The following is a 144,179-nucleotide window of genomic DNA, read 5'->3' as shown; positions in this document are numbered from 1 at the left end:
TTTTGTCATAAAAAAAGAAAAATAAATTCTGTATACTTCGTCAGGATGAACTTGCAACGTCTACTTAATAGCTATATGCATGAGTCGTTTCTAGGCCTGCCATTGTACTGTTTTATCAGTTATTACTGTATCAAAAAGTCATATTGTTCCTTACTTTGTCTTCTGTATCTATACGAATGTGATCGTTATCCACAAAGTCCAGAGTATTGGCTTGTATGAAGTTTTGGCTTTTACACTGACAAGCTTATAATTGTCAGCAATCCACAGGTACTCTGTGCCTCTGTCCTTCGGTGAATTCTACCCTTACCTTTTATCTTTTTTAGGCAAATATTCAAACCTGTGATGAATTTGTGACAATAAATACAGAAAATAAGAAATAGCAAGAATGTAAATCATATGTTCATATAAAAAATGTGGCAGACATATTTTCCCTAAAGCTATTATGACCTTTCAATATTTAAGTCTTAAGATCATTATGTTTGAAACCAGTAGAATATTTAGGAATGTTCCGAAATTCTTACTGACACATCGACAATCGGATTCCTCTGCAACTATTATAACATTTTGATTACTGAATCCCATAAAATGCTTTATTTTAAAATAGCTTTGCATTCACTTAGTACAGTATCGCTGCGTGTGTAGCGTCTAAATGACGGTACATTTTGTTCAATTACACTTTTGTGTAGCACTTTTCTTTCCAGTTATACTTTTGTTTATGCTACACATTCTAATGGTAATTAAAATGCATTTAATATACTCAAATTTCAACCACTTTCGATGTTCGATTATAACAGCGCGTGTGAAAACGTTTCAATAATGCATACTAATGATATATGTCTAGGTATGTAAAAAATGTAGACTGAATATTTTCCAGTCAATGAACAGTTGTAACATGAACTCTTAATTTTGGGAGGGTCATAGTTTTCTGTTTCCGCTCTTTTGATTACTAATTAATTCGAAATACAACTGAATGTAACGAACTGATTCTTATGTTCTGATGTGGCTGATTTGCATTTTGGTTTGAACGTTATTCTTAGTAATAACATAGAACACATTGTGTCTAAAATCATTCTACCCCCATTTTTGATTCATGTGTGGGAGTTGAAAGTTATTTGTGGAGAACAGGTTAGTACTTATACAGAATCCAGGAACACTGCTTAGGTTAACTGAACGCTCCCGGAGCAAAAAAATATCCAAACTGGCGAAATTTACATATTCTTATCAGTTTAGAACGCTAAATTGACAAATGCACACACGGTACCGAATACAATCATTTCGAAGATTTTCTATAAGCATCATCAATGTATGAACTTATTTTATGGAGAATATACAAGGACGATGTTTGTAGCTCACTGCCTTGCTTGATATCCTTGATCATTTACATTAGCTGTATATTTCTATATAATACCACGCCAGATTCATTCATAAAAAACCTCGTTTTGATATTTTGAATTTATCCGTTTTCATACCTTTTAAACCTGTAAAATTTTATCCTTAAAAATTACAACATTATTGACCTTGCCTTCCATTAAGATGTATGAAAAATGTGTAAAAGCTTTTCTTTAGATCTTTCATAGATCAGGCATTTGTAGATCAAAATAATAGTCGTGTAGTTTTTAATGTTTTACATTCATTAGTTCATTTTTACCCTTTTTTTTTACTCATTTGCGATCGTGTCGTGGTAAGAAAATATATAAGATGAATAACGAGAAAAGATGAATGTGACATTGACACAGACTCAGGAAGGACAAAATTAATGTGATAATTGGGGTGAAGGCGAAAAGGTTAGGCTCGTTTTTCGATGTTACTTCCCTAAGCATTAAATTGTTAAGACATTGACATAATAAGTGCCATGGTTTTAAATGCATGCACGGAATACGTAACAAGGATAGAAATATTCACCCTGCCCCGCAATTGTTAAGCCAAACTAGGAATTTAAGAAAGCTATACAAGAAGTTATAAGGCCAAAAACGCTGAAAATTTAATTTCTACTACCTACGTGTGTTTTCGTAAATACTAACTTGTTGCACTCTCCAAAAGCCATTTGCAAACAAACTAATGCTAAAATATTTAATTCATACATCTCGTGTGAACAATTTTATGACTGTTCCGAAATAAAAGATTTTGTTGATATCATGATTGTAATGACATAGCTATCAAATCAGTCATCAAAAATCAAGATTTATGGTGGAATTCAAACTACATGGCAAATAAATTGCAATATATCTTAATTTAAATCTATTAACATCGATAATATGCTAAAAGCCTGATTGGGTTCAACATTTGCTGATGTCAAATTGTGAAGTACGTTACATTTTGAAAACATAGTTTCTTCGTTGAGGTCATAGTTTCTTCGTTGAGGTCTATCACCAGCGGAGATACCCCTACTGTCTTAATGACAATACTAGAGATTCCATCACGGCTACGCTTTACGTGCTACGTCCTATGTACCGAGCCATAAAACTGAATCTCAGTGGAATTTAATAATGACAAAATATATGGTTATAATTTACATGATATTTTATTTACAAACACATGAAGGGGTATTAAACTTGCACGTGTTTTTAAATATTTGTTTTATCATTTTTTTTTCAAGAATCAAATTATTTGAGTGAGTAGGACCCAAATATCGCTTCTGATTAGTATAATGTGGAAAGGGGCCTCCGTGACAAAGTGGTTAAGATCGGTGATTTCAAATCCCATACCCTTCACCGACGTGGGTTCGAGTCTCGGTCGGGGTGTTGAATTCTTCACGTGAGAAAGCCATCTAGCTAGCTTACGAACGGTCGGTTGTAGGACACAGCCTAAGACACACAAGCACACAAAAGCACAACATATAAGCAGGAATAACAATCGTGTACCGCCTTAGGATTCCGGCAGCCAAAATAAAGTGGGGTACGGAAACGTACTCATAGTAAAGGGGGAGGGGATGCCAAACCAAGGGAGCGCAATTGCAAGGAGAAAGGATGGGGGCCATAGGGGGAGTGAGGAGAAGGAGGGAAAAAAACGCTAACAACAAACAGGACAACATACGTAACACAAAATACAAGACAGACAGAAAACCAGTTGAAAATAGGGGCATCGCCTTTGAACGGTCAGTAACTTATATAAAGGAAACTGGGGGTTTAAACGCGTTTAGGGCATGCCGACCTCGCACTTACCCTATTTTCAACAAGTTAGACAACACAATGTAAATAAAATCCCCGCTGAGAAAGGCTCTAACATTAGCGAAAAAATACCAGATCATATTAAGTAAAACATAAAATTAAGGTAAATCTAAGGTATAATTACACCAATGTACTCAACAACTTGTCTGAAGTCAGAGCACCAAGAACCTAACTTTTAAGGGCACGACTAAGAAAGCTGCAAGACAAAATTCAACTCCCTCCGTCCGTCTTATGTAGGATTTAGGAAAATAACTTCATGGAGTCTTACACTTTATTAGTCATCGCACCATCAAATAGGAAAGCGTAGCGATTAACTGTAAAGGGGTCTACCACTAAACATGCACTGTGTTTCACGATTTTCGCATCGTATCCTCTTTTGATAAACTTTTTCAACACATTTTACAAATATCTGATTAAAATAAGGACTATGTTTAATTTTCCGAATTTTATAAACTACATCTCCATAGTATTCCGGGTGTGTAAGTCCAAGTTTTAAAAGTGTTTTTAGGTTAGTATTATATTTTTCTAACAGTTCGGACGATCTGTAGTAAAATTTACTGAAAGCTTTCCGTAGCTTATGATAACAGTCACCCTGTTGTAATAATGTTTTGGTGATATGAAGATTTCTATCATTAAAATCCTTTATCTTTGAGCAAGCTCTTGCAAAACGAATAAATTGTGAAATATAGACACCGTATGATGTCGAGGGACATCTCGAGGGACATCTCCATCAAGGCGGGGGAAGTTGACAATTACAAAATCAAAATCGTCTCTTTTATCATATATTTTCGTTTCTACATTATTATTCACAAATTGTTAAATTTAAACCCAAAAATGATGCTTCTAAATCTGAAGTATTAGTAATAGCCTTGTTAAGCTGTAACATACGGGTAAATGTGTTTCACCATTTCTGCAAAATATAGGTTGTCCATATTTAAGATATCATCAAGATACCTTGAGGTTCCATTAAAAGCTTCAATAATTTCAAATTGTGTCTCAGTGGATCAACTAAACATGAAATCTCGTTCATAACAGTATAAGAATAATAGAATAAGTGTAATAACGGCTTACGCGGAACTTTATTATACATGAAAATCGAAAGGGCTTTATGTTCTTACAAGAACAGACGCTTTAAGCTCACAGAGTCAAAGAACGGGGATACACCTTATAGCCAGCCGGCATTTAAATGCTGCTGATGTAATGGTAAGATATAAGAAGGTGTTCGCAACCCAGCAAAATGATATCAGCAGGGTTTGTTGCAGCAGAAAACAGGAATGGTGTACACAATTGTACCACCCTGTATATCATAATTGTTACCTATTCAACATTATGATGATTAAAATTACCTAACACAAGTTACAGATGCAAAATGCACAAAAAAAACTCATTCTCTACTGAAAAATCATGGAACAACATTTTATTTGGAATACTGCAATGTGGTATAATTAAAACTGATAATGCGATACTCATATAATGCGATACTCACACTAATAGTAATACTGCAATACTAGGTAAAAACCCAAAATTAAGTCGTTAATGACTTCAAAAGCCACAACTATTACTTTATGAAAACAGATCAACCTGTAATGCTACATTTGGGTTCGTAACAAAAGTCAGACGCTCAAAAACACTACCATAGAGAGCCGACACGTTACAATCACGTTTTAATACTATGAGTATAATTACAGTTGGGACGACATGCAGATTGTTGATAAATATGTATGATTAGTTAGCTCTATAATATCTAAACCACATAAAAATGTGAGCAATTAACTTATTAGTTACTATAGTGATTGACATATTATTACATTACAATACCTTTTCAATTGTCACACACTGAACCTTGAAAACGGATTTTTATTCTTTGCAGTTATGATTTTTTTTTCATTTCATAACTAGACGCCACAAGTTTTAACAAAAGAAGATTTTGCTGTTAATGACTCCGGACAGTAAGTATCTGCCAGTTTATAGTGATTTGTGAATTGACCAATTTTTTTAAAGTCAACACTTCTTAAAGTTACATGATCATTATCTTTTCTATAATAGCAGTGTGAAGGTTTACCTTAATCAATATTATCTGACGCACATAGTTTAACTTTTACAGATATAGTGCTTGCAAATTTAATTTGCATTCCATCAGCATCCATGACCATGTTTGAAAAGTAATATACTTAGTCTCATATATATAAACGCTTTTACTAAGAAGAGCTTTTTTTTAAAAGAGTAGTTTTTTTTTGTTGTTGTTGCTTTACATTAGCATTCTAAACAGGGAAACTAGTATTTTGAACAATATAATAAACGTTCGACTTCACAGCTGTTGGATGATTAGCCCGTAACATTGCGTCAAATGTACTTTTTTGTTGCCTAAACCCATTACGTTGATTAATATTCTCCTTTCGTGTTTTACGATATAAACAAACGGACCAGTTTCAATAACAGTTCTTTTGTATAATTATTCACTCAAAGTAAGTATATAAAGTCTCCACGGTGGGTAACATTTCGCTCACTGATGATACAATTGAAAATATGGTAAGTGCTAGGTTGGCATGCTCAAAATGCATTTAACCTTTAGTTTCGTTTGTATGTTCACTGACCGATCAAAGGCAATATCCTTGTTTAAACATGGTTTTGTCTATTAGTTCCTTGCTTTTGAACCGACTACTAGCATTTATTAACAAATTTATAAGAAACAAAAGTAAAACAGCTGTTAAAGAAAGACATGATTACAAGAACTACAAGCATTAAGAAATCTAGTTAGTAAGACAAACCTAAAAACATTTCTGGCACATAAACAGAACACAAGATGACATGACAACAACAATTTTAAATGTAATACTGATAAATTAAAAACCATGTGGTAGCTGCTATTCTAGGTCAAGACCTAAAAACTGCCATAAAAGAGAACTATAAAAAACTGAACCAGCAAAAAAGCACACGAAATGCATAATAACTGGTGGTATTATTCCCTTAAACCCTCCCCACCACAACTTTTACGCCCTATTTCCTTTACCTATGAGTGGGGTTAGGTGCCCACCATATATCGCTTTGAGCTCTAGCTGTTCCTTGGCGATGCCCCACTGCGTTTTACTCTGTGTGCTTGCGCGCTTGCGTGCGCATGTTTCTTTTGTGTACTCGTACTTGTACTGCTGTGATTTGGGGAGATTTCGTGTTTTTTTAAAGTTGGACCTCTCTATTGAGTGTTCATCCTCGTCACATCTCCATTTTTACATATTTCATTATTAAAATGTACTTGCTGATTCATATTTTAAGCAACTCGTCCACTACAGTTTCTGTTTGTGGCAGGCCTATTTTGCGTTATTGGGTTTTGCCGAGTTGGTTGTGATGTATGCTTCCAGGAAATCTACCCTTACATTTCAAGCTTTTATTGCCTGTGACGCAAGAAGAAAATAAAGTCATCTTCAGCAGTCACCGTAACTTGGAGAAACGAATTAAATCAGCTATAAAACTGTGAAAGCAGACAGTATTTAAGATGTTACTATAATATAGGAGAATATATTTTTGAACGGAATATAAACAAATGAAATAATAATGCCAGGGCTTTTTTCTAAACTGTTTTCTGTGCCTAAATTTGTATGGATTTTCTTTTTCCTTGTGTTTCAGTGATGTAAGGATACAGCACTGGAGGCGTGGGTTCGCTCCATGGATGCGATATACAAAAGACGTGAAAAATGGTGGTACTAGTAGCTTCCTTGCTTGCCGCTAAGTATTAAGAGGTTCTAGGACTGGCCAGCCTGGTGTTAGTATAATGTGACAGTGTGATATGATGTTCCAGTGAGGTAGCCTTATAAAATTGGTCCTTGATGTCACTGCTACAAGCAGACATTGTCGATTATCTGACTAAACATTGTTGAAAAAGACGCTAAACCCGAACACACACGCACAATGTATACGCCTCTAACAGATATTGAAACAGCCGAGCATCAACACGCTTATACCAAACAGTTAGGTCTACAGCTGCCTGAAGTTCCTTTAAATAGCTGAGCCTATAACAGCCACAAGGCAAATTCTCTTTTGGTTGTCTTTATTCGCTTCCTCAAAATGGTTTATGCAGTATTTAAACGTGTTCAAGCCTCACATCTTTGACACTCAACTGTTTTGTTACAGTTATAAATCAGAATTCCATTTTAACTCCCAAACATGTCCGATGATTCAAACTGTAGTTAGAACCCTCAAGCAGTGTATATTTTATGTTGCAGAGTCATGTGGAAATGCAATCTTGTAATGTTTTCTTGAAACGTCTATCAGTAATTTGGGTATGAACCTCTTAAAATGAAGACTTTAAGTAGGAAAACACACCATTGAATATCTGACACACTATCTTTTAGCACTTTTAGAACGTATAAATATTATTCGAAGATATGCAGATACTTAAACAAAGGCAATATCAAATGTTCAGATGTATACTTTGCAACAGTTTCATTGCAATTTAACTATGTTAGTGACCACATTGATGCTATAGAGTCTGATTCAGATGAAATATGTTTATTTCAGTTTAAGATCAGTGTATAATTCCTGTTAACAGTATATTCATCGGCAATTTTTCTGGCTAAAGATTTTTTTAAATAGATTACAGATTGCTACATCGTTTGTTTTTTTTTTATTAGTTTTGGATAATATTTAAATACATGCTTGTATATTTACTGTACAGGCCATAAACATGTAAACATATATATATGTTTGGCGGTTACTGTGTGTCCGTGAGTAAGTTTTTCTGCTTCTGGATGACTGTATACCCTTGTGACTGTATACACAAGCTTACCTTGCTGAATTAATTAATATCAATGTTCTTCAGTATTTATCAAGTAAATAGTCAAGAATTGCAACAACAAACATGTAATTATTAGAAATGTTATGCGAACATAAATTACCAAGTTCACAATATAGGGTATGTTAGATTTAAATGCAATCCATCTTCAATCACATGAGCACAAATGCAACCTTCTAAGATTACTGTAAAAGTTCTACAGCAGCTGTTGATTGAGATAACATATAAAACATGTGTCAATGACGTAATCTTGCAAAATTATTTGCTAACGTAATATATTGTGTTCTGGTATAATTATTAAAGAGAATAGGTCATGAAAATCGACGATGGTATGTTAAGAGTTTACAGATTTTTGAGCCTGTTTACGTGTTTTGAGGAGCTATTTTGATAAAAGCATTTAATTTTTGAATAGCAATATATTACATGATAAGGTTTCATTGGCAGGTTTTTTAACCTTTAGCCTGCTGGCGGCAAGTGATTCTGCCTTTGCGATCTGTGCATGTCATGGTCTGCACTGTTCGCTATTCAGACAGTAAATTTTCAGTGAACACTCCTTCGAAAAATAATGGTGTTGCCCAAATTGAATGATGGACCAGTCCATTTTAAAAATTTAGCAGGGTAAGGGTTAATATTACTGCAGTTATATCATAAAATGTATTTTGTTTCAAATTTCAGGCTCTTTCATTTCATTAATGATCTGCACTCTTACAAAAATGAAATCCTTTCCCGCTCTTTTGATAACATATTAGAAATAAGTATGTATATTTTGATTTCCTTCTGCAATTAGTTGATATTATCAGTTTTTTCCAAAATTGTCTAATTTTAAATCATAATATTATTTTACAAACGGTACCATTACGATCATATTTTAAGTTGACCGGATTGTTTTAAAATGTCATGTCATTTCCATTTAAGTTATTTTCACATCAGTAAAATAGTATTTGTAGATATTACTAGATTTGTAGCCCGCTGTAATACATCATTATGAAGCTGTGACCATTCATTTTAAACTAAGAGGAAGACGTACATTCCGAAAACAGGAAGACAAAAAATATTTCTAACACTGCTTGACAATCATATAAAATTCCCATGATATGTAGGTCGTAAAGACCAAAGGGACTGGGAGCGCTGATATTGTAAAAGCCTTTTTTGATGCGCTCTGTCTTCTAGTCTTCTCCGTCGGGTCCGTAACAGTGTTTCTGTTTATGCCTTTTTCTTAACATACAATGCCATTTGTTACCATAACATATGTAAGAGAATCACATGACGGAGAAAACTTTTATATGCACTGTCCTATAACTTTAGAAATATTTTGGATTCAGACTGAGGCAAAGCTCTCTAGTGGTGATTTTTGTCACAGACCTTTCTAAGGCTGTATTCCACCGTGTTCATTTATCCGCCGGCTCGTTTCGTCCTCATTGTTTATGAATTTGTGTTTACACATCAATGCAAACATATTTTTATGCGGCCGACTTTTGAGGAGGCTGCGTTCTTTGAATGTGGCTTTTCCTGTTGGATATTATCATTGTTTGTTTCAATGAGGACCAGTTATTTCATCAAAGATTTGCTTTCAAGATAAGTTGTAACTATTTCCAAACAAAAGAATAAAACAGGTTTAGTGAAACTCTGAAACACAATTCTAAATATACTTGCGAGGTAGCATTTGATATACTTACTTCTATCACAGTATATGCATGCTTCAACATGCTTCGAGTTTAGGCATACAGACACTAAATAGAAAAATGGCACGAAAAGAAATGGTAGTCGCATAATGGCGAATTCAAATAGTCCTAAATTTATTTTGCTCTATAGAGCTGTTTTCCTTATTTTCTTTGCAACTTTTTTGCTTAAATCACATAACAGATCTATGCTTGGTAGCATGCAGTTAGCATTTCCATAATGAAATAATAACATATACGTATATAACATACATATACCACCATTACAATTTGGGGTCTAATTTTTAGCTGATTTTGCAGTTTGTGTGTTTGACTGAAAATATTTTTCTTGCATCAAATAGATTCTATGGCTCCCATTTTTCGTTTGATTTTTATTCAGCACTGACAATATTCTTCAAGAAAATGTAAGTCACAGACATTTAAAATGGGTCTTGATATATGCTGCGGCCATTGGAAACATGTCAATTTTATACAGAATAAAGAAGAACAGCTATTTAGTGTGATGTAACTTTTAAGCAAATTGTTAAGGAATTATAACGTCAACTAGAAGGAAAACCATAGCTATGAATCTCACATATTATTTCTTACATCTTTGGGTGTTCTGAAGGACGAGGATGCATTCAGTTATGACGAACATGTTGTTACTTTAGTCAGACAGCAATATACATACTATCTAATAACAGAAATGATGTGAGCAACTGACCACATAGATACTTTAATGAAAGTCACAGCACTTTATACTGCATGACCTTTCCATCGTTAGTCATACACCGAACGTTTACTTACCCTTGTGTGTAAACCTATCTCTGTTGTTTGCACCCGTTGAATTATTTTTACTTCATTATCTGGACATCACAATAGAGGATTGTGCGGATGTTGACCCCCAGACCTGTAGCAAGTGCCAAGTTATTATGATGTGTGAAATGACCGATTATTTGTATGTCAGCACTCCTTTAAGTGACACACTAATTTGTTTTCTATAACATAAGAATACTTTGAACTAGTGCGTCAGAAAATAATCACGTAAATGTGTTTTCCTAACAATACTGATATCACCAGACACACATGTCTCTGGAAAGAGTGTTAAACTAATACAGATATAAAACATGGATTTACTTTGGTATTGCGTTATCATATTTTTTTAAGATACATACAAATGTATGATGTGTCTTCAACGTTTTATCAAGAATATTGTTTAAAGAGCGTTTCTTAACTATTGACCATTTACCTTTGTCAATATAACCTCCTACTTTCGCAAGCTAACCATAAAACAAGAAAAGTATCGCCCAAGTACCCAGTCCAAACACAAATGCATAGACAAAGCAAAATGTAAAGACAACGAGGACAAAACGCGCAGATAAAGGAACACAGTGAGCACAGTGATTCATCTCAATCAGGCCACAAAGAAGAAAATATGCTTCCCTCTGTTGCCTTAACTTTGGCTGATATTCCTTATAATACTTGTAATTTTAACAGACTGATCAGTTTAGCTCAAAAATGTTGTTCACACGGTCTTGAATTTAGTTTTAGTACTTTGCCTTCTTTTGACAACATTAATTCAAATTAATTACATTATAATGATGAAATTATATTCACATACATTACATCTGGGAGGAAGAATGGTATTATATTTTTCACATGTATTGGACAAAGGACAAAGATAAAGAAGGGGCATTCAATATACGTGATGAGGGAATAATCATATATTTTATCTAAAACAGGGACATTTGGAGAACTGTGCAGGTAGATACTTACACTGGTGCATAAAAACTCAGATTGTATATTAAGAAAATTTGTAAATTCAATACGTGATGAGGGAATAATCATATTTTATCTAAAACAGGGACATTTGGAGAACTGTGCAGGTAGATACTTACACTGGTGCATAAAAACTCAGATTGTATATTAAGAAAATTTGTAAATTATACTGACCTCTTAGCTATTTCAAAACTGGTTTTCATACTAAGCACACTAGCAGAACGGTTTTATTTTTATTAGGCACTAATTGGCTATAATTGGTATTTGACATTCAAACCCCATCAAAATTTAATCTAGTTTGCATCCACACTAGGCAAAGAAATGTGGTTTAAATATATACATGCAATGTTGGATGTTAACAAATATCTTGCAATAAGCAAAAAAGGTTACAAAGAATTGTGGCTAACAGAAACAAGAAGGGGTCATCAATATTTAAACTTCTGTGTTCATCTAAGAATTTCTGTTCATTCCATCTATTGTCCATTTTGAGCGTCAGCATGACTCCATATCGCAATTTAATGATTTTGTTTCAACCACAGTTCAATTACTTTTGCCAGCCACAGCATCATTTGTTTGATACAAAAGAGAAACACATGGTATTCTTCCTCCAAAAGGTAAGATCTGTGGATTTGGGATTGTAAAACCAGTTATAACCCACATTTGCGTTCACATTTGTAAAATAATGTAGCATTACTTTTTAATGTAGTATTAAAACCACCTCCCGAGGTAGTTTTAATGCTACATTACAGAAACCACTTGACCTTTACAAAATTCACGTTTTACACCACATATAGTGTGGACGCAATCGAGTTTAAAAAATAAACCCAAGTTAATGTAGGATTAAAAACGTAGTCTGAACACGGTATAAATATCATAAGAGTATAAAACTAGCTGCATGATATAAGGTACCAATATATAAGCTGAGGTTTCGCTGTACAAATAGGCTATTTGTTGATGTTACTTTTCTTCAGTAAGTACCAATAACAACTGTCAAGCATTTCCACCTCAAGTAGTATTTTCTGTGAAAACGGTTTAGAATGTATTTTCATTGAATAACCATATGAAACATTTAACATTTATTTGCAGGTCTCTTTTTGACTTTATGTAACCTTACAAAAGGTCCATATTTATTTGTAGGTGTCTTTTTGATTGCATAACCACAAAAAGTCCAAATGGCAATTATGTGGCTTAGGATAAATTTACATGGTTTTAAAGTATTTCCATAGCATTTTGGCAAACAATACAGAATCTATAATCATATTATATACTCATAACCATATCAAATCTATAATGAAAGACTTTACTTAACAAGAGTTTAATTGATAATCTAACAAGATAAAGTTGGCAAAAGTTCATTACACCAACTGTTAAATCATAATTATTTGTAGGGAATAATTTTCGTGGATTTCGTAGTTAGGTCAATTCAATATATTTACGATCCCAAAGAAAAAGTAAACTTCCTATTCATATACCCACGAAGAGCTGTTTTGGTCAAAACCACGAAATTTCATGCGAACGAAATAAATGATTCAACAGATTTCTAAAGCAACAATAGCAGTGCAGCTTCAAACTATGAAGAAAGTGAATATTTACAAGATTACATTTAGACATTTAGTTAAAAGCATCTATATGTTTATTTTTGTTTCTTTGTTCTTGGGTTTAACACCGTTTTTTCAACAATTTTCAATGTTCAACAATTTTCAATTATATAAGGGCGGGCAATTAAGATAACCAGTACTCCTGGATTCGATTCGGTACTAGTGCAAACCGTTTCTTCTCAAGTAACTGCTAACTTCCCCATTTGAATCAGTGGTGGAGGACGAATGATTTCAAACAAAATGTCTTTCATTAAACCGTCACGAAGAACATACGTGGCCAAAGGATCGAGCTCACGATATGTATGGGCTATTGAAAAATCACTTAAATGAAAAAAAAACTTTTAATGAATGGTGCTCAGTTGCTTTAAAATATTTATCAGGGTGTCATCTGCTTAATTTCTATGCCAGCCCACCTGCTTAGCTCTAAAGGGAGAGCGTAGATCTATGGATCGCGAAGTCGTGAGTTCGATCCCCGGGCGGGGCGTATGTTGTTCGTGACGATTTGATAAAAGACATTGAGTTTGAAACTATTCGTCCTTCACGGGGAAGTTGGCAGTTACTTGCGGAGAACAGGTTTGTACTGGTACATAATCCAGGAAGACTGGGAAGATTAACTGTCTGTCGTTACTTAACTGAACTATTGTTAAAACGGCGTTAACCCCAAAGCAAGCAAACAAACTAATAATTATATATGTCTTACTTTTTCTTTTCATCACGAAAATGAACACCTAATGGGCGTTTTACATATGCTTTGTGTATCGATTTGCAAATTTGCAAAAAATTGTTCAAAGGCAGTATATACAGTTTGCTGATACAAAACAAAAACTTGAAAATTACATATAGATATTTAAAAAAATATGTCTGTCACCTTTTTGTCAAAAAATCAAACTGGCAGACTGTAGCACAAGTGGTATGTATTGCAATAGATGTTTTAACATAAAAAGTAAATAAACAGCCATACAATCAAAATACAATGAATTTGTCAATATGTAAAAAGGAAAATATAACGGTATATACTTTATATCTTGATGGAAAGATGTAAGTAAACCAGTTTTCTCTCTGAAAATGACTGTAACACTACTTTATATAAAAAACTTCATAGAAAATTAAATGACAACTTGAGAATATCTTTAAAGGTCCATTACTAAGGGGAATTGAGTTGGCAATTCTTTTCATAGCCAGTGCATAGACTTCTGCAAGACAATAAATAATGAAGATTGGCAGGTCAAAATTTACAGAAGGTCTTTGGAACTCAAAGAAATGTATGTGTATTATATTGAAATTTCAATGAATCGACAGAATGACCCCCCAGGTCTTTTAAACTTTCTTCATACTTCATAGAAAAATAATTGTACATATACTGCGATTTATTTCGAATTTCTACATACCAACTTTCATTTTCCAATAAAATAAAATAGTTTCTGTGCTTTTTAAAAGAAATTAAAATGTTCACTTTCCTTAGTATTGGACCTTTAAGCACTAATATCTAAAGCACTAACATAAAAACATAGAACAGCATCAGTTGTTATCAATAATAACAATTTTATTGCAACTGTATCACAAATAACTATTTTTTCCTACCTCAGACACAAAATGTAAAACGGATGAAAAACATAAACATCTGGCAGAAGTTTCTTTATAAGCTCGTGAATATAGAACAGTTTACATTTAAAGAAAACAATACTTGCTAAGAGAATTTGGCATCTAAGTTGTTCCTGCAGAACACTGTGTTTTGCTAAAGAGTCTTACAAAGTAAACATAAGAGTTTGGAGCCATTGGATGAGAAAACAAAACACAGTTTTATTAAGTCTCCATCCAACAAATCTATTTTTGTGTCTATAATTATGCAGGTAAGAATGACATTAGCATGAAAACAGACTTCCCTGCTCAGATCATTGCTGCGTAATCAAACAAACTTCACGTAATTTGCTGACTTCGAACATTTTCCACATTTAAATCTTCAAACAAATCAATCAGTCTGGCAGGTCATTCAGTGAAGTCTCATTTACAAAATTCTTCGAAACTCTGAGGCTGTAAGCAGCTTTCCTTAAAGTTTAAGTTCATTGATACTGGTGTCCATGATTTTACTATATACAATACCATTATCTCCTTTTTAAAGACATGGTTGGTTTTCGTCCTCCATTTTCCATAACAGTTTCGTATAGCAATACCTTTCCATGTGGTCTCCTTGTGGAACACACCTTGCCCTGTGCAGCGTTAGAGCCTCTTGTTCATGGAAGTAGGCTAACATTCTAAGCAAACATCAGCTTCCATCTTCAAAAATATAGCCTAGGGAGATCTCTGGCATGCTCGACCGTCTCTTTGATAATGTTGAAGGTAGCCGAGGTCTGATAGGAAATGGGTTTCATCATATCTAACAAAAATAGAACAAATTATGCAAATCATGCATGAATTGTTTCAGATTTTATTTCAAAACTTTAATTTGAATGTCCATGCTTTTCATGATAACTTAGTTTTGAACATGAAATTACTCTGTAAGAATAAAAGACAAAGCCCTATTCATGTCTGAATGTCTATTAGTGCCTTCAAGTAACTTCTGCCAAACTGTTTTATAAAATGAATTTCTGATATGCTTATCACATAATTTAAGCTACAACATTATGGATATGATACCGTTATGATACTTTAACAGATGAGCATATAAATAATAAATATAGAATCAAAGCCTTGAAATGTCTGAAGGTTGCGGGTTTTTGGTAGATTTATTTTCTGTTTAAATGCCAGTCTATGAATATACATGAATGAGAAACAAATACAAATTTAATGTGCCTCATATTTAAGATGAACTCTGCTTGACCCAGCTTGCGATGTAACCATGGGCTGGAATACCTTATCATTGATAGATCTTATATAATCTAAATGGTCAGTGTGAGTGGATACAGGTTGAATAAGAACTGCTTGTTCATTGATAATTCATCCACACTGTTCATGAATGGGACTATTTTGTGTAGCACATGAACATCCTTTGGATGTGATTCGGAATAAAATAAAGATGCTATGATTGTCAGAAATACACTTTAACTTTGGTAGCGGGATAAACCCGCAACCAAAAACGGTATAAAAGCATACATTGTCATTTAAACATTTTGATTGCACTTTTGTACATCCTTTTCTTTTTAGGTACCCCTGACTCGTTATAATATCCTATACATTTAATTCAGTACTTTCGACAATGCTGAGCATCAATTATTGATACACTGTACAGATATGTATATATTCGTTTTACATAACAGCTTATATGATAACCAAAGCCAAACTGTCTTGGTCTTTCTTTACAGTTACACCTGACTCGTAACATAACCATACATGTAAGAACTTATGTCACTGCTGAGTACCAGCCATTGATATACTGGACAGTTATGTCAACAGCTGCTCTAAATTCCTTTTACATAGCCGCTCATGTGACAAACAAAATCAATCGCACCTTTGCAGTTTTAGTTTACCAATTAATTTTTGTTCCTGCAGCTCACTTAATCACTTGTACAACTATACAGCCGCCCATTCCTTATAACCTTGCAATATACATATTATCCTTAATCGTTTTCATAACATCCAATTTGAGAAAACTGCTGAAAATGTCATTAAAATTGTAAGATGGTACGTGGCTTTCCTTACATTTTGCCGACATGTTTTCCTTTCAAATTCCGGAGTTTTTGCCAGATAATTGGCTGGTAGCAATCAAATGATAAATTACTACTATCACACATCAATGAAAATCAGATATCAAGCCGAAACAACAAACAGAACAGCAAACTATTTAACAAAACAAGTACGAAAACATCAGTCACACTATAAAGAATCTATTTTGCAGAATCATGAGGTAATGCTATATCTTGTTATGTTGTTATGTCTGTCAGTTTTAAGGTTTTTCATACTAATCTATTTTTGGATGATTGTGAAACCAATTCTTCAAGAGCTACCCGGTGACTAAACACCGTTTACTAGGTGATAGGTGACAGTACACAACAGCTTTCATTTCTTAACTTATCCATCAATTTTGTGTAGTATTTATGAAGTTTATAAAAATGTATTGCAAACATTTGCATGTAATTAGAAATGTTATTGTTAAACTACTCAGATCACAAAGTTGAGTATGTCAGTTTTGAATGGAATTCTCTTTCAATCACATTAGCAAATGCAATATTCGCAAAGTGATTGTAAATGTCGCACAGCTGCTGCTCATTGAGATAACATAACATTATGTAACAGCGACGTCATTTTGTAAAACTTTTGAGTAACGGTTATGTGATTCCATCCTAACTTTTGTATTCTTACTTAAGTATTAAAGGGGATATATGGAAATTCTATGACAGGTCATGAAAATCACTAATCAATTCTAGAGTGTTTACATCTTTTCTGAGCATTTTATGTGTTTTTGAAGTGTTGTCTTGACGGGAAATAATGTAGAAAAGTATTTAAGTCAAATGAGCAAATATATTTTGTTTTATAGCCTGAATTTTCCTTTGGCAGATGTTTCAAACATGTCTGCAGGTACTGTAGGTATTTTGTGCAATATACTGGCAATATTTGTTCTGACTTACACAAATGAGCCGTGCCATGAGAAAACCAACATAGTGGGTTTGCGACCAGCATGGATCCAGACCAGCCTGCGCATCCGCGCAGTCTGGCCAGGATCCATGCTGTTCGCTAACAGTTTCTCCAATTCCAATAGGCTTTAAAAGCGAACAGCATGGATCCTGACCAGACTGCGCGGATGCGCAGGCTGGTCTGGATCCATGCTGGTCGCAAACCCACTATGTTGGTTTTCTCATCATGTCTTCATTGAGGTCTCTGCGGCAATACTCCTTCTGTTTTAAAGACAATACAAGAGGTTTCATCATAACAATGGATAAGATCATTGTCATATCTTTACAAAATTCAGTTATGAAATAAAGATTAAAAGCGTATAAAGTCAGCATGTATATACAAATTAGTATTCTTAATATAATGGTTACGATCAATTACATCCTTTTATCATGTATCCATAGTCAAATGTAGATATCAATGAAAAGGGAAGGAAATGTACTAAAAGCTCAAGCTTAGCAAACAGCCGAAAACCCGTCGAGGCGCAAATCAAGATGAAAAATAGATAATTCTGAGGAATATCATTTTAGGAATTTACCATCTTATTCTAGCACATCTTATTCTAGCACATCAAAACAAATCTCCATGACTGTATTCCCTTTGGTGCTTAACAAAATTTCCAACTGGTCACTTTTGTGTTTCAGATATTTATCTCAGATGATGCATTTTTCCATATATACATGTAAGTTAGTTTTGTGTTTTTATTGAGACTTCATTCGAACAATTTGCTGGTTGAAATCTTTTTACTCAAAAGAGTTACCGGTTTTTACATTAAAACTACAAATAGTGCATACAATAGTCCGTAAAATCGCAAAACTGATAGATAATGTTGTAACACACATGAATAAGATAGTTATTCATTTGGAAGAAAATAACATTTTACTATTAAATTACTTGGATATTTTACTGGAGCATTTTGAAACGCTCAATTTCGAGATGACCTCTCTTTCATATAAAATAAGATTAAATTTCAGCTGACCTACCAAAATATAATTAACCCTAATATCTTAAAGGTTAAACTTGGGATAGTTTTACTGGGGAGTACCAAGTTAATCCCTCTTGTTCTGTAACAACCACTGTATGCACACGATGCACACGAATGCCAAAAATGTAATATTTAAGTACATTGAAATTTCTTTGATATCTGAAAAAATTGACAACAATATATGCAAATATGTAAAGTGACCATAAGAGTATGTAACAAGCGGGCAGTACAATATATAATACTATAATCAGTTTATAGATAATTTAACCTTGGTAATATACCGGTATTCGTAAAAACGTAGCATAGTAAAAATATTATCTGTAATATAATTTCGTTATAATGAAGGACGCTGCAACAAATTTCAAAATAATAATATCTGTAATATCTTGGAGATAACCAATCTTTAACTCTGGCTCATTAAACTTGTGCTTTTGTTCAATTCTTTCTTAATACCACACTACATGTCAAATGTCACATGAAACAACGGCCATTAATGATATTTAGCTATATAAAGATTATAATCATGTATGTAATTAATAGCGACTTATGACACGAGCCAACTTTTGCCGACCTCATCAGTCTCATCTGTTCTTAATGTATCCTGTTACTATTAACCCCACACTTGTTTTGTTTTCTTACACTGCTCCTGCTCTTCTGAGACTTTTTTTATTACAAGTATGACTTAAGCACTTTGTTCTTAGACATAACGATGAAATTTCTGAATTACAATTGTAACTCGATATCTCGAACTCACAAAGGATCACAAAGGACTAGAAAATAGAACAACACTAATTCCAAGTCTAATTTAGTGTTTAGCTCTTATACTGGTGTTGGTCAAACAGAGCTCTTTTTGACAAAGTCTGTCAATAAAGAGTGGACTTTTGAACGATGTGTATTCTTTGAGTAATCCTCAAAACCCTACTTCAAATATGTGAAGCATTGAAAGCAATGTAATCGTGTAACTCTTGCGAAGATAGCATGAAAGTTATTAATAAAAATGCTGAATAGCAAACATGCGGTGTGTCATGTTACATATCTGTTTGAACAAAATATTTTACCATATCAAAATTATTATTTCTACTTTCCTTTTAAATATTATAAATTTTAAACACTAATAGTCAACAATATATTTTTTTTTATATTCTTTACTATACATTACCGCTTATTTTTTCGTAATAATAAGATATATTTTACAACTGATGTATGTCAAGCTCTTATCTGTTACAACGACAACTTCTTTTTATAACACTTTTGACATAGACACTATAAATGAAATATATAAAAAAAAACATAGTTACAATTTTTATTTCAGTTACAATTTTGGTAACGTATTTTAGCACATACATATAAGTGGAACTTTTACCTACAAAATATAAATCTGTATATTCTTTCTTTTTATATTGACATATTGGGTAGCTAGTAAAGCATTTATGGCTAACTGTAGTGCCAGTCAGTATTTAAAAAAAATATTAATGGTAACGTATAAAGTAGGCTGTAACGTAAAAAGAACCCGACTGCCAGATGGCAGAATTTCTGGAATGATAGCTCTTATTATATGCTTTAAGAAATCATAGCGTAGAAATATCCCTAGAGGGGGGAGGGGTTCTATTTGCACCTCAAGGTCTATCATGGAGTCCATGCAATATCTTTGTAATGGAATCCTCTCAAGCCGGTGCTAGGGGTGTTGCACTTTCCATTACCTCTCATGAACAGACACAATCAAGCCGAGTCTGCTGTTATTTTGCGGGCATTCTATGCTGCCAAAGGATCTTCATATAGATTTTATTAATATCGTATAATAAAAGTTCATCCGCTCGATGTAAAAAGTATATGTCATCAGAGATTAGCGTCAGTTGGTCAAGTCTTATTGTACTCAACATTGTGGTGATAAAATATATGGGATGATCCTTCGAAAACATGTAACGGAACCAAGCAATTCACACTCTTTAGCACCGGCTTCGGCGGAATCCACAGAACTAAACAATTTAACTTCACTGAGTTCCAAGTATGGATAGACTATGGATAGACTTTTTATGGCCACCACCCTGCATTCAATGGCTGCTGTATGAAATAACATTTTTTCACCATTTTGATTAGTTAAAATATAGATCATACTTTCTGAAACACTACCATTGGCAGAAGTTCATTGAATTTACGTTAAATTACTATGACGGACATTAAAGATGAATCAGTAAGGAGGTTGTTACCCTGTGACTTATATTATCTAATCATAGAAATGATGTGAGCAACTGACCAAATAGTCTGAAATAGATACTATAATGATAGACAGACAACAATACATTATGTTTCAATCGTTAGCAATCAACTGAAAGTTTATTTACCCTCGAGTGTAAACCGATCTCTATTGTTTGCACTCCTGAAATTATTTTTCATAAACTAGAATAGAGAAGAATTTGCGGTTGTTGACTCCGGACCTGTACTAAATGCCAGCTCATAGGTATTAAGAGCTGAAAGGGGCCAAGTCCCCGGTCTATTAACAGTAAGAATTGCTTTGTAAGAATGTAATTTTGCATGTGGCGAAATTTGAAAAATATGAAATGTTATTAGGGATCAAAAAACAAGGTGAAAACAAGGTGAAAATACGGGGAAGATAGGAGGTAGTAAATGTGAAAGGGGGTGAGTCCCCGGCCTTTTGACAGTCAGAACTATTTGTGTAAGAATGTAATTTTGTAAGTAGAGAAGTTTAAGAAATATGAAATTTTATCATGGGTCATAAAACAAGAGGAATCTACGGGGAAGATGTGATGTAGTAACAGCTGAAAAAGGATGAGTCCCTGGCCTTTTGACAATAAGATTGTAATTTTGTAATTGGCGAAATATGAAAAATATGAAGACTTAATCTCAATAATAAGACATGGGGAAGATATAAGGTTGTAATACCTGCAAAAAAGTTAGTCCTCGCCGTTTTAGCAGTCAGTCTCTTGTCTTTACATAGTTACAATATATTGTAAGAATGTAATTTTGTAAGTGGAAAAATTTGTAAAAAATGAAATTTAATCTTGATAATAGAATGACGGGAAAATAGGAAGGACGGGTGCATAAAGGGGCTAGTCCAGGGTATGACTGATGAAATTTGGAAAGTAAGGAGTTCGATCAATACTCACAACATGGGAAGATCATAGCAGGGAGAGTTCATGTGGCTAGTGTATCTATTGTTTGCATAGAGAGGCGCCAAGTGCTAAGACTTTAATGTGATACAGCTTCAGAATCGTGACTGCTGGTTACAACTCGCCAATAATTTTTAGTTTCAATGTCCATTGTAAGTAATTCTTACAATATGCGGGTCGCCTGGCAAGCTGGACCGAAAATGAGACATATCTAGTTTCATTCCTGATTTTAAACATTCGTAATCCCTTTGATACTATGATTTAAAGAACGCACAGAACTTTAAGAAGCTATTGGATTAATCAACTCATACAGTACAATGCGGCAAATGTACCCTATTACCTTAACTTATTACTTTGATCGATAATCTCTTTACCTGCTTTACTGTATTAACAAATTGATCAGTTTCATATAAAAGTACCTCTGTGGATTTATTCACATACAGTAAGTACATGAAGTCCCCATTGGGGGTAACATTTGGCTCACTGACGATACAGTAGCTGATTGCCCTTGACGCAAGAAAATAAAAGCATCCTCGTCAGCTGTTGTGTTATAGAACTGAACAATTATTTATTTGTATATAAGATTGTATTTTCTTTTGTATTTTTGTATTCATTCTATATTTTTTTTGTATTTCTGATGTTTTGCACCAGTGCTGGAAAACTCCATCTTACATCTTGGGTGTGAGATAACTCATACTGAAACGACGTATAACAATGCAAAAGATTTGTGCAATAAATTTCAATTTTTACGTAAAACCGGATAAAAACCAAATACATTGATAACCTCCTTATGTTAATGGTAGTATATTTTTCGATTAAAAAAAAAGTTATAAAAAAAACCATTACGTCACGCTACAGATGCTAAAACACAGCCGAAACTCTTACGTTGTTGTTTGCCTTTGTAACGTCATAACGTCTTTCCTTTTTACGGACGTAAATTTCATGCGCATTGTTTAAATACGTTACTGGAAGAGAAAAGTGCTACAAAAAAGTCATTTCAGTATGTGACGGTTTCCCTCGACCCGGTTATTCCCATCTACAACAACTAGAAGAATCTTATAGCAATGTGGATAAAGCAATAGTAAAACCTCCACACTTGTCTAGAAATGACGCTAGTAAACATGTACATTGCAAGAACAAGAAGCACGGAGAAACGGCCATCATTTTGTTTCCAAACAACTTCTGAAGTACCGGGGGTTCAGTCAAATGCTTAAATGAATTTGGCTGCGATGTTCTTCTTTAAGTTAAAAGTTTGTCCGAAGTTGTGAGTTTCTGAAACGGTACAAGGATCACTCCTTGCAAGAAGTCAAACGAATGCTCTATTGAACTTATCGATGCACAATTCAATTAAACAATTATTATACACCTAGGTGAGCTTGACAAAACAATCTTTTGTATCCTGCATTTGAATGAAGTCACATCAAAATATGGAAAACAGACATGTAACTATTCACCGTAACAATCCTGTTAATTTCACACCAAAATCGTTTCGTCTTTTAATATTTCTGTATACATGTATTTTGGGACTAAAATGTTACAGAAAAGGATATAGTACTGAAATGAAGGCTGCAATGGGCTTAACGTACACATATTGTACTTGTATTAGTTTGAGGTTCCATCTTTACCTTTAACACCGACATGGATTATTATCATTGTAAATAGGGAGCAGATGAAAGACAAACTAGTCAGATAAAACATCCCTTTATGACAGAAGATAAAAATAAAATGATTGATAAATCCGGTACAAACACATTCAGTTTAATCAGTTGTCGAAAGATAACTATAAAAATATTTGTCCTGCAAGTCAGACCATTAAACAGACTGATAAACGACTGAAAAATATGCGATGCTCTAATGTTTGGTTAGTTTTGTTGGTGGCGGTTTTCAAAATCCATCGCCATTTTGAGTATAGAAGGATGTCATTTGTAAACAAACCACAACCACAAGGCCGACTGCAGGGGACACTGGTCAGTTTCAAAATCCCATTGTAAATTTCTACATATTTTCAAAGCGTTGGCTTCACTGCTACAATTTAGAAAATTGAACAACAAGAGTTATCTTTTTTATTTTTCGAATCGGAATCTCATCTTTTGAAGAGTGACAGCAACATAGACTTCATTATACAAATAAATATTTCAAAATACATGTAGTATAAATAGGTTTATATGACATGCATGATCAATATTCTTTTTTTTCATATCAAAGAGATTTTTTTTTAATTATCAAAACTAATTTTGTCACAAAAATCAAATGACATGGTCTAACGTGCTGAATTAAATGCATTAACCTTTTAAAATTTCAGAGAATATGTTAGAAAATATTTTTCATCAAATGAATATGGTTCTTGTCTTCTTCTTCCTCTTACTGACAAATTAAATTCAGACTTTTATTCATTCAAAACACTCCATTACTTTCTCCAAAAGAAGAATATGCTTTTAAGGAAATATATATGTGTGAAGCACGATGAAACATAAGCTGTGAGACTTAATGTCACGTATACAGGAATTTCAAATAACAAGAATAGGTGAATGAGATGGTAAAAATATTTCTGACCATAATGAGTTTAAAATCAGCCAAATATATTAACAAACGAGTCATAGTTGATTTTGCTACAGGAACTTAAAGGTCCAATACTAAGGAAAGTGAACATTTTAATTTCTTTTAAAAAGCACAGAAACTATTTCATTTTAGTGGAAAATGAAAGTTGGTATGTGGAAATTCAAAATAAATCGTAGTATATGTACAATTATTTTTCTATGAAGTATGAAGAAAGTTAAAAAGACCTGGGGGGGGGGGGGGGGGGGGGGGGGGGGGGGTCATTCTGTCGATTAATTGAAATTTCAACATAATACACATACATTTCTTTGAGTTCCAAAGACCTTCTGTAAATTTTGACCTGCCAATCTTCATTATTTAGTGTCTTGCAGAAGTCTATGCACTGGCTATGAAAAAAATTGCCAACTCACTTTCCCTTAGTAATGGACCTTTAAGTCCCATAAACTTTTTCGATACTTTGACATAAAAGTTACATATAGAATGTTTACATAGCAATGATAACAATGTCATACTGCCTTAAAACAAATTAAATTTGTGCCTGGATATAATTATTGTTCCTTCTATTGAGAAGGAACACTTAGAATTGGTAAGCCACACTTGACTGAGCAACTGACCTCGCAAACTGTTTTTATTACAAGCTTGCCAATCAAACTCCGTGACCTTAGAAATAACCGCTGGCGTTAAAATTATTCTTTCCTAATTGAGGCGACTCTCTGGGGTGATCACGCTCCGCGGATTACAAATTACTAAACCCAAGGGTGGAAAAGTGGCGTTGTTGAAACATGCCAAACATCTTATTTGTCACAAAGGTTAACATACGTCGTTACCTGAACATACGTTGTTACCTTCGAATGCATGGTCAATATGTGAAAAAATTCCCATTGCGACCCTCTCATTGAGCGCAACAAATTCACGCTTCGCCCGGATGTCACATTCACGAGATTTAGGAAAGACACTACTAAATTATAGCTATGTGTTACTTGATCAATGACCACTACGTTTGTTGTGTGCGAAGACGTAGACTGTGATCGCATCAAATCACTACATTAGGATGTTAAACCGAAAAAAACAATAAAGCAAATATATATGTCAATAAGGTAAAATGGTCCAATCCTGGGGTTCCACACACTGATGACCAATATTTAAAACAAACACTGCAGTCAAAATTTTAAAAGATGATCATTATATATTTATACAGATGTGCCCTAGAAGGAACTTTTGCTATGCTTTAGCTTTTGTAAATAATAAAATCTGTAAAAAGATCCTTTGGAAGCATAGAATGCAACCAAGCACAATAATAGCAGACTTAGTTTGATCGAGTCTGTCCACGGTGCAACGCTATCACCGGCTTAAATGGAACTCTATTCCATACTCTTCTACCATGCATTTGCAATTTTGTCATTTAAATGTCTCAAACAATATTACATATTTGTGCTGTGTAAGGTCTTCATATAGTATTACATGGCATTATGAGCTGCATTAAAACATAGTCGATTTTTAATTACAACAAATCTAACAGTGCTTCACTACAAGTGTGACTATTATCAATTTTAGCTTCAGGCAAAGGAAGTGAAATGGATGGAAAATTCTTTAAATAGATATTATGATACTAAGAAAAAAAAAACAATGACAAATGTCCTTCAGAAAAAGTCACATTCGAAGAAAATGCTGCACTTTGCATGGAAATATTGGTATGTGTAAATGTATGCATATATACAACGGCTGAGCTCATGTACACATTAACACAAACAAATGCAACAATAAGAAAAAGTAAATAACTAAGACAAAAACGTGCACGAAGAAGGTGCGAAGCATGTTATCACCTTGCAACGGCCACTGGCAAAAAAAAAACACTGGCAAAAACACTACTAGTTTACTGTAAGTCTACAACAGTTTTTGGTTGCGGGTTTATCCCGCTACCAAAGTTAAAGTGTATTTCTGACAATCATATCATCTTTATTTGATTCCGAATCACATCCAAAGGATGTTCATGTGCTTCACAAAATAGTCCCATTCATGAACAATGCGGATGAATTTTCAACGAACAAGCAGTTCTTATTCAACCTGTATCCACTGGCACTGACCATTTAGATTATATAAGATCCATCAATGATAAGGTATTCCAGGCTGGGTCAGGCAGAGTTCATCTTAGATATGAGGCACATTAAATTTGTATTTGTTTCTCATTCATGTATATTCATAGACTAGCGTTTAAACAGAAATTAAATCTACCAGAAACCCGCAACCATCAGACATTTCAAGGCTTTGATTATAAAAGTATATAAAATACTTACTTAGAGGATTGGCATCAGTGGTGTTCCTGTACATGTACGCTGTCTTTTGCCAACGAGCCTTACAAGAGCTGGAAGCCATTGGAGGAAAAGCAAAGTAAGCTTTTTACAGTCTCCATCTACCACAGCTATGTTTTGCCTATATCTATCCATGCAAGACTGTCACTGTATTATTAAACAAAAAATCGCCTTTTTTCGTTTCCGTTCTTGGCAGTACTTCTAAAATTCTGACTTTGGCTAGTTTTTAATAATGTTGAATCTAGTCAATCTGATATGAAATTGATCTTATCTGATCTAAAGAAAAGTAGAATAAATTATTCAGATTTCTGATAAAATCTTTTGAAGCTTTAAAATGAAGGTCCGTGCATTTGGTTATGATTATACGTATCTATTAATGTCTGAATATCTATTTGTGCCTTCAAGTAACGTTGTCAAACTGCTTAATCCATTAAACGACTGACACGCTTATCAAGTAAATAAAGCTTGAACGTAGTGAATGAAATGTCAATTTTTCGGCGACGCCGTCTAAATTCGTTTTCGTTACCTATGCCACGTGACTTCAGTTTGCAAATCAAATTACTTGATAACGCATTATAGATAATTTATCAAAATGGAAGATTTATGCAACACTCTGCCTGATTGGACGAGAGTGTCAATTTCTTTCACTCTGTTGATTGTGCTACGCTGAGTGAAATGTAGACAAAGCGTTTATCCTAAACGACGCTGTTCACAGTTTTAAAAGCTAACTTTGGCTCAGTATATTTAGCAAGAATATTGATATATCTCAAAATGATAAGTAAGTTTAAAGTAAGTTTAATAAATATGATAAAAACCTGTTCAAATACCAGCATATATCAAATTAAAGAAAGAGCTGAATACGGTCTGCGTATCACATGAATAAGGGTGTGATAAGAGTCTTTTATGTAGAGAAGTGCTTTTTAAAAGATTTTCCTTGTTACAATTGTCGTCTGTATATGAAAAGGTTTCTTGCTTTTGTGACTTATTCAGATTGCATATTAAAATGAGTACTTGTTTGCTTTGATATATTTGTTATAAATTATTTAACTGATTTATTATATATGAATATTTTTCTTTAGTATGGTATGCAAATATTGAACTCAGTTGAAATCTGTTTCATTATATATATGCTATATAATGACTGAATCTCATTACACTGAAATAAAGGTACGCTGCATACAGTTTACCTATGTGATATGACTACGGTCAAACTTTGCTTATGAAACAGAAATATTGAAATAATTACCATTGTATGTTTTGCTTGACCTTCGCTTTTTTATAGGTGTGACATCATTGTCCAAAGATTCATGAATAGCGAATATGCATTTGTCAAAGCGGGATCAGTTGGCCTATTTTAAAAATAAATAAAAATAATAAATAAAAAAATCCTTTAATTGATTTTTTCTCATGTATTCTAATCAAACTTGATTTGTAGCATCTTTATTAGGCCCGCAGCCAACTTTGTTCAGCTGGGACATTTGACCCCTTTTAGGGGCTGCTAGAGCTTAATCTAGAAATGCCTTTATACAGCGTCTCATGAACAGCTTGGTGGATCTTTGTCATACTTGGTCTGGAGCATCATTATAAGGTCCTCTTCCAAATTTATTTATATAGGAACTTGGGCCCTATTAGGGGCCACTATAGCTAAAAGGAGATATGCCTTTCTTCGCATTAACCACTAAAATGTAATGGATTTTTATCAAACTCGACGTGTAACAATATCGTAAGGTCTCCTGCTATTTTGTTACAAATGGGGATAGGGACCAATTAAGCTAAAAATATAAACACGTTTAATGACCTCTTCTCATGAATCGCTTCATGAATCTTCATCAAACTTATGCTGTAATTATTCGTCTAAGGATAAACGAAACAAAATTGCAACCCTACGAAACCTTTGCGAAAAATTAAAAGAGAACCATTTAAATTGTTAAAGTGCGGTGTTTAGTTTTGCAATTTGAAAAATGTTAGATAAAAGATGAATGTTAGATGAAAAAGTCATAAACTTCTTTCCTTATTACAATTCGCCGACCATCATTTTTAAAGATATTTCTTGTTTACTATAATATGTAATAGCCCGACGTATGAAATGATAATAACATGTTTATATTGAATAAAGAAGGAAGTGTATTTAGATAGAAATGTTTTCAAAACTTGAAAATTCATGTCGAGTAATTTTAAACGTTTTAGATATACGTGACTTGCAAAACATTCGTTTCTAAATGACTTATATTGCTATTGCAGTTAGATATACAGCTATCTTGAATTGCTATGAAAACGCACTTCAGTAACAGCTACAATGCACACTTTCCTTTGCAGTGCCATATTCTCCAAACCTTTTGCAACTCTCTTTAACACTCATCCCATAGATGCATCCAGCGCTAGTGTTTATAAATACCATACAAACATTCTTCATCTACCACATAGCCTCAGATTTCAAATTTACAAACATGGTGTTAAAAGCTTTTTAAACAAATACATTTTGCCTTATCCATTATTCTTCATCCAATACCAAGGTCTGAATGCTTTAGAATCAGCAGATTATAATTGAGCCGCGCCATGAGAAAATCAACATATTGGGTTTGCGACCAGCATGAATCCAGACCAGCCTGCGCATCCGCGCAGTCTGGTCAGGATCCATGCTGTTCGCTAACGGTTTCTCTAATTGCAGTAGGCTTTAAAAGCGAACAGCATGGATCCTGACCAGACTGCGGCTGGTCTGGATCCATGCTGGTCGCAAACCCATTATGTTGATTTTCTCATGGCACGGTTCATATACAATCAAACTTAAGCACAGGAATGGAAAGACACAAATGAATTAAAAATTTGTAAACATTTTGGTAAAAATAAACAGGTTGTCAGTTTTCATTCGTGCTTTCATCATTCACTTAAAAATTTTCTTATTCTAGTAAATTTTAGAAAATTCCTGTAAATGTCATTAAAATTATATTCTTACTTTTTGCTATAATGTTGTCATTCTAGTAGATCATTTTCCTGAAAATCACTGTTAGGTATTTCTTCGCCAGATAATTGGGTGATATTAATCAAATTATATTTCTACCGTATTATCAAACATTCAATTAAAACCAGATATTAAAGGTAACTTACGGGCAAAAACAACCACCGATCAGCAGAAATACTTAAAGCAAAAGTAACTAAAAAAAAAACACGCTGAAGTGTCATTTGTTAATGCAATACTGTTATGTTTTCCTGCTACATCTATCAGTTATCAGGGTATGAACCTCTAATTATAAAGACATTTAGTAGGAAAAACAGACAATGGCATATTTCATACAGTCTCTTCTTGAAGATTACTCAAGCCAGCTCTCTGATATATTAGTCTATGTTGTAACCTTTTTTGACAAACCTTTCTTTTTGACAAAAAAAAACAAAACAAAACAACAACAACAACAAAAAACAACAAAAAACAACAACATTACGACTGAGAACTTATACGTTCTTTCAGTCTCAGATTTTTTTCCCTGTAATATCTTTTATCTTTGGCGGAAATTTTTTTGTTTCAAATACATCACAATTTGATAAACACAGTATTTTCGATTACTGTTTAGATGCATCTTGTGTGTGTGTGTGTGTGTTGTGTGTGTTTTGTGTTTTTTTTTTTTTGGCAGTACAGCCTTGTGATTAATGTGAGTAAGATTTTCTGCTAATTGATGACTGTACATGAAAACTTTCCTTGCAGAATTTATTCAGATGGGTTAATTAATATCAGTTTTGCGCAGTGTTTATTATAAAGTAAATGAAAAGAATTACAACACACTTACTAGAAACGTTATATACATTTCGTTACGTACATAAACTACTCAGATCATAGAATAGCTTAGGAAATTGCCTTTTATACACATTTCATGTCGCGGGTAATTTTGCAGCATATAGTAAAAAGTTTTAATGGTATAAAGATGTTATATTATCAAAATGATAATAAATTTTAAAAAATTCGACAAAGAACTCAAGATTGTGTTGCTGTGTAAGTGCTCCTTTTCTAAAAGTCTCTGATTTCTGTATACATTTAGCACTGACCTAGCATACCTTCTATACTTCTAGCAAAAGACATACGTTTTGATCACAGGCAAAATGTATTTTAAGAGTGCATGTAAACACATGTCTAAAAATTTGGTTTGTTTCACTGGGATCCAGCTATTTCAACAGACACTTCTGTTTTCAACACTTCGTGTTTTTGCGAAGGAGGTTAAGAGACGTCGAAAGTAAATTTAAAAAATACAGAATAAATCATCTTGTTTTACTAGTATTTGTTTTATATAGATATAATTTGTTACACTTTTGGGATAGTCCTTAGTCTTTTCTAATACATTGCATCAAAATAGATCTCTTGTTGTCTACGCCAGTAACAAGCAATGGAATTTAGCACATTTCCAAATTATAAAAGCTTTAACACCCACAAAAAAGAGAACTACAATTATGGTATCGTATCTGATTACTTACGTATACATCCCCCGTGTGTTTAACTGATAAGCATTGAAGCCGTTTGACAGATATTAAGATAGTTTGGAGTCCCTGTTCAATATTACCGTGGACAATCGATACGTTGAATTTACGTTCGTTTACAATGAGGAAGATTTACAGATGGAGTACATTCATTTTTACTGTAATAGAATTCCGCTATCATGAACTGACTCAATCAAACGGACCAATCTGCTTAGCTCAATAGGGAGATCTCGTGGTCGTGAGTTCGATCCTCGGGCGGGGTGAATGTTTTCTGTGACTATTTGATAGAAGACATTGCGTCTGAAATCACTCGTCCTCCACCTCTGATTCATATTGGGAAGTTGGCAGTTACTTGCGGAGAACAGGTTTGTACTGGTACAGAATCCAGGAACACTGGTTAGGTTAAATACCCGCCGTTACGTAACTGATATACTGTTGAAAGACGGCGTAAACCCAAAACAAAACAAAATCAATCAAATAGAGTCTGCTATCATGTTGCTTAATTGCGTTCTCTCCCTCCAAGGGATCAGTTTTCACAGATTTTTTTAACTACCACAACAACAGTCTTCAAGTGCCGTGTGGTGTTTGTAAAAGTCCCCCTTATTTTTTGACACAGTGTTGTTACATTTTCTGGTCCTTTGGGATCACGGAGTACATTCATTTCTACTGTAATAGAGTTTCCGTTAAGCCGACGCTAGGGGGTGGGGCGTGAGGGTGTTGTACAATTCAATAGACACAATCAACCGAGAGCTATTATTTTGCTTGGTTGCTTTCTATTCTTCCAATGGATCTTTTCGCATATTTTAATGGTATAGCTTGTTTAACATCTACTACCTGAATGTATAAGATGTGAGCAACTGTCCAAACAGATACTGTAATGATAGATACATTTCACCGCAATACCTTTCAATCGTTAGTCATAAACTAAAAGTTTATTTACCCTTGTGTTTAAACCGATCTCTATTGTTTGCACTCGTAAAATTAGTTTTCAGCTCATTAACTAGACACCTCAAAATTTTAACAATAGAAGATTTCTAGTAGATCATTTGCCTGAAAATCACTGTTGGGTATTTCTTCGCCAGATAATTGGGTGATATTAATCAAATTATATTTCTACCGTATTATCAAACATTCAATTAAAACCAGATATTAAAGGTAACTTACGGGCAAAAACAACCACCGATCAGCAGAAATACTTAAAGCAATAGTAACTAAAAAACCACGCTGAAGTGTCATTTGTTAATGCAATACTGTTATGTTTTCCTGATACATCTATCAGTTATCAGGGTTTGAACCTCTAATTATAAAGACATTTAGTAGGAAAACAGACAATGGCATATTTCATAAGTCTCTTCTTGAAGATTATTCTAGCCAGCTCTCTGATATATTAGTCTACGTTTTAACCTTTTTTGACAAACCTTCCTTTTTGACAAAAAAAAACCAAAAAAAAAAAAAACAACAACAAAAAACAACAACTACAAAAAACAACAACATTACGTCTGAGAACTTATACGTTCTTTCAGTCTCAGATTTTATTCCCTGAAATATCTTTTATCTTTGGCGGAAAAGTTTTTGTTTCAAATACATCACAATTTGATAAATACAGTATTTTCGATACTGTTTAGATGCATTTTGTGTTGGTTTTTTTTTTTTTTGGCAGTAAAGCCTTGTGATTAATGTGAGTAAGATTTTCTGCTAATTGATGACTGTTTATCCCCTTTCCCTGCTGAACTAATTCAGATGGGTTAATTAATATCAGTATTGCGTAGTGTTTATAAAGTAAATGAAAAGAATTGCAACACACTTACTAGAAACGTTAAATACTGTGTACATAAATTACTCTGATCATAGAATTGTGTAGGAATTTCGCCTTCAGTCATATTAACACAAATAATCGTTTCATACAAATTTCATGTCGCGGGTACTTTTGCAGCATATAGTAAAAAGTTTGTATGGTAAAAAGATGCTATATCATCAAATGATTATGAATTACAAAAAAAAAATGTACAAAGAACTCAATATTGTGTTGCAGTGTGAGTATTCCTTTTCTAAAGTCTCTGGTTTCTGTATATATTTAGCACTGACCGAGCAGCATACCTTCTATACTAAGCAAATAATGTACGTTTTGAACAGAGGCAAAATGTATTTTAAGACTGCGTGTAAATATATGTAAAAAAAGCAACAGTCAGCTTGTTTCACTGGGATCCAGCTATTTCAACAAACATTTCTTTTTTCAACAAAAAGTCTGATTAATAATAAAGCGTGTTTTGGCGAAGGAGGTTTAGATACTCTGAAAGTTAGTTTAAATCTTACTTCATATTGTTTTATATAAATATAATTTGTTACACTTTTGGGATAGTGCTTAGTCTTTTCTATTACATTGCATCAAAATAGGATCCCAATAAAAAGCACTTAAATTGTATCGGACTATGCATAAATGCTTCGGAATTTAGCCCATTTCGAAATTATAAAAGCTTTAACACCCACTAAAAAAACTACTGTTATGCTATAATATACATCCCCGTTAACTGATAAGCGTTAAAGCCAATTTGACCGATATTACTGCAGCAGTCTTTAAGTGCCGTTTGGTGTTTGTAAAAAGTATTTTTTGATACAGTGTTGTTACATTTTCTGGTCCTATGGGATCATGGAGTACATTCATTTTTGCTGAAATATAATTCCGCTTAAGCCGATGCTAGTGGGTGGGGCGTGAGGGTGTTGCAAAATTCAATTACGATTCAGATTTAATGGTATAGCTTGTTTAACATCTACTACCTGAATATATATGATGTGAACAACTGTCCAAATAGATACTGTAATGATAGACATACATTTCACCGCAATACCTTTCAATCGTTAGTCATAAACTAACAGTTTATTTACCCTTATGTGTAAACTGATCTCTATTGTTTGCACTCGTAAAATTAGTTTTCAGCTCATTAACACTAGACGCCTCAAATTCTTAACAATAGAAGATTTTGCGGTTATTGACTGTGTACCTGTAGCTGCTAGTTAATCGCGATGTGTAAAATGACCGAATATTTTTACGTCAACACAATTTAAAATTACATAGCAAGTATGTTTTCTATGATGTCAGAATTGTTTTGAACCAGTGCATCAGAAAAGCATACAGTCAAGTGAAGATCTTCCTATCAACATCGACTTCACCAGACACCCAATGTCGCTGAGAAGATTGTAGAACTGTTTAAAACTCTATATGTACTCTATTGGCATCCACAACAGTTTTTTATGATTAATATACCTTATCCTTTTGTGTAAAGCCTAAACTGTTTTATCAATCAGTGTTTAAAAGTGCAATTCTATTACAAAGCAAGAAATTTTCATTTCTTATTCTAAGTATTCTAAACTTCGTTATCTCACAGAGATTTACATAGTACTTATCTCTTACAAAAACCGCTTTTACGAGTATATTGTTCGGCGACGTTCTGTTCTCACGTCAACGCAAAAAAGCGGAAAAGTGCATTTACATAAAGAAACACTTATTAGAACTTTTGCGCAGAGGTGACGATATATTGGAATAACACTCTAGAATCTTCCATTGGAAGAAAAGCTTAAAAATTCATAGATGAATCAACAGTTCATTACATCGCTCATATAGGGGCAAATGTACTTTTCCCCGGTTATCTAAACTTATTACTTTGAGCGATATTCTCTTTACGTGCTTTATGACATTAGCAAACTGATCAGTTTCAATAAAAGTACCTCTGTGTAATTATTCACTCACATTAAGATCATAAAGTTCCCAATAGGGGGAATATTTCTCTCACTAACGACACCATTCTTGATTGACCGTGACGTAAGAAAATAAAATCATCCTCATCAGTAATAATAACTGAGGGGAGATGAATGCGGAACAAAATAAGCTCAGAATACTGAAGCTTTCGAAGGAGAAATTTGGATAAACTTAGATAAAAGCAAATTGTAAAATTCCCACATGTAATCAAATTGAATATTATTCTAAGTGAGGCACAATAATGAAAGTCTAGCAAGCGGTAGTAGTTCCAGGGGCGTGGAAGGGGTGAGGTAGGGGGTCGGGGATTCATTCAAATACATTGTGGAAACGGTTGAAATGATTTTCGAGGTATAAGTTTGTCCAAAGTTGTAAGTTTCTTGAATCAGGACTTCGATTGCTGCTAGCAAAAAGTGAATTTATCTCACCCCGGACAATTCAATTAATCTTGGTAGCATAAAAATTGAAACCAATTAGTTTTGACTAATTACCATCTGATATGTGAAGACGTGCTACACCTGTGAGTAACACTTCCTCACTATCCATTTAATCTATATGAGCCGCGCCATGAGAAAACCATCATAGTGGCTTTGCGACCAGTATGGATCCAGACCAGCCTGCGCATCCGCGCAGTCTGGTCAGGATCCATGCTGTTCGCTAACGGCTTCTTAATTACAATAGGCTTTGAATGCGAACAGCATGGATCCTGACCAGACTGCGTGGATGCTCAGGCTGGTCTGGATCCATGCTGGTCGCAAACCCACTATGTTGGTTTTGTCATGGTGCGGCTCATTATCGTCTATATTTGCGTTTTATTTTTTCTTTCCTGTTCAAAAATTCCAAAATTACAACCAGATGGCTAAAAAGAGTGAGTGACATAAGAGATTACAGGTTTAATGTCTTCATTGCATGTGAAAGGCTATCAAAAGCTGTTTTAAATATTCTTTTGCACCCAGGTGAGCTTGGCAAGACAACACATTGTATTTCTGTATTTGAAAGAAGACACATTAAAGGGAAAATAAAATGTAACAATACACCGTAACAACCCTGTTACTTCAATTTACTTTCATACCGATTTTTTTTTTTCGTTTGCGAAAGATCCTGTATCTTTTGTGGAAAACATGTTTCACTGATTCATTAGAAAATGAAGACTTAGATAGGCCTTCCGTACAACGAGACCTGAAAATATTGTACCAGTATTACTTGGAATGGTTTTTAAAACAAAAAAAAAAAAGTTTAAAGTTTTCTTCTCCATCGTCAACACCAGCAGACGACATTTAGTATTCATAGGAAATAGATGAAAGACAAACTATTTAGATAAAATAACTTTTATGACAGAGGATGAATGTTTGATAGACCGGGTGCAAACCCATTCAGGTCTTATCAAATGTCGTCTGATGACAATATTGTCCTGCAACTGAGACAATGAAATAGACCGATAAACGCTTGAGAAGATAGGCGATGCACCTGTATTTGGTCAGTCTCTACTTTGTTGGCTTTCAATATTCCCGTCAGTTAAACAATTCCCATCAAATCAGCAAAAGTGGTGATAAAAAAATAATTTGTGAGCGACCACAACAACTCTACAGGCTACAGGTGCTTCTGATCAGTTTATAGTTGAATATGTATTTCTACATATTTTCAAAACATTGTTTTAACTGCTAAAATAGACGTACACATATCTAATTTTCTATAGTTTATATTCCTGCTTTAAGGTTTATATTAAGTTTCTTTACAAGTTTGGAAATCTGTTGTAAAGTCAGTAGTGTGTGATATCGGCGAGTCTGTTGTTATAACTTTTCGATAATATGAAGATTTCTATGACTAAAGTATATTGTGCATTCAATACGTGCGTACATCCAATAAGGGCGATTTAATGTTGGTGGAAACGTTGAGGTACCTTGATGATATTTTAAGTATGGAAAACCAGTATTTTTCAGAAATAGAGAAACATAATTATTCAAAGAATTTTAAAAGCTTAACAAAGCTAATACTTCATGTTTGAACTTGATTTAACAATTGTGAATGGTAATTTAGAAACCAAAATATATGATAAAAGAGACTATTTCAATTTTGAAATTGTCAGTTTCCCTCCGCCCGGACGAGATGTCTCCCGATCAACATCATACGGTGTTTATATATCACAGCTTATTCGGTTTTCAAGAGATTGCTTAAATATACTGACAAAGGTTAGGGTTAGGTTTCACATAGGGTTAAAAGTGTACATTGAATGCGTGCGTACACTCAATGCGGGAGAGTTAATGCTGATCGAGGTTTCATTTAAAGCTTCGATATTTTCAAAGTGCGTCTTGGTGGACATCTCATTAATAACAGTATAACAAGAGGACCATGATGGTCCTGAATCGCTCACCTATCCCCACATGACCCAGTGTTGAACTGAGTATGACGTCGTTATTTCTATTATTTGACAAAGTGACCTAGTTTTTCAGCACATGTGACATAGATATCATCAAGATAAAAAATTCTGACCAATTTTCATGAAGATCCATTGAAAAATATGGCCTCTAGAGAGGTCACAAGGTTTTTCTATTATTTGACCTAATGACCTAGTTTTTGAAGGCACGTGACCCACTTTTAAACTTGACCTAGATATCATCAAGGTGAACATTTCACCAATTTTCATGAAGATCTCGTGAAAAATATGGCCTCTAGAGAGGTCACAAGGTTTTTCTATTTTTGACCTACTGACCTAGTTTTTGACGGCACATGACCCAGTTACGAACCTGACCTAGATATCATCAAGCTGAACAGTCTCACCAATTTTCATGAAGATCCATAGAGAAATATGGCCTCTAGAGAGGTCACAAGGTTTTTCTATTTTTAGACCTACTGACCTAGTTTTTGACCCAACGTGAGCCAGTTTCAAATCTGACCTAGATATCATCAAGATGAACCTTCTGACCAATATTCATGAAGATCTCATGAAAAATATGGCCTCTAGAGAGGTCACAAGGTTTTTCTATTTTTAGATCTACTGACCTAGTTTTTAACCCCACGTGACCCAGTTTCGAACTTGATCTAGATATCATCAAGGTTAACATTCTGACCAATTTTCATGAAGATCCATTGAAAAATATGGCCTCTAGAGAGGTCACAAGGTTTTTCTATTTTTAGACCTACTGACCTAGTTTTTGACCGCACGTGACCCAGTTTCGAACTTGACCTAGATATCATCAAGGTGAACATTCTGACCAATTTTCATGAAGATCCATTGAGAAATATGGCCTCTAGAGAGGTCACAAGGTTTTTCTATTTTTAGACCTACTGACCTAGTTTTTGATCCCACATGACCCAGTATCGAACTTGACCTAGATATCATCAAGATGAACATTCTGACCAATATTCATGAAGATCTCATGAAAAAATATGGCCTCTAGAGAAGTCACAAGGTTTTTCTATTTTTAGATCTACTGACCTAGTTTTTACCCCCACGTGACCCAGTTTCAAACTTGACCTAGATATCATCAAGCTGAACATTCTGACCAATTTTCATGAAGATCCATTGAGAAATATGGCCTCTAGAGAGGTCACAAGGTTTTTCTATTTTTAGACCAAATGACCTAGTTTTTGACCCCACGTGACCCAGTTTCGAACTTGACCTAGATATCATCAAGCTGAACATTCTGACCAATATTCATGAAGATCTCATGAAAAATATGGCCTCTAGAGAGGTCACAAGGTTTTTCTATTTTCAGACCTACTGACCTAGTTTTTGACCCCACGTGACCCAGTTTCGAACTTGACCTAGATATCATCAAGCTGAACATTCTGACCAATATTCATGAAGATCTCATGAAAAATATGGCCTCTAGAGAGGTCACAAGGTTTTTCTATTTTTAGACCTACTGACCTAGTTTTTGACCCCACGTGACCCAGTTTCGAACTTGACCTAGATATCATCAAGCTAAACATTCTGACCAATTTTCATGAAGATCTTGTGAAATATATGGCCTCTAGAGAGGTCACAAGGTTTTTCTATTTTTAGACCTACTGACCTAGTTTTTGATGGCACGTGACCCAGTTTCGAACTTGACCTAGATATCATCAAGGTGAACATTCTGACCAATTTTCATAAAGATCCCATGAAAAATGTGACCTCTAGAATGGTCACAAGCAAAAGTTTACGGACGGATGCACGGACGGACGCCGGACGACGGACGCCGCGCGATCACAAAAGCTCACCTTGTCACTTTGTGACAGGTGAGCTAAAAATAAGTCCCCATAGGGATGCCAATTACTCGCTATATGTTTTATTGCGAAACAGCCAGCAGAAACCGCAACGCTTCACATATCTGACCATAAGGTGTAATTTTAGAAAAAAAACTCTTTGTTACATAATATGCAAAATAACTGGAATTTTCTCTTGCAAATGTTTACTCAATTCAAGCTTCCATTTTTTCCTTTATGAGATTATGCAGATTAATATAAAGAAGAGAAAAATCGTAAGTACTTACAATCGAACATGTGTAGTGTTAGATTAATAGTTTTTTGATATCATCTCAGGAATTCTTGATGACCATACTTTTGAGCAGTGCCTCTGCACTTGGTCTGTGTAGTGTTTGTTTTAAAAGTTCTTTGATAACATCTCCGGAATTCTTGATGGCCAAGATCAGATTAACACCAGAATTCCCGTATACTTTTGAGCAGTACCTCTGCACTTGGTCTTTAGAAGAGAATTTTTTCGGTAATATATATCTTTTCTGTTGAATTAGCATGAACTGAGATTTATATGGAGGTTTGTGTAATTTTGGGGTCCACCAAAGTAGGAATACTGACTTACTGTTGTCAATTCTGACTTTAAAATGGATACATTGACCTACATGATCTTTCTCACTATTTTTCTCATCTCGTGGCAATAACTAGTAAGTTTTCGCATTTTCCCATTCATATTGTAATGCATCAGTATAATAAATGCGCCATATTATGATTGTATTGTTTTGATAATTTATCTGGAGTTTAAAAAAAAATGTATGGAACGTAAGACACATACGCTTTCTTTAAAGTTCGGAATAAGAACTTGTGTTTAAGAAGTAAAAAGGAAAATTCTGATTCGTACAATTTAATGTGTTTGAATATTCTAAGAATATTCTTTTTTCCATTCCAGTAATCGCGTTCGGAACTGCACTTATGTTAACAATATGACAGGCAGGTTGATATCAATATTTGGTTTCTTTGCAGTATCTTTATATCTTCTATGTCTAAATCAGAGACAATTTTATTGTAATTCAACATTATAAACATTTCTCTACATGCCTGCATTTTTGAAACAATTGTTGTACGAATAATTGCAAAGAATGAAAACTCTTGCCAGTTAGGCATCAATTACGCATCCATCCATAGATTTGCAGTATAAGGGAGGTAATTATACAGGAAACAACAGAAGTTCGTAAATCCAAGACAAAAAAAGAAATATTTGCTCGAGTACGTATTTTCTTTGCATCACTAAGGCATAGGTTTTTGTTGGCCTAAAAATGAACTAATACAGTGAGCTATCACTCAGTATTTTACAAGGCAGATAGAGCATTGTTGCTTTGAACAATGTGTCACATACACGAGTGAATGTACAGGTGTTGTAACTTATAGTACTCACAATTTGCTTTTTGTCTCCAGTACTATGCTTATATATGGATATGATGGGGCATACCCTTTCTATGACAGAATTCAAAATTCAAGAAATTGTAGTATGCTGAACTGTTGTAACATCAATTACTCACAAGGATTTCACAGTGGAAGAAGTTTTTCAGTTATTGGACGGTCAGCATTATTTCTCCCAAATTGAGTGTACACACGCATTGAATTTACACTATTAAACCTATGTTAAACATAACCATAACCTTTAGTCTGTATAATGTACACTCAGTATGGGTGTACATCCAATAGGGGCGATTTGATGTTGGCGTACTAGTATATTGGACACTGGACAATGAAAATCAAAGTACTGAAAGCACTGAAACTTGGATGGACCTGCAGGAAACAGTCAACACAAAATGAAGGTGTAATTATATTTTATTTAAAACATGGACACTTAGAACTGTACAGCTAAATTTAGATACTAGAGATACTTTAAATATGTCTATATATAGCATACAATTCACATGCATAAAAAAATTGAAACTGGCTTTTAAAATTTTCCCAAGGATAAAAAAGTTGCATTGCATTTCTTCTATATATAAAATAAGTATCAAGTATTCATTTTGCCTTTACACTATTTTCATATAAATAGCTCAAGTTGCACTTGCAAGAAAATGTGTAACTTATCTTTTAGCCTTTTTTTTCAGAACTGGTTTTCATACAAAATACTATAAAAATGTAAAGCTGTAAAATATAAGGTACCAATATATAAGCTGAGGTTTGACATGCCACATATATATGTACAAAAACAAAACAAAAAATACTTATTCAATGTAACATTCTCTTCAGTATAAAATGTTGCATAAAGTATTTACAAAAATTATGTACAGAAAAGACAGCTAGTTGTAATGGTATGATATAACATTATATCTATTTGGCATATTGAGTCATATATAATATTCCAAATTCATCTACAAAACTTGATTAAAATATATATAAAATACCAATCAAATATAAATCTCACTATCTCAAGTAATGTTTTCTGTAAAGAAAAAACGATTTAAGTAATGTGTTTCGGTAGTATAACAATATGAAAAAGTCCACATTTATTTGTAGGTGTCTTTTTATTGTTTAACGCATACAAAAAGGCCACATTTATTTGTAAGTGTCTTTTTTATTGTATAACCACACAAAAAGTCTGAACTGATTTGCTGTTGTCTTTTTGATTGTATAACCATAGAAGAAGTCCTCACTGATTTGACAGTGTCATTTTGATTGTATTACCATACAAAAAGTCCGCATTGATTTGACAGTGTCTTTCTTATTGTATAACCATTCAAAAAGTCAATGCTGATTAAAGACAATGTGTTTTGGATTGTACAACCATACAATTTGACGGTGTCTTTTTGATTGTATAACCAATTTGCAGGACATCAGCAAGTTTAAATAGAGGCATCCTTGTGATTTGTACTTCCACATTTCAAATTTAAATTTATGTTTTAAGAAATTATTACAACTTTTCTTAGCATTTATAATATAAGAATGGAAGACTTTTTGAAGTTTTGATGACATTCAGCAGGATGATTTGTGATTAAAGTTAGTAAAAGTGTATTATATATATTCTTAAACAAAAGAAGAGCACAGCTTCAGACTATGAAGAAAGTGAAAATATTTACAAAATGATCCTGATATTTAAATGACTTATACAAGAGCATATATTAAGAGAACCTGTATGAGGGTGATTTCTCTTTTATTTTTTGTCTAACCTTTTCTTACTATCCAGAAAATGAAAATTGAATGTTGTTTTGTTTTGTATATCTAAGTTATTTGTATTGTATATTGGCAACGTTCTTCCAAGGTTTTGAAGACTCTTTGCTGTTATAGAAACAAATTACTTGAACTCATATTCTGGCATGATCAATTTTCCCCATTATACTTCATCATTTAAGAAATAACTTACACTCCTCAAAACCAACTGACACTCATCATTTGTTTCTCCTTTTGGTCCAGAAAATCAAATGCGGGTATGACCCAAGATGCTACAGTTAAATGCAGTAATCATGCCCAGTCTGACAGAAAAAAGGAAGACATATAAGGAACAAAGTGGCAAACCAGTCAGGTTCTTGTTTTTCTCTTGTGCAAAAGTAAACTTGTTTCTCTAATAAACATAACTGTCTACAGACAATTAAAATCATAACAGAAAATAATGCATTTTTACAAAACCCCATACTTCTGCACTGTAGTCTCTCACTGTAACGTGATTAATATATCACTATTATATTTGGGGATTACTTTTGTAATACATTCACATCATTGCATATGTAATTTTTCTGCTAAATGATACAAAAACTTAACTTGGTGTTCTGCATTAATAATGTAAATAGCTGGAAACATCTCTCTAACAGGTAAGAATTGTTGTACTTTACATAGAATATGAATGCTACTGGCCTTAAATAACATACTGGATGGATGAAATGTTAAAACAATTAATGAAATACAAAATGTTACACTCCATCATTTTCTCCAAAGGATAAAAAATGCTACTTAGGAAATATATATAAATAATTATGTTTCTGAAGGGAAGTAAAATTGAATGTCCAGCATGAACTTTTAGTGATTCAATAAGTAACATACATAGGTGACTACTTACAGAGATGGTAATAAAGACATTTTTGAACATCATGTTTTTACAATCAGCTACACACATAAACGCATGCATCAACTGGTAAGCAAACTGATTTAGTCCAATTTGGAGCACAATTCCTATGAATTTAAAATGGATGTTTTAACATTTAAAAAACTACAAATAATATATCTACATGATAACAATAATTAAATAGTCATACATCTAAAAGAACAAAGACTTTTTTTATTATGACATATCATAGTCTTAACAAATGAAATGTATAAAAATCTGTGTCCGATTGATAGCTGTATATAAATTTCGCAATTTTCTCATTTAAACTGACTCAAAAATCTACTAAATAAATGTTTGTGCTATACAATACTGCAAAATATTCAAAATGTTCTGAACCAAATTGTTAAATATCTTTAAGAGCAGGTATGTAAAGACATTCATTAATAGTACACATAGAACAGTATACATAAAAAGAAAAATACTGACTTAAAGGATTTGGCATCAATATTGTTCCTGCTAAACACTACGCTTTGCCAATGAATCTTACAAAGTAAATGCCAGAAGCCACTGGATGAGAAAGCAAAGTACACTTTTTCAGTCTAACTAAACTCAAAACCTATTCTTGAGTCTATAATTATACAGGTAAGAATGACATTTGCATGAAAACAAGCTTCATGTGCTGATCATTACTGTATAATCAAACACACTTTACATAATTTGCTGTCTGAGAAAGTTTCCTACATTTACATCTTGAAATTCAGTGTCTGGCAGAAGCTCATTCAGTGACAATTACAAAATGCTTGCCAACTCTGAGTCTCATAGCAGCTTTCCTTTAAGTTTTATCAAGCTCCCTGATAACAATGATTATACTAGGACAAAGTCATGATCTCCATGATGGTTGCATGTTTTAGAGTCATGATGGGTAATCATCTTCCATTTTCCATGACAGTTTCTCACAGCAATAGCTTTCCATGTGGTCTCCTCATGGAACACACCATGTCCTGTGCAGCGCTCCAGCCTCTTGTTCATCGAGGTAGGTTGACATTCTACACACACCTCAGCCCCCTTCTGTAGAACATTTGCCCAGGAAGATCTCTGGCAGGCTCGGCCAACATGTGTCACTTTGTACACAGCACTGTACCTGTAAAATATAAGAAAATATTTCTTTGAAATAAGACATTTAATCCCTGACCAATATTCTGTTTAAATGACTTAATATGAGCAAAATAGATTTGATCATGTAAAGACATTTATTTATTTATTCAGATTTATATAGCGCCCTTTTCAAAGGAGCTTTACGCAGTGCAAAGGTAGCCACTCAGGGTGCCAATTTCATCCTCTACTAGTACTCACACAGTGTGATCTGATCAGATCGACAGAATGAGACAAAGCCCCCAGAACAAAGAGAGAGAAATCATTTTAGTTTCAGGCCTGTCCGGCTCTTTGTGAATAGAAGTCTGGTTACTTAACGTGCCCGGTGTATAGCACCAATACACGCGAGGCCATCTTTCCTGGGAAGAATCAGTACTGGCCTCTTAGTTAGGTGGGAAACACTCAAGAGCATCTCAGAAATTTCCAGTGCCTGGACTGGAATTTGAACCCCGAACCTCTGGACTGACAGTCAAGCGTGTTACCACTAGACCACCGGGCCACCCGGACAAGACTAGAAATGGATTTTTTCATATCTGATATAAGATAGAATAAAATATTCAAATCATGCACTGATCTTTTTCCAGATTAAATCTTCTTAATGTAATTATTCTGCAAGGCCAAAAGACTAATGTATGATGATACGATCCTATTAATGTCTAAATGTCTATTTGTGCCTTCATAAGTAATTTCTGTCAAACTGTCTAATACTTTAAATTAGTCAGATATACTTATCAAATAAATGAAGCTTGAAAACTGTGAATAAAATGTAATTTTTTTAAGTATAATATATTAGCTTGACATATAAATGATAATAACCTTGTTACATTAAATACATTAAAACTTTATTAGAAATAAACGTTTTCAAAAAGTGCATTCCATGTTTTTTAAACTTTTTACTCATATTCTTTGAATAATCTTATAACTTGCTATAAAACTCTGATACTTTATACTGAAACATTAAGTCTACAGCTACCTAAATTCCTTTTACAGTGCTGCTCATAAAACAGCCCCTTGTCATACTCATCTTTGCAGCTTTTTGTTCACCAAACATACTCACTTCAACACACATCCCACATTTGCTTCCAATATAACAAAAACATTCAGCATCACAAACAGTTTGCATCTACTGCAATGTTTTTCAAACATTCACAATCTAGTTTGCTGTCCACAACAAAAAAACACTCAGCTTTCATATACTGACAACTGGCTATTTCACCTTCCATCTTACAACCTTGGCCCTCCTGGCACTTCAACTTTTACTGTCAATACTAACAAATACTTAAACATTTTTTTTATGCCCTGACATTTTATTATCAATCAATATAACATGGACCAAACCAAAGTTCTCTCTACATTTCAACCGTTACATTTTCCCTCATCTACTATCTTACATTCAAGGAAATACTTCAATATATTCTTTTGCTTCTGGACTCTACCAGTTTTGTTGATTTTTTTTCTAAAACATGCCAATCTGGATCTTTCTCTTTTTTCTCAAATCTTAGCTTTAACCCCACAATGTACATATTATCCTTTAACCCTTACCTTGCTAACTTTCTATAATGAACTTGTCCATCTTTCAATCTGGACCGTTACATTAACTGTTAAAAAGGGTGCTGTCCAATAAGATACTGACTGAATAGCGAACAGTGCAGATTTTGATCAGACTGCATGGATGTGCAGGCTGATCATGATCTACACTGGTCGCAAAGGCAGACTCAATCTTGTCTAGCATGATAAATGTTAATACCTTTTTATCAATGTATAAGCAGCTACCTTTTATAACGAACCTTAGACTGGAATTTTCATCTTTGGCAGAATACTACAGAATCAAATTTTGGCTCCCAAATCGGAAAAAAATAAATTTTTGGAAAGGTAAGATTGATAAATGTTATTTATATTTCATTAGAAATGCCATCATTCCCTATAATATAGCTAGAATGATTCCACTGCCAAATCTACATCTTCTATCAGCAACACAAGTTTAAGAAAACTCCTGTGAATGTTATTAACATTGTACTATCAAGAACTTGTTCTTACTTTTTGCCAAAATGTTTTCCTTTTTATTGAAATGCCAGCAGATCACTTGCCTTAACATTTCTGTTTTTGCCAGATAATTGACTGATGCTAATCAAATGATAAATAACATTGATCAAACTATCATTGAGAACCATATTAAACGAATTTACAGGCAAAAAAACAACCATCGCAACAGCAAAAATACTTAACGAAACAAGTACAAAAACAACATTGACATTATAAAGAAATGTAGTCATGTGGTAGAGCTATGTTGTAATGGGGATTTTTTCTTGGATATATCTATCAGTAATTAGGGCATAACTTCTGAAAATGAAGAAATTAAGTAGGAAAACAGACATTGGAATTTCTTTCAGTCTCTCTTTCAAGATTATCCTGAACTACTTCCTGACATATTTAACTGAATTTTAACTCTTTATAGATTTACTCACAATGTATGTTTGGAAACATGCAGATACAGAAACTGAAGAGTTTTAGCTGCCTGATGAAAGTACACAATAATTTTCCTTTCTGCTATAACAGCTGTGTTCTTAAACAAAGGTTTTGTGTAGAACCATATTTATAAATTAAATAAAAAAGTATTGCAGTAAGTATTGTTATTATAAGAAATGTTACTGTGAACATAAATTACTCAGATCAAAAGGTTAGGTATGTCAGTTCTGAATGGAATTCATCTTCAATCATATGAGCACAAATGATACATTCATACAGCATTCATATTTTGGTAATTTTGCCAAGATATTGTAAAAGTTCTACAGCAGCTGTTGATCGAGATAACAAATAAAACATGTAACAGTGACGTAATCTTGCAAACTTATGAGCTGATGTGATATAATTCCATCATAACTTTTGTATTCTGGCATAATTATTAAAGAGAATATTGGGATAACTTTCTTCATAGGTCATGAAAAACTGTAATAAATTCTTGAGAGTTTACAGCTTTTCTAAGCCGGTTATGTGTTTTGAAGAGCTGTTTTCCTTGGTAATTATGTAAAACTAGAAAAATTTGTTGTTTTGCGACCTGGAAGTGTTTGTGATTTTTGCGAATTCAAGAAATTCCAAAAAATATCAGCCAGCTTAAATTTCCATGTGCATCAAGGCATTACACTCATGTAACAAACTGAGCTTTGGCACTTCAGGTTTCGGCTATTCGCAAATATTCATGCTCGCGAAATGAATGGAATTGGCAATTCACTAAGTTTTTGACAGGCCAATATATCCACTTATACAATATTATCTATGTTTAGATCACTCAAAACCCCGAGTAACTTAAGCATTTTGCTCATTTTTCTTACATGTTACAACCCTAAGCGTTTGGCACTTAATTGTATTTAAAAAGACTGTACTATAAAATGGCTATATAAAATTTGTTTGGCCTTACATACGCCTCAAATAAAGTGATCTTATTAAAAGATAACGAAAGAATAATAAATGGTCAGTGGTTTCTATGAAAGCCTCCTAAAGTCAAGTAAGTTCAATTGTGGGTTAAAGGGTATGAAGCAAGGAGTAAATTTAACACTTGACCTGTAAAATTCAACACTGCTTTAGAATAGCCATTTTGTTGATAACAATGCGGTATATGGCCATTTACAACAAATTTAATTTAATTTATGATAATGACGGTCCTTAATTGATGCAAGATATGGTCATTCAAATGTTTCTTATTTTCCTTCTATGTAGTTGAAAAATGGAAGTTGACGTATGGTACATTAACTTGTCACGTTGAATTTTTGTTTTTGAAAGACATGCGTACACTGCTTATTTTCTATGTAGGAACAGTTGAACAGTCAAATGGCAAAGCACAAATTTATATGATTTATACCCTATTTTTTAGTATGTCATAACTTCAAACAAAATTACACTCTGTGTCAAAATAAGCACGTTCTGAACTCCAAAGTGGTAAATTTATTACAATTTAATTTTTACCTATCATCTTAAGCTCTTTTTCTGTACCATTAAATTTACAATCAAGCATATTGAGTTTCTTTCTCTACGTTAATATTACCACACAAGGAAAGGCCCTTAATTAAGGCCTGGAGGCGGATAGAAACTTGGTGGCCGTTCGTGTGGTGTCGCAGGTTCCTATATAGATGCACTCATTTGGAAGATAAATATACACAACACAGGGTTATACCACCTTGTGGCAATACTGCGTAAATTAGGATCAACTCCATGACTACATGCGTGAATAAATAAGTATGATCAAATGGAATTAAAATCAGCAACCATAAACTCTTAATTTTAAGGTAGGTGCAAGAAGTAGAGCGATTATATCAGCATGAATTCTGAGTCAGGTATCTAGCATTAAATAAGGCTTGAAATTTCAATGGTGCACAGTTAGAACATGCGGTGTAGTAGAAACTGACCCAGGTGTGGTCCATGACGGACAAAAATTTCCAATTTTCGAACAAAATTTTTTTCTTCATTATTTGAAATTTGTATACTTTAACAACATTATTTCATTGAAAATGACTTTATAAGTTTATATACCGACAGTGAACTGAAGAAGTCAATGTTTTATTACGTGTATGCATGATAATTAAGTGTCTATATTGTCTTGTTGTATTTTGATTGAGAAAAACAAATGCCAAGTGTAGAATTTGAAACCATGTCCCTCTGCTTGCAAACATTTTTAGGAGCTCTTCCAACTGAACCAACTGGGCTTCTGGTACTGGTTACCCAGAAGCCTCAAATCACTAGTTTTGTAAAAATCATGGTATGGATTTTGTCTTAGCTGTGAGGTTGATCCAAGAAGAGTTTAAGTTAAAAATGACAAGATTACCATTCTTATAGTCATTTAGCTTAACAATAATAACATTCCCTAAATAATTATGTTTCATTGTGGTTACAAATATACCCTTAAAAATGCCAATGCCCTTCTTTCACATCCGAATAGGCGAAATTGAGAAAAACAAAGTATTAAAGGATAAAGATAATCTAGATTAAGATGTTTGTCTGATGTTTTACAGGGCAGAAGTGGCTGATTTCCTCACAATAACTGAAGTACCTTCCAACCATTTAATTGCAAATATGGGATATTTTTCTAACCTGGTAACAGGTGTCACATACAGAATGTGAGCATGCATTTTGAGTGGAGAGTTAAATAACAAACTAATTCACATTCAATGATCAAACAGCAAAAGAATCAGAAATATATACTTACTTTTGATAACAAAACTTCAACATTATATAAACAGAGCACCACAGTGCTTTATAAATTTATTTCAAAAAGGGTAAGAGCTTTATGAAAATTTCTCCTGAATTTGGAAATTAACTATAGAAGCTGTTTCAGCATATATATGTATATGACAGAGAATATTCCATTATTTCATCAAGGGCAAGAGGTAGACCACTATGAAAATTTCTCGTGAATTTGGAAAATGACTATAGAAGCTATTTTAGATATATATAATTATATGACAGTGAAATGTTCCATTATTTCATCAAGGGCAAGAGGTAGATCTCTGAAACTTTCTCCTAAATTTGGAAAATAAGTATAGAAGTTATTTTAGAATTTTTATGACAGTCTCAGACATGGTCCATAATGTTTCATCAAGGGCAAGAGGTAGATCTCTATGAAAATTTATCCTGAATTTGGAAAATAAGTATAGAAGCTATTTTAGAATCTATATGATAGAGAAAATAGTCCATTGTTTCTTACTATGTCCTAAGTTAGGCTTAGTGAAATGGGGTCTCTGAATCACACCATGATTCTGCAGGTATTTTAGCTGTTTTCAATGATACCAGATTGGTTGACTGATTTGAACAACTCTTGACAGGTTTAACAACCAACACTTCCTGGTTATTACAAGCATTAATTGAACCATAATAATGATTGTGTGCAAAAGAAAAAATACAGCATCTCTACACAGACTGACTAGTCAGAGTTCAATTTGAACATGTGGACCTTTGAATTGTGGTTGAAATGGTACAAGTCCACTAATTTTTAATCTTAGGCTGATCTGTGTAGACACGAATACAGAGATATCCTATGATCCCATAAATGATTGCTGTGGCTGAGATTTTTTTCATCTAAGTCCATTTTAAACACTACCATCTACAGCTAAGGTCGTTTTAATACCGTAAGAGGCTTACAGAAACATGCATGTTGGCATGGGTGTCACGCTGAGGTAAAGTGAAATGTCAACAATAAATCTGTAGATCTAAATTCAGATCACAGTTGGCTGTCAACTCAACAAGATCAGGTTACTAAGCTACTTGTCTCTCAAATCCCCTAGACATAGGCTGTATATCACTGACCTCTCAGATATTTCACAGAGGCAATTTCTACATATTGCATGATCAAGAACTCAAGAGAAATTAGAAAAATAAATTTAAATAAGAATTTCAGCTACTAATGACATTTTTTTCTGAAGTTCTGATTTGTTAGCATGTCTATTAAGAAAAGATCTGTCGTTTTCTAAATTTTCAACAAAATTATAAAATTTTGAAAATTACTGCGTTAACTTTAATAACAGCAGCGTCAGCATTAGATAAAGCCATTAACATTTTAACTTTATAAAAAGTGGGACAATTAACTCTGACATATTTGCATATTTGAAAGTGTTCTTTTTTTTTTTTTACTGCTGCACTAGAAACATCTTTCTAACATGTAAATGCATGCCTGACATGTCTGTACATTTTTATATCTGACTTTGTTACATCACAATTCATGTTAAACTTTAAGATACACTTTTTCCACTCAAGTACATGATGACTTGTACATTTTTTCATGTCTAAGGATTTTAATAGTTGTTAAAATGGGAGATAGGTTGTGAGATTTTGTGTCAGCTTAATTTAGAAATGGTCTTTGGTCATAATGTGACTGCCATATTTTTTGTGAACATAAAATGAAGTAATTTCTTGTTATTTCTTTTTTTATTACCTCCCTTTACAGTATTTTGTTACAATGTGACTGCCATATTGTTTTGTTATGAACATAAAATAAAGTAATTACTTTTTATTTCTTATTTTCAGTAACTGTTATCTCATATATTTGTCATAGATTTGAATATTTGATAAACATAGCTAAAATTACTATTGAATCCATTCTTTTTTATTACCTCCCTTTACGATCTTTGGTTATAATGTGGCTGCCACATTTTTTTCTTATGAACATATAATAAATTAGTAATTTCTTGTTATTTCTTTTTTTTGGTAGTTGTTATCTCATAAATTTGTCACAGCTTTGAATATTTGGTAAAAATAGCAATAATTATTACTGAATCCATTCTTTTTTATTACCTCCCTTTATGGTCTTACGTTATAATGTGGCTGCCACATTTTTTTCTTATGAATAGAAATAAAAGTAATTTCTTTTTGGCAATTGTTATTTCATATATTTGTCCTAAGTTTGAATATTTGATAAACATAGCAGAAAGTATTATTGAAAACATTCTTTTCTATTACCTCCCTTTATGGCTCTGACAGTATAAGTTCATGTGAAACAGTGACAGTAGGGCTAATCTAACAATGTAATTATGCATATTCTATATTTGGACTGCTGCCTTGTCTGTTTTTAACACTAAAGGAACTTTAACCATTACCTTGCTAAATTTCTATAATGTACTTGTCCATCTTTCAATTTGGACAGTACCATTAACTGTTAAAAGGGGTGCCTACTAAACAGATACTGACTGAATGGTGAACAGTGCAGGTCATGATCAGACTGCACAGACAAACTTAATCATATCCAGCATGATATGGGTTAATAGATAAGGACTGTGGGCAGTGATTATTAAATTCTTACATCTTTTCAGCGTGCTTTCTGCATCAGCAGAAGTGTAATTAAAACAGGTCTTTTTTATCATATATCAAAATCTAACTCCAAAAGGTGTGTCTGCTGATTGCTATCTATTCAATTACTGTAAATTGTTGCTATTTTCGGACCAATGTAACAAAATAATACTTTCTTTTTAATTGCAAAAGTTATTAAATTTCTCTTTTTGTAATAACACTTGAGCAACCTGTAACAAAACTTAAGCCTTTTGGTATACGTACTTCATCTTTCTCCTTGCAGTTTCATTGATAATATAGGTTGATAGAGAGTGAGAGAGAGAATGCAAAAAATATATTTTCATCCCCGAATAAAGCAATTTTAGCCCATTTTAAACCTATGTCCATCACAGGGCTGATAACAATCTGGAATTTGCACTCTGGGTTTCAAATTTAAATTGAGAAGTGTCAAGTAGCATTTGATATTCAGTGGAATCTTAGTATGAAGTGGTTGTAAGTTAGGTGTCAAGTTCAGACCCAGGCATCCAATTTCCTATTATGCTGTATTGTTGGGTTAATTGTATTTACAGAAAACACTGATGATTAAGACCTGCAGAATGCATTTTTACAGGTTTTTTTTACCACCCCAGAGTATCAGCATTAGTTAATTTACTATGGTACGATTTCTTTAGCTGCTTAAATTAAGTTTATTCAACCCTAAACATTTTATCCATGTTTAAAAGTTGTAATTGTTTTTTCAAACATTTATAAAAACATCACCTACAATTAATCATCTTGTCTGTGGGTATGTTCTTCGCTTTCAACATTGATGCCTTAACAAAGAGTACATTGAAGTCTGTGTGGCTGGTTGCTATAGTGAAAGCTCGGAATGCTTTTTGACCCATAATTAGATAGCCATAAAGATCCAATTGACTTGAAATTCTTCTGTATAATTTTTGTATCAAGTTTTAAAGAGATGCTCCAGTTCAGGAGTAATGTTTTCAAGTATTTCAATTGTTTGATTTATTTGTCTAATCTTCAGTCTGATTTATGTTAAAAACATTTTTATGGTGGCAGAGGCTAGAGGTCATGAGGTCAAACAACACTGTATACATCCAAATAAGGGTGTTCCATCTATAAGCTTTTAATTAGCGTATTTGTTAAGTGTAAAAACTGTGAAATAACAGTTTTTTTTATAGTGTCTAGGAAAATTCACTGCAAGTAAATTATTTAAAGTAGTCCAAACTGACAAGAAAACAACAGTCGAATGCCTTGATAACCTTAAGAGGTGGAGCGCCTGCTCCATGTGCAACTGAGCTCACAGAGGGGTGAATGCGAAAGAGATCTAAATGCATATAAATAAAGAAGCACTTAAGACTTCTTTTGGCTTCACCCTTATTGTCTGACATGACTTTGCTCTATACATGTCATGTCATACCAAAAATACGAAAAATGGAACCAGTAGGATCCTTCACGGTTGCCTCCCCTCAAATGGAATGTTATACTTCATAGTTACCTCCCCTCAAGCAAATGCTCATTTTGGAATGTTATATTTCATAGTTACCTCCCTTCAAGCAAGCATTATACTTCATAGTTACCTCCCCTCAAGTGAGTGCTCATTTTGGAATGTTATACTTCATAGTTACCTCCCCTCAAGCAAGTGCTCATTTTGGAAAGTTATACTTAATAGTTACCTCCCCTCAAGCGAGTGCTCATTTTGGAATGCATAGTTACCTCCCCTCAAGCGAGTGCTCATTTTGGAATGCTATACTTCATAGTTACCTCCCCTCAAGCGAGTGCTCATTTAGGAATGCATAGTTACCTCCCCTCAAGCGAGTGCTCATTTTGGAATGCCATACTTCATAGTTACTTCCCCTCAAGCGAGTGCTCATTCTGAAATGCTATACTTCATTATTACCTTCCCTCAAGCAAGTGCTCATTTGGAATGTTATACTTCATAGTTACCTCCCCTCAAGCGAGTGCTCATTTTGGAATGCTATACTTCATAGTTACCTCCCCTCAAGCAAGTGCTCATTTTGGAATGCTATACTTCATAGTTACCTCCCCTCAAGCGAGTGCTCATTTGGAATGTTATACTTCATAGTTACCCTCTCAAGCGAGTGCTCATTTTGGAATGCATAGTTACCTCCCCTCAAGCGAGTGCTCATTTTGGAATGCTATACTTCATAGTTACCTCCCTTCAAGCAAGCGTTATACTTCATAGTTACCTCCCCTCAAGTGAGTGCTCATTTTGGAATGTTATACTTCATAGTAACCTCCCCTCAAGCAAGTGCTCATTTTGGAAAGTTATACTTCATAGTTACCTCCCCTCAAGCGAGTGCTCATTTTGGAATGCATAGTTACCTCCCCTCAAGCGAGTGCTCATTTTGGAATGCTATACTTCATAGTTACCTCCCCTCAAGCGAGTGCTCATTTTGGAATGCATTTACCTCCCCTCAAGCGAGTGCTCATTTTGGAATGCCATTCTTCATAGTTACTTCCCCTCAAGCAAGTGCTCATTCTGAAATGCTATACTTCATTATTACCTTCCCTCAAGCGAGTGCTCATTTGGAATGTATACTTCATAATACCTCCCCTCAAGCGAGTGCTCATTTTGAATGCTATACTTCATTTGTAACCTCCCCTCAAACAAAATGCTCATTTTGGAATGCTATACTTCATAGTTTACCTTCCCCTAAAGCATGTGCTCATTTTGAATGCTGAACTTCATAGTTACTCCCCTTCAAAGCGAGTGCTCATTTTGGAATGCTAACTTCATAGTTACCTCCCCTCAACGAGGCTCATTGAAATGTTATACTTCATAGTTACCTCCCTCAAGCGAGTGCTCATTTTGGAATGCACATTACCTCACCTCAACGAATGTTCATTTTGGAATGCACATTCCTCCCTCAAGCAGTGCTCATTTTGGAATGCATTTTACCTCCCCAAAAATGAGTGCTCATTTTTGAATGCTTATACTTCATAGTTACTCCCCTAAAGCAAATGCCATTTTGGAATGCTATAACTCATAGTTACCACCCCTCAAGCGGTGCTCATTTTGGAATGCTATACTTCATAAGTTACCTCCCTCAAGCGAGTGCTCATTTTGAATGCTATACTCATAGTTACCTCCCCTCAAGCGATGCTCATTTTAGGATGCTATACTTCATAGTTTTACCTCCCTCAAGCGAGTGCTCATTTGGAATGCTATACTTCATAGTTGAATTCCCCTCAAGAGGCTCATTTTGAATGCTATACATCATAGTTTACCTCCCCCCAAGCGAGTGCTCATTTTGGAATGCTATACTTCATAGTTACCTCCCCTCAAGCGAGTGCTCATTTTGGAATGCTATACTTCATAGTTACCTCCCCTCAAGCGAGTGCTCATTTTGGAATGCTATACTTCATAGTTACCTCCCCTAAAGCGAGTGCTCATTTTGGAATGTTATACTTCAAAGACTTCCACTCTTCAGCACATATATACCAAAGTGTTCAGGGCAAAGAGGAGATTTCATTTTAACACACAAAGGGAGATAACCAAACAAACAACAACATGAACCTTAATGGCTGTGCGTTACGCTTATATCTGTACCATCTCATCCAGATCATGACTCATCTAGGCAATGAGCCTTTAAAAAATAACATTAATTACATTATAATGTTCAGCATACATTAACACATCCCACCTTAAAAATGACTGACTCAAAATATAGCACAAAAAATAAATTAAAAATGACAATAAATGTATTGTTGTTTGTTTTCTTAGATCATTCAGTCACGACTGACCCCTATTTAACAAAATAACTACACTTCAAGCTTTTAACGAGCTATAAAAATTTTACTTTTATGCTTTTTAACATCAAAAAGTACATTGTCAATTTCGTTTTTGATAGCTGAATGAACATTTTTATGTTGTAAAATGTCAGAATCACTAGGAACAGTAACAACAGATATTGTTATAATAATTTTATGCAAAGTCACAACATGTAACAAAGGAAAAGACATCAGGGACAAATTTTATACATCAGTATCATACAGTTTCATATCTGTCAAGTGTCTCATTGGACTTCAACTTCCCTAAAATATATTACTAAGTCTTTTTGAGTAATTTCTGCATTGTAATTTTTCAAATTTGCTTTTAAAACTTCACTTCTGTCTTGTTCAGGTGAAAAAAATATATAGAAAATATTTTTATAAGTCCGTCTCTGAAACAGCGGGGCTTATTATGTGAAAACCCGTGGCGGGCGGTCGGCGTCCAAAATCATGTCCGCTCTCTAAGTCAAACAGTTTTCATCCGATCTTCACCAAACTTGGTGACAATGTTTGTGGGCATAATATCTCAGCCAAGTTCGATAACCAGGCACTCTTGGATTATGGCCCTTGAATAACTTGAAATCTACAAATTTAGCCTTGTCCGCCCTCTAAGTCAAACAGTTTTCATCCGATCTTCACCAAACTTGGTGACAATGTTTGTGGGCATAATATCTCAGCCAAGTTTGATAACTAGCCAAATCTCTCCAGACACTCTTGGATTATGGCCCTTGAATTACTCGAAAAACGCTCTTTAAGTCGAACAGTTTTCATACGATCTTCCCCAAACTTGCAGATAATGTTTGTGGGCATAATATCTCGGCCAAGTTCGATAACCAGTCAAATCGCCCCAGGCACTCTTTGATTATGGCCCTTGAATTAGGCCAAGTTCGATGACGGGTGTATTTTGTGACAGTCTGGCACTCATGTTTTAATTGAAATACTGCAGATTTTTCATCATAATATCTGAAACATAGTTCTAGATTAAGTTTGACCAATGATGATATAACCTTTCAGTTTTCACTTTGTTTCAAACAGAGAGCTTGATTAAGTCTTTGCAGTTTGACATCATTTTAAGGAAGATCATGTGAAGCCTTTGCAATTGACTTCACATAAACTAAAGAGTTATAGCCCTTTGAAATTTACACTCTATGATCAGATTTTAGTCAGTCTTAAGGTACAAGATGATTATTTCAGAATATGTACATTTCAGTTGAAAATTCTATTGAAACCAGGACGTAAGGAGATCAGCAGTTTTATGTTAAACTAAGGTTTTAAGACTGTCAATTCTAAACAAGCCTTTTAAAGTTACAATGCAGAATTTAATGTGTCTGAAAACAAATGTAGCGTTAATTTTAAACCAAAGACAAGCAGAACAAAATGACAAGGGGCGAGAGGATGAAAATGTAACACAGAAATTTCAGTCATCTTTCACTTATGTTGGGAAACATTTGTTTAAAAAAGCAGAAAATTTGATTATTTTTCAACACTGAACACTCCTAGGTTACAGAAGTTAGCAGTCAAATATCCTAAGTCCTTTTACCTTAATGTACCCTGTTTTGTTTGTTTGGGTGTAGCCATTATTCATGACCCTACCATTAGTATGAAATCTGGTTCATTTACTTGAAACAGCATTATGTAAGTTAAATGCTTACTATTGCATGATTGCCCTCAACCCATCTGTTTCTTTTATTTACACCACCTGCATAAACATCTAAAATTCTGCCTATTCTGCATTACAACCTGCATCATGCAAGCTAAGCTCATTCTCCAGTCTGTTTTAAAATGGAGTGATAACAGTAAATTGTTCATCAATGCCAAAAAATCAACATTATGACACCTGTGCCAAACACATCGACTTTAATAATTTTTTTTTACTACTTTACATCTACTTCAATAGAACAATTTTGTTACATATAATGCAAGAGGGCCATCATGGCCCAAAGGATCCTCACTTAACCTTGACCTTTCCATCTTTTTTAAATGTATGTTATGAAACACTGAATCATTACATGCAAGAATAATGCATAATTATTGATCAATCAATCGCTTCATGAGGAGAAGTTGTGTCAGGCTTTCTTTTCTATTTTTAGCTCTGCCAATTCTTAAAAGGGGCCAAGTGCAATCATTTAAACAAACTTAAAAGAGGTCCATGCAATTACATACTTAAGGTTGCCACAGACCAAGTTTGGTGAAGACCCATTCACTTGTTCATTATCATTCAGAGAACAGACCATATGCCTGTACTTTTAGCTCATCCTGAACAAAGTTCAGGTGAAATAAAATGTTTTATTATAATTTTGTAATATATAAATGTTATGGATTAAATGATATCAATAGATAATATTTCCTATTTTGCTTATTCAGATAATTCAAGTAATAGAAATATGTTACTTCTTGTAATTCTTCACCATAAGTGAACTCCGAGAGTTGTCATCTAATGGTTTAAGGAAAAAATAAAACATTTTTATAAGAAATACAACCAATATTTCTGTTTGTGCCAATTTAAGGACACCTGAATGTTATGTTATATTCTAAATAAATAGACTAAAACATGCACTTATTTCACAGTCAAATAACATAATTAAAGTAATAACAACTATTTTGATCAGTCAAGTGCACCGAGTTCACCTAAAATTTGTTATTCATCGTTATGTGTGGCCTTTTCCCATCATTATAACACCTCTATGATTATCGGAAATCACTTGTTTTACTAACTGCTCATCTTAAATACATTTGATAACCACAAGGGTTGTAATTATGCCACTTGGCTCACTTATGTGGTATAACAAAACCACAAAACATACTTGATGACATATTTAAGATGCTTCATTTCTTGTGGCCTCTGTCTCCATACAATTTTTCAAATAATAAGAATTAAACATTTGTACCATAAATTTTAAGGTATAGGGAAACATCATTAAAACACAGAAATTGTTGATGAAAGAACAACATCGTTACCAACAATCTACCTATCCATACATGTTCTACTGTGCTGCCATGTACGACTGGATACTTAACATAAGTCTCAAAAAGTTGTCCCCCTTTAAAAACTAATGTAATTTGTAAACAAATAACAGACAATTGCTAAAAATAATTAAACAGAAATTACAGCACTGGGACAATTATAATAACTGGATTTCTGTTGAAGTAATATCATTGAAGACTATAAAGTAAAAAAAATAAAAAATTCTGTAACATATTTTTGTCATGTAATTTATACTTTCTTTTTCAGTAGGCAATACACTTTCAAATGATACCAAAATTATATGAGCTTACCACTGTCCAGGCATCATCAATATTTGAAATATTTTAATAGCAATGTTTATATAGAACTTGCTTATTTGTGGATCGGACACCTTAACCTTTAAAAACTGTTATATTATACCTGTTTGCACTTAGTTTCTTTGCAAAGAGTTTTACATAAATCAGAATGAATATGCATTACTTATAGAAAGGTTCACATACATGTTAACATGCTGATGTGGTTTTAATGAATGACCTGAAAAGCTTGTTTGAGTACATCTGAGACATTTTTATTATAGGTGTTTACATCTTGAAAAACCACAATTTCAATTTTAGTTTGTATGTTGAAAACCACAGCTTTAAATCAATTCTCCCCAACTAAAAAGCACTGAAATACTTCTTTTCTGTCTTTTTAACACCTTGTTTTCATTTCTTTCCGCTTTGCAACCTTAAGAAAACTGCACTAGGAATCAGATTTTCATTCTCAGGTTGTGAGTGCTGTTTAAAAAGAGATGTGCTTTTCTCAAACTAGTTTAACCTAGATTCATTTGTTCAAGAGTAGGAGAACTGACCCATAAGCAGAGTTGAGCGAAACCAGTTGAATTAAAGCCTATCTAAATACAGCATCCTTGCGTTTTGTGTAAAAGTACTAAAACTGTTGACAATGGATCATGAATGCTGTACCATGCATTTTCCCCAAAAGTTTGTTTCAGGTGAGCTAAAAATCATCAATTTAATACCGATAACTTCTTGGCAAAGCATGTGAATCTCTTCATATAGGACAAACTCTATTTTCAAATTCTAAATACATAAATTCTGATAAGTTACTTTTTTGCAGTCTTTGAAAATGTCTACAATGGCTTATCTAATGGGAATGCTACACCTAATCTTGCTATGATTAACTGATTTGGCACAGCTTTGACGCTTTGACATGCGATATGCCAGATTTAGATCTCGAAAGGTGTATTCTCTTTAATTAATTCTATAAAAAAAGATAAAAATAAATTCCATATTAATGTCATCCAAAGCCAGAATCTCCTCATTCCAATACAGACTGCCAATAAAAAGTATCTTTATTTTCAAACTTTGATAAATTTTCAATTAACCAGGCAGTCTCTCTGTCTTGCACGTATTTGCATTACGAATTTAATATCGAAGTTAACTGCTTGGAAATTTTCTTATCTAAATTAATTTTACTTGTATTCTTAAGCACCTATCTCAAACCCTGCTCCATGATAAAACTATTCTCTGCTTGCAGGTTCTGAGAAAACAAAAGCCGACAAAAGAAAAACTTTTAAGTCTCATTCTAATCAAATGCTTCCTGATACTTTGAGGCACTCTTCCACTTTCCCTTCCTGCATCTTTCAAAATTTTTGCTTGCACTAATTCATTATAAAGACTCCTTAAATTAAGTGTTAGAGTCAAAATGGAAGTTGCACAAAATGAAGCTCGCATAATGCTTCAAACCTGGGACCTATATCTACAGCACCAATGTTCTACTTTACTTGTCTGCACCTCTACCTCTAACTTGTTAGCTCCCCTTTCAATATTCATGTGGTCTTGATAACATTCTACTCGCATCTCTTCTTCAAGTTTCTCTTCAAGAGGTCTTTCACATTTTGAATGCACATCAGTTATTCAAACTTTTCTCCCCTTTTGCTAACTAAGTGTCATGGTACGGACTTGGTCACGTTAGGGGAGAAGATGTGTCAGGCAGCCGGTTAGCTCAGTCGGTAGAGCACTCGCCCTGTAAGTGAGGGGTCCCGCGTTGGAGCCCCATACTGACTGCACATTTTTCTCACCCTGTGACGTAAGTAGTCTTTAACATTTTACTTGCAACTTCTCCTCAAGTATTAAATTCTCTCCCATTTCACCATGCACCTCTTTCTCAAATACCTCTCCCATTTCACCATCCAAGAGGTCTTTCACATTTTGCTTGCACCACTCATGGAACCTCACCACCATCCACCCTTACTTCTTCTGTCAGACATTTTACATACTTGAACTTCTATGATACACTGATGAATGTAACAATCATTTTAACAAAATATTTAAACCCTTCAGGAGGGCTACAGTTCCCTTAAACAGAACATTAAATACTGAAAGACTCAGAATTCAAAAATAACTTTTTTCACAACAATGGGATGGAGGAAGATTATGTTAGAAAACAATGTGGTCTTTAAGTGAAAGCTACTTACGCTGGTTTTCTTGGAATAATATTATCCTGGAAGTTTTTGAAGAAGAGATTCTTTCTTATATCATGTTGTGGACTGTAGTTCTTACTAACGCGGTAGATGGAGAAATTTGCTGGCATAATGTACCCAACCTCTGAAATACAAAAAATATATGTTGTTACAATATTTGATAAAAGGTTATACTGTGAAATTATTTAATTTTGTGGACAAGAAATTCCATGGTTTTGGTCAAAACAGCCATTTCATGGAGATAAGGATTCATAAATTTCAATATTTGTATTTGAAATGCATGGGAATTTCACTTATTTGTCAGGATTAAGTTTTGCAGATTGACTCAATGACGAAATCTACGGAAATCAGTCCCCCATGAATAATAATAATTTCACAGTATACTATATAAAAAACACTTAACTAAAGTTCATTGAAAACTTCAACATAAAATTTGCATCACAATTTGAACTGGTGTGGGTATAATCAAACTGTTTTGTTGGAATGACAATCCCAGTGGTACAAAAATGTATGTGCATACGAATGACCTTTGAGCTGTAAGAAAGTTCAATCTTTCAACTGAAACTTAAAGAAAATAATTATTTCCATGCTAGCATTTTCTTTTTTCTTATTTTGTAGCCTCAGTCCAATTTTCAAGTGTACAGTTGAACTCTGTTCAAATTCAGATAATTAGAACACCACCCTTTGCTTGAACTCACTGTCAGGTCTCGGTAAGATCCCTATATAATGTATATTGTTTGATGGCTCGAACTACTGTTGACTCGAACAAATTTTGCCGGTTTGAGGGAACGAAGTTCGACTGTAATTCAGTATATAAGTGGACTATAGAGAGAGAGACAGAAAAAAAAGAGAGATTTTATTCAAGCACTTCTTTCTTCATTTAAACTGAAGTAAATCACGGATAATAACCATACATCACAAAGTACATTACGAGGGTTCAACGCAATAAGGGCGTATCTACATATAATAATCATATGTAGATACGCCCTTATTGCGTTGAACCCTTGAAAATTTAAATTTATTCAAATGTAATTTTACCCTCTGTCCAGTCAAATAATTCAAATGCAGTCAGTAAAAGTATTGAATATTCATGAACTCTGGAATTTACATCTGCATAAAGCAAGAACAGTTTTTGATCTAAAAAATCAGGTTTTCTATTTTCATGTTTTATCAGATACATTTCCATACAGTTCCAAGTAATTTTGCATTAAATTTAGACAAAACATTCTTTTAGAATGTACAATGGTAAAGTAAAGGTTGTTGGCTATATAAAAAGTTGGATCACTAGCTGACCTACTTCTACGGGCTTGAGCCCAGTGTGACCTAGAAACAAGCTTTGGTTTTTCCTTTATAAACTGGAAAGTTTTCATAATTTTAACCTGCACTGTGTTAGCTGTAATTTGAAAAACCAAGAAGAAAAATTGTTTATAAAAAATAATACCAAATGGATAGTCCCTTGGGTGATGTGTAGCTATAGAAAGTCTGTATACAAGTCCAAAAATCACAGAAAATAATAGGTTTATATACATCCTTTTTATATAAAGAAAAACACTAAACACTATTTTTTAACACAACATTTATATCATATATTGAAAATAAACTATTGAACTATCATATAATTTTATGTGTAAATATTTGATACAATGTAGATCTACAATATGACATATAGACATGATGTGAAAAACAAAGGTATAGTTGCTATGGAAACTAGAAAATGTGACAATTTTATCAGAGATTACAAGCTAAAGCTGCTTAAAATCTTTGATAATTTTTGAATGACACTGATTAAGTTACACTAGCTGTATATATCTTATTTTCAAATGTTAATTTTCACTTCTTTGCTAAAATTCAGATTATTTATGACAATAAGGCCTAAAAAAATTCTTTGTTTCTGGTATCCCAACCTTAGCCGTAACCCTGAATATTTTTATGGCAGTGGAAAAAAAATCGATATTTTCGCTATTTTTTATACTTTTAAAGGGCAGTAACTGTTGCTCTTACTTCATTGTAAAAAAAAATATATATATAAAAAAAATTTCCAGCCTACCTACCCTATTTTTTGGTGGCATGTTACCAGAAACAAACCATTTTTTAATTAAGGCCTAAGGTCTCCAGTAATATTTTGGTACCATTACTTAATCAGGGTAACTTCTTAATATTAAAAGATCAAGTAGCAGTTAAAACATATCAAATATTATAAATTTTTCCTAGGGAAGAAACTTTGAAATGGGTATATTATAATGTTTCTGTAAGATCAAAATATCTTTCACTTGAAAACACTATGTTTGTGGCTATACCAATTTGTGAAATATTGTACTGCATGGTGTTCACTTGGTGAGAGATATTTCAACCTTTGTAACACTGCGGCAAAAACAAATATCTTCTATATATATTAATATCTCTTATGTGCTTATATTGTATAATTTTTCATAACATCCACTACGCAGACACCGATTTCAATATATTATTTATTTTAAAGATACAAATTCTGGAAGAACAGATTAACCAATTTAGATAAGATGTCTCAAGATCTATAAAATTCAAAACAACAAACAACATTAATTCTTTGTTTTTAGTAAAATTTAATGGCCTGGCTTCAATAACTAGGTAATTAACTAAAACATTTTCTACAATTTCTCATAACTTTCTCATGAATAAAATCTGTAATTAATTAAATATTAATATCTGGGTCTAATATGTTATTGATATTGCGTAAAAAATGAATGAAATGTTTTCTTAAGGGTTTTACAAAATCTGAAAATATTTAAGATTGCTATTGAAAGCTGTGTGTTTTAGATTAAACTCCGTAATATTAACATTTCGATCTGAGCTAGACCACTTGACTTTTCAAACGGAATTAAACCGTACATTTTGTATGCACAATTACACAAGAATAACTATAAGCCTTAGATAACTGTAACGAAGAAATACGATATCCCATAATACACTGCACTCTGCAAAGAGGAGATAACCTCTCCCAGGTGTTAAATCAAAGATTAAAAAATCAACGACCCACCACTTAAATCATTAAATATTTGGTATGTCAAAAAGTCTATGCAGACAAAACAGTATACATTCTTAATCAGATTAGCAGACTTTAGAACCCCACAAAACCTGTAAAATATAAATATGGCTTAACACTAGTTTGCGTGTTTGTTCTTTGTATAATACTTCAAAAGCTTCTTAACATAGCTAATATGTCACCTATGTCAATTTGACAAATTGGGCTTATCATGCTAAATGTCATAAAAACCATTCCTTATAAATCATTGCTACCTGTTTTAATAGCGGGCACTTAAAAAAAAAAAGAAAAAAAAAAAGAAATGAATGATTTCGTAAATCCAAATGCTAACAAAGTAAATATAAAACTTTTAAAGTTTCAGGTATATTAAAATGTTCATAGTCACAGCGTCAAACGTCACAGCGGCACGCTGGAAAAGAAAACCACACAAAACAGGCAAATATCTGGTGAACATCATTAACCCTTACCCTGCTAAATTTCTAAAATGGACTGGTCCGTCATTCAATCTGGACAGTACCATTTATCATGTGAAGGGGTGTTCACTGAAAATTTACTGACTGAATAGCGAACAGTGCAGACCATGGATGTGCAGGCTGATCTTGGTCTGCACTGGTCACAAAGGTAGAACCACTTGCCTCCAGCAGGCTAAAGATTAAAGATGTAGATAATTATCCTTAATAACATGTTAGAATCAAAATAATTTATCTCAAACAGAGATGAGCCTCTTGAATAAAATGATTATTTGTCGTTCAGATGTGCATTATTATATCACCTGGAATGTGCCCAATTGTGATATAGTCTGCTTTAGCATCTAAACTCCAAGCAATGATAATTATTCAATGATAAATCATTAAATGAGATATTATTATTTCTTTAACCCTTATCATGCTGGTCACGATTGATTTTGCCTTTACAACCAGTGTAGATCTTGATCAGCATTCACATCCGTGCAGTCTGCTCAAGATCTGCACTGTTCGCCATTTAGTCAGTATCTTTTAGGTAACCACTCCTTTTAACAGTTAATGGTACTGTCCAAACTGAAAGTTCATTATAGAAAATTTAGCAGGCAGATTTCATTCTCAGAGCTTTTTCCTTTTATATCTACATGATTAAGCCTGGTGTGGCAGAAATCATATAAAATGTGGGAAAAAGAACTAATTTATGATTTTACAACCTTTAAAATTTAGGCTCTGACACATTTAACCCTTATCCTGCTAAATTTCTATAATGAACTTGTCCATCATTCAATTTGGACAGTACCATTAACTGTTACAAGGGGAGCTTACCAAAAGATACTCACTGAATGGCAAACAGTACAGATCATGATCAGACTGCACGGATGAGCAGGCTGGTCATAATCTACACTGGTCACAAAGGCAGAATCAATCGTGTCAAGCATGATAAGGGTTAACTTTTTTTTCCACTATAAACATGAAGTTATCAGTGTTTGAGTTTTCTCCAATAAGCTTGCAAAGCTAAAGTTCTAGTATAAAGAATGCTAATTAGGGAGATTTACTTTTATTGGGCTGTTTTATATCCTGATCAAATCTGCCAGATTGGAATATCATGCAGAAACATAAAAAGATGTAGTCTGGCATAATCAGACTTCCAGACTTATTTTTTTCTCCATCAGTTTATATTACTTCTGCCAAGTTTTTCATTAATATTCTATAGCAGCTTAAAATACAGTAGCTATGAATGTCTGAACATAATGAGAAAAAAAAAGTTACTGTAATCTGTTAATTTATACATGTATATATTTTAAGGTCCTTAAGACTTCGACCTTTGACCTTCTGAATTTTTTTCAAAATCTCTCAATCATGGAATACTGACAAAATCCCAACCCCACCACTCTAGACAAAATCCCCCCTTTCTCTTCATGTCATAATGTTGACAATTATCATCTTAAAAAATTGATTTTTTAAAATTTCTGTTCATCTGTGTCTATTCAACAAAATCCAAGGGGTTGGGGGTGGGGGGGTTTTGTCCACCTTGGTCAAATTAAGCAGGGGTAATTTTGACAGAGTGGAACTGGTGGGGGTAGGAGGGGGTAGGAATTGTGTCCTGCATTCCTCAATCACTGCATGCATTTACACATATTAAATCTGCATATTATTCAAGGGTAATTTCATAATATTTGAAGGTACATAACTATTTTGTTGTTTAAAGTGCATCTATTGTATCAATAACAAATACATTGTGCAGGTAAATGCGTAATAAGTTAATTGATGTGTATCATTTTCCAAAAAATTAATTCACACATTAAATCTACCCTCAAAATATGAATTTGTTTATATTACCTCCCTTTACTACTATAAATGTGAATAAAAGTTTGTAAGATTACAATTGTTAAATAAACAAAACAGGTGTGTAGCTTTAGAAAAATAGATTTTTCAGAAACAGACCACCTACATCAGTGTCTGTCTGTGAGAAAATGAGTTTATAAATGGAGAAGACATCATTTTGTATCAATTTAAAAGCTAGGCAACTCAAACTTATGAAAACTCTAAATATCAAAACACTGTCCAAAACTGTAGGCTATGGTCTGGCTACACACCTGTACTGTACAGAAATTACAGTTTGTTATATATTATAATAATGAATTTAAATTCAGTGATTTGTTTTCATCTACCTTTGTCCCTTTCCTCTCCTATATCATAACCTATAAAACAGTAAATATATAATACACAGTTACATGCAAAACTGGAAACACAATTCTATTACCGACACATATAATTACCTGGTTTGAACACCTAAGAATAGTGCATGATCGACAACCACCCTGAATTACAGCAGGGACGTCAGTAGTAATAACAATCTGCACCAGCAGTAAAGATATTCTGTGTTTTTGATATGTAAACTATCCTTTAAGACTGACAAATTTCTATTTAATACAGCTATCTGGTTTGTCTACGGGTTAATAATTCATCAGTGATGCTAATGTGCCAGGAATGACATTCAGCATCGCTGTACGTCTTGTTGGGCAATTTGACATTTTTCTGCTTAAAAGTTGCTCAACCTGAAAACTACAGAATGCTAAAATCACACGCAGAGACTACATAATGTTACAATTGTCATTACAGGCCTATTACTTTAACATTTACCCTGGATTTTCAGTACCTCTAAAACAGAATAGAAAGGATCTCTTTTTTTTTTTTGTAATTCTGAAATGCGCCAAACAAAAGCCTTAAACCACAAATTGAAAGTGTAATCTGAATTTCACCAACAGAGATAAAACCAACTCAAATATCTCTTTTAAAGATTATTCTTGTTTAAATTACAATTTCCATCAATTAAACTGTTAATTGTAATTAGCTATAATGACAGTCTGCCAAGGATCAGTCAGTACGCATGTTCTACAAAAAAATGCATGCTTGCACATCTCCGCCAGGTGTGTCCCGAAATAAAAACAGACAGAAGTTAATTTTCTTGACACTTAATACAGAAGCCTTCCAAACTCATGTTAAGACATCCAGTAGTCGATGTCTGCATTCATAAACAACAGCCGTATATTCAGTGGTTTTCAGATGTTAGAACTATTTTTTTCCGGATTCTCCGGAAATTGCTTGTTCTCGAAAAGGCCTGTTTTCGATCATCAATTAATTGTTCTGATATTTTTTCTCCATTGTTTCAGATGGTAACCGCTCTGATCAGCTACAACTGCTATTTTCCAAGCATGGAAACAAAAAAAAGAACTTGATTTTATTTTTGCGAGGGCTCTCTTAGATTCCAATGATGATAACAAAAGGCTGTATTTGACAGTTTGTCTGGGTATATAGTTTGATTAAAAACTTTTTAACACCAGTCTATTAGTTTGTGTCTCCAATCAAAGTGCAAAACTTTCTGTTTGAGTAGAGAATTTATTCCAGTGACCTTGCAGGTTTGACCTCCTATCCAAAGAGGACCTGTTGGATATTCTCTCCCCTCTCCACCACCTCCACCAAACAGACACCCTGTAAAAATCCATTCTTCTTCTTAAATGGCTTTGCTTAAAATGTGGTTAATACACTTTTTTTGCTATAAACATAAAACATATCTATTTCTTCCTAGATCTTATTTTTGATATTTCTTTCTCCCATATTCTTCTTCAATTTGAATATTTGATTAACACAGAAAAAAGTATTATTGAATTAGTTGTTTTTTTATTACCTCCCTTTATGAAACTGACTGTATATGTTCATGTGCAGTATTGACAGTAGTATTATTTATTTAACCATTTGAATATGCATACTCTCTATTTGGACAGCTGCTTTATCATTTTTTAATCTGAATTAAAAGCCTCATGGGACTTTATATGTCTGACTGTGGTCACAGCCATTATCTACAGGGCTTTGTGGATTTTCCAAGAAGTTGGTCTTGAACTTGATTCAAAGAGGCTTCACCTGCCTTGGATTAAAACTAACATAGATCAGTATAAGCCTCTCATAATGTTTGCAAATCATCATGCAGGAGCTGCCTTTAATCACCTTCTTTACTTGCTGGTATTTCATACTGTAAGCATGTAATATACAAACATTGTGCTTGTAAAACAACTCTGCATTCTAGGAAGTAGTCTACAGATGTTTTTAATTTCCATGATAGCATCAGCAGAGCTACCAAGAGCTAACCACATGTAAAGACAGGCAGATTTACTCATGTTTGTACATGTACTCTAGATTGCTTTGCTCCGTCAGAGCTTAATCTAAATATACCTATTAAACTATAAAGTGTTATAAAGTCTCCTCCAGAAGTTTTGATGAAAATTTCTACATTTGTTTATTTTGAAAGTGTTACATCTCTCAACAAAAGAACACTCAGCAAATTTTCTAATCTTTAGCTGCAAGAAATCTTGGAATAAAAAACAACATGGAAAGTTTCAGTCTTAAAGTAATATAAACAAGTCTGCTGACTTGAGACTCAAAAAACAACCTAGCCATTAGGTTCTGTCAGTTTCTCAATTAGGCTTGATTTCTCAGTGCCTCAGTCAATCTGGGTCAAAGTTTAAAACACTGAATTTGGAGACCAGTCTGTGTATGGAACTGTGACCGTCGGTTCGGCAGCTCCAGGTGGTTGCGGGGGGAAATTATGCTCAAGTGGTAACTGACCACCGAAGACCGATCAGTCAACAGATATTTTGGAGTGGGGTCATTGCCCCTGTATGGTTGCACAAATGATAAACTCCATGTTTCAGTTCAGTAATTAATTCTTTTATTTTATGATGGACACCAATGTGTAGTTTATGTAATGTTATTTCAATATTTTAGTATAGTCCAGTATTCCAAATGTTATCAAAGTTCTATGTTCAAAATACAGTTAAAGATAAACACATCCAAGACAAGCACCGAAATTGTATTCTATACTGTCAATTTAGTTTAGCGATGTTGCTTGTTCGAAATTACAAAGAAGACTGATTTTTAGTTGGAAACAAATTATATGTTTCCAAGGACAATCTCCAGGGTAACCATATTAGCCAATAAAAATTTAAAAGTAATTTTATATTTAAACCAATGAAAATTATTGTAACAAAAGGTGAAATCATTTACTTAAGAATTTAGAAGTTTACTTAAGAACATGCCTGGGCTTCACACTTAATCAGCCAAGGAAGCCAAGGTGTTTGTTAACAAAAGCACCTAATGCAAAGTGCTAAAAGCAAAATCTGTTTTATAATCAAAAGTGTTTAGAAAGTGATAAAGTAAAAATTTCTGACATGTTTAAGCAGGAAAATAATAAGTTAAGTAACACATGTCCAAGCAAATAATGTTACAAAATAGAAAAATCAATTTTGAATAATTTTTTACTTAATTCTCAAGATTTGAAATTAAAATAATAAAATTTTAATTTATCATTAAAATTTTATGAAAGAATTTGGTTGATTTTATAGCCTGGTTACACATTACCCCTTCTTGAAAAAATGATTGTCCTCAATCATAAAACTTACAACATAACAAATGTAACAATAACAAATAGCATGTTATATGCTGTAACAAATTTGCATACAAATATGAATAAAGACAATAATAAACATACAATTCATTTATACAGTGGCAACACACACACGCATCTTCAGGATTTACACAGCGACTGGCCAGTCTTAATTTGCACATTCATTCATCTGTATGTATATTATTTTTATATAAAGTGTTTGTTTTCTTTGTTTTTTTTTGTTTTTTTAGATTACATGCATTAATATCATAAAATAGAGCTCTTTAATTGAAGGTAAGTATGGTATGCACATGAAGGAAAACAAGTTAACTTCAAATTTTCTATAAAATGACTTGTATCATGGTGATAACTAGTGATATATTATAGAAAATGTTGCAATTGTCGAAAGGACAACAGTAAAATGCAAAAATATTGAAGTTAAAAAGTAAAACAACAATAATGTTTATTGTAGCCTCCATATACACAGAATTGTCTATAGATAGTGGCTTTATCGCAAATATGGCATAAAACTTGACACTGAATAGCCATGTGATTTTGGAATCACTAAAGTAACATTGTAACATTAATTCAGTTACGTTGTATGATTGCTTTTGCAACTTGTCTAGTTGTGGATAGATTCTAAGTATAATATAAAACATTAATAATAATCTACCACTGAAGTATGGTTATCTGCTCATTGGCAGTCATATATAATGTTTCAATTTTGTGTAGTATGCACATTGGCATTATAATGTTGGTTTTGTAACTTCATGTTGTGGACTGATGCAAGTATGTCATGGAACAGTAATTGTTCAGCCACAGTTAGTATAGATGAGTGAATCTTTTAGTTCACTATGTAATATCTTATAAATTCATGACTGCATAATTATACAATTTCAGTATTGAACATTTTGATTTGTGAGAGACAGCAAGTATGACATAAAACTTAAAGTTGTCTTCACAATAAGTATAGTGTAATTACATTTTGTTATTTTTGCTTCAAATAACATAATTATAATAGTTTGAAATATTTGTAGTGTATTGGCAGTGAGTGACTTCCAGTATCCATTTGTAACATAATTTTGGTCCTCCTGCACTAACTGAAGATGAAGATTCAAGTATTGTTCACTGTCCTTCAGCTTTATATATTTTCACTTGTGTTCATTGACACTTTAATATTTGGAAGCCCATGGTATAGTGTTTCTTTGTCCATATTAATAATATCTATCTTGGTAAAGTGAAATTAGAACATTTAGTGGGACATTGCCTCATGCACATTGAAACAGTTGCACTTCATTTTAACTGCAGAGAAACTATTTATTCTATCAGAACAGCATTGCTCATTTACCTTTTGGTAGATGGTAAAATTAGACATTGTAAAAATTTAAATTTATTAAGATGTTTACATATCTTGGAGAAAATATCATTAACTTTTCTAAAAACATCTGCCCTTATCATAAAATATACTGTTATTGTCAAAAATTAGACGTAGTTTACTTTGTGTTGGAAACAACTATCAAACTATACCTTGACAGTAGAGTACAGTTCAACTTACAAAAATATACATTATTTACTATGCATAAAACCTGAATTATTATTTAGAACCTTTGTTTGATTTGAAAATTTACCAGGCTGCTTGATCTTGGCTGCCATTCTAAACAAAAACTGTCTAACACACTTGATGGGGGCTTGAGAAAATGGAAGCCATACTGGCTCACGAGAGTCAGAGAGATAGACCTTGAAGTATGTTGAATCAAGGGGATCTGATTCATCATTCGTCATGACAGCTCTGATCATTTTGGCTTCGGCTGTTTTTCCATCATCCAACAAAGCTGTTTTGCTCTGCCACAATTCATGGTCTGTTTCTTGTAGGCCGTCAAACAGTGAGTTTAGATATGGCTGAAGTAATTCTTTTCGTTCTGATATTCTGAAAGGTACACCTCTACGAGCAAGCTGATTGTTGCCATAGATAGAATAGATTTCTTGGTTGGATAAGTCATAGGTTTCACAGTATCCTACAACAGTGTTCTTTACAGGTTTAATAAGGTGTATTGGAGTGGGCAGTCTGTCAAAGAATCTGTGTTGCTTCAACAGAGGACGTTTTCGTTTCTTTCCACTCATAGTTTTGTTGATGTGGTACTCTCTAATGTAGACATCAGGGATGGAAGATGCAGATTCCCAGGTGCTGGGTTTGTTTGGAGCCTTCCATTTGATTCTGTAGTAGAGAGTATCCTTGCTGCGTTTTGATGTAATGATTTTTTCTATGTCCTCTGCTGAAAATTTGTGTGTTGGTGTTTGTGCTGTTGTGGATGTTTGTGCTGTTTGTGGTGTTGTAGTAGTTTGCATGTTTGATGTTGTTTGCTGAGGATCTTCTTGTGTATGACTGGAATCATGAGGTTGTGATAGTGTTTCCTGTTGTTGTGACTGTTGCTGTGTTTGTGCAAGTTGTTGCTGATTGTGATTAGTGTCGTTTGTGACTTGACTGTTTGATGATTTTGCCCGTTTGACCTTTGCTTTTGATTTAGGATTTGCTGGTCGTTTACCTTTGTCCTGTGCATTAGATGTGTTAGTGTCTGTGTGTGTGTGATCATCCGTAGGTAGTTCTTCAGCATTCAAAGGTTCTTCCAGATGTTCATACCCTTCAGGTGGATTTGTTGGCCTGGACTCAGGGTCATGGTAGGACTTGAGGCGAGTGGCGTTAACAAGCACTTTGACTTCCTTGTTATCACTACAGCGCCTCAGCTTGTATGTATTGTGTGGACCATTAAACACAATGTAATATGGTCCAACCCATTTCTTATGCAATTTAGGGGCCATACCTGGAGGAACCTTTGTGCAAAATAACCATACTCTGTCAGCTGGCCTGTATTTGGGTTCTTGAGACCTTTTGTCATATTGTTCCTTATACTTGTCCTGTGCAAGTTTAATGTTTTCTGCAGCTATTTTCCTGGCAATGTCAAGGTTATGCAGAATCTGGGAAAGATGAGTCTTGAAAGAAGCAGAAAGAGTAGTTTTGGGAGTGAGGGCTGTGTCTATAGGCAGACGCATCTCACGGCCGAAAAGTAAGAAGAAAGGAGAGTGTTGAGTTGATTGGGTAGCAGGAGTCATGCGATATGCCATCATAATTGAAGGAAGAAGTTCTGGCCAATCATCCTGCTGTCCCTTACAGTAAAGGCGAAGAGACTGAAGGATTACACTGTTCATTCGCTCCACAGATCCATTAAGTAATGGTCTGTAAGAACTTGTGTAGAACCGTGTAATTTGGAAAAGTTCACAGAGTGCCTTGACAAGCTGCGAAAGGAACTGCTGACCTCTGTCAGACACAAGGACATTAGGGGCTCCATAGCGGCATATGACCTCTTTGAAGAGAATGGCTGCCACTTCAGTAGCCTCTTGTGTGCGAAGTGGAAAAGCTTCGCACCATTTAGAGTAGCTATCCACTACAAGAAGTACATATTTGTATTTGTCCTTTGTTGTTGGAAGGCCTCCTAAAATGTCAATGTGCCATCTATGAAAAAGGTCAACAACAGGCATAGGTTGAAGGGGTGGTGGTTTGCCATGTATGTCCCTCTTCACCTGCTGACATTGGTTACATGACTGTATATATTTTTGGCAGTCACTGAACATGGTGGGCCAATAATATTTTTGTCTGAGTGCAGCATATGTGCGCTCAAATCCCTGGTGCATGCCACCGGCTAGACTGTCGTGATATGATTTCAAAACATCATCACGCAGAATAAATGGGACACACACCTGTGTAATAAGTTTCTGGTCCTTTGGGATGCCTTTTGGGCCTAGGTGTATATAAATGTAGTAAAACACCATGTTCAGAAAGTTCATACTGTTCTGCCTCAGCTACTACCTGTTTTGCTTTCTTAGGTTCGTCTGGGAGTTCCTGTTTTAATTTATAATTGAAAAATGTTTCTGTAAAATTCATCATCCCTTTGTAGAAATATCAGGTCCATGTTTTGTGTAATAGGGTCTTCCATTTTCTGTTGTGTTTGGGAGTCTTCTTTGTTTGGTGCTGTCTCAGTGCAGGCAGTGGCTGGAGCTACAGATGGAGTGGGAACATTGTCGTGACTGTAAACAAGTGTCACAGCTGCCAGTTCTCTAGACTTGGTGTCTGAGACCGTACAGACCAGTTCACTTGGGTCACTTTGTTCCTTGCCACTTTTCTCATTCGCTTCATGGTAGAGGCGACGCGAGAGTCCATCTGCATTTCCATTAGCACTAGAAGCCTTGTGAACGATCTCGAAGTTGTAGCCCTGAAGTGTCAGAGCCCATCTACCGAGACGTCCTTGGCAGTTCTTAATGTGCTTCAACCACTTCACAGAAACGTTATCTGTGTACACTGTAAAGAAGTTGTTGGCAAGGTAGGGTCTGAAATGTTTCACAGCTTCTACCAGAGCCAACCCCTCCTTATCTGTGATGTGCCATCTTAACTCATGGCCATGTAGAGTTCTTCCACCATATGAAATAGGATGTTCAAGACCATTATCATCCAATTGTGACAATACGTAACCAATGGAATGATCAGAACTGTCTGTTGCTAGAATAAATGGTCTATCAAATCTAGGGAAGGCTAGAATAGGCGGAGAAGAAAGAGCTTTCTTTAAAGTCTTAAATGCATTTTCACATTCAGGTGTCCATTTGAATTTAGAGTCCTTTTTAAGAAGTGCTGATAGGGGATTTGCAATTTTGGCATAAGATTTAATGAATTTCCTGTAGTATGAAGTCATACCGAGAAAAGATTTGACTTGTTTCACATTTTTGGGAGTTGGATACTCATCAATGGCTTTTGTTTTATCTGGGTTGACTTTGATACCGTGTTTTGAGATGACATGCCCAAGATATTCAATCTCATGGGTTGCAAATTTGCATTTTGCGGGCTGAAGAGTGAGATTTGCTGAGCTTAGATTAGAAAAGACTTGAGATAAGTGATCGAGGTGTTCTTCAAAGTTGTGAGAAAAGACAAGAATGTCGTCGATGTAAACAAGAGCAATTTTCCAGTTAAGATGTTTCAGAACTTTGCACATTAGATTTTGAAAGGTGATAGGAGAGTTCATTAAGCCAAAAGGTAAGCGAGTCCAAGTGTAAACAGATTGATGAGTGACAAAAGCGGCCTTGTGAGCTGTTTCTGGATCAAGAGGTACTTGCCAAAAACCACTCTTAAGGTCAAGAACAGAGAAAATTTCAGCCTTAGCATCAGCAATGGTATCAAAGACATCAGATATATGGGGAATGGGAAAAGACATTGGTTCCGTGGTCTTATTCAAATCACGGTAATCTATAGTAAAGCGATATTCGCCATTCTTTTTCTTAACAAGCACCACAGGGCTATTCCATGGTGAGTCAGACTCTTCAATGAAACCATGGTCAAGCATTTCTTTGACCTGCCGCTCAGTTTCGCGGCGCATATCAGGACTTTGTCTGTAGGGAGCTTCTTAATGGGCTTAGCATTTCCTGTTTCAATTCTGTGAGAGAATAGATTTGTGAGACCTAATTCAGAAAAGTCCTTTGCAAAAGTTTTTCTGTTTTTACCAATGAATATTAAGAGTCTTCTCTTCTGGTCAGAGGTGAGATCAGAGTCATTAAGGTTGATTCCAAGATCTTCTGCAATTTCAATATAGTGCTCATCAGTTAGTGTGTCGGTGTGAATAGAATTGACAGATGCGGGAGCTTCAGAATTTTCAGAAGTAGGAAGATCAGTAACTTGTGTGACATTAGCACAGTTAATTTCAGAAAGAACAGAAACTCTAGCATTAGATTTTAGAAAGACAGGAAGAGCAGTTGGATTCATGAGACGGTACTGTATTTTCCCATCCACAACTGTAGAAAGACATTTGCCTCCTGCCAGTTCATCTTTTACTAGATTCTGTGGCGGCTCCACACAGCACAATCTCACCATCCTTAAATTTGTTAGTCTTTAAGGGAAGGATAAATTCTGAGTGTGGAGGTATAACATGCGATGTTAGGGTTTTACCAAAATCAGTTTTAGCAAGATCTGGTGAAATTAAAGAGATAGTGATTTGGTTAGTGTTTTCCTTGTTAATTGTTATACTGTTAGATTGGAAATTCAGCTGGAATCCTTCTTTCTTCATAAAATCTCTTCCAAGAATGACTGGTTCATGAAGTGTCGAGAAGACATGGAAAGTGTGTTGAAAGGGGAAACCATCAATAAGAAAAGAAAGATTGATAGTTCCTAGCACTGAATGGATCTCACCACATACACCATAAATATGAGCAATTTGGGCAGGGTCATACTGAGGGTCTTTAGAAAATTTTGACAATATGTTCACTAATACAAGAAATACCAGCACCGGAATCAAAGAGTGTTTGGTACCGTTTTGAATGGATTTGAATAAAAGCCCTACAGTTTTGGTCTAGAGAAGAAACTAAAGAAATAGTGGGTTTGACCTCACAATCATTGGTAATGTTAGCACAGGTTTGTTTAGAGCACTGCCAAGGAGCCTTATAAGAAGCCATTTTATCTAGAGCACTTAAAAGTCTAAATACTAATACAATGGAAAAAATATATATCTTTACAAAAATTTACTTAGTCTAGTGAAATAAGTTATAATTGTTGAACTAGTTGAAATAATGGTAAGTGAAAATACTCAACTTTAGGTTAAGTTTGCTTTAAACATTTAAGTTTAATTGTAAAACTTGTAATCAAGTTCGAAACTGTACAAAATAATAGAATTTTCCCAGCACTTGCAAAAATGTGTACTCAAAGTAGAGATTATTAAATAAATTTTACTGAAAATTTGTGAATATAGCTTGGAAACAACAATTTAATGAAAAACTTTGATTAAATGTGTTCAAATTTTCTACTATCTACCATGAAAATACAACAAAGTAGATGAAATTGTGCAAAAGCTGTTCTGAATAGAATAAAGTAACAATATCAATTGGTTAACAACAACTGTTTCAAATACACGAGAAACAATATAGCACTAAATGTTGAAATTTCACTTACCAAAATATAGCACTTTAAGAATTTTCAATTGTCTTGATGTTTATCACATCATATCTGTTGTTTCTGGCTTCTTCTGGTCTTCTTCTGGATGACGGCTCTTCTCTCAAGTAACAGCTCAAATGCGGTCAGTCCCTGACTTCAGTAGGTTCCTAATTTTAGGTTATGGTGGTTTGTTTTTAGTGTTTATGAAATATCTGCTTTAATTAGCTCTGATCCCTCAATTACATTAACAATTCTAGGATTGTCTGTTGCAGTTTATTTTATTAGCATTTTGATCCCCGAGTTTACTTTCAGAACTTTTTGTTTTCTTCTGATTTTGACATTCAAGTCCACAATAGCACTTTCACAAGTTGTTGTAATTCTTCTTCAAAGTTTAGTCCATTTCTCATATGTAATGATCGTACCTCGGATTCTCTCACCACAAATCTGTGACCGTCGGTTCGGCAGCTCCAAATAGTTGTGGGGGGAAATTATGCTCAAGTGGTAACTGACCACCGAAGACCGATCAGTCAACAGATATTTTGGAGTGGGGTCATTGCCCCTGTATGGTTGCACAAATGATAAACTCCATGTTTCAGTTCAGTAATTAATTCTTTTATTTTATGATGGACACCAATGTGTAGTTTATGTAATGTTATTTCAATATTTTAGTATAGTCCAGTATTCCAAATGTTATCAAAGTTCTATGTTCAAAATACAGTTAAAGATAAACACATCCAAGACAAGCACCGAAATTGTATTCTATACTGTCAATTTAGTTTAGCGATGTTGCTTGTTCGAAATTACAAAGAAGACTGATTTTTAGTTGGAAAACAAATTATATGTTTCCAAGGACAATCTCCAGGGTAACCATATTAGCCAATAAAAATTTAAAAGTAATTTTATATTTAAACCAATGAAAATTATTGTAACAAAAAGGTGAAATCATTTACTTAAGAATTTAGAAGTTTACTTAAGAACATGCCTGGGCTTCACACTTAATCAGCCAAGGAAGCCAAGGTGTTTGTTAACAAAAGCACCTAATGCAAAGTGCTAAAAGCAAAATCTGTTTTATAATCAAAAGTGTTTAGAAAGTGATAAAGTAAAAATTTCTGACATGTTTAAGCAGGAAAATAATAAGTTAAGTAACACATGTCCAAGCAAATAATGTTACAAAATAGAAAAATCAATTTTGAATAATTTTTACTTAAATTCACAAGATTTGAAATTAAAATAATAAAATTTTAATTTATCATTAAAATTTTATGAAAGAATTTGGCTGATTTTATAGCCTGGTTACAGAACCCTACCATTGGTCAGTTTCAAATTTGAGATAAGAAACAACCAATCAGATGCTACACTTCTCAGACTGGTCTCCAAACTCTGTTTCATAAACTTGGACTCTGTGGCAATAGTTTTTGGACTGGTCTCAGCAAATCTAGTTCCTTGGTGTCTTTTCCCATTGCTTATCTTTACTAGTAGTCTAGAATTGTTAAGAATATTTTTGTTTTTGCTTCTGTAGGAGTTCTTGATTTCATGAACTGTTCAAGTCCTGTTCTTGGAAAAAAAACGTCTTGAACGACACTGTTCATGAACTCTTCCAGAATGATGTTTATGAACTATTTCTGAACTGGTTCACAAGCTGTTCAAGCAGGTTCATGAACTGTTCTTAAACGGTGTGGCATTATTTCATTCATGAATTGTTGGTGCACAGTTCCACAGTTAATGAACTTCTATTCTTTAATTCAATTTAAGAACAGTTCATGAATTGTCCTTCAACTTTTTACAGCGGTACATACATGAACATAATTTTTGAAATATAGGTCTTAGCAATCACATCGACTTATTTGCAAAATAACATAATTCTCTGATTTTGCACCCATCAAAATGCCAAACAAAAAATATCTTTCATAAATCTTTCATAAATCTTTCATAAACCATCATCATTAAAATTCGTTTTTAAAAACCTATTTGTAACATTAGGATTAAATCCATTCAAAACTATAATATATCAAAATTCAACTCTTATATTTGATTTACCAGCCAGATTATATGAAAAGCTGACATTTACCAGCCAGATTATATGAAAAGCTGACATAAAACATCTTAAGAGGTTTTTCATTCAAAATTTATGGTCTCTATTTAGATGTAGTATTTATCACACTTAGCTATGTTATTATGCACTTAACATTTTTTATTTCATACCAAATATAACAAAATATGATAAATCCTATAAAAAGATGACGATTTGTGCCAAAATATTAAAGCCAAATGTATCTATGCTATGCAAAACACAGTCCCTATTCTTGCATTATTGGTATCGTAAATTTTGTGGTTATATATATTTATGTCCAATGAAATACCAGCTTGGCAAATACTACAAAATTTCATGCCCACCAATGAAAAGATTTCACAGTAATGATTCCATTTTGGCAAACTTTAACTTTTCAAAAAAATTAAAATTCAGTAGGCAGCCATTTTAGTCATTTAAAATCAGTCTCGAAGTACACATATGAAAACATAAAGTTTTCATTGTTATAGAATTAATACCATTTCATTTTCTCTTGCTATAAAATCTGTCTCAACACATTAAAAAATCCTCCATTTTTTACCTCAATTAAAAGCTTGTCAATTTAAATGCTTGCTCTAACCCTTTTTTTGCAAATAAAAATTTGAATGTAATCCAATAAAAGTCATCATTTTCACATTTTGATAACTGTTAACATTTTTATTTCTTTAAAAGATAATAGAATTTTGACGCCATTCAAGTCATAAATAGTAAAGATTAATGTTCAATCTTTTTTTTTCTGGAGCTTTTAAATTTTTTTTCTAGCAATAAAACAAGACCTCAAAGATTTTTGAACAAAGGGCAAAAAACTTTCAAACAATGAAACAATAACAATGAAAACTAACTTAATGCTCTTTCTGAAATCATCATGTTTAAAAGCTGCTGCCCTAGACTGGTTCCTAGGAAAATACAAGGTAACCACAAACTGGACTCAAAAACTGTAATACCAGTCTAAGATTTAAATGCAGCCTTGCCATTGGTCTTTTATCTCCTGCTGATCAGAAGCAACCAATCAAATGCTAGACTTTTGAGACCAGTCACCAGGTTCAGTTTTATTACCTCTTTGGCTCAGCATTAAATTGTCTAATAAAGAGGCACAGTCATGACCTTGCAATGGCTTGGACCAGTGTCTGTAACAGCACCTTAAATGCTTTTCCTCAAGTCTTAAAGTTCATGGCTGGAGAATGTTGAGTTTGTTTGTTTTCTGCAATTTTGTGCCAATAACTATCTATGAAATGCATTTCGAGAATAGTATTTTCATTCCTCTTTAATACCGCTTCATCTATAAAGCTGATAACACCTGTATGTCAACCTGTCAAGACGCTATTTTACAATTTCGGACATTAAAGGCAAGACTGCAATTTGATACCAGGTTTTGCGGTTTCAGTAGTCCCACGGCTATGTAAAATGCTCCATTAAACCTTTACAAGCGTGGTTAAATCGGCAGCTCATGAAATGGCCCACCAAAAAAATAAAAAAAATACAGAAACAACCAAATATGGCAAATTCTCTTTCATCCAAGGTTAAAATAAAACTTGAAAACAAAATTCCACAGGAGGAAAAAAATGTAGTATGTAATATGCACAGTTTTTCAACAGCTTTATAAGGAGACCATAATTTATTAACCACAAAACCTCAATACCTCTAATTAAATAATTGTTGAAAAGGAGCTTAATTGAACACACACATACTCAAATATCTCTAAACTTTTTGTCAGATACAGTATTTTTTCACAGTAGATTAACCTAATGTCTCAAATATGTACAAAAGAGATCAGGCACTAGGCTACTCTACATTGTTACAGTTTTAATCTGCGGTAAGATTTATTAAGATGATAACCTAATGTGTCAAAGCAAACACTTCTTCTTTTTTTTTTATCTCCAAATCTTTTATTGTGTTTCAAAATTTATTTCATTGCCAGTAGGTCAAACCTGAATCATGAGGAAAGAAGTATCAAAGTAATATGAGCCGTGCCATGAGAAAACCAACATAATGGGTTTGCGACCATCATGGATCCAGACCAGCCTGCGCATCCGCGCAGTCTGGTCAGGATCCATGCTGTTCGCTAACAGTTTCTCTGATTGCAATAGACTTGAAAGCGAACAGCATGGATCCTGATCAGACTGCGCAGATGCGAAGGCTGGTCTGGATCCATGCTGGTCGCAAAGCCACTATGTTGGTTTTCTCATGGCATGGTTCAAATGTAGGTTCGAAGCTTAAGGAAACAGAACAAGACAATATAAAAAGCAAATATCATTCACATGACAGCACATTGCTTCATGTAAACATGAGCAAGTAGCTGTGTATATGTGAAAGCTGAATGCATGAGCAGGACACATTATCTGGAGATGAAAGCTGAAAGCTGCATTCATGAGCAAGAATTTTCAACCATCTTATCTGAAGGTGAAAACTGCACTTATGAGCAAGAAGTTTTCATCAGATTATCTGAAGGAGAAAGCTGCATTCATGAGCAAAATGTTTCTATCACATTATCTGAAGAAGAAAGCTGCATTCATGAGCAAAATGTTTCTATCACATTATCTGAAGGAGAAAGTTGCATTCATGAGCAAAATGTTTCCATCACATTATCTGAAGGTGAAAGCTGCATTCATGAACAAAATGTTTCCATCACATTATCTGAAGGTGAAAGCTGCATTCATGAGCAAAATGTTTCCATGACATTATCTGAAGGTGAAAGTTGCATGCAAGCATGAGCATAATGTTTCCATCAGATTATCTGAAGGCGGAAGTTGCATTCATGAGCAAAATGTTTCTATCACATTATCTGAAGGTGAAAGTTGCATTCATGAGCAAAATGTTTCCATTACATTATCTGAAGGTGAAAGTTGCATGCAAGCATGAGCATAATGTTTCCATCAGATTATCTGAAGGTGGAAGTTGCATTCATGAGCAAAATGTTTCTATCACATTATCTGAAGGTGAAAGTTGCATTCACGAGCAAAATGTTTCCATCACATTATCTGAAGGTGGAAGTTGCATTCATGAGCAAAATTTTTCTATCACATTATCTGAAGGTGGAAGTTGCATGCAAGCATGAGCAGGTAGTTTTCATCATATTATATGAAGGTGACAGCTGCATTCTTGAGCAAGAATCTTCCTTCACATTTTGTGAAGATGAAAGCTAGTACATTCATCCATGAACACAGAATAGTTTGCTGAAGTACAACTGGTGGAAACGGCTAAAATTTTGGATTAATGTGATCCTAACCTAACCCGAACCAAAGACAACCAAGCAAACATTCAAAGGCTTGTGAAAGAAAATGTATCTTTAATGTCCCTTCTGTGCTGCCATACATAAATTACACAAAACTGGAAACTTTGTTTTTATCTATAAATGAAATGAATGTAACTGAAATAGAATTTTTGCCATGATTCTTGAGTAGCAAAAACAGACACTTTAATTAAATTCAGATTTATTTAAAAGATTGTTAATACAAGTTTGCTAAGATACCTGAAGGGCACTATAAACTGATTATCGCAATTCAATGTCTGCATTAAATCATCGTATCTTCGAAATCAAAAACTCACATAAATTGTTTATTGACATGACAATCTATTTGATGTAAACAAGTCTTTTTTTATGCAATCAAAGTTTTCATAAAACAGAAATCCGGGCTTTACATAAAATTATGATTTAGCGAAGCTTGCAGATGGCAACATATTTGGCACAGTAAGCCATTTCAGAAAAGTTTGCGGTCAGCTTGGTATCTTAAAAGTATAGATGGACAGGGCAGGAAATTAAATGGCTTATTTTGGCACAAGTCTACAGCAACCTGGTATCTATGATAACAACTTAAAATAACAAACTCTGATTATACAAGTCAAGCTTTTTCATATTACTGCATGCATGTTTTCTTCTGGAACATCTAGGCCAGTGTGTCACCTTACCTGCCATTTCTTCCCTAGAATATTCGACGCTCTGTTGTAGACATCCATATTCTCCGTAACAAGCTTTTTTTGATTTCGTGGCAGTTGGGCATCTTTTTCCACCAAAAGCGCGCTCCTGAGTTATGGCACGTTTCCTGTGTTTACGACCCCGGCCACAAGAATTTGAGCACTGTGACCATTCACTCCACTCACCCATTAGACAGTCTCGCGCTGAAATACGTAAAAATAAAGGATAAGTTACTCTGCCATAGAATGAAAATAGGGCATACTAAAAGTTTTACATATCACTTGCTTGGACCTTGACAAACACTGAAATTGAGTGACACCTTCTACCAGAAAAGGCATACCTCTCGCTGCAGCCAATGCATTTACCAAGACACTTGCCTCATCAGTCCAATGTTATTGAATGTCTGCTTCACATAATTATGCTACAGTTACAACCTGTTCAACACTTTCTACTTCCTTCATTTGAAATCATTCACAAGTGGAACAGAACATAAATAAAAACTTTGGAGGGGGGGGGGGGGGGGGGGGGGGGGGGGGGGGGGGGGGGGGGGGGGGGGTTAGAGTCAACAACACAAATTAGGTCATAATGTTGGTTTTTCCGGTGTTTAATAGTGGAGGAAGACCGCAGGTGCCCCTCCTGGCACCATTTCAGGCATAGGCGGAAACCAAGGTAGAACCACCGACCTTCGGACTAGTGGTAAAAAGGTCATCATCATAAAATAACTGTTATAATAATCACCTACTATCTTGGGCTATGTCCTAATGGTCAATATCACTTTTTCCAGGCCAATAAAACCTTGTATAAACCTCATTAAAAGCCAATAATTGAACAATATTCACACTGGTATATACAGTAGTCAATTCTTGAAAACCAAATACTTTATTTTACCTGGCCTTTATAAAACTAAATCAATTTAATCAGAAATTGCTGATACATCATTATCTGTTACCACCTGTGTTTCTACTTCTCTAAAAAGGTCATATTTTGTAAACATTGTAGGGGAAAAAAAACTAAAATCTTTTTTTGTGAAGTTTTCAAATATAGAGCAGACCTTATCAATTTACAAATATTTACACAAGCACAGAAATAATCCACTATATCTGTAATCCAATTTTATGAATGAATAGTGACCTAGCAGGTTTAAAATGAGTCATAGCTAATTTATTATCTATTTCTTCGATTGATCTTGGTTAATGGGACCTCCTTCAGACTTACTACCTTTTCTTCCAAGCTCGGTTTATCTATCAAGCAGGGGGTCTACCAATGAACAAGGAGTATCTTGTTACCAATTTCTGCACTAAACACTGGTCTTTAAGTTAATTAAGACAGTTGTGCTGGCACTAATTTGATAAATACATATCAAAAACTAGCATGTTTTTCCAACAACCAAATGTCATATCCGAGACAAAAATTATTTATAGCTCAATATAATGAACATCAGCAATTTGAACATCTAATTTCTTACATTTACAATTTATTAATGTTGTTTTGCTGGACTAAAAAATTTCTTGCTAAACTACAAAATGTCTTCAAAGAAAATTTATATATTTTTAGCAATTACGTAAACCTCTGTATTTTATAGCTTTAAACGTCCCTGAAAAAGGACAACAATATGACAACAAAATTTCAAAACTATCAGATCCTGAGGGTGGCCATTAAGATACCTTACACACAAAGAAAACGTCTCGATTCAGGTAACATTTTGCCTATATTCTCCTTGTTATTTGACAGGAACGCTTCTCCCAACTGCTTTTTGTGGACTGTGTAAAAATTGTACACACTTTCACAGTCTGAGTTTTGCAAATGTTTGTCAAAAGTACTGAGAACTTATTGCAACTGTTTTGTGCTAAGGAAAGCACTCATTTTGCTGTCTAGACGCTCCTTATCTTATGAACATCTGTCAAGTAATAAGGAAAATATTGGCAAAATGTCACCTGAATTAGGATATTTTCTCCCTGTTTACAGTATCAAAATCTGCTTACATAAGCAGAAATTAATCTTTTTTTCTTTTTTTTCAGAAAAGATAACATAAGCCTGATAAAGTCTTCTGTCATAGCTGTATCATAACAGTATCCTTTGTCAGTTTTTTTTCAAGCATGATTTATATGTTACTCATCATTTTGACAGTACTTGTTCTACTGGCCATTGACTCCTCCATACACTTGCTGGCTATGAGATCATGGCAAAATAATGATGCGCAAATAATGATTTGTTATTTATATACACTCTCAGTGTCAGAAAGGTAATGAACTTTTAAATATATGTCAGTATTTAACCTTGCAAAACATGAGTTACTAAGTATTAAACCGTCCTGGTGAAATTTTCTTTTTCAACTTCTTGTAAATATTACATTTTCAGTTTAGTAATACGACTTGCAGAAGAAACAAAAGGGGCATAATGTATGAGCAAAAGAACTCTATAAATACATTGAAGTTCTGATTTTGAAAAAAAAACAAACTTTAATATTTTTTTCATTTTCTTTGAACTGTCTCATTATAATGGTCTTTCTCTTTTTCATCTTCGGGGAAATAATAAAATGTGTAATGATCCCATTAAGTTAATAGAAATATCATCTGTTATTGTCTACAACTTGTGAAGTAATTAGCCATTTAGAAATCCTATCTTTATTTAAATCAAGCATTTTGGTGACCTTGATCAGTAAATTCAACATCAATATCACTTGGAGGCATTATAACAGATGGACATGGGTCTTTCATCTTTCATTTTCCATTAATGATTAATGAACTAAATGATGATTGATTTCATCTTAAATTTCAAACATAAAATATTCAAGGACACAAGAAACTAATCAGGTTTGAGAGCTATTATCATATTTTGTATAAAGACCATTTAAATCTCTTCATTTCATAGCAATCACTGCAGCAGATTTGTAAATATGTCTGCATGAAGCCGCATAAAGCATATGCATTTGCATTGAAAACATGAATTTATTAAATGAACTGAATACTGGATCATAGGAAAGCAATGTGAACATCAAGCAAATATCACTGCAAACATCTTTAATCTTAACCCTGCTAAATTTCGAAAATGGACTGGTCCATCATTCAAAATGGGCAATACCATTTATTATTCTAAGGGGTGTTCAATGAAAATTTACTAACTGAATAGCAAACAGTGCAGACTGATCTTGGTCTGCACTGGTCACAAAGGCAGAATCACTTGCCGTCAGCAGGCTAAACGTTAATGGTGAGCGCTGTCTTCTTGAAACAGGGTTGTGTACTATGCCCCAACGATAACTTGATATTTACAAACATGACTATAAATAGATTAAAATGGAACATAGGGAATTCAACATTTTTCTAACATGTTACAATCTAAATATTTCTAGATTTTGTACCAACTACGAATTAGCTCAGTGGTAAAGCATACTGTCCATGTTCATGGATCTTTTGCCGTGTGGGTTAGAAACTCAGCATCGACAGTCAATTTCTATTTCACTTTTGCATAAAAATTAAGATTCCTTCATGAGCTCTGTGACAACACGACAGAGAGGTATCTAAAGGCGATATGGCAGATCAGAATAGTTTATTATATATAAAATATGATATTGATTAAATGCATGCACTTTAGCCATGCAAATAATGAAAATACTATTGTGTTAAATAAAGACATACGGTATATACAAATACAAACCATCAAAGAAAGAAACAAAAATACCGAAACAAAAAATGAAAACGAATAGGAAAAACAAAAAAACAAAAATCTGAAAAAAAACCTTATGAGGATTCGAACCCACAAAATGATTCGCTTATATCCCATTCTTGTCTGCATTTTACCCAACTGAGCTATGTTGCCATATACTAAGTGGATATTTAAAATGAAACAAATACTAATATTTGCCTATCAAGTAATGTGCAAGTATAATGCATTGTTATTTCATCAGTTATCATGAATTAGACTCGTCCTCGCGTTTCGGCGGGAATCACGTTATTATTGGGGATAAGTACCATGAATATTTTCAAACTTTAACTCAAGAAATCATACAGTGTTGAGAACATCTGAAAAAGTAATTATCAACATAAGGAGGTCAACTGCTTAGTGCAAACTGAATACAATATTGTGAGCACATTTCATATATCTTCACAGACTAAGTTTAATACCTCCTCCTTTTAACAGCTGCTGAAGAAGAAAAGTCTACAGAAATCTGATTACACGGTAGTTCCAAACTAGTTACAAGCTTTCAATAAATTCAGGTAAAATGATCAATTTTAAATTAAACATTTTAATAATATCTGTTCAATGTGTCTCCTAATTGCATGTTTGATTTCTTATACATGCAAGAATAAATGGCTGTTTTTCATAAAACTTGCTGTAACAATTACATTCAATTAAACTTTGACCAGAAAGATCACCTACATGGTCCATATAGCAAAAAAACTGCCCCCAATGAAAATTTTATTGCTATTTTATTTGGATGCAATTACTGAGCCATCTAATTTATCTTGATTTTGTGACCTTTTTATTTCCTGTTATACATGTTAGGAGATAAAAAAAAAATTTTGACCTTAGGTTTTCATTAATTTGTATGACTATGAAGAAATATACATTCTGGCTGTTAAAGTTGCTATATAAAGGAGAAAATTGCATGGAACACTTTAACATCATTCTGACAGTAGCTAAGGAGATATTGCAAGCAGATATTGAAATGAAAGACCTTGGAACAGCAGAGTAACAATACCTCAGAATTTTTAGATGGTTGCACATGCATTGTTTACAATGTAGCACAAGTTTTCAACGGTATCAGTAGCCAAACAAAATTTTCACGGATGCAAACAAGAAATATTAAGAAATTACGACCAAATGAACCTTTTTTTTTTGTTAAATCTTGTAATTTATTTGTCTCTATTGTACCAACATCCTTACCAGACCAGATATATCTTTAAATCAGGTCAGAGCTTTTATTATATACCTGTCTAAACCGTTGCACATCCTTTAGTAGAAATTTAATCATCTACCTGCCACATTCTTTTCACTTTTGACAAATCACCTAGAAGACTTTTTGCAGTTACTTATCTACTGTTACATGATGTTATCATGTAATCTGAATGTAGGTATGGATAGATATAAGTGTACCACTTGTTGTAGTGTGGGTTATTACAGGAGATCTTATCTCTAGGTTCTCGCCTAGCTCTGATATAACAATAGCCTGTGCAACAGAAGCAAGTGTAACAATGTGAAGATAGGCATCAGTTTCAGCTTGATTATAGTCTAGACCTTCAGCTTCAAATTTCACTAATTGCGTCAGATAGCCCTGAATCATCAAATTATCAACAAAAAATTGACAGTTTGTCTGGGGATGGATACTGCAGTTGTTTCTATGACTTTTTTAAAAATAAATTTTGCTCACATTTATACTGCTCCACAATATTTTGCTTTATGCTTTTTTCTCACTATAGCTGTTTTAATGTCCATTACAATTTCTAAATTAAAGATAAAATTTTATTTAGAATTTAACCCTTACCATGCAGGACACAATTGGTTCTGCCTTTGCGACCAGGTAGATCATGATGTGCAGTCTGATCATGATCTGCACTGTTTGCTATTCAGCCAGTATCTTTTGGGTAAGCACCCCTTTTAACAGTCAATGGTACTGTGTAAGTTGGAAGATGGACAAGTTCATTATAGAAATTTAGCATGGTAAGGGTTAATAAGAGTGGCAGATTCACTGGTAGTGGTACAGACTTTTCTTATATAGGAACTGGAGTTTTTTCTGTAAATAGCAGGCCAAGGGAGGTGTGGAATTTATCAGGGAGGGATGTTTATACAGAAGAATACTGCACATGCTTTGTGTAACACATTGATATACCACCTATTATAATGACTGCACAATGGAACTCACAGTCTTTACTTAACATTTGTCTTCCTTGACTCTTATTTCTATATTTACATACCAAAATGTGAAGATCAAACTAACTTAAATGGACATTCATTAACCTCAATTACCGAATGATCAGTGTGACAGATAGTAAGATTGTTACATAGATAGGGCAATATGTCCAACTCTCACAACATGACACCTGTTTGTTCCCCTAGGGCTGCAACTTCTTCACACTATATTAGGTCAGTGATGCAGTATATGTCAGTCTCCGGCTGGGTCGTGACCTTCACTAATGGGCTGCAACCAGGTACAGGAACATAGTAATTAAACTAAGGAATAGAGTTCCACAGCAAAGAAGGGCCTACAATAGGTGCTTTGACTTTTCAAATGAGTTTTCTAAGCACAAAGTGAATTTTGCAAAACCGAAAACTCTCATCCAGTTCTGAAGAATATTAGTTCAAAATAATAAAATTTTTACAGCTGACATATATATTTCAACACAATTCATTTTTTACAATAGTTGGGACCTTTTTTTTACAAAAAATAAAGAAATAAAGGGTAAAATATTGCCAAACTTGAAAATCATTGCCACCCTGTTTTCTTTACAATTTCATTGAAATTTTCTATTTTGAGCATGCATCTAGAATTACTCATTACCCGATAAATCATTTTGTCGTTTCAAAGTCTTGTCAATGAAACCGATGCATTTTAATCATTTGCATCATAAAATTTACTTGTATGAGTCATAATTTCAAACAAAAATTTTTCGAAAAAGCTACTGATGCATGATTCAGTAAAACTGTCAAATGCTGAAAAAATTACAAAGCTGGCTCAAGGTCATGAAATGCTTTTTTCTAGTTCTACCCTTTTGTTCAATTTATCAATATATCAACTGGCTTGATTTAGAGTACAAGTCCTGGGAAACACCATTGAAAATACAAGGATGATTTTTTAATCTTTAGCCTACTAAATTTCTAAAATGGACTAGTCCATCATTCAATTTGGGAAATACCATTTATTATTCGAAGGGCTGTTCACCGAAAATTTACAGACTGAATAGCAAACAGTGCAAACCACGATCAGCCTGCACAATGATCTTGGTCTGCACTGGTTGCAAAGGCAGAATCTCTTGCCGCCAGCAGGCTAAATAAGAGTATTTTGTATGTCGAAACAGGAACAAGACCCTGAAAAAAAAATCTGGCATGTTAAAGGATGCAGCGCATCATTAATCATATATATTACAGCTAATTATATATCTGTGTGGTCTATAGACTGATATATAATTACAGAACATGCATTTCATTAATTTTCCTTTTTGAATGAAGTCTTAGCAAAACCATATCATTTTTTGAATGTACAACTTTTATCACAATGGGGTAATTTTGAATAACGAAAGCGTATATAGCAATTTTCAGTTTCTATGCATCAGGTTTTTTTTCTTGTATAACAAGGCAGTTTGAAAGACAGCTAAATCCCCTGCCACTGCTATGGATAGTGAAAGGGTAAAACCTTTGATTTTAGCTGTGACCTTGACCTTGAACTGACACGGCTGACTCATGAATTCTGCACAACGTCTTGATGAGGTGATCATTTGACCAAAGTTTCATGAAAATCCTTCAAGGGGTTTAGGAGATACAGAGCTGAAACATTTGACCTTCAGTTGTGACCTTGACCTTGAGTTGACATGGCTGACTCATGAGTTCTTGATGAGGTGATCATTTGACCAAAGTTTGATGAAAATCCTTCAAGGGGTTAAGGAGATACAGAGTGGACACCAAATGGAAGGCTCAAACCTTCGACCCTTAGTTGTGACCTTGACCTTGAGCTGGCATGGTTGACTCATAATTTCTGCACATCGTCTTGAAGAGGTAATCATTTGACCCACGTTTTATAAAATTCCTTCAAGGGGTTTAGGAGATATAGAGTGGACACGAAATGGAAGGCTCAAACCTTTGACCTTCAGTTGTGACCTTGACCTTGAGCTGACATGGCTGACTCATAAGTTCTGCACATCGCCTTGATGAGGTGATCGTTTGACCCAAGTTTGATGAAAATCCTTCAAGGGGTTTAGGAGATAAAGAGCGGACACAAAATGGAAGGTTCAAACCTTTGACCCTAAGTTGTGACCTTGCCCTTGAGCGGGCATGACTGACTCATGGGTTCTGCACATCGTCTTGATGAGGTGATCATTTGACCCAAGTTTTATAAAATTCCTTCAAGGGGTTTAAGAGATATAGAGCGGACACAAAATGGAAGGCTCAAACCTTTGACCTTGAGTTGTGACCTTGACCTTGAGCCGGCATGGCTGACTCATGGGTTCTGCACATCGTCTTGATGAGGTGATCATTTGACCCAAGTTTTATAAAATTCCTTCAAGGGGTTTAGGAGATATAGAGCGGACACAAAATGGCAGGCTCAAACCTTTGACCTTGAGTTGTGACCTTGACCTTGAACCGACAAGGCTGACTCATGGGTTCTGCACATCGTCTTGATGAGGTGATCATTTGACCCAAGTTTCATGAAAATCCTTCAAGGGGTTTAGGAGATATGGACCGGACACGAATTTGTTACGGACGGAAGGACGGACGCAGACCATTCCTATAATCCCTCCGCCACGGCAGGGGATTAATGACAGCTAATGAATTTGCATGTATTTCATTATCATAACATGACTTTCCATAATTGAAGGAATAAAATAATATGAAAGTATAAAAAGGGAGATAATTCTGTAATTATTTAAGACAGAGTTGTGGTTCCTGTGAACTTCCTCTTATTGCCAGCCATCATTATTTGAAATTACATTAAACTTCCTTCAACGTCAAATCTATTTGGATGGACAGAAAAATGGACAGACAGATGGGGACAAAGTGAGACCAGTATAGCACCCCCTCCCCACAAGAAAGCTCATTCTGTGGGGATATAATAAAGGTATGTATAAGAACCTCACCCCACCGCCCCTATCTCCACCCCCAAAAAACTCATTTTATGGGGGTATAATAAAGGTATGTATGTAAGAAACTGTATGACATCTACTTCTCATAATTTTAAATTATAAAGATACAAAATAACAGTTGAATGTTGAGTCAGACTGTGGTTAAAGTAAAAACTATAACACAGTAATACACAAAGACATTTTTTTCTAAAATTGTGATTATTGATAAAATTTCAATTAAGAAACATTTGAAACTTATATGTGAAAACGAAGCAACAGGTGCAAAAGTTTGATAAAAATCAAAAAAGAAAATTTATATTCTTTACAGCCAAAGTACACTGTTACTTAATATATGGTGTTTTCACTGATGATTTTGATAACAGTTTATAACCTGAATCATACCAGTAGCTTGAAAACAAATGTCTTCATTACCCCATACCCTGCTAAATTTCTGTTATGAACTTAATTGTCCGTCATTCAATTTAGACAGTACCATATCACTGTTAAAAGGGGTGCTTACGACTGAATGGCCAACAGTGCAGATTTTGATCTGACTGCATGGCTATGCAGGCTGATCATGATCTATACACTGGTCGCAAAGGCAGAATTAATCGTGTCCAGCATGGTAGGGGTTACAGTACTGATCTTTCAAGTATTCAACTGTATTAAAATTGCATCCTGAATACATGAACAAACACACAGAAATAATACCAGGTAGAGTGGAGATTGACTTCAATGCTGCACATTTTTATTGCCCTTACAAGACAGCTGAACAAGATAATGATCAGGTTGTCAGACAGATAGCTAAAACTGCTCCATATCATCATCATCTGCAAAATTGGTCCATGTTACTATGTTGTTTTTTTCTGTAAGTGTTGTTCCTATAGAATCTGGGTTTCATTAACGGCCAGAGGTGTGCATGTGACGTGTGTGTGTCTGTGGGGGGGTGGGTGGGGCGGGGGTTTTCCCTGTTATACTAATCTGAAGCCCCAGCTACTTTTTCTGTAGCAAATAAAGATCTACATGGGAGGACCCCTTAATCCCTTTTCTACTTTGAAAATTCTGTTTTCTACTTTAGTAATTAACCTTTACCCTGCTAAATTTCTAAAATGGACTGGTCCATCATTCAATTTGGGCAGTGTCAATTCTTAATCAGATGGGTGTTTACTGAAAATTTACTGACTGAATAGCGAACAGTGCAGACCATGATCAGCCTGCTCGTCTGTGCAGGCTGATCTTGGTCTGCACTGGTCGCAAAGGCAAATTCACTTGTCGCCAGTAGGCTAAAGATTAATGAAACCCCTGAATTTTTTTTGCTTAAAATGCCCTTTTGAATACTGTTATTTAAAAACCTTATCATGAATGAAGTAAGGGTTTGTGTACTGTATGTTTCTTTTATTACTACTGATCAACAAACAAAGGAAAAGAAGTTATGTCAAAGACCTTAACACATATTTCATGCAAAAGTGACATTACGTGACTTCCCGTCAAATCTACAACAGTTACCCGAGAATAACTTATCGGTCAGTCCAACATCTGCAATGACTTTGATTGGGCCTCTCAAGCAAGTTTGATTTTAACACAGTCCCGAACTGAATTCCCATAATTATCATCATTCAAGAGTCATAGTCGTTATCAAAATTATAAAGGAATACAATTGTTGACTTTATTACTAACTGTATTTGAGGTATCACAATCCTCTGAGCTAATATTGACCAATGACCGAATGTTACATTTATAACTGTGCTAGATCCCTACTTGAGAAGATTTCTAGACTCAATATTTGGACAAACTACAAGCAATGAAATAACTGATTTGCATTTATTATATATCACTTTAGTAAACATCCTTCCCTACTGGACGCCCAAAATATTTCCGCAGTTGTAAATTTTAACGGGTTTCTGTAACTGTCTTTCATATCCCCTCTGGAACAATATTACTGGAGCACCCCAATCAGAACAGAACAGAACAGAATAGATCTGTTCCCAATCAGATACCAAACAAGTTTAGATAGCAGCTTGCTATATGTATTTTATGGTGCTTTTTGCATTACCCTGACTGTTTTGCTTAAATAAGACTTTTTACACCTAAAATATTTCTATCCTTTTCTTTGTCAGAGCTGGCACTTTAAAAGAAAATACAAATTCAAATGTAGAGTTCAGTGGACAAACTATTTTCTTAAGCATAATAAAATGTAAATATAGGAAATTTGTTTTATATGGGATATTATTAACCTATCACCTTAACCATTTAAAGACCAAGAAATTCTGAAAAACAAGAGGACCATGATGGTCCTGAATCGCTCACCTCTTCCCACATGATCCAGTTTTGAGTATGACGTCGTATTTTCTATTATTTGACACAGTGACCTAGTTTTTGAGCTCATGTGACCCAGTTTTGAACTTGACCTAGATATTATCGAGATAAAAATTCTGACCAATTTTCATGAAGATCCATTGAAAAATATGGTCTCTAGAGAGGTCACAAGGTTTTTCTATTATTTGACCTATTGACCTAGTTTTTTAAGGCACGTGACCCAGTTTCAAACTTGACCTAGATATCATCAAGGTGAACATTCTGACCAATTTTCATGAAGATCCATTCAAGGGTATGGCCTCTAGAGAGGTCACAAGGTTTTTCAATTTCAAGACCTACTGACCTAGTTTTTGATCGCAGTTGACCCAGTTTCAAACTTGACCTAGATATCATCAAGATAAACATTCAGACCAACTTTCAAACAGATGCCATGAAAAATATGGCCTCTAGAGAGGTCACAAGGTTTTTTCATTATTTGACCTACTGACCTACTTTTTGACGGCACGTGACCCACTTTCGAACTTGACCTAGATATCATCAAGATGAATTTTCTGACCAATTTTTATGGAGATCCATTCATAAGTATGGCCTCTAGAGAGGTCACAAGGTTTTTCTATTTTTAGACCTACTGACATAGTTTTTGACCGCACATGACCCTGTTTCGAACTTGACCTAGATATCATCAAGATGAACATTCAGACCAACTTTCATGAAGATCCATTGAAAAATATGGCCTTTAGAGAGGTCACAAGGTTTTTCTATTATTTGACCTACTGACCTAATTTTTGGAGGCACGTGACCCACTTTCCAACTTGACCTAGATATCATCAAGATGAACATTCAGACCAACTTTCATACAGATCCCATGGAAAATATGGCCTCTAGAGAGGTCACAAGGTTTTTCTATTATTTGACCTACTGACCTAGTTTTTGAAGGCACGTGACCCACTTTCAAACTTGACCTAGATATCATCAAGGTGAACATTCTGACAAATGTTCATGAAGATTTCATAAAATATATGGCCTCTAGAGAGGTAACAAGGTTTTTCTATTTTTAGACCTACTGACCTAGTTTTTGACCGCACGTGACCCAGTTTCAAACTTGACCTAGATATCATCAAGATGAACATTCAGACCAACTTTCATACAGATCCCATGAAAAATGTGGCCTTTAGAGAGGTCACAAGGTTTTTCTATTATCTGACCTACTGACCTAGTTTTTGATGGCATTTTCAAACTTGACCTAGATATCATCAAGGTGAACGTTCTGACCAATTTTCATGAAGATCTTGTGAAATATATGGCCTCTAGAGAGGTCACAACGTTTTTCTATTTTTAGACCTACTGACCTAGTTTTTGAAGGCAGGTGACCCAGTTTCGAACTTGACCTAGATATCATCAAGGTGAACATTCTGACCAATTTTCATGAAGATCTATTGAAAATTATGGCCTCTAGAGAGGTCACAAGGTTTTTCTATTTTTAGACCTACTGACCTAGTTTTTGATGGCACGTGACCCAGTTTCAAACTTGACCTAGATATCATCAAGGTGAACATTCTGACCAACTTTCATAAAGATCCCATGAAAAATGTGACCTCTAGAGTGGTCACAAGCAAAAGTTCACGGATGGACGGAAGGATGGACGACGGACACCGCGCGATCACAAAAGCTCACCTTGTCACTTTGTGACAGGTGAGCTAAAAAGCAGTTTTTAGCAAAAATTATATGAGATGCATCTTAAGATATATAAGTTCGAACACTACTTCCATCCACGTCCAACTGGAACATACTTATCTGCAAGTACAAATAGTTAAATGTGGTTTTCGTGGCCCACATAAAGTGTCACGTAAAATGGTTAATGTGCATTTCTCTTAAAAAGCGCAATAAGTATCTCAAATAAAATCCTGTCATAAATTTATTAAAATTTAAATGCTTTTCTAACTGCCTTTTGAAAGGATTTAAAATGTGCATACAAAAATTGCATCTTTAAGCTAAAAACATCAATACCTTATCTGATAAAATATGATAATTTTATGAAAGGTAAATAGGATTTTATTTGTAAAAGTATTTAGTAAATCCCGCAGTATAATCTATTGCACTGGGAACTTGCATTTATATATTTGATATGAATACAGGATAACAATAAAAGTATTTAAAAGATTGAATTACCACCAGCAAATGAGTTTTAATTTGATTATTCAGCCTTATTCAAGATGTCAGAGTACCTCGTGAATCATGGTAACTTTGTAAGAAAGTTGCAACGAAATAAAAAAAATGCATGTTGCACACAATCGTGCATTTTGCATTGCTATTATTACTGCACCATTAAAGTGACTGCAATTTCCTAACAAAAAGAAGACTTATGTTGCTTAAATGCATTTACAGTCGCCTAAATCGGTCTCCGTTTTTTTTATGCAAACAAAAAAGTATAGTTATTTAAACCGTAATTAGATTTTAACACTGAAATATGAAATTCCATGCCTGTACGTTAATATAATATCTGATGAAGTTTTGTTGACATCTTCAGAGCAAAATGTTCAACACTATGAAAGCCTTTTTATAAAGTCAAAATCATTTTAATATTTTTTCTGGAAATAACTGCTAAACAAGAATGTTGGTTGTTTCCTCAGTACAATTAGAACTGCTGGTAAACTTCCTGGTCAGGTTTAAATATTTGTTTTACACAAACCTAACAAAAGTGCAATTACTAAGAAACTTCATCAGATATTATATTAACGTACAGGCATGGAATTTAATATTTCAGCATTAAAATCTAATTACGGTTTAAATAACTACTTTTTTGTTTGCATCAAAAAAACGGAAATATATCATGTTCTCCTTTTTGCCTATTCCAGTGAAGTCTAAAGCAAAAGACTTTTTCTTTCAAACAAAAAAATAACACAATTCCTGTCATTCTGTTTGTTTGTTTTGTGTTTAGCACCATTTTTCAACAGTATTTCAGTTATGTAACAGCATATTTCGCTTAATATGACCAGTGTTCCTGGATTCTCTACCAGTACTCTTTTGTTCTCCACAAGTAACTATCAACTTCCTCACATGAATTAGAGGTGTATTGATGCATCAATTGTCACAGAGAACATAGGCCTTGCCCGAGGATTGAACCCTAGATCTACGCTCTCCCTGTTGAGCTAAGCGGGCAGATGATTCCTGTTACACATTAGTCAGCATTAAATATATACAATTCATCGCAAAACCCACCTACAATATAAAAGGTAGCAACGTCACTATACACCTTAATTAATTAATGCTATTTCTTCACAAATGTTTAAAAAAACAGCTTAATTATGCCAAAAAAATGTGTAATGACAAGATTAAATGACATTTAAGTTCATTATCAGGTGAAAAACCTACCATAAAGCCTTTCTTGGCAGAAAAAATGATTACATCTAATGACATCATAATTCACTTTGTCCACCTAAGCCTAGGTGTAACATCCCTTTACATCTTGGCTAATGGGCAATGTGCTGGACATGCCATATTTTTTCCTGAGTTTTTGTGTGTTGAAGTATTTTCTATGCACTATGAATCAAGTGCTGTGACACAACTACCAACAAGTATCAGTGCTTGACCAATAAAGCAAAATACATTCTTTAACATTGTAAAGCTGGCAAATGAAATATTCATATCTCAGATATTCAATGTTCTTCTGGCCTTGACAAAGACATATCAAGTTGTAACATGTTGCTGAATTACCTAAAACTGTGATTATTAACTGTCAAAAGAAATTTCTTCCACAAGATTAATTTTGAAATTTGACTGGAAGTCTATAAATTTATATGAAACGGTAAGAAGAACAGATTAAAACACATTCAACACTTAGCCTCAAATTACACAGTACTCTGGTAAGTGCAATCCCATTTCCCCGCAGAATACGCTTTTTAATATAGGATTATGCCAACTTCCTTATGCTATTGTGTAATTGGCGTTAAAAGACAATTGTGTCAGTGATGGAAGTTAACTTGTGCTGATTAGTAATTGAAGCACAAGAATAAAATTTTTTCGAAAATCAAAATGCTACACACAGATTAAATGTAATACAGTCAGTTATTAATAAATCTGTTGAAATATTAGCTATAATCAAAAAATTGGCGACATCGAATGTGAATATAATATGAAATTTCCCATTGCAGTTTAGGATCACAACTATTAACTGAGTGCATTAGCTTTTATTAAATCAATTTTATAAGTAAAATTTGCTATAATTTATTTGGTCAAATCCTTTTTCTGGACATTAATTGACAAATAATCATTCGGGAAATGGGTTGCGATTGTAAGGGAGTATGATCAAAGTAACAATGTGTCAGATGTTTAAAGGGAACTACCATTGGCGTATATTCGCATTGGTTTATTTTTTTACCAGTCATCAAAAGCAAATACACAAGTTAATTTACATGCTTTGTACATGGGTCTTGGAATAACGTAAATTTAGAGAGGCAAGAGTAGATCTATCTGCTTTTTCTGTTTCATGCTTTTTTTATAGTGGGAGCTGTGCAGATTATTTATAACAAGCTTGATACTAGATTAAAAGTAATATATCCCAATAAGCAATTACTTCATTCATGGCATATACATATTGCTTTTTTACAGTAAAGCACTCGTGCAATGTGTAAAACAAAATATTACAAACCAGACCAGCCTGCATCCATGCAGTTTGGTATGGATCGCACACAGCACCTGTCGCAACCAATTTCTAGCTATTCCGTGAATAGGAATGCGCGTTTACACCGGACAGTACTAGGCTGTGCAATTCCCTATTTTAACACCACCAATATAGCAAGATTTAAAATACCCTGCTGCTGTTTTGAATTATAGAAATTAAAATGCAACATTTTCCTATATGCTATTTGTGTAAACTGTGGCAGTGTAAGAGACAATGTGTGTCAGTGCACCGAGATTAACTCTGTGCTGATAAGCCTTTTAGATGTTGAAGCCACAAGAAGATAAAATTATCTTTTGTTGATATCACACACATTTCTACACCCAAAGACAGATTAAAAGATTGTTAATACAGCAAGGTCTATCATCAATACAATCAGTTAGAAATAGCTGAAACAAAACAAATGGTGATTCCTATCATGGAATTTTGTTTTCTCATAATATGGATAATCTTCCTTTGCATTAGGATCACAACATCATATAACTGTAGCTGCATTAAGTCTGGTCAATTACAACAAGATTTTATAATGTTTTAAAATGTTGCTATTGAATTTATTATGGCAAACTCCTTTTTCTGGTTACTTATATGCAAATGGAGTCACATGTTGCAAAGGGAAGTAACAGTGGAGTCTGCTATTGTAAAGGGAAGTAAACAATGAAGTCAAAGTAACAAATGGTGCCAGATGTTGTAAAGGGAGGTAACTACTGTAAACATCTGCTTGTATATTGCTTTGGTATTTCTGATTTGTGGTTTACCTAGCATGCATGAAACAAAATACACAAGTTAATTACAGTGCTCTGACATGGAGTCTCCTGGAATAAGTAAATATTTAGTGTGCAGAGAGATCTATCCTGCCTTTTTCTTGATTTACATCCACTCTATTATCTTAATTAGTGGGAAGGTGTGGCAGATTATATAATAACTACAGCTTGAACCAGCATGCAACAGTCAATATGGATCCCAATCAAGCAAATATTACCTTACATCAAAGGCCTATACATATCTGCTCTTATTACAGTAAATGAGCCGTGCCATGAGAAAACCAACATAGTGGGTTTGCGACCAGCATGGATCCAGACCAGCCTGCGCATCCATGCAGTCTGGTCAGGATCCATGCTGTTCGCTAACAGTTTCTCCAATTCCAATAGGCTTTAAAAGCGAACAGCATGGAGCCTGACCAGACTGCGCGGATGCGCAGGCTGGTCGCAAACCCACTATGTTGGTTTTCTCATGGCACGGCTCAAATGGTTTCTTACTTTACACAAAGTGGAATCTATTAACATGTATATATAGTGCAGAATGAAAAGCATAATTGTTCAGGGCAAACACAGGTGCATAACTTATAACCAGAGAGCACAAAAATGAACATATGGCCATTTGTTTTAGATTTAGACAGTAGACACAGTAGACAATCTACTTCAGATTTTTTCCTTTGGTCAGACACTCTGGGCTGTCAGAAAAGCACAACTGTTGAATGATCAAACAGTTTTTTAATACCTAAATTACCATTATACTGCATGTACACATCTGACTGGTATGCATAAACAAAGGACTACTTGACATAAGGATTCATATAACAGAGCATTGAAGAAATTATAAGCACCTAAAAATATTTGCTAGAAAGGCACTATTCAGCACTATTCTTTAAGAGAATATCACCTTCAAATTATGATTATAATGATACTATATTGCAGTTCACAATTTCTCAAATGTTATTCTTTGCTCTGTAGCAGTGTGTATATAATGTATATAATTAGTCTATGATATCAATTGTCCGATTAGCTCAGTTGGTAGAGCATCTGACTTGCAAGCAGAAGGTCACAGGTTTGAGTCCTGTATCGGGCTGCACATTTTTCCGCTCCTATTACATTGGTGCCGTGAGTGTGGTGACTAGCCTTGGAATCCTAGAGCTAGGGTGAAGCAATGGCTGGGTTAGTTAAAAGAACCTGAGTTTGTCTTTGAAAAAAAAGGAGGGAGGAATGTAGCAGTGTGTATATAATGTATATAATTAGTCTATGATATCAATTGTCCGATTAGCTCAGTTGGTAGAGCATCTGACTTGCAAGCAGAAGGTCGCAGGTTTGAGTCCTGTATCGGGCTGCACATTTTTCCGCTCCTATTACAGCTCTAATGAAACTTTGCTATTTAATGTATGCTGCAGATTCCACATCCATACAGTTTCATTACAATCTGTATTAATTTTGTAACAGGAGAGCAACTAAAAAGAAAACAAATCTGTGAAAAGATCCTTTGGAAGCAAAAGAACCCAACCAAACAAAGTAATAGCAAATCTGTTTGACTGAGGTAATGAAATGTGCAACACCACACATACCCCAAAAATCAGCCTTTAAAATACTGATAATATTTTACTGCCCAGCAGTCCTAGAAATAATATAGGTCAGTCCAGTTACATTAGAACAAGAAACATACAATGATTTTTTTTTACTTACAATAAATTTCTTTAACAATGTCATTAATAAAAGTAATAAACTTTTCCTACTTCAAAACTATGCCATCGTATTGAAAAGAAGACATTGAAGGGCTCTTAAAACAACCTGGTGGGTTTATCGAGGAAGTCAAGCGGTTTGACGATCATTGATTTCTTTCTTCTAACCTTGACAAGTCTGAAGTATTGAATGTTATGAATTCAAAAAACTTAAATTTGACTGTAACTTAATACATTGCACCTTCGCTACATTAATGACTTGGTTTGGGATTAAAGGGACTTTTGAAAAAAAGTGCATTAAGACTGTCAGCTATGAGTGCGTCAAACATGCAGTGGAAAAAGACAGGAGCTAAGAAAAATTTGGGTCAAAATTTAACATAACGATCTAACTTTATACATTTTCTTTGCACAGCTTTTAAGGAACTCGTAGGAAAATGTAATCATACAAACGTAACATAAATTTTGAGTATGATATGTAAAATGGTGCTTTTTTCAGCTTTTTACTGTTTCTAGCCACAAAACTGAGCAAAAATAATAATGACTTCAGGTATTCACCTTTGACATCTTTCAGAAAAAAAACATACTTAAAAACGTAATTTGTTAAGACAAATTTTGTCTGATATCTATGATTTTATATCTTCCATCATTTCTAGCACAAACTGCCAATTTTTTGTAGAGAAAATTTATAATATCAGAAATTCTTGAATGCCTGCCAGTCCGCTCTGCACTCTGCAACCATTTCATAATCTTTAGCCAGATAAATTTCTAAAATGGACTGGTCCATCATTGAATCTGGGCAGTACTATTTATTATCCGAAGGGGTGTTCAGATGAAAATCTTCTGAATGAATAGTGTACAGTGCAGACTATGATCAGCCTGCATGCTAGTGCAGGCTGATCTTGGTCTGCACTGGTTGCAAAGGCAGAATGACTTGCCGCCAGCAGGCTAAGCTTATAATACAGGTGAGATTCAAAGTTACTGATATGGTAAAAAATACATATCATTATTTGCAAAAAGTTTATTTCGCTAGTTTTTGCATATTCACATATTATTTGTGAGAAGTTTATTTTCGCTAATTTTTTAATATTCACATATATTACTTTTTACAAGAAGTTTGTTTTCTGTATATACATAGCATATTGCGATGCATTTCAGATGTGCATTTTCACTAAATTTCATGAATATATCAAATAAATTTGGTGAAATATTTCCACAAATTTGAAGTGTTTTACAATATATTTCGTCAAAAATGCATTTAGTCACCTAATTTTGCCATTAAACTATTTAGACTTTATACTATAGAAAGATTTATCTTTTTCACCAAATTGTTAAAAGATGTAAAATATGATAAAAATTAATAACTGCTCATTTTTTAACGACTTCTTTTTCTTATGGCACTACTGTCTCCATAGATGTTCACAGAAAAAGAAAACTCATGAAAAATTATAAACAGTTCAGTAAATATCTTCTTTCAGTTACCTTTTGCTGAAACATTGACCCTTTGAAGCCTCTGCCAGATGTTGTGTATCATATAGGCTGGGAACCTGATCATAATTCATGTAACTGACAACACCTAGATGCAGTCATATTTTTCATTTTCTTTTCATATCTTGTTTCACTGTGATTTATAAGCCTCAACTTTTAAGAGAAAATGTGACAAAAATGGGGATCCAAATAAATTTTTCAAATTATGATACTCTGACAAATCAAAGTGTTTGTGTTTTCTAGCAGAATACCTTAATGAAGAAATATGATGGAATGTCAGCATTGTAACATTATTTAGTAGCTTGCAATCCCAGATAAAGTCTCTTTAAGTAAGTGATAAAACAGACCAAATACAAGAGTATTGTACATTACGACCTTATATCAGAATGTCACTTAACAGTTACTAGCCACTTAATACAAGAATATCATACACTGTGACTGTGTATTTGAATGTCACTTACTGCTGAAAAGTCTCAGGCCAGATACAAGAATATCATACATTGTGACCTTATATCAGAATGTCACTTACTGCTGAACAGTTTCAAGCCAAATTCAATAATATCATACATTTTGACAACATCAGAATGTCACTTCTTTACTGCTGAACAGGTTCTGACCAAATATATGAATATTTAGACTTTATTTTAGAAAGTGTTGGTGGTGTTGTGGTTGCAATTTCCCTCTATCAAACTAAAAGAAACTACTAACTATTATAATAAGTTCTAATTTGAAAACTCTGTATCCCTGGTATTATGACCTAAAGGCCAAACCTAAGGTCAAGGTCAGTATTACAATACCTCCAGTGATCTAAAGGTCAAAATCAGTATTACAACACTACCTTTGATCTCAAGGTCAAGGTCAGTATTACAACACTTCAAATGATGTAAAGGTCAAGGCCAGTACTACAATACCTCCAGTTATCTAAAGGTCAAGGTCAATTTTACAACACTTCAACTGATGTAAAGGTCAAGGCCAGCACTACAATCCTCCAGTTATCAATATTACAACTACACCTTTGATCTAAAGGTCAAGGTCAATTTTGCAACACTACAAATGATGCTAAGATGAACACCTTCAATCTCAGCTAAAGGTCAAAGCCAGATTTATAACTTTATATATAAATTGTAAGTTTGATATTGCATCTTAGCTTTGATCGGAAAACAAAATTAACCCTTATTTAAACATGCTAAATTTCTACAATGAACTTGTCCATCTTTGAATTTGGACAGTACCATTCACTGTTAAAAGGGGTGCTTACCAAACAGATACTGACTTAATGGCAAACAGTGCAGGTCATGATCAGACTGCATGGATGTGCGACTGCATGGATGTGCAGGCTGATCATGATCTGCATTGGTCGCAAAGGCAAAATTAATCGTGTCCAGCATGATAAGGGTTAATGTAACAAATTTCAAGCTAAGGTTGCACTGAAACTCTATATAGACCACATTTCTTATTTGATTAAAAGCAATTTGGTATGTTTAGGAGATTATCAACATTTTGTAAAGATTTACAACACCTCATTTATAGGACTTGAGACCATTTTATTAGCATTAATGTTTATCAGTTTTGGAGGGTTTTAGTACACTTAATGATGACATGCCATAAAACATCATCAAATATTTACCTTTCCTCAATATTTCAAGCGCAGATGTATGTCAAACCCATGAAAAAAATGTAAGAACGTACTAGGAAAATATGATGTAGGTATAAAAAAATCACTCAATTTTGTATTAATATCAATTAACAGGTACTATACTTTAACGTCACTTCTACTACTTTAATGCTTTCGGTAATTAGACTGAATGTATTACAGAACAGCATCTAAGCTCTGGTGAATTACATAAGCTCCTTGCAGAAACATTAGTGAGGTTCTGAGAGCAATGTTTCCCAAATATAATATTCTACTGCTTCTCCGCAAGAAAAAAAATGAAAATCTGAATTATTCTTTTCAGCTATAAAGTCAGAGGATTTCAAATGATATATACCGCCTCAATAGCCTAGTGGTAGAGTGTCCGCTTTGAGTGCGGGAGGTCTGCGGTTTGATCCCTGGCCACATCATACCAAAGACGTGAAAACTGGTACTGGTAGCTCCCTTGCTTGGCACTCAGAATTGAAAGGGTAGAACCAGGAGGTAAAATAAGCACAGGTAAGTATCTGTTACTGGATACCTTAGTTTGTTGCACAAGTGCTTTGTAGCCCATGTTATATGTTGTATTATATGGGACGTTAAAATAAAGCTTACCTTTACCTTTATGATGGGACTAACTTACAATTTTATTATCTTGGACATAATCCAATAAGGGAGACAATTTGAAACTCACTAAAGTCCCTCAGTAATATGATCCCCCCCACCACTCCTCCAGCCCCACCCCCACCCCCACCCCCACCCCCCACAAAAAAATGAGGCCCTACAAGGGTTCTAAAATGACTTTATAGTCTGACTCCCAGCATGTGACGGCACATCTTTAGTGATAACAGCACCATCAATGAAAATTGAAGTACTTGAAACAGAATTACACACAGTCAGTACATCCTGCTGATAAACTATGACAATTATACTAAGTTTCAACAAATTTTAAAAACTAGGAACTGAATTTAAGCTGAAAATAATTTTCAAACAATTCAGAAATGTTCAGCAATGATTCAGATAAAATTCAGAAATATTCAGAATAATTTTTCATATACAAAATAAACATACGTAAAAAATTGCTGAAATGTGCTGTTCAATCTTAAGGGAGGGACCTGGAAAACTTGAATTATGATATACAACTTTTTCAGGGAGCTTCAAATCTTGATTTAACACAAACAAACAAATATTACAACATGTTGAAAGAAAGTAAATATCAACTGATATACCCCTTTTGTAACAGTGTAGAAAGATTTCTTAAAGGCCAGACAGAGGGTTACATAACACACTGATACTATCACCCTTGCTAACTGTCACCAGCAATTAGCAGGACAACTAACACACTTAATGTCTCATTATCTGGATTTTTGACAACTTTCTGTCAATTCAAGGTAATTTGGTACAATTTATGACTCTTTGGGTTAATTCTTTACACTAATTAGGCTCATTACTGCAATTTGTACTGCACCCCCAAAGTTTTCATTGAACAGTTATACCCCATATACACATCAAATTATCTCAGAGAACAGTTAAAAAGTTAATGGTTATATCTTAAGTTATCTTTTTCCCTGTACCACCTGCTGGCTTAAGTGGATGAGAAAATGACCAGTTTTTGCTGAGCATTCTTAAATTACTATATTTTTTACCCAATGGCATGTAAATATAAAATGAAAAACGCTACTAAATTCCTTTCATAGCACTTGTAACTGATAAATGCATTTTACTTACACTTGAATTTTTTTTCTGTTCAATTACAAGTAAAATCACTGTGCTACTTTCTATTGTAAATTATTTTGCTATATCTTAATATCTTAGGTGAAAAATATCTAGTGAAGGATCAGCTTTTACAAAAAATAATTTAATTTTGTTACAAAAAATGTCCTGTCACACAGATCTTTATCACCTGAATGACAGTATACATCGAAAAGGTTCAAAAAGAGTTAAACGTAAGGTAGCGCTTATCTCCGTGTCACAAATGATAAATTTGATAAAACTTGTTAATATGTTTCTCCCCGCTGTATTGAATCAGTAGTATTTTTCTCAACAAATATACAAAATGCATTTATACTATGACAATTGTATGGACCTTGACAACTTTTAAGTCCGCACAGGTGTTCTTAAGTCAAGTGAAATAGCATTTAAACATGTTTCAAACTTCAACAGGACTGTCTTCGTTGATACTATGTGCCCTCCCTGATATGAGTATTATATCCCAGTATCACTTACTACAAATATGCAAAAATCATTTACATAAATTTATTCATTACAGATGTCAAAATGTAATAACAGATTCTGGCCAAGGACTTTTTGTGAACACACTTACATCATCACCATCATCAACAACAATAACAACAACATCATCATCATCTTCATCATCAACAACAACATCAGCATTATCATCATCTTCATCATTAAATCACAAACCGTTAAGGCTACAAACATCTATCATCAAGATTCTATCAATTCAAGGTTTACTCAAAGATCACTACTCTAAACAATGACTTGAATAACACTCCAGATCAGCCTCACACTCAAAACTGAATTAGCTGCAAATGATCAGCATAGATGATTGACATAGACCAATAACACAGATAATTAACATAATTGATTAACATAAATGATTAAGTCATTAATATATATACTTGCTTTAATACCAGTAATACTAAAAATGATCTATATTAAAATGGTAAAATCCTCAAATGGAACCATTTAGGATTAATACTCATAAAATAATTAACACTCAATATACTGAGTTTATTACAAGATTTTACTGATTTACACTTAAAAATTTGCCCAAACTTGTTTACCAGTTACCTGACTACAGAATTAACTCAAAATGGGAATATATAAGATGGGCTATAAAAATAAACCCAAATTGTACTTTACACACAAAAATAAGCCAAATCACTTAAACACCTTATTATGGATCAGAGTGATGTTACAACACCTTTAAAACAAGAAAAGCATACAGTTTTTACCTAATACTGAACTGCACGAGCTTGCAGATAAATTCCGTCTCTGAGGAGCTCTAGAAATTCTCAGGTGCAGAAATATATGAAATTAAGGCCAGAAAAAATCAAGAACTGTGGAATTGGGTTTTAACAATTACTAAGCCCATTTTATGATTTTAATCCCCCTACATTCGTAAACTTGATATTATACACACCTTTACAATTTGTTTCAAAATCCATACAGCAGTCTTTCATTTGCAAGCATTTGCTATCGCAGAAACAATTTCCAACCGTGTTGTCAATTTTCCTCGAATTTGGTACATAGCATGTGTTATTAACTTGTTCGCAGCATAATCCGGCAGACTGGCAGCCAGTAAAGTGTTTAACTTCATACTTATCCCCCTGTGCAAGAACGCAACACGCGCAAAATGTTACTAAAACGAAGATACTTTTTATAATTTCCATCGTGCTTTTCACGTGTATATTTTCCACGAGCGTTATCCGTTATGTGTTGATTTCAAACCAGAAGATTCCAGCTGAGAGTTAATTCCAAAATGATAAGATCATAAGTTGTCTGTTAACACGAGCTTAATGCGGCTGTGAGCGTTTCTTTCTAACTTGTAAGCTTAATAAACTATGTAGTAAAAGCGTCAAAAACGCCGCGCTTTGTACCTGAAAAAATCTGTGTATAAAAACTCCAAGTGCAATGACTTTAAATAAAAATTCGCACAAAGAAATTCAAAGAAGTTTTCAAATTAAAACGCGGGTTAAAGTACTTTAGGCCTACACTCCGTGCAAACCGAGGAGATTTTGCGGTATGTCGTATTGAAACACCCTACCGATGTAAATGGTATCGCCCGATCTGGTTCCCGTTTCTACTAGTTGTCACTGCGGTAGTATCGAAAACCAGACTATTGGCTGGCGAGAGGGGTCGTCTCAAAACAGTTGTTAATCTGATGGTGTACGCACACTAAATATTTTTGTGAATATATACAACTACCACACTTTACATTGAAAATCCATACATATTTTCAAGAATTATCTTGAAACTGATATAAAATGAAGAGAAAATAAAGGGACGTATATCTTATGACACTTAAAATTCTCTTACTTATTCTCTTACAAAATGTGAACAATGCATCCGCATTGTAAGGTAACCATAAATGATACCTATTTCAAATAAATTCTAAATATGATAAACTATCGAAACTTGTATGTTTGACTCACGCCTTGTTTATTATACTGTCTGGCAACAACCATCATAAATTTTAAGATAAGCTTTCTTTATTGTAGATCGGAAGTTGCATCCGATATACATATTTCACTACGATGAGAAATAATTATATCAGTGATGATTCGCGGTTTGATCTTAATATTCTCAAACCACACCAGAAAAAATATGTTATGATAAAATTTATATTCATGACCTTTTTGTGGACAGAGTGGATCAGCGGTACAGCATCTGATTAAGATTATTACCAACTTGAAGTTTTTTGGTGGCCAAAATCGAAAATTAATGGTCCTAGTCTGAAAAATAAGTCGCCTCAGGAAAGTATTAACTAAGACTCAAACATTAATAGTTCTCATAAAACTTGAAATGTTGTGTGCAATTATTCTAGACTACATCGAGTTCTTATTAAATAAAAAAAAAACGGAGCTGACAAAGGGTTGTTATAACTAAAATATAAAAAGAAAGCAGTGCTTTCTGACTAATTTACAAGCTGATGCCAAATGAAAAACGATTTGTCATAAGCCTGATCAATACTCAATAGGTTTCCAATCACCGCCTGGTGTTCAAGTATGAAATTATCTCTCTCGCCAAGCGCCTGTGAATTGACAGACTTCTTTGATGAATCTTTCCGTTCAATAAAATTGGTCTTTTTTTCAGCTTTAAATTAGTCATCAAACATGTGTCATACATGCACTTAAGTATTCCTCAATTTATTATCATGGGGCTTTTGCAACAGATTCGCATAAATTCTACAGAACTAATTAAAGAACGAGAGTTACACAAAATAAATCAAAAGTGTATGTGCGTTATTCGCTGTTAGCTTGCTAATTTTTGCGAAAAACAACATTTTGAACTTTTATTTTATATGCAGTGAATTTTAGCATTTTCAAATTCATTCGTCATTACGGAAATAACATTAAGTTATTCTTTTTAATTAATTTACATAAGAGCATAGTGACCCGACTCTGATCAAAAATACTGTTCTAAATGTAGTTAAAACGTCCATTTATGAGAAAACACACTACTTGGGTTTGTTTTCATTACTGACTAATCAGAACGAACTGCCTTATTCTCAAGTATACTTCCTGTACTTTGTTTTTTTTTTTTTTTACATTGGTGGTCTCTGATCACAAAAGCACATACTATAAATGAGCCGTGCCATGAGAAAACCAACATAGTGGGTTTGCGACCAGCATGGATCTAGACCAGACTGCGCAGTCTGGTCCGGATCCATGCTGTTGGCTTTCAAAGCCTTTTGCAATTAGAGAAACTGTTAGCGAACAGCATGGATCCTGACCAGACTGCGCGGATGCGCAGGCTGGTCTGGATCCATGCTGGTCGCAAAGCCAATATGTTGGTTTTCTCATGGCACGGCACATACTATAAATATACAGCAGTAAAACACAATAATCATCACGACAGATTGTATTTATTAAAAGATAATAGTGAATGTTTGTTTGTTTGTTTGTAGTCGACATGGGACTCCTTCAGAGGTCTGTAATAGTGCAAGATAGAGAAGATGCTCCTTTTCCAGAAGCGTCTCTGGTTCTTTTGCTTGTCAGGTGTAAAACATACTTATCCCAATTGATGTTATTAACTTTAGTTGCAGGAACGGGGGTCGATCTCACGGACCCTGGTTCCGTAGTCTGACAATGTTAACACTGGATTACTGCATCTAATGGTCAGTCAAGTTGTTCTAATTTGAAGTATGTAAATCTTTTACTTTAAAAACATCACCCTGGGGTCTTCATCCACCATCAAAGCTGGAAAGGCACCATAATACTTGTAAATGTGTCAGTGCGACGTTAAACCCAACAAAAAAGTTAAAAACATCACAGAGCTGAAAATCCATCTCAATACGCAGGCTCTTATCTACTAAAGCTGGTAATTTAATGCATTTTGGAAAAAAATATCGTAAGCTATGACAATTTCAATTTCATCAACGAGAAATAGCTTACTACCAATGGAACCCCTTAGTTTTACGTGGATGTTTGAGGAATAGACTGTCTCCCTGGCTGCATGGTTATTTTCTTTACAAATACTGCAAACATTTTATAAGTAAATTTTAAGCCTTTAAAATAGCACATTTTTATCTGATGGCTAAACCTATGTTCGGAGCAAGGGACAATCTGACTAAAGTACATCTCCTATTACGCTACGCATAGGATCTGAAAACGACCTATTCATTGCCTCGTTCTGACGGCCCTTTCACTAGCCAATCAGAGCCTAGCTTACAACATCTTGCAAATCTACCTCTAGCATTGACTTTTGATATTTACAATTCTTATGTCGTATTGTATCAGATAGCCGGTTAGCTCAGTCGGTAGGCCACTTGCTTTGTAAGCGAGGGGTCCCGGGTTCGAGTCCTGGAATAACTGCATATTTTTCTTACTCTTTGACAATCGAACAAGTCGCCTGATTGGATAACATAAAAATAGCAATAATGGAAATCCAAAATATACAGAAGACGAATGTGAATGGGTCGTTCTCAGATCTTCGTTTAGAAGATCAAGTACTTTAGTCAGATTGGAGCAAGGGGCATATAGAAACAACCTGCTGGAGTGAGTAACTTTCACTGTTAATGTAAAAAAAACTTATATAGAACAAACATAGGGACGGGAGCAAGTCTAGTTTGAGGAGATTATGCAAGCTCCATTTTCAACTGCATTTATTCAAGGTTATCAACCAACTATAGCGGTATGGTGACCGTTGCCTTGGAAACTGTTGTACAACTTTCCCAATGTGGTCAGGCTGGACGTATGGCTATGAAGAAGGCTTGCGGCCGTTGTTATATGACCGGAAGTAGTGATGCGAGCCTTATACCAAGAATATCTACAATAAAATTCATTGTAGAATAATGCATTGACACACAAATCTGTAACATGATTTTTCTCGCATTACAGCTTTATTATGCAAGATCAATTTTTTTAATGTCTTTGGAAATATCGATTTTATGGCCAAATGAATGTAAAATTATGGCTCATGCTTTTTTTCCAGATCTAACAGAATTGCTCCATGGGAATGTTTCTGAGATATCCTGATATAAAACAACCCGTCTACAAATATATAATTTTTTTTAAAATGAAATTTTGAATTTCACACTGGTTATTCGGGTACCTACTCGTGTGAGCGATACCGCCCTCGTGTGATTTATGTACATGTTGGTGAACAGGAAATTCACACCTATAACAGGTTATTATTCCGTATTTAACTGAAGATTTGAAAAGTTTTAGTATTGAATGTGTAAGATCATACCTTAACTATATCCATGTCAAATATCTATTTAATATAATCTGAATAACTGTGAAAAAATACGTTTCTTTTCGCGAAAATGAAGATATTTTAAGGCGAAGGTATATATTTTCACGATTGATGGTATTATTTCGGATTATATGAGAAAATTTTTGTTAGGAAAATGATAAGCAGTCATTCTATGTATTAGCCATTACATTCATTTCACAAAAACTGGAATCACAGTAAAATTAGATCGATTTTTTCGAAGACAGTGTGTAGAAAAAAAGATACCTCTGACGATGTACCATGGTACCATCCTCGTTGTTTCTGTCAATCGAGCGGATACCGTCCTCGTTATTGAAATGAGCATTACATTGACGCAGACCCATTTTTTAAGTTAGCGATAAAATGCAATGACCAGCCAAGATAAAGATAAAACTTTGGTCTTTTATACCCTCCAGCTACTGGAAGCAGCCTATCGGAGAAAAACTTCTCACATCGCTTCAAATTCGCTATCAACTTAGTATCATTAGATCCATCTACAGAGACACATTATTATGTGTATTTTCAATTGAATATTGCTTCCATACATTTTGTCTTGTTATTTAAGTTGTTATGGGGAATAAAATGTTCATAGCAAAAACAAAATTAAATTTGTTCAGAAATTCTATGATTTTTGTCAAATATTTTATTGCGATCGACCCATGTTTAGCTTCGTTTTGAGGAATAAAGCCAGTAATTCGGTCGAAAATGTGCTTCGTCAAGAGTAGTCGAAAGAAGTCAGTAGTAAACAGACCCTTATTTCTCCATGTTTTGTATTTCGAAAATTCGTATGGAACAAGTGCTTTAATCACACATTTTACTGCAAGAATACATATGCATGAAATGAGATGGTTTATGTTTATACACTCCACATTGCAATTTTTTGCAGATCGAAACCGAAAGTAGGGGTTTATTGTGCGGACATGGGCATATTTTAGAGTAGCAGACCACGACTGACATTTTACTAGGAACTATTACACTCCCTCTTTATTTTCATCGTTACTTTAAGTTATGATAGAACTTTCATGAAAAATAGGTGTTGGAAAAAATGATGTTCTATTAAGATAGGTAAAGAGGACATGAAGTTTAGTAGGTTTGCAGGTTTGTCGAACAATTCAAGCATCGGGGAATTTGCTTATCATCAAATTGTTGAAAATCAGAGCTAAAGGGGTGGGAAACGGAAAAAAGAAGAAGAAAACGACGAGAAATTGAAACTGGGTCCACCCTATGCTTGCTCTGGGTAACTTTTGTACATTATTTCAAAGTTATAACAGCTCGTCTGATACTTAAACTTTAACAAAGTACCATCTTACCTGTCTTGTCGTCTGTTACTAATTCTGTATTGCAAATGGTGATTATGAATCTAAGGAGTAAGTTAAAATATAAACAAACAAATCTGCTCTTATATTGTACCTTTGTATTGTGCCTTTGTAGATTACAAGAAAGCGTTTGATTCTGTCGATAGTATGTGTTTATGGAATAAATTGCTGCAGCATAACATTGATGGGAAAGTCTTTAAGGCTTAATATGCAATATATGATAAAGCCAAATCTTGTGTAAAGAGTAGCCAAGGCCTATCAAATTTCTTTATTAGCTCAACTGGTGTACGACAAGGTGAAAATTTATCACCGATCTTATTTTCTTGAATGATTTAGTCTCATGTATGTCTAATTTTTTTTTCAGGACTAGTGGAATTATCAAACAATGTAAAGGACCTGCTAAATGACGTTATTTCAGAAATGTTTTCAAGATATTTTTGTTACTTTATGCAGATGATACAGTGTTATTTGCAGAATCTGAAAATGATTTACAAACTGCATTAAATGTTATGTCAGAATATTGTTATATTTGGAAACTTACAGTTTATTCCAATAAAACTAAGGTTGTATTTTTTTTCACGTGTAAAAATGCGAAATAAGCCTACCTTTTATTATAATAATGCAGCACTTGAAGTAGTAGATGACTTCAGTTATGTAGGAATTTAATTTAACAACAATGGTTACTTCAATAAAATCTAAAATGTATTTGGTTGACCAAGCTAGAAAAATATGTATGCTCTGTTAAAAAAATGTAGGAAGTTGCAGCTTAGTATTGATTTACAGTTACATTTATTTGAGTCTGTGGTTCAACCAATATTATTGTATGGATCAGAGGTATTGGGTTATGGTGATGTTAGCATTGTTAAAAGTTTTCAGCTTAAAATTTTTTAAAACTGGTACTGAAGGTTAAAAAGTCAACACCTAATGTCATGTTTTTTTGGCGAGCTTGGTGTATTACCAATAGATGTTATAATTAGAAATAGAATATTGAACTACTGGTGTATAATTATTAATGGTAAACAAGAAAAGATAAACTGTATACTTTACAGGTTCATGTAGAGACTCCATCGGAAAATGTAAATTGTTGTTCTTGGATTTCATATGTAAAAGAACTTTTAGAACAACTTGGATTTGCTGAATACTGGTTGAATCAATCAGTAGTTTCACCAGTGTATTTTCGCAATATTGTACAACAGAGGATGAGGGCCAGTTTATTCAATCTTGGAGTGAAAAAAAACTGCAAATTTCCAGAAAATGTTTTTGTTACAGAATAACTATAACAACCTTTGAGTTTGAAAATCATTTTAAAGTTTTACCAATAAATCTTGCAATATCCATGTGTCATTTCCGATGTAGGAACAGTTTGTTACAAGTTGAAAGAGGGATATTTTTGAATATTGAGCTCAATAACAGGACTTGTTTTCTGTGTAATAATACATCTTTAAGAAATGAATTTCATTACATTATAGAATGTTCGTACTTAAATTTAGACAGAGTAAAATATATACCAAAATGACTTTCAACAGTCAAATGTAATGTCATTTCAACGTTTATTTCATAGTAATGATTGTACTCTTCTTTTTAAGTTAGCATTGTTTGTACAGAAAATACTTCATTTTTTTTTTTTGGGGGGGGGGGGGGGGGGGGGGAATAGGTTTTTGTCACAGGCAGTTATTTGCTGGCTAGTTAAAACACTGTTTTTAAACCTGGTTAATACTGAATGTACACCGTCTTCTGTCTTTTAGCTTACAAAATATTTGTATCACTACCGTTTTATTTTATGCAGGCCCTATAAGTGTTTGTTTTGTTAAATTTGTTGTTATTATAATACTGATGCCCGTATGGGTCCAGTTACAAAAGAAAATCTTGAAATCTTGAATCTGACAGATTTCCTCCCTTACATCTACCGTTTACAACCGCTGTGAGGAGTGTGTGAACAAAAATTAAAAGAGATTGGATCTGATAACCAGACTTCCATATCTGCTTCTGTTTCTTCTGTTAGTCACCTGTAAGACTCTTATACAGTAGTGTATATTGTATGCACTTGTAAATAAGTCGCATAATTAGCACGAACTTAATGGAGGGTTCACCTATAAATAGAGGCGAATATTACAAGATACGATAAAAGGCAGATTTATGAAGCCTACGAATATATGCCCAGAGAGATGGTCCGATTTCCCTTTCCGGAAGAAAAAAGATCTTAACATAAGCACTTCTGCACGATGCGTCGACAATTTTGGTCGCTTTCATAATGAAACTGAAGGAGAAAAAGAAAAATTCCAAAAAGGCAAGATGATATATAGAATGTGTAGAAAAGAGGGTGGGTGTGAGGGAAGATTTGATATTGGTGAAATACTGCTAACTCACTTCTTTACATCTTTAAAGTTAACATTCTAATCAAATAAATCTACTTAAGGTCGCGTTTCACATTTCCAGTTCTTATTTCTTTCCAGATCCTCAAAGCGTTTACCTTTAATTGCGTTCATTTAAGTGTACCGTATTGCGGAAGTAATCGCTGCGGGAAGTTTTATAAATGTTCATTGACATAACGAGGACGGCACCCATGTGCAAACGGGTAGGTATCATTGTTTATTTTCATCCATCGTCAGAGGTACCATCAAAAACAATGAAAGGATGCATATAATTTAAATTTTATCAACAAAAATAACTTGCAGGTACACGATCCATACGTTTTGTAGTTGAATATGCATAGTTCTACCAAGGAGAGTGGCAAATTCAGTTATCTCAACTTTGAACAAAGAAAAATACGTCTCAAAACGTCAAAATACATAAAGTTCGTGACATTTCTTCAAATTTTGTAGTCATATCAATATCATTGACGACTGATATTTTCACCAGTGCGAATTAATACATTTCCTCGGACGATTCTGTCTTTAAAATGTGCAACATGCTTAAATATGTGTCATACGTTGGCATTGTTTTTATATACCCTATACAACCTACATGTATATAAATCACACGAGGGCGGTATCGCTCACTTGAGTAGGTACCCGAATAACCAGTGTGAATTTGTTTATATTCTAAGTTGCTGAAATTTCCCATCAGTATCGTTTACGACGGTAAATTCAAACTAATCAAAATATTTGAACATTTAATAAGTTTTTTTATCACAACCCTCAGAGTTTTTTGAAATGATGTGTAACATGAACGGTATATTTAATGAGAAATAGAGGAAATATCTTGTTACGGAAAATGGTGGATTGATCAAACAGTAGAAGAATAATAAATTACCTGTCCAGTTTATTTATAGATTATACCGGAGCAGACTTGAGACCAGATAAAAATTCTGAAAGGTGACAAAGATTTTCAAAATCTTCATATATAGTGATATATTTTCAAACGACACGTACTGACCTGTATACAAAGTCAGCAGCCTCCAGCTGAGGTAGTAGCTCTTGCATGTACTTCAGTTGCTTATGAATGTCATGTGAATTTGGACAAGCAAATTCCGTCAACCATATCTTTTTACCATATTTATGGTAAAGATTCCGTAAATACGCCATTGTTGTGTCGCCGTGACAATGGTACGCGTGCGTGGCAAGATAATCTACACGGCAACCTTGACACAGCCTGAAAAACTCGTCGAACCAGTCAAATGAGTTACCGTAACATTTTGACTGGGTGGAGCATGGCGCTGCTGCGGGGCTGACTAGCGGTCTTCCATGGGAATGCTTCTCAATTTCCCGCCAATGTGTGACTGCTTGGGCAGCTGTTAAATTTGACTGGGAATGAAAATTTGGTTCATTGAAACCAAGAATGGCCCACGTATCGGACGGAACCCCTATAGTGTGACGTGGGTCATATCCCCAGGCCATAGGGATGTGATTGTACTTGTGAGACTCTATATTTGTACAATTTGTAAAGTGATGATAGTACCAGAAATTCATTTGCCAGTCATACCTGAAAATAAATAAACAATGTTATTTCACTTTTGCCAGTCACATCTTACAGCTACATGGAATGATTTAGCTTTAATTACGCAGAATATACTACAATTAGTACATACGACAAAACCGCCGTGTCAAACTGATCAAAATTTTCAGAATGCATGATTAATAATTTGTTTGTTTGTTTGTTTTGGGTTTAACGCCGTTTTTCAACAGTATTTCAGTCATGTAACGGCGGGCAGTTAACCTAACCAGTGTTCCTGGATTCTGTACCAGTACAAACCTGTTCTCCGCAAGTAACTGCCAACTTCCCCACATGAATTATCAGAGGTGGAGGACTAATGATTTCAGACACAATGTCGTTTATCAAATAGTCACGGAGAACATACGCCCCGCCCGAGGATCGAACTCGCGACCCCGCGGTCCGTAAACCAACGCTCTTACCTACTGAGCTAAGCGGGCGGGCTGCATGATTAATAAAGAGTGGTATGTAAGTACTGTATCATCGTTTTGTACAACACAAACTATACATGTTACCTACCACCAAGAAACATTATTCAGAGCTTTAAAGTCGTCGCAAAGAAATAACTTTGGGCTTAAGGCAATGCCCTTCTTTTGGGAGCCATATCCTGTTCCACAGAAAAATAATAAAAACACGACACAAACGAGTAGATATTTAGATTCCATTTTTTAATAAAATTTAAGAAAATGGGACAAAGATTCATGTATGTGCATATTGTAATGTATAGAACACCTTATCTCTATGTCTTCTATAGATAACAAGTTTAACATGAATACCTATGAATTAACTTTTATGTAGTTTATTGTTCGTGAAACAGTTTCTTCGACACTGAATACGATGGTAAACAAGCTACCTTTGTGCCACCTTCTCTCTGGAAAGTGCAGATGATACTTTTTAATTTAGTGTACACGTATCAGTAAACAGAAGCCAATATAACTCACTCAGTTCTGTTTAGTGGCTGCTTTCAAAAGTTTTCTTGTTCCTTTTCAAATTTTGCTTGCGTGAAAAGGAAAAACCACAACAGCTCGCGTAATGGAAGCGAGTGGATGATGATGATGATGCGTGCGGGTCTGTGGTTGTGAAAGAAGGAGTCGAGAGCATTTTGCTTTAGCTATATTGTACATAATGTAGTCAGGAGGTCAAGATAACCAGATCTTTGTCACATTTATCGGTGTTTGAATTATTTAAGTGTGTGTGTGTATGTGGTGGGGTGGGGGGGGGATATGGGATGGGGAGCGGGGACAACATTAGGCCGATCAGCCAAACCAACCCATAATTTCACATTTTTTCGACAACCCCAAAAAACGTTGGCAAATACTTGCGGAAAACAGGTTTGTACTGGTACAGCTGTCCGCCGTTACATAACTGAAATACTGTTGAAACGAACAAAAAAGTTAGGCTATAGCCTATACCACAATTTTCATTTTCAAGATCAGGAAGCATTTTCATTACCTAACATTAGGAACTAGGAGCACACAGATTCTGGTGACGGCATTTAGATATACTGCTAAAGAAAGTCATGTTATTAAAAAGGCTCTAATTTGGAAATGAAAGCTGATTTTAAATGATTTTGAGCTGTTGATGATGGAAAAGTAAATCATCTGTCAAAATAAGTTGAGTTAAGTATATTTCACCAAAGGTTTTGTTTAGATAAGTGCGCAACTGATGAATCCTGCTACACAATACGGACTATTCGCTACGTGACGGCACAGGATAAACTGGTTGCAACTAATCGTCTACTGACCGGGAAGATACAAAAAATAAAAAAAGTGAAAAAATGATGTATTTTGAGCACGTTAAGCAACTTCACGACTCGGAGTTGTACCAAGATTTAAAGCAATTGGTAATTCATTTATATGAACAAATACCATTATTGCGTGTCACGTTGAAGACGAGAAAATATATGTTGATATTATTGTCATCAGTTTTCACGATGTAAATCATGAGATTTTCGATTAATTTATTCAAAAAGTGTAGACATTTAGGCAATAAAGTGGATAAATAACAGTTTTCAGTTTATTTTGAAGTTTATTGTCTGTGTCAATCATAATGTGATATTTTTCGTTAGGTGTGGTTTAAGTCTTAAAGTCTTTATAGTCCAAAGAGCTATAAAAATAAATAGATTGGCAACTTGAAAGGCATATAGAGCAAATCTCGCCAACCTCCCGTGACAAAAAAACGAGATCTCGTTTACCTGAAGTGGCGCTTTCTCCACGCGCCACTTTGTATGGGAAAGCAATTATTCATCGGTAAAATAATTATCACCGTATGACCACGCTTCTTTCGATGACAAAAAAACGTGTACTTCGTGTCTTAAGACCATTTCACATTAAACTAATTTTGTTTTAGAAGCTAACAAAGTAACATGTATTTTAAATGTAGTTTTAAAGGTACAAATTGTAACTCCATGCTCGCCGATGTTTGTTTTTAGTAAGATAACGCCGAATCACGCTCTTACACGAGCTCACGCGAGATTACAGCCAGTTGCCATTCTGTGTATTTTATACTTCTTTGTATAGTCCAAATAATTGTACTCCAGAGTTGAATATCGTTATATTATTTTGACTTGTCAGGGCTCCAGATAAGATGCGTATTAGCGTAAATTACGCTTTGAAATAATGCATATACGCATGTCTGATAATTTTTTTAAAAGCGTATAAAAACGTATATGAAATAACAGAAACGCACGCAATGACTTTTTACTGGCGTAAACAAAATCTGAATCGTCCACAGAGCACAGTCGGCATTAATTCTCCAACATTGAACATACACACGCATTGAATGGTACTCTGTAAACCTAGGTTAAACTATTTTTTACACTCAATGTCTGCGTGTATCAAATAGTTGGGAATTAATATTGATGGTACGGTAGTGTATTTTAAAGCGGTGTCGATTTAAAATATCAACTTCTGGTGCGGAATAAACAAAAATGTCTCTTTCTAAGAATGTATAAGTGAACAAACGCTCTACGCATTCTTTAATTTACCAACAAAACTGATCCCCAAAACATAGCTAAAGGTAGCGAGTGTGAAGCCAAAGCAAGACAAGGTGAAAAAAGAAGCTTAAATGATGAATTGAAACTAAACTGCAAACAAATGCATGGGTTTTACACACAATAAAAACTGATTCCTGATTTTTTTCACATTTATAAATTTTCAGGAGTAAAATTACTTCTAGTCAGTTTCAGATTTTACCATTTTACTCATTCACAAAAAATATGTTGAGTAAATACTCATTGGCCAAAAAAATTATCTGGAGCCCTGCTTGTCGATATCCGCCTCCGAGTACAAACCAGAAAAGGTAAAGAATGAGGTAGCACTGTCCTCTTCTTTGCGTAAGTAACACCCAATGGAATCCGTTGGGCGGGAATTATGTTATAATAATGCAACGGATAAAAAAAAGAAATACATACATAGAAAGCCTGTAATATTTCCTTTTCAATGATGTATATATTACCGAGATTTCTTGAGAAAAATTCAAACTATGGCAGTTAAAAAAATGCCAAGGTTTAACACGAGTGTACTACATATTGGAAAATGGCCGATCACCGGTAAACACATTACTACACGAAGCGTTTTCATTGGTCACGCCTCCGACTGCCTTTACATGAAGACGATTGAAACGTTAGAGGTTTAAATTTTTTACAACATAAATTCTTGATAGATATGTCCTGTTCTTATGTTTTTTATTTACTATTTATGATTTAAAACAACAGGTAAGCAGTTAGGGCTAAAGAAAAATCGTGACTACTGATAAATCGTAATTTCAATTGACCACAGTTTCCACCACAGTTTTGATTGTTTCTGGTTGAAACCTCTAGGTAGACAACGTAAAATATCAAAATGTAAAATCGGTCTGCCTGAGGTCTCATTATTTAGACTAAAAGTCTTTACTGACTTTAGTCATGATTCTAGGAAGTAAATACTGAGCTAGTTTTCTTATGGGCAATATCTCCACTTGTGTCAAACACTCCAAAGACCAAAATAGTGGACGAAAATTCTGATGAAAATATCATCGCTGCCTATTTGGTTTTAAATACTGATTTTGTTGCGAATATGAGATAAATTCAAATAAACTTAATGAATCAAAAGGGGATTCAGTTCCTCATTGATTTATATAAAATTATCAAATAATTATTTTTTCTGGTGATTTAAACCAATGTATGTACTTAACACAATTAACGTTTACTGCTTCTACCCAGCAATATGCGCATTAAACCAATAACTTTACATGAATGTGTACTATGATTTATCCTCCATTATTTTGGTCCTTTGAAGTTTTGACGGTTAGATTGACCATCACAAATATAAAACAATCTAACCTTTGAATTATTTTGATCAGGTACAAGTTCAAAACAAGCTACAGTACAACAGCTCGTAGAGCTATACTACAAATAAAAGAAACTTAACAACAGCAAAGGTTTTATATTTAGAAAAAAACATGCAGTCCAATAGTATGCAAGTCAGTATTGATCTCAGACATCAATTTCAGTAGAGTTTTGGAAAATAAATCTGCAAAAGACATGCACATTTTTGGTTAAATTACTGAGGTTTTTGAAAGTTACCTTAATAATTTGAAATAAGGCAAAGCCTCAAAGCTAGCTCGAAGAAATCAGGTTTTACTTTTTAAAAAACATTGTTACAAAGGAACTATTCCCTTCCCAAAAGAAAGGGAAAAATTTGAAGGAAGTTATTCTCTTGAAAAAAGTTTACATTTAGTGACATCATAACTGCTACAGTTAATGTCACTGTGGTGTCATTTCCTATTTGCTGCATTTTCTTACTGGCTTTAACATTCTGTGTGTTTTCTTTCATGGGCTCTTAGTCTCAGAATAGGAATGATTCTGCAATGCAAAAATCACAATTTAGCAAACATATTACAAAGTATTAAACTTCGTATAATTTATATATGTATAAAAATGATAAGAGCACAAAAGTTTTGTTTGAGTCTTTAAAATGCTAACAGCATTTTCATAGCATAACGTGTATAGGAGGACTATTGGAGTGTTTATTTAATGGCACATCATCTGTGAAGATTGAGGTCCAACTAGATGCTGATCGCTTTCTAAATACTCATCTGCAAACAACAGCACAATCACATTGTTATAGAAATTTCTGATTTAATTCATTGATGATAGTTGGATGTGTTGAAATGTACAGCAGCTTTCATGTCATGATATACTGTGAATATATTGCTGATTAGAAACTGTGCAAGTTAGCAAACACTAGACTATTTGTAAAACACAAAGCTAATTTGTGGTTATACATTTTCTTAGGTCAGTAAAATGTCAGGGTGTGGTCAGACTACTATTCTACCATTTTTCCGGTGAAATTATTTACTTATATATATTTCGTAAATTATATAACTAGGCCATGATTGGTAACACAGAAACTGGTATCAGAATTAGAGAAAATTGAATACCTTTAGCCTTTCTGCTGTTTCATACACTAATAATTATCCAACCAGTTTAAGTTACGTCCTGAAACTAGAAAGTATGAATCTCTACAATGATATGTTTGTAAAGCAGTGAACCTTACCCCTTAATTTTGGGCACTGATCCTTGTCATGAAAATTAGAATTGAGTTTTGACAAAATTTTAAAGTTCATAATTAACACTAGCTGTGGGAGTATATATTTAAAACAGAAACATATAGTCTGTGATAAAAGTGTATATAGTTGTGAATATTTCAAGAAAAATAGTACTATTTTAGCAAAATGCACAGAACCTTATCCTAAAAGTTTAGTTACATTTTTCCTTGATTCAAATCCTGTGATCAGCATTCCTGGAATACTACAAAGCTTTAAAATTTGCATATCCACAAAGACTGGTATGTTCCAAAAAGTGTGTAGCAGGTTTAAAGTCAGGTGTTTTTCTCAAGGCAGCATTTAAAAAAAAACACCAAAAACACACACAATATTTAGGAACAACTCACTTTTTCTTGTAGTGCTGCCATTTATTGCCATCCCCCTCTCCCCAACCACCATCCCACTTGTGTCTTGTAACTGATTTTTTATGTTTTTTACTTACAGGCCTGCATTGTTATGTCACTATGTGAAAGTAATACATATACAGAACTCCTCACACTGAGCCAAAAATACCAGTGTATGGTGTACTATGGTAATGCATTGTTTCATCTTGGAGAATATACAAAGGCAGAGGTAAGAAAATAACTACCATACCACCTTTTTAGAGGTGTAACAGTATACACTTAATGAATGACTTGCCAGTCACTAGTTTTGACTTTTAAGCTTTTGATGTTGGAGGAAGACCCCAGGTGCCCATACAATGTACATGCATTAGTCATTACAAACGGGCACGTGGGTAGAACCACTCACCTTCAGTAAGCCAGCTGGATGGCTTCCTCGGGTGAAGAATTCAATGCCCTGAGTGAGGCTCAAACTCACATCAATGAGGGGCAAGTGATTTGAAGTCAGCGACCATAACCACTCGGCCATGGAGGCCCCTGGAAATACTTGTCACAGAGACATTTGACTGATTTGCCCAGATATAAAACTGTAGTTCGAAAATTCTGACAGTACAGTTACTTTTGAAACCGTCTTACTACCAATAATCATATTCCTATCTATAAAGTTAATAATCAGTAAACATTATTCTATGTCATGTGTTCCAGGATATTTACAAGAGAGCTTTGTTGTTACGAAAGGCTATAAATAAGGCCAAGGGAAAGACAACTGTAGCAACCACACAGACAAGTGTAAGTACAAATATTTGTAACATATATAGTTGAAAGAAAATATGTTTGCTCGTAAATATTCGGATTAAGAGAGGGACAATATATTGAAGTCAAAAGTTTGTTTGCTGCATTTTTAGCTTGTCTGATTTTTGAAAAAAATCTACGAGGTATTGTTACTACTTGATTGTCGGCTTCGGCGTTTGTTAAAATGTTTGTTTAGGTCCACCTTTTCTCAAAAACTATAAGAGCTATTGCTTTGAAACTTTGTACACTTGTTTATCATCATTAGTTGACTATCTAGGCCAAGAAGCACAACAACTTTGATATGCATTTTGTCAGAATTATGGTCCTTTTATTTAAATTTTGTACTTAGAAAATTTGATTTTCTTGATTAAAAATTTTGTTTAGGTCAACCTTTTCTCAAAAACTGTAAGAAGAGCTGCAGCTTTGAAACTTTGCACATTTGGTTATCATCATTAGGTGACTATGTAGGCCAAGAACCATAACTCTGATATGCATTTTGTCGGAATTGTGGCCCCTTTTGGACGTAGAAAATCAAATTTCTTGGTTAAGTTTTGTGTTTAGATCAGCTTTTCTCCTAAACTATCAAAGCTATTGCTTTAAAACTAGCAACACTTGTTCCCCACCAAAAGCTGACTCTGTACAGCAAGAAACATAACCCCATCCTGCTTTTTGCAAGAATTATCGCCCTTTTTGGACTTATCAGATTTCTTGGTTAAGTTTTGCATTTAGGTCAACTTTTCTCCTTAACAGCCAAAGCTATTGCTTTAAAACTTGGAGCAGTTATTTCTATTAAAAGCTGATGCTGCACAGCAAGTACTATAACTCTGCATTGTTTTTCGCAAGAATTGTGGCCCCTTTTGGACTTAGAAAATCATGGGTAGGACTATATTTCTATTGTACAGAGACAAAAAAATCAGATGAGCATTTGCACCCGCAATGCGGTGCTCTTCTTTTTAGCTCATCTGATTTTTTGAAAAAAAATGATGAGTTATTGTCATCACTTGAGCGGTTGTCGGCGTCGGCGTCTGCGTCGGCGTTGCCTGGTTAAGTTTTATGTTTAGGTCAGCTTTTCTCCTAAACTATCAAAGCTATTGCTTTGAAACTTGGAATACTTGTTCACCATCATAAGCTGACCCTGTATAGCAAGAAACATAACTCCATCTTGCTTTTTGCAAGATTTATGGCCCCTTTTGTACTTAGAAAATATCAGATTTCTTGGTTAAGTTTTATGTTTAGGTCAACTTTTCTCCTAAACTATCAAAGCTATTTCTTTGAAACTTGGAATACTTGTTCACCATCATAAGCAGACCCTGTACATCAAGAAACATAACTCCATCTTGCTTTTTGCAAGAATTATTGCCCCTTTTGGACTTAGAAAATCAGTTTTCTTGGTTAAGTTTTATGTTTAGGTCAGCTTTTATCCTAAACTATCAAAGCTATTGCTTTAAAACTTGCAACACTTGTTCACCATCATAAGCTGACCCTGTACAGCAAGAAACATAACTCCGTCCTGCTTTTTGCAAGATTTATGGCCCCTTTTGGACTTAAAAAATATCAGATTTCTTGGTTAAGTTTTATGTTTAGGTAAACTTTTTCTCTTAAACTATCAAAGCTATTGCTTTGAAACTTGCAACACTTGTTCACCATCATAAGCTGACCCTGTACAGCAAGCAACATAACTCCATCCTGCTTTTTGCAATAATTATTGCCCCTTTTGGACTTAGAAAAATCATTTTCTTGGTTGAATATTATGTTTAAGTCAACTTTTCTCATAAACTATCAAAGCTATTGCTTTAAAACTTGCAACAGTTTTTCACCATCATAAGTGGACACTGTACATCAGGAAACATAGCTCTGTCCTGCTTTTTGCAAGAATTGTGGCCCTTTTTAGACTTAGAAAATCATGGGTAGGACAATATTTCTATTATACAAAAAAAATCAGATGAGCGTCAGCACCCGCAAGGCGGTGCTCTTGTTTGTTTAATGTTCACTTTCCTTGAATACTTACTATAGCTTTGTGAAAGAAGGCCAAGAACTATAACTCTTTTCTTACATATTGTCCAGCACTTGCAGATGAACGATGGCACCTGTAGGTGGTGCTCTTGTTGTTTTTAGAACATTACATAGGAGCTTTAAATTTTCTTTGGTCTTTGCTTTTTAAAAGCAAATACTGATATTATAAAATCGTTTAATATTGTGGGCATATAATTTTATGCTTTTTGGTAAAAACTGGTATTTCATGGGGCTATGAATTCGTGGATTTCAACCTTTGAAGATAAAGTGAATGAGAATTTTGTTTGTTTTGACTTATTTCATGGTTTGACCCAACCACAGAATCCATTAATATAAGTCCCTCATGAATATTGATGATTTCACATTACTTCTTTACTGGTAATAGACAGGCTTCTTACTTTGAAACTAAAATTAACACTTACCCTGCTAAATTTCTATAATGAACTTGTCCATCTTTAAATTTGGATAGTACCATTAACTGTTAAAAAGGGTGCTTACCAATTAAAAACACTGACTGAATGGCGAACAGTGCAGATCTTGATCAAACTGCATGGATTTGAAGGCTGATCATGATCTACACTGGGTCGCAAAGGCAGAATCAGTCGTGTTTACCATGGTAAGGGTTAAATGTCGCTTGTGCGGTACCAGCATCAGATTTGCTTTTTCAGTATGATTAATTTGGAAAATTTATTTTTAATTTTTTATCATCACTTAATGTACAACATTTTTCATAGAAAAAGGTGAACAGTGGAATGAAATAATTCGTGACACAAACATAAGAAAATATTCTCATACCTTACCACATTGACAAGTATATTGTAAATATGTAGATAACTTTCTTGATGGGACATTGCTGTTTATGTTCTATATTTTGAAAATGTATAACTGTTTATATTGCTGTTTTGTCTTTGCAGGAAACAACATCAGATGTAGAGGTAAAATACAAGATATACATGTGTCTGCTCCATGGGAAACAGTATAAGGAGGCCATGTCTGTTGTAAGCAGATCTATAAACTGTTGTTCTTTATTGTTTTGTTGTTAGCTAATCTGCATTTTTTTCTTACTCTGTTGTTCAAGGCTATAAATTATATTGGGCCGGTTGATGTTATGTTTAAATAGTATTATTTTCTGGAAACATTTGATAACTGATAACTGTGAAACCATCTAATTTCATAGGCATGTATACTGTGAAACGATCTAATTTCATGGGCATTAATACTGTGAAACCATCTAGTTTCATGGGCATTAATACTGTGAAACAAATACTGTGAAACCATCTAATTTCATGAGCAATAATAATGTGAAACCATCTAATTTGATTGGCATGAATACTGTGAATGGGCATGAATGCTGTGAAACCATCTAATTTCGTGGGCATGAATACTGTGAAACCATCTAATTTCATGGGCATGAATACATGAATACTGTGAATGGGCACAAATGCTGTGAAACCATCTAATTTCATGGGCATAAATACTGTGAAACTGTCTAATTTCATGGGCACGAATACTGTGAAACCATCTAATTTCATGGGCATGAATACTGTGAAACCATCTATTTCATGGGCATGAAATCTCATGATTTTGGCCAATGCAATTATTTAATGAGAATCTGAATTCATGGATTTCCTATTTTTGATATGAAATGAAGGTGAACTTTATTTGTTTATTTGGATTTAGTTTCATAGATTGGCAGAACCACAAAATCCATGAAGGTTAATTCCCTATTAATATTAATTTCACAGCAGAACCTATTTTTAAAAAATTGGTTTACTGTTCACAACACAGGACTACTTACCCAAAAACAGGGAAAATTGAGCTAAATGACTTTATCATATAGGAAGGAAATTCTGATATGTGTTGCTGCCTAAGTAGTTTTAAGTATTAATCAAATCATTGAAGAAATTGCAGGTACTGGAAACATGCAAAAAAAATTTGTTAATTAACAAATTGAATATTTCCTGGATTATTTTCACAAATTGAAGATTCATATTGTTATTTGTGTCTTCTCCTTTCAGTTGGAGGGGATCAGCACAAAACAAAGAACAGCTAAAGTGAATCTTGCACTAGCCAAGCTGTATATTAGATCTGGTATGGATCGGTCGGCCATCACAAGTTACAAGGAAGTTCTTAGGTAAAATACAGCTTTCATTGTGTTACACATGCTTTCTGTATTTACATCTTTAATTTACGGGCCTGTTAATCAGCTCTATATGAAAAACTTGGTATAAGTAATTCATTGCCTGTGTGTTGAATCAGTTTTATGTGGGGAAGTTGTGTGTAAGCTTTTCATTAGTAACACATCTTGAATTGTGATAAGTTACAATGAAATTAGATATTTTTGTGATGCTAAAAGTTTGCCATTTCTATCCCAACTAATTGAAGAATTGTGAGAGCTGTTTTCCTCCCTAGAGTGTGTGTGTAGTCACCGTCATCAGCATCATACCTTGTTTAAAGTTTTTTCTTTCAAGTTCTTATCTCAGTAACCATTGCATGAATTGTATGGAAATTCACATAAGGCTTCGTAATCATCAAAGCTACTGAAATACCTAAGTTACATAACTCTTGATTGAATTTTTTACGAATTACAGACCATTTTTGACTTTCAATAATTTGGTTTAAGGTTTTGCACAACTATCAAGCTATATCTCGCTAAAGAATCAGCAAGATATATTTGATTGAAACTTCATACAAAGCTTCCTAGTCATTAGATCTGTTTACAAAACCAAATTAGGTAACTCTTGATCAATTATATTAGGAATTGTTGACCTTCTTGAAATTTTGTCACTTTTATATGTAACTTACAGTCAAGCTATGTCTCGTAGTAACAGCTATATGATATTGGACTCAAATTTCACACAAGGCATCCTTTTCAGCAAACATAAAAAAAATCAAATTGTGACTCTTGTTAGACTACTGGTAATATGAAAGTTATGGCCCTTGTTCAACTAAGACATTGTTGAACAGTGGAGCGTACTTGTTAAAATTATATTTCTTTCACAGGGTGAAATATGCACTACATATAGTCTTCCAGTGAAATATATATTACTACTTTAAAAAAAAGTACTTTCATAAGTATTTATTTTCATTACTGGGGCTTCTTTGGCCGAGTGGTTAAGGTTGCTGGCCTCTCACTGCTGTTGGTTCAAAACATTGCTTTGTGTGAAGAATTCTTTCTTGTGAGAAGGTGGTCCAGCTGACTTACAGAAGGTTTGTTGTTCTAGCAAGCTGCTCGCTTATGAAGAAATAATGCCCAGAGGTCTTTTGAGTTACCAGTAACATTGTATTGTACTTAATAATTCTTAACTAAACAAAAGTGTAAGTTGACACAAGTGTTGCATTAGAAAATTTTTTCCACTTGCACTGTGCTGGTATATCCTTCTTTATACTAATTTTATACTTCTTTTATCATGTTAATACTTACTTTATTCTTTCTGTTTTAGAGAGTGCCCGCTAGCACTGGAAGCAATTAATGGATTGATGTCCCTGGGTTTGAAAGGATCAGATGTGCACAGTCTTGTCTTAAATGGTCTTCCACATGGAACTTCATGTGACTGGTATATAATGTATTTGTAAAATGTTTTCACGTAGGACAAAAGACGTAAACTGTGAAATTATCCTGGATTTTCAATTTTGTTGGCATTAAGTTTTCAAGGTTTTGTCAAAATGGCTATTTCAGCTGCTCATGAACTCGTAGATTTTAAATTTTACAGGTGTTTTAGATTGGAAATTTATTTATTTTTCTGCATTTTATTTATTATTTATAGCATCAAATCCATGAAAAGCTGACCGTTACGAATAATTATGATTTTACAGTAGTATATTTTGTTTATGGTTAATTAAGTGAATCATTAAAATCAATTTTGATATGTGACTGTTATGAGTCAGCCATCCTGACAACTTGTACCCAGTGTTTGTTAATATTACTTACAGTATCTTCATAAAAATGAGATTTAAGGCCATTTTAACCATTACCATGCTGGACATGATTGATTCTGCCTTTGCGACCTGTGCAGATCATGATCAGACCTGTACTGCATGCCTTTCAGTCAGTTTCTTTTTGGTAAGCACCCTTTTTAACTCTTAATGGTACAGTTCAAATTGAAAGATGGACAAGTTTCATTATAGAAATTTAGTAGGGTAAGGGTTAACACAATGTTTCATGAATTAAGAATATTGTTGTAAACTACAGGTTAAGCCAATGGATCAGAGGTCATTCCCATGTAACGTCACAGGACTATGTAAATGCAGTTTTTGTTTTTCGTATGGACAACCAGGCCAGTCTGAAGGACAACGTATATCTGATGACAAGTATAGCAAGGGCACTGTTCTTGGATGGACACTACACACAGGCTCACATGGCTTTCAAAAGGGTAATTAGCATTTTTAGTGTCTGTTTATCTGTTTTGGTTGGAGCATTGGACCTAAACATAGGAACAAGGAAAGTAACTCTGAACTGACCAGACAAGTGGTTTCAGTTCTAAGAAAATTGTATGTAGCTTTTCCGTGTTGTCAGACCTCTAACAATCATATTGTGCGTGCACATTCCACTTAATTTATTTATTGAACAGTTATCAGTTACTGACACAAAACTGTTACTTAATGAAATGTTAAAAAGTGTCCATAAATTGTATACTCTTCCAGATATTTACCTGAAATAGCTCCTGACCTTTACCTTGTGTAAGCTGGCACTTTCTCAATGATTTAAATCTTCTGATTAGTTGGTCTATATTTAGACACGTTTTAGACAAGTTTTGGGAAATCGATGCTCCTGACAGTAGTTTGTGCCCTTTAGAGCTTTTTTTTAATTTGCTATGTTTGATTATGTTGCTAATCGTTGAGAAATGGGGCCTCCCTGACCAAATGATTAAGGTCGCTTACTTCGAATCTCTTGCCCTTCAACGATATGGGTTTGGAACCTCACTTAGCGTGTAGCATTGTTCATGAGATAAAAAAATTTACTGACCTTCCTACCCTAATTTTTTTGAGCATGTTACTGGAAACAAACAGTCTAATTGTTCCTACCATTATCACTGTATAAGTGCCCGCCCTTGTTGAAATAATACCCGGAGGGGCACCTGGAGTCTTCCTCCACCATCAAAAGCTTGAAAAGTCTCCGTATCCTAAATTGTGTCAGAGTAACTCTAAACCCAAGAAAAACATAACAGGTCAATGAAAAGGTAGGAATTGATAAGAAATATGATATGTTTGTTGTGTATAAATAATTTATGGTTACATCAGCAGATAATACTGTTCTGAGCTGATTGTGTTCTGATTTGTGAACAGATGTGTTGCCATTTTGAGGTATGCTTGATTTATATGGTTCTGTGGTTAAAAGTTCCCCTTTCTTACTAATGAATATGTGTAGTAAATGCGTATTATGTATTAGCTCGATTTTTTGAAGAATGTGCGTCGGGTCACCGTTGGTTTAAGTTCTTGATACAGTCAAATATCTCTGTTACTGTCAAAGCTATTGACTTGAAACTTAAAATAGTTATTTACTATCAAAGTCTACACCAGGAGAAACAATTCCCATAACTCTGATCTGAATTTTGACAGAGTTATGCCCCTTGTAACTTAGAATTTTTTGGTTTAAGTTTTATAAAGTTTTTATTGGCAAAGCTCTAATTCAGAGTCAAGCATTGAGAAAAGTCGAACGTGGCGTCTTATGAACAGCTCTTGTTTATTTAATTGTCTTAACTTATATTTTAGGCACAAGCTGTGGATCCACTGCACCTGAGTCACATGGATATGTATGCTTACCTGCTGTATAAAGAAAAAAAGTCTCTTGATCTCCAGAGGTGAAGTACTTTCTTATGAAAATTTCAACCATATATATTCTAAATATTTCTGAACAAAAAGGTATTCGGTAGTCAATTACTTTTATTTGTCTCTTAGCAAGTACATTTTTTGGATGTCTGTTTTGCCTTGTCAGTTATCATGTTATAGTACAGTAATACTTTAATTGTATATGAAGGTACTGCCTTTGTGAAACTTTATATTATAACAAATTCTCCGAGTTTTCATTTCTTTTAGCTTGTGGTTGCCATTAAATTTATCTTCTTTAAAAGTAAAAAGACTATAAAAAACAGGGGAATTAACAGTAATAAAATTTGTTGTTCACAAATAAGAACAGTACTGGTAATTACATACTTGCCTTGCTAAACACTCATTGCCTATATACATGTAAATATTTTCCATCCAGTTCCATGTGACTTTTCGGTATCAAACACAAAGGGAATATCGCTCAATTCAGGTAACATTTTTGCTTATAATTTCCTTTCTACCTGACAAATTTTAATAAAATAAAAAGCGTCATTGTCAGGAAAATTGGTACTTTTCTCGACACAAAGCGTTTGCCAGACATTCTTGATACTTTTCTTAAACACTCTACCCCAATTTTTTTTCACGAATCAAATGTGTAGGTAATGTACACACTGCGAAGTGTTTGAAGGTAGTATTGACAAAGTCTGGCAGAAGTTTTGTGCCAAGGAAAATACTCGTTTTTTTTTGTTTTCAGCGCTTTTTATTTCATTACAGTCCGTCATGTAACAAGAAAACTACAAACAAAAATATGTTACATAAATTGAGCAGTTTTCCTCATGTGTATGAAGTCACGAGGGTTAGCCCCCCTGTTTGAAAAAGAATAAACATTCAAGATGCTAACAATGACTGTTTTAAACCTTTTCTATACAGATTAGCCAATCAGTTAATGGTAGCAACAGAAACAGCTCCAGAACCTTGGGTTGCTACGGGATACCTGTCATTGTTGAATAAAAAGTTTGTTAGAGCTGTCTATTTTGCTCAGAAGGTTAGTCACTTAAGCATGTACTTTGTATAGATATATGCTCAGATACCTAAGGTTATACAGATATCTTCTAAGATATTTAACACCACTTTTGAATTTATTTTTTGTACTCATATTGATAATTATACCTTTGAAGGGAAGGGGAATATATAGGAATATAGGAGGTCTGGTATGCAGACATGTATTTAAAAGTACGATATGGGGTTGTTAGCACTGAAGCAATCTCGGTATAGGGCTGTACTTACCTTACCAGTCATTTACTATCAGACAGAAAGGAGCCATTTCAAACATTGGGCATTTAAGGATGGTAGCATAAATAGGGCCACTTTGGATGACTGTTAAAAGAATGTTAAAGTGTTTGTTGATCTGCCAAGAGTAAATGTTTTTAAAAAAGGCCTTGCTACTGCTAAAATAGTTCCTGGAGAGCAGGATATTCCAATTCATACCTGCTACCAGTAATAGTTAGTCAGTTCTTTTTCTTACATACCATATTTTACAAATAAAATAACAGTAGCTTGACTGTTCTAAGAATAGGTTGAGCTATTGGACGCAACTGTGTGTCAGCATCCTGATTTTGTTAAGTTTTTGTATGTAAGCTGGTATCTCAGTAACCACTTGTGGGAATAGATTGAAACTTTGCACATCTATTCACCTTGATAAATTGACTTACATTGCACAGGTTCCCTAACTCCGTTTTGCTTTTTAACGAAATGATGCTCCTTCTTTATGACTTCGGTTAAGTTTTTGTATGTACATATAAGCTGGTTGCTCGGTACCCACTAATGGGATTGGATTGAAACTTAACACATTTGTGTACTGTACTAAGCTGACATGCATTCCATAGCTCTGTTTTGCATTTTTACAAAGTTTTGCCTCTTTTATCAGTGTACCCAGAAACCCCCAAAACCCCCAGAATGGTACTTTACACCCCCAGATTTGGAGACAGCTGTTATATATCTCATAGTGAGGGGGTGCAAAAGTGCAAGAAAAACTCAGTTTTCACCCCCAACTTTAAATACCAGTGGGAACTCTGTTTATGCTTCATATTCATTCATTGACAAGGCTGTTGAATAGTCGAGCGTTCCTGTCCTCTGACAGCTCTTGTTTTAAGCTCTTATTTCTTTAAGTAACGTATGCAGTTAGGCATTCATTCATAAATGATCTTTTCATTTATAGCATTTGCTTAGATGGAGGCATGACCATGTCATATATATGACTGCTTTGTTACCAAGATGTAAGTAATTTAATTATCAGTTTGAACAAATATCAGATCACGTAAAACTGCTTTTACTGTTTATTGTTTATTTACCAGGACAGCAATGTGAGCTGTGCTAATGTAGAAGCATTATATGTCATTGTATTTACTACATATTTACCAGGCCAGCAATATTGACTCGGCTAATGTTGAAGCATTGTTACTGAAGGCCAGTGCTCTGTTAGAACTAAAGAAAACACACGAAGCAATAATGCACTTCCAGGCAGCCATGAGGTGGGCACCTCATAGATTTGAGGCATATAAAGGTTTGTTCTTACCTCTGTTTTAGATTCTAGGGTCTCTTTGGCTTAATGGTTAAGATCTCTGACTGAAACGTATGCCACTTACCACTGTGAGAGTGAGCCTCACCAAGGGTCTTTGAATTCCGTTTTCACCAAAGATAGTCAGTCTTTACTGGACAGAAAAACAATAATGGTTTGTTTATTGCCAATTTCACCATTATTTTTACAGTACCAAATAAAAATTTATTACACATATCAAGCAGTATGATACATTTTGTGAACTTCACTTACAAGCACCACTGGGGTCAAGACAACACCTTATATGACACCAGTACTGGATTTTCCATGAAATGGACCTGAGATTTGTACAAATAAGATTGAAGTTTTCATCACAAACTAGCTGAAATAAATTAGTATAAACTAAGAAACTACACTAAATTTATTTAGCATAGCTAAGCAGAAAGTGCAGATAGTCAACAAAAATCATTTACTGTCTGTCGTCCTTCTTCCACAGATTCTTTAAAGAACATCTACACCTAAATCACAACCAGTTTCAATCCAACATTACAGGATTGTTTCTTGGGTGGTCCTCTTTTTAGGTTGCTTTAAAATATGTCATAAATGCAGAATTCTGGTTTCCATGGCAACCAAAAGGAAATGCTTCAAAAATCTCCTCCTCATAAACCACTGGCTAGATTTGGAAACAAGTGCACAGAAATTTTCTTAAGGTGATTTGAGATTCCTTCAAATCATTGTATTTCATTAGAAAAACATGGCGTCCAGGTGATGGGGCTAGTTTTCTATGTATTGCTATATTGAAAACTTTGAAAGTCTTCTCATTTGTCACAGCTGATTTAATTCCAAAGTAATTTCACAGCATTACTGCTAATGTAACCATCTAAAAGACTCCTTCTTCTCTTTGTCAAAAACATGGCCAGCAGGTGGCAGGGCTTGTTTTCCCTTTATGGTTGTATGGAACACTTTGAAAATTTACTCTTTCGAAACCCCCGTCTTCATTTCAAAAAACTTCACAGCAATGTTTGTGGGTGACCCTGTACCATTAAATCATTCTTCTTCATTAAAAACTTAGCCTCTGGGAGTCTGATCTGTATGGGTACATGGAAAATTATAAAAATCTTCTCTGAATCTGCTGGTCCGATTTTAAAATAATTTGACAGCAATTTTCTTTGGGTGCCCTCAGTCAAATTGCTCCAAGTCATGTTGATTTGTTAAAAAGAATGACTGATTGGAGGCATGATTGCTTTTCTCTATATGACTATATGAAAAACTACTGGCTCAAATTCAGATCAGTTTCACACAAATGTTCCTTTGGACGCCCCATATCAAATTCCTCCCAGCCTCCACCATCAGTTTTTTTCCAGCAATTTTATTGGCCATTTATCGACACTGATTTTCCTGTGAAAAAATACATTTTTGTTGAAGAAATGGAAAAACCTTTAAAAGTAAGAAAATGTTCCTACTACTACACTCCTGGAGACTGGTAAAATGTTGTATAACTCATATCTTAAGTTTTCAGTATATAGAAGGGGCCTCCATGTGTTTAACAGATCAAACAAAGGTTAGTTTTGTTCTGGAACTATCAAAAAATTGTTTTTTATATTTTGGCAAAGATTTTTCAAATGCTAATATATATTCATATTTCTTGTAAAATGTCTTATGCAATTGATTTGAATGTTGGTACAAAAAAATAGTTCTTGATATGAACTTTACCTACTTTCAGGTCTGACTGATTGTTATGTGTCATCTAGCAGAGTAAGGGAGGCAATCGGCTGGGCAGGAAGGGCATTGAAAACTATTGGTGGAAATGTTAGAACATTATCTGTAAGTGTAACCATGAAAACTTGTGCCATGATATCATGAAATCGAATAAAATAAATGAATTGAATTTAGTTGATAAAGAAGTTTTAACTTTTTATTACACACAAACAATATAAAATTAACTGAATTTATTGAACAAGTTGAATAAAATGATACGATTTGAGCATCCATATCATATCCCTTTATTGAAGAAGTTCAGTATGTCTTGTATGGACAACACTTAAATTTAATATACACAATATAATTGGAAGAAAACAAACACAATTCCTTGACATGTAAAAAACAAGTAAGACATAACAGTAATTAGCCAAGTGAATGTTTAGCTTGGAAAAAAGTTTTTTCTCCAACATTATAAATGGTAAGTCTTTTGAAATGTATCGTATTTTTAGCTCACCTGAGCCAAAGGCTCATGGTGAGCTTTTGTGACTGCTCAATGTCCGTCGTCCGTCGTCAGTTGTGCGTCGTGCGTCCGTCAACATTTTCTAAAAAAATCTTCTTGAAAACCACTAGGTAGAATTACACCAAACTTCACAGGAATGATCCTTGGGTAGCCCCCTTTCAAAATTAATCAAAGAATTAAATTCCATGCAGAACTCTGGTTGCCATGGCAACCGAAAGGAAAAACTTTAAAAATCTTCTTCTCAAAAACCAGAAGCCCTAGAGCTTAGATATTTGGTGTGAAGCATTGCCTAATGGACCTCTACCAGATTTATTCAAATCATGACCCTGGGGTCAAAATTGACCCTGCCCCAGGGGTCACTTGATTTTACATAAGAAAATCTTAAAAAATCTTCTCAAAAACCAGAAGCCCTAGAGCTTAGATATTTGACATGTAGAATTGCCTAGTGGACCTTTACTAAAGTTGTTCAAATCATGGCCCCAGGGTCAAAATTGACCCCGCCCCAGGGGTCACTTGATTTTACATAGGAAAATCTTCAAAAATTTTCTAAAATAAATCAGAAGGCCTAGAGCTTAGATATTTGACATGTAGCATTGCCTAGTGGACCTCTACAAAATATGTTCAAATCATGACCCCCGGGTCAAAATTGACCCCGCCCCAGGGGTCACTTGATTTTACATAGGAAAATCTTCAAAAATTTTCTTGAAATAAACCAGAAGGCCTAGAGGTTAGATATTTGACATGTAGCATTGCCTAGTGGACTTCTACAAAATGTGTTCAAATCATGACCCACGGGGTCAAAATTGACCCCGCCCCAGGGGTCACTTGATTTTACATAGGAAAATCTTCAAAAAATTTCTAAAAATAAACCAGAAGGCCTAGATCTTAGATATTTGACATGTAGCATTGCCTAGTAGACTTCTACAACATTTGTTCAAATCATGACCACCTGGGTCAAATTGACCCTGCCCCATGTGGTTACTTGATTGTACATAGAAAAATCTTCGAAATTTTCTAAAAATAAACCAGAAGGCCTAGAGCTTAAATATTTGACATGTAGCATTGCCTAGTGGACCGCAACAAAAAATTTTCAAATCATGACCCCGCCCCAGGGGTCACTTGATTTTACATAGGAAAATCTTCAAATAATTTCTTAAAATAAACCAGAAGGCCTAGAGGTTAGATATTTCACATGTAGCATTGCCTAGTGGACCTCTACAAAATGTGTTCAAATCATGACCCACGGGGTCAAAATTAACCCCCCCCAGGGGTCACTTGATTTTACATAGGAAAATCTTCAAAAAATTTCTAAAAATAAACCAGAAGGCCTAGGTCTTAGATATTTGACATGTAACATTGCCTAGTAGACTTCTACAAAATTTGTTTAAATCATGACCACCTGGGTCAAATTGACCCTGCCCCATGGGGTTACTTGATTGTACATAGAAAAATCTTCAAAATTTTCTAAAAATAAACCAGAAGGCCTAGAGCTTAAATATTTGACATGTAGCATTGCCTAGTGGACCTCTACGAAATTTGTTCAAATCATGACCCCCGGGGTCAAAATTGACCCCGACCGAGGGGTCACTTGATTTTACATAGGAAAGTCTTCAAAAATTTGCTAGAAATAAGCCAGAAGGCCTAGAGCTTAGATATTTCACATGTAGGATTGCCTAATGGACCTTTACAAAATTTGTTTAAATCATTATCCCCGGGGTCAAAATTGACCCCGCCCCAGGGGTCACTTGATTTTACATAGGAAAATCTTCAAAAATTTTCTAAAAATAAACCAGAAGGCCTAGATTTTAGATATTTGACGTGTAGCATTGCCTAGTAGACTTCAACAAATTTTTTTCAAACCATGACCCCGCCCCATGGGGTTAATTGACTGTACATAGAAAAATCTACAAAATTTTCTAAAAATAAACCAGAAGGCCTAGAGGTTAGATATTTCACATGTAGCATTGCCTAGTGGACCTCTACAAAATTTGTTCAAGTCTTGACCCCCCAGGGTCAAATTGTCCCTGCCCCAGGGGTTACTTGATTGTACATAGGGAAATCTTCATGAATTTGCTAAAAAAAAACCAGAAGGCCTAGATCTTAGATATTTGATATGTAACATTACCTAGTAGACTTCTACAAACAGCTGATTACAAGAACACTATACATGTACACTGAGTCCTGACTGATATACATACTTGGAGACTGGCTTAAAATTCTGAACCAGTAACATTTGTGTTAAGGGTCAGATATTTCTTACCTTAGATTTTGCAGATTACATTGTATTTACTTAAAGTGATACTCTGTTTCAGTTATATGGTGCAATAATAGCAAAAGAACCAACAGCAATGGCAAAGGTTTGTTCTATTCTCTTTTTTTTTTATTATGCACAAATGGCTTTGAATATATGATAGCAAGGGCTAGAAGAGAGGAAACTAGAAACATATTGTAGAACAGTACAAATATGTAGATGATATATTGAAGATGTGTAATTCCGTACTAGAATAAATATTTATTTCTTTGTGAAGGGTGGTATTATGCATTCTTAGCTTGACTACGCGAAGTATATGGAGAGCTGTCGTAGTTGATGCACTTTCACTTTATCTCTTTTTAATTACTTGATGACTTCCTCATCATCACCTACATCTTGTGACATAAGGGTCTTAACTGTTGCAACAGTATTTCATGAATTATGCCCATATATTAGAATTTCAGGTTTAAAGTTTTTATGCATTGTCATTCTGTCTCTTTTATTACTGAATAAATTTGGTTCAAACTTTACATGACCTAATGCAAGAACCAGAACTTTGGAACCAATATTTCATGGATTATATACCCTTTTTACTTAGAATTTGAGGTTCAAGTTTTGATGCACTTTCAGCCTATCACTGTATTGCCTAATAGATTCAAATCAAACTTAAAAATAGTTGCTAGCAGTTACACATAACCATTCACTTCATATATATCACAAGGATGATAAGGTCCACATCACCACTTGGTTACCTGCCACCCTCAAATATTTTTATTTCATTTGATTACACCCCGACTCTACCCACACACATATACATAAAGAATCTTTTATCAAAATTTGTCTGGTCATTTGATAAAGGTCAAGGTCACTCGAGTTACCCTCCCCTTCAAATCAGTTTTGATCCCCTACCCTTCCCTACACACATGCTCTATATTAAAAAAAAATCAAAATTTATCTTGTCAGTTGAAGTGTTCTGTTTTCTCTGCTTGGGTAAAAATTACTTCAGTGGTAGCTGTAGTTTCCTCAGATATGTCCCATTTTACTGTTCAACATTAAAATATTTGAGCCAGCTCTTGTTATTATGACTTTGGTCATTTCTAAAATGTTAAAGTGAAGAAAAAGGCTTTTTAATAGACAAAATAGGTATCAGATATGATTCGCTGTCAAAGCTGAGTTTGTAAAAACCTGGGTGTTGAAAACTTTCATTTTGATACATAGTAGAAACTGTTCCCTTCATTTTCAAACTGTTAATGATAATTCTAATTAAATGCTAATTTTAATGCTAATTCCTTGTACATGCACCTGAAATATCTGTTTTAACAATTCACTTAATATATATTATAGGCCAAACCATATTTAGAGAAAGCTATGAAGCTGGACCCATCTAGTTTACCACCAGTGTATGTAATGGCAGAAATTCTGAAGGCTGAAAAACAGTATGAGAAAGGTGTAGAATTGTAAGTTCTGTTGAAGTTATATATGATTGAAACAAATGTTTTTAGAAGTGAAAATTATTTTAAAAAGAAATGATGATAGTTAAAATAAAGTTAGGTTGCATGATTGAATTATTGTCATGCCTCACAGCTGAATGTTGCCTCCAGTGGCCAAGAGAAGAAGGTCACTGACTTTGAATGACTTGCTCCTCATTTCATTGGGTGTAAAAAGTTAGGATGTACCGGTAATTGTGTTACAGCAGGTCAATGGTTCTACCTTCCTGCCTGCCAATGCATGAAATAATGCTTGGATTTGCTCTTGGGGTCTTTTACAAACATCAAAAGTTGGATTGTTCAAGCCCAGCAAAACAGAAAAAAGCCTCCTAATTTGGTACAATTTCTTGCTTTCCCAGAGAACTTGAAGTTTTTCTTTCATTCAGATTCAAGTGCTTTTTTCTCGTTCAGTTTTAATGTTTATGAGCTTACTAACAATTTCTTCTTTTAGATTAAAAGGTTACCTACAGAACCAGAGTACTTGTAAATTACATCAGATGTTGGCAGACTTTCTAACTCACACAGGTGAACATCAGGAGGCATTAGATCAGTACAGTAAAGCATTAGGGTGAGTTTTCTAAATGGTATGGTATGGTATTATGGGAGACATGAGATTTTGGTAGACTTGTTAATGACCATCTGTGCAGCAATGTATAGGGTTTGATTTTTAAATAATATGATATTGGTTTTGTAGAGGAAGAATGTATATCGAGACTATGTTATTGAATAAAGTCAACTTGAACGTTTCTGAAAGAGCTAAATGAGGCTTTCAAGCTCTGAATAATATTACAGTTGAAAGTTGAAACTCCGAGAACTGAAATTTGACCTAAAATGATATTTTGTGCACATGTTTTTGGGACTGGATTCGAAAATGTCTTCGAGAAAGCTGAAATTTTGAGATAAGCCAGTTGGAGATATTGAATTTCAATTGTATTTGATTTATTCAAGTTACTAAAGTGTCAGAGAAGTACACTTCAAGTTTTAAGTGTCATGTTAAGGAATGTTTATTTTATAACAAAGAAAGGACCTATAAAAAATGTTTGTACAAGGACTTTAGTCAGTTCTATCACAAAAATTTTAGATTTAATATTGAGTGACACTTCTACAAGATTAGTTAATGAAATTTATTCACATAGATTTGAATAATTTTATGGCTTATAAGCATGGACATTTCAAATGAATCACACAGTTTAACAATTATTCTGTGCTAGATATTGATATGTAAAATGTTAACTCGGTAGGTTACGGAGGATAATACTGATGAGTTACCTAAAGGAGTACACGATTTAACAGCAGATGTTTATGGTATGTAAAATGTTGACTCGGTAGGTTACGGAGGATAATACTGATGAGTTGCCTAAAGGAGTACACAATTTAACGGCAGTTATAAAATAAATGAGGATAGTTCTCAAACTTGATCCCCTATTTATTTCAGGCTGGACCCCTCAAATGCCCAGGCTAGAGAGGGTATGGAACGTGTGGAGAAACAAGGAGAGACTGGAATGGATAGTACATTTGATGTAGAGGTGGAAGAAATGGAAAATAGTGATGCTGAGGTACGTGTTATTTGAGCCGTGCCATGAGAAAACCAACATAGTGGGTATGCGACCAGCATGGATCCAGACCAGCCTGCGCATCCGCGCAGTCTGGTCAGGATCCATGCTGTTCGCTAACAGTTTCTCCAATTCCAATAGGCTTTAAAAGCGAACAGCATGGAGCCTGACCAGACTGCGCGGATGCGCAGGCTGGTCTGGATCCATGCTGGTCGCATACCCACTATGTTGGTTTTCTCATGGCACGGCTCATATCAGTAATTCTTAAGATGGTTGTGCATATTTGATAAATTAGACGTAACAGGGTAAAATCATTTATTCAGATAGTATATTACGAAGCCTTGACTTGGTATACAGAAATGAAAGTCATTTTAAGAATCAATGGCAAACAATGACAACAAGTTTATTTAAACGGCAGTGTGACTATCTTTTTACAGATAAAATATGATGTTTAAATGTTTGACATGTCAAAAGATTCCAAATGATGTCTTAAAATCAGCTTTAAATATGCATATCTTTTTAATATAAATTGACTCTACCATATTATAGGCCATATGTTAGTTTTCTGCTGTGAGAAGTTCCATTGAAGTCCCACTTGTTTCATATTTGTATTAAATTGGCAGTATAATCACTCAATTTAATACAAGTTAAATGTAAGCTTTATAGATTATAAAGCTAATTTTCAAATGGTATTTATTTGTTTCCAGGCTGATTTTGATGCCAGTGATGTTGAGAGTACTTGGTCAGAGAATGATTTCAGTTAGCACAGTTTAAATTAAACATGAACAATTTGAAATCAGGATATGATCTGATTCCTGAATCTGTGCACTGAGTGCTGGAAAATACATGTACATTATAAAGTTAGAATCTCTATGAGATAGAGAGGGCATCAAATGTGCTTAGATTCTTCTTTTGTTATCCTTGTGACTCTGTTCAATGTTTACGCTGAGTTTCCATTTGGTCCCCAGGATAGAGGAGTGAATATCTCTGGTGTGTACAGGTCTCGAGTTCTCACTTAGGTCCTCAGGAAGTGCAGGGACTATATGAGACCACTGATGTGTGAGAATAAAGAATATCTGCGACAGATCATCATTGTGCACAAGATCTTCCATGTATATGTATTACCATAACTTGCCTGCTTCCTGATAATATGTGTATTGTTATCAATTTACTTTGATACCTTTGTTGTTGTTCCTTCTTGCCGTTTCATGCAGATGAAACAGTCTAAATACAGCATTATGAAAATGTATTATTTTGTGAGAACGTGGTACCACTTTTTTAAATTAAATGTAAACAGCATTATACGGAATAGCGTTATAAAGGGGTTCGAGTCAAAGAAGTATAAATTTATTTTTATAGCTCTTTGTTCGAGTGTAGTTCCTCTTTGTTCCTTGTAGTACATTTCTAGATTCAAAAACTTAATTTTATCGAAAATACATAACATTATGCTGTTAGTTATTAAACAAAACCAGAACTAAACATTGCTTTTGCCTTTGAAACGCTTTTACATCTAACCTGTTTATGGACATTGATGTCCCACACTTTGTTTAAATATGCTGCTGTAAGAAAAAAATTCAGAAAAGAAAGCTGTTCATTTGATTTTATGTTATCAGTTATCTCTTTAATATGGTAAGCAAGAAAAAGATCACTGGCTGTAGGTGCAGATGGGAATATCGCTCTCGGGTAACTGTTTACGCAGTAACTTGGCAGAACCTTGAACCTGCCTTAAACAGTTACACTTGAGACCGGATTTTCCCATCTGCACCTACAACCAGTGAAAGAATCTTATATTTTGCTACATGTAATCTTATGTGTGAATTAGATTTGATATGCATTATTTCATGAGGAAATGGAATTTATGTTATAAAATGAGATTAAAAATCAAAGTTTGAGTTTTAACAGCTCTTTTACTCTTCAGATGGAAGCATTATGAATTACCTGATAACTTTACTGTAAATATTCTAAAAAAAATACTGTTAGCTAAAATGTTGGAATGATGCTGATAATGTGATACCTTGAATAAATTGTATATAAATCTACGAGTTTGATTTTATGTGACAGTTATATTGTCAATTTGTGTATATATCCTTAAAACATATATTATTTAATAACATAAAGAATGATTGGAGATACACTGCTTTTGTCTCTGTGTGTCAATCTTTCACAAAAACTCGTCTGTACTTTACTCTGAAACTACTGGTTGGCTTTGTACTAATGTTAGAAATGCATGCTGTCCGTGTTTTCCGGTTATATGATTTTAAGTAGAGTTGAGGCCTCTAAATGTTCAGTTTTAAGCTGGACTATTCGAAGAATAAGGAACACTATCCTACTCACCACGGTGTCGGCAGCACACCTTGGTTAAGTTTTTTGTACCAGTGCACATTTTGACAAAACTGTTTGACATATAGATTTGAAACTTTCAACACTTGTGTACCATCACCATGTCCAGTTTTAGACAATATAACTCCGTCAAGAATGTTGTCTGAATTATGGCCCCTTTTAACTTGGAAATCAGTTAATTTTTTGCATACCAGTCCATA

The 144,179-nt window shown here is 34.3% G+C and overlaps 3 protein-coding genes across 3 annotated transcripts; 1 reads left to right on the top strand and 2 right to left on the bottom strand.

Moving 5' to 3' along the window:
* Positions 1-40,792: 40,792 nt before the first annotated feature.
* Positions 40,793-108,141, bottom strand: LOC123533521 (somatomedin-B and thrombospondin type-1 domain-containing protein-like). The gene is made up of 4 exons (XM_045315173.2): positions 107,532-108,141; positions 83,033-83,242; positions 61,169-61,298; positions 40,793-44,154 (listed from the first exon to the last, which is right to left on the bottom strand). Exons 1-4 carry the CDS (start codon positions 107,779-107,781, stop codon positions 43,878-43,880), a joined length of 867 nt encoding a protein of 288 aa, XP_045171108.2. The 5' UTR covers positions 107,782-108,141; the 3' UTR covers positions 40,793-43,877.
* Positions 108,142-111,198: 3,057 nt separating this feature from the next.
* Positions 111,199-117,763, bottom strand: LOC123534984 (uncharacterized). Its single transcript, XM_045317491.2, has 3 exons — positions 117,592-117,763; positions 116,518-117,063; positions 111,199-111,379 (listed from the first exon to the last, which is right to left on the bottom strand). The coding sequence occupies exons 1-3, from the start codon at positions 117,735-117,737 to the stop codon at positions 111,229-111,231; spliced, it is 843 nt and encodes a 280-aa protein (XP_045173426.2). The 5' UTR covers positions 117,738-117,763; the 3' UTR covers positions 111,199-111,228.
* Positions 117,764-118,761: 998 nt separating this feature from the next.
* LOC123534320 (anaphase-promoting complex subunit 7-like) lies at positions 118,762-143,678 on the top strand. Its single transcript, XM_045316519.2, has 16 exons — positions 118,762-118,915; positions 123,103-123,231; positions 123,705-123,788; positions 126,719-126,802; positions 127,823-127,938; positions 129,248-129,361; positions 129,997-130,177; positions 131,517-131,605; positions 132,501-132,615; positions 133,992-134,133; positions 135,851-135,951; positions 138,661-138,705; positions 139,944-140,056; positions 140,538-140,654; positions 141,522-141,642; positions 142,347-143,678. The coding sequence occupies exons 1-16, from the start codon at positions 118,850-118,852 to the stop codon at positions 142,401-142,403; spliced, it is 1,674 nt and encodes a 557-aa protein (XP_045172454.1). The 5' UTR covers positions 118,762-118,849; the 3' UTR covers positions 142,404-143,678.
* Positions 143,679-144,179: the final 501 nt, after the last annotated feature.

Source organism: Mercenaria mercenaria, chromosome 12, assembly GCF_021730395.1.
Source record: "Mercenaria mercenaria strain notata chromosome 12, MADL_Memer_1, whole genome shotgun sequence".
Classification (NCBI taxonomy): Eukaryota; Metazoa; Mollusca; class Bivalvia; order Venerida; family Veneridae; genus Mercenaria; species Mercenaria mercenaria.
This window is presented reverse-complemented; position numbering and strand designations above follow the sequence as displayed.

Bases quoted from the DNA above. Each gene is read 5' to 3' on its own strand.
- LOC123533521 (XM_045315173.2), bottom strand. From the start codon at position 107,781: ATGGAAATTATAAAAAGTATCTTCGTTTTAGTAACATTTTGCGCGTGT. The intron at 61,299-83,032 runs GTAAGGTGACAC...TTTGTATTTCAG, and splicing joins TTCTAGGGAAGAAATGGCAG to AGGTTGGGTACATTATGCCA. The intron at 44,155-61,168 runs GTAAGTAGCTTT...TATATTTTACAG, and splicing joins ATTATTCCAAGAAAACCAGC to GTACAGTGCTGTGTACAAAG.
- LOC123534984 (XM_045317491.2), bottom strand. From the start codon at position 117,737: ATGGAATCTAAATATCTACTCGTTTGTGTCGTGTTTTTATTATTTTTC. The intron at 117,064-117,591 runs GTAGGTAACATG...ATTTATTTTCAG, and splicing joins CTGAATAATGTTTCTTGGTG to GTATGACTGGCAAATGAATT. The intron at 111,380-116,517 runs GTCAGTACGTGT...ATTTTATTGTAG, and splicing joins GCTGCTGACTTTGTATACAG to ATATTCTTGGTATAAGGCTC.
- LOC123534320 (XM_045316519.2), top strand. From the start codon at position 118,850: ATGATGTATTTTGAGCACGTTAAGCAACTTCACGACTCGGAGTTGTAC. The intron at 118,916-123,102 runs GTAATTCATTTA...TTTTACTTACAG, and splicing joins ACCAAGATTTAAAGCAATTG to GCCTGCATTGTTATGTCACT. The intron at 127,939-129,247 runs GTAAAATACAGC...TTTCTGTTTTAG, and splicing joins AGTTACAAGGAAGTTCTTAG to AGAGTGCCCGCTAGCACTGG.